The 144,179-nt window shown below is 33.3% G+C and overlaps 14 protein-coding genes, 3 long non-coding RNA genes and 1 other non-coding gene across 30 annotated transcripts; 8 read left to right on the forward strand and 10 right to left on the reverse strand.

Annotated features, from left to right (window-relative positions):
* The first annotated feature begins 4,363 nt into the window (after nt 1-4,363).
* Nucleotides 4,364-5,203, forward strand: LOC117932619 (mucin-2-like). Its single transcript, XM_034853898.1, has one exon. It carries the CDS (start codon nt 4,364-4,366, stop codon nt 5,201-5,203), a length of 840 nt encoding a protein of 279 aa, XP_034709789.1.
* A 2,814-nt stretch (nt 5,204-8,017) lies between these two features.
* On the forward strand, nt 8,018-8,887 carry LOC117932620 (proline-rich receptor-like protein kinase PERK8). The gene has a single exon (XM_034853899.1). The coding sequence runs from the start codon at nt 8,018-8,020 to the stop codon at nt 8,885-8,887; it is 870 nt and encodes a 289-aa protein (XP_034709790.1).
* Nucleotides 8,888-24,327: 15,440 nt separating this feature from the next.
* Nucleotides 24,328-27,429, forward strand: LOC117932468. The gene is made up of 5 exons (XM_034853729.1): nt 24,328-24,354; nt 24,454-24,520; nt 24,619-25,250; nt 25,548-25,701; nt 27,175-27,429. The coding sequence occupies exons 1-5, from the start codon at nt 24,349-24,351 to the stop codon at nt 27,189-27,191; spliced, it is 876 nt and encodes a 291-aa protein (XP_034709620.1). The 5' UTR covers nt 24,328-24,348; the 3' UTR covers nt 27,192-27,429.
* Nucleotides 27,430-35,379: 7,950 nt separating this feature from the next.
* Nucleotides 35,380-37,401, reverse strand: LOC117931550 (cytochrome P450 78A3-like). The gene is made up of 2 exons (XM_034852525.1): nt 36,370-37,401; nt 35,380-36,273 (listed from the first exon to the last, which is right to left on the reverse strand). Exons 1-2 carry the CDS (start codon nt 37,330-37,332, stop codon nt 35,641-35,643), a joined length of 1,596 nt encoding a protein of 531 aa, XP_034708416.1. The 5' UTR covers nt 37,333-37,401; the 3' UTR covers nt 35,380-35,640.
* A 1,389-nt stretch (nt 37,402-38,790) lies between these two features.
* Nucleotides 38,791-43,628, reverse strand: LOC117931824. Of its 8 annotated transcripts, none has more exons than XR_004654098.1 (4): nt 43,146-43,628; nt 43,007-43,051; nt 40,360-42,861; nt 39,688-39,956 (listed from the first exon to the last, which is right to left on the reverse strand). It is a non-coding gene; the product is annotated as an uncharacterized LOC117931824 (long non-coding RNA). The 8 variants fall into 8 exon arrangements; XR_004654099.1 differs by lacking the exon at nt 43,146-43,628 and having other exon boundaries at nt 40,360-42,709; nt 42,818-42,861; nt 43,007-43,127; XR_004654102.1 differs by lacking the exon at nt 43,146-43,628 and adding an exon at nt 38,791-38,946 and having other exon boundaries at nt 39,864-39,956; nt 40,360-43,122.
* Nucleotides 43,629-44,049: 421 nt separating this feature from the next.
* LOC117931605 lies at nt 44,050-46,093 on the forward strand. Of its 2 annotated transcripts, none has more exons than XR_004654071.1 (5): nt 44,050-44,182; nt 44,386-44,472; nt 44,555-44,642; nt 45,621-45,705; nt 45,809-46,093. It is a non-coding gene; the product is annotated as an uncharacterized LOC117931605 (long non-coding RNA). The 2 variants fall into 2 exon arrangements; XR_004654072.1 differs by having other exon boundaries at nt 45,642-45,705.
* A 21-nt stretch (nt 46,094-46,114) lies between these two features.
* Nucleotides 46,115-49,934, reverse strand: LOC117931602 (uncharacterized membrane protein At1g16860-like). The gene is made up of 4 exons (XM_034852589.1): nt 49,512-49,934; nt 47,289-47,444; nt 46,983-47,194; nt 46,115-46,905 (listed from the first exon to the last, which is right to left on the reverse strand). Exons 1-4 carry the CDS (start codon nt 49,821-49,823, stop codon nt 46,689-46,691), a joined length of 897 nt encoding a protein of 298 aa, XP_034708480.1. The 5' UTR covers nt 49,824-49,934; the 3' UTR covers nt 46,115-46,688.
* Nucleotides 49,935-50,100: 166 nt separating this feature from the next.
* Nucleotides 50,101-50,180, reverse strand: TRNAL-UAG. The gene has a single exon. It is a non-coding gene; the product is annotated as a tRNA-Leu (tRNA).
* Nucleotides 50,181-51,556: 1,376 nt separating this feature from the next.
* LOC117931521 (homeobox-leucine zipper protein ATHB-7) lies at nt 51,557-53,141 on the reverse strand. The gene is made up of 2 exons (XM_034852486.1): nt 52,504-53,141; nt 51,557-52,405 (listed from the first exon to the last, which is right to left on the reverse strand). Exons 1-2 carry the CDS (start codon nt 52,888-52,890, stop codon nt 52,046-52,048), a joined length of 747 nt encoding a protein of 248 aa, XP_034708377.1. The 5' UTR covers nt 52,891-53,141; the 3' UTR covers nt 51,557-52,045.
* Nucleotides 53,142-63,683: 10,542 nt separating this feature from the next.
* On the forward strand, nt 63,684-66,252 carry LOC117932781. The gene is made up of 2 exons (XR_004654225.1): nt 63,684-64,166; nt 65,681-66,252. It is a non-coding gene; the product is annotated as an uncharacterized LOC117932781 (long non-coding RNA).
* Nucleotides 66,253-70,911: 4,659 nt separating this feature from the next.
* Nucleotides 70,912-71,688, forward strand: LOC117932349 (auxin-responsive protein SAUR32-like). The gene has a single exon (XM_034853571.1). It carries the CDS (start codon nt 71,163-71,165, stop codon nt 71,511-71,513), a length of 351 nt encoding a protein of 116 aa, XP_034709462.1. The 5' UTR covers nt 70,912-71,162; the 3' UTR covers nt 71,514-71,688.
* A 2,179-nt stretch (nt 71,689-73,867) lies between these two features.
* Nucleotides 73,868-74,836, reverse strand: LOC117932621 (probable xyloglucan endotransglucosylase/hydrolase protein 28). Its single transcript, XM_034853900.1, has one exon. The coding sequence runs from the start codon at nt 74,834-74,836 to the stop codon at nt 73,868-73,870; it is 969 nt and encodes a 322-aa protein (XP_034709791.1).
* A 3,813-nt stretch (nt 74,837-78,649) lies between these two features.
* LOC117932435 (CDPK-related kinase 3) lies at nt 78,650-91,507 on the reverse strand. 4 transcript variants are annotated; one of them, XM_034853683.1, is made up of 11 exons: nt 90,619-91,507; nt 88,830-88,960; nt 88,444-88,485; nt 88,232-88,340; nt 88,005-88,083; nt 81,020-81,316; nt 80,444-80,553; nt 80,029-80,136; nt 79,761-79,823; nt 79,151-79,318; nt 78,650-79,065 (listed from the first exon to the last, which is right to left on the reverse strand). In XM_034853683.1, the coding sequence occupies exons 1-11, from the start codon at nt 91,147-91,149 to the stop codon at nt 78,928-78,930; spliced, it is 1,776 nt and encodes a 591-aa protein (XP_034709574.1). In that variant the 5' UTR covers nt 91,150-91,507; the 3' UTR covers nt 78,650-78,927. The 4 variants fall into 4 exon arrangements, with proteins under 4 accessions (XP_034709574.1, XP_034709577.1, XP_034709576.1 ...); XM_034853686.1 differs by lacking the exon at nt 90,619-91,507 and adding an exon at nt 90,349-90,431; XM_034853685.1 differs by lacking the exon at nt 90,619-91,507 and adding an exon at nt 89,830-90,051.
* Nucleotides 91,508-102,409: 10,902 nt separating this feature from the next.
* On the forward strand, nt 102,410-107,089 carry LOC117932344 (rho GTPase-activating protein 5). 2 transcript variants are annotated; one of them, XM_034853563.1, is made up of 6 exons: nt 102,410-103,089; nt 104,255-104,305; nt 104,663-104,783; nt 104,890-105,009; nt 105,666-105,896; nt 106,250-107,089. In XM_034853563.1, exons 1-6 carry the CDS (start codon nt 102,671-102,673, stop codon nt 106,781-106,783), a joined length of 1,476 nt encoding a protein of 491 aa, XP_034709454.1. In that variant the 5' UTR covers nt 102,410-102,670; the 3' UTR covers nt 106,784-107,089. The 2 variants fall into 2 exon arrangements, with proteins under 2 accessions (XP_034709454.1, XP_034709455.1); XM_034853564.1 differs by lacking the exon at nt 104,255-104,305.
* An 11,737-nt stretch (nt 107,090-118,826) lies between these two features.
* LOC117931649 (transcription factor MYC1-like) lies at nt 118,827-120,999 on the forward strand. The gene has a single exon (XM_034852646.1). The coding sequence runs from the start codon at nt 118,961-118,963 to the stop codon at nt 120,437-120,439; it is 1,479 nt and encodes a 492-aa protein (XP_034708537.1). The 5' UTR covers nt 118,827-118,960; the 3' UTR covers nt 120,440-120,999.
* Nucleotides 121,000-125,410: 4,411 nt separating this feature from the next.
* Nucleotides 125,411-126,732, reverse strand: LOC117932622 (BTB/POZ domain-containing protein At5g17580-like). The gene is made up of 2 exons (XM_034853901.1): nt 125,499-126,732; nt 125,411-125,445 (listed from the first exon to the last, which is right to left on the reverse strand). The coding sequence occupies exons 1-2, from the start codon at nt 126,730-126,732 to the stop codon at nt 125,411-125,413; spliced, it is 1,269 nt and encodes a 422-aa protein (XP_034709792.1).
* A 7,378-nt stretch (nt 126,733-134,110) lies between these two features.
* LOC117931665 lies at nt 134,111-135,499 on the reverse strand. Its single transcript, XM_034852663.1, has one exon. It carries the CDS (start codon nt 135,298-135,300, stop codon nt 134,365-134,367), a length of 936 nt encoding a protein of 311 aa, XP_034708554.1. The 5' UTR covers nt 135,301-135,499; the 3' UTR covers nt 134,111-134,364.
* An 898-nt stretch (nt 135,500-136,397) lies between these two features.
* Nucleotides 136,398-141,366, reverse strand: LOC117932286 (GRF1-interacting factor 3-like). The gene is made up of 4 exons (XM_034853465.1): nt 141,109-141,366; nt 138,321-138,397; nt 137,170-137,257; nt 136,398-137,101 (listed from the first exon to the last, which is right to left on the reverse strand). The coding sequence occupies exons 1-4, from the start codon at nt 141,184-141,186 to the stop codon at nt 136,676-136,678; spliced, it is 669 nt and encodes a 222-aa protein (XP_034709356.1). The 5' UTR covers nt 141,187-141,366; the 3' UTR covers nt 136,398-136,675.
* Between the last annotated feature and the right edge of the window lie 2,813 nt (nt 141,367-144,179).

Below are 144,179 nucleotides of genomic sequence, written 5' to 3' on the forward strand. Positions count from 1 at the left end.
GCCATCCAATGGTGGACTGAAAAAGGATGTGGGCGACACTGTGAACAAGCAGCGTCCTTGACTACGAGAAGATTGAGAAGACCAAGGACATGGAGAGCAAAGACCACGAAGGTAATCACAAGAAAGCGTACTCTAAGGATAACAGCATGAAGATCACAACAATTGCAGGAGACAACAAGGGAGCAATAATGGAGCTCAACCCCGCCAGCAAGAAACACGATCCCCAAGGCAACTCCAACACAATGGCGACCCCATCACCACTCTTGAATATATTTATGAATAGCAATGTTCAAGCCGTTAACAACTCCATTCTCGTCAACGCCTCTTGCACCAACCACGAGCCTGGTGTCCATGTTTTCTTCTCTCGTGGTGGTGGCCGTGGACTGCATCTCCTGGACTGTGGAGATGGGAAAAATAACTAGAGATCAAACAGACTGCATGCATAAAATTAATTAAGCTTTTTCGTTTTCAAAATTCTTAGATTATACGAGGGATATATATGAAAGAGAATAAATAAAAGTGACTGGTGATGAGAAAAAGGCCCGGGTTCTGATTCTCCATGTTTGTGTTCCAGATATTCAGATGGCATGTAACCTATGATGGTGACCCATGTCCTGATTTGAATATTTATGTGTTTGTAAGAGTGAGTTGATGGTGAATGGGGGAAGAAATAAAAGGTGTAGTTTGCATTTGATTTGTATTAGTATTGAGTGTATGGTTTGAATTTGATCCTTTTGTAAGGGATGAGAGGTAGCCTAAGAGTGCATGCAGTCATTTTTCACACAGTAATACCAAATTTGAAACTGTTTTTCCCCCCTTATTTTTTGAATTTCTTTGTTTCTTTACTGCAAAAGATATGCGCTTTATATAATTATTGGGAGCTTGCCTTTGTTTTGAGGCAGATTTAAACTCTACATGAACCTTCGATTAGCCATGTAAACGGCTTGAGCCTTCTTGTAATATTGAATTCGGGCCAGGCTTGGGCTTCCCATACTTTCGTTCAAGCTTTGAACTAGAAACTAATTTCTTGTCCATATTTGGCTCAATCCCAACAAAGGGTTACAATTAACAAGAAGACATCCATTATATGAACAAAAAATAATTGATTTCATTATAAAAAAAAATCCAAATTTCCACCATCAAAGTGTGAATATCTATAAATTAAATATTATGTAATATTTCAAAAGAAGAGAGTGATGGACGATAATAAAGCTTTAATTCTTTCTAAATTTTATTTCTAAGTTCTTTTCTTTGTTTTTAAAATTCTAGAAATAGAATATTATAATCTATGTTCATTATCAAGAAAATGAATATTTTCAAGATGATTTTCTTCCTCTTCTTTTAACACACAATTCTCATTTTTTAGAGATTCATTAGTAGTAGTTATCTTAATGCATTCATTCAATAACAATTGATATTCTTCACACCATTCCTCGATGATAGAGACATTTTCATCAAAATCACTATCACTTCTATCATAATTATTAGAAACAACAGATGCAATGAAAACTAGATAATCATTTTGATTATTTTTAATCTCACTCAAATTTGATGATTTACTCATACTTAACTTAAAATCACTTTAAGTAGCTTTCTTGATTTTCTTATTTTTCTTGGGATTAACTTTTTTCTATGAGATAATTCTTTCTTGAAATTATTTACTTTAATTTTTCATTTTTATGAAACTCATGATTTTCTTTTTCCATGAAGACAACTTTATTCGAAAGTGATAATTTTTGTTTATTTAATTTAACAATTACTTCCTGTTGTTCTTTTTTTTTTTTATTCAAGGGACAAAGATTCATACGGAAATTCTTGTTTCTTAAATTTTTTTATTCAATTTTTTTTTATGCAATATTTCTCAATCATGAAAACTTTTTCACAGGGGAAAAGTAAACTTTTTTTTTTCTTTTCTTTAAATTCTATGAAAACAAGATCAAAGATAAGAATAGAAGAAAATTTTAATTTATAAATTTTTCCTTGTTCTAACACCAACGAAATGTTTGTAGATCTTCTTAATAGAATACCTAGAGAGAGAAAAAGGGGGGTTGAATAGGAACTTCTTTCTTTTTAGCTCAAATTTTTATTTTTAAAATTCCTCTTTAATAATTAGAGATGAAGTGGAAAAATTCAATCGCACTAACAAACCATGATTTATATGGAAAACCATCTACAAAGCCTCCCAAAGATTTTATAAGTGTAGAAATTAAATCACAAAGTCAAATAATGTTGAGTTATGATCCATTAAATATGAAGAAGAGGTATATAATTAAATTTACTTAACATTTGTTAGTCCCTAAGACTTACACCTAATCTCATATTCAACAGTAAGTCCTGATCTCATATTCAACAGTACTATCATATTCCTTAGTCGACTTCTTAACGTCTTGAGGGGATTCAAATCTCTCTTGTAAACCAAGAAAATGAATTACAAACTTTTTGAAAGTTTTAGGTTAAGCAGAAAGAATAATGACTTAAAAAGTTTAGGTTCATGAGCTCTTGAGAGAACTCTCCTAATATGTATATATTACAGAAAACCTAGTAAACTTGAAATTCATTTTTTATGAAAAACTAATTTAGAAAATTTAAGAATTTTAGTAAGATTTGAAGAGATTTCATATTTTACTAAAAAATCATTTAGAAAACTTAAAACTCTAAGAATTTTTTTTCTTTTTAAGTTAAAAAAGATTTAGAAACACTTCCTTCCAAATTGTTTTTATTATTTGGAATTTTTTTAAAAATCATTTAGAAAACTTAAAACTCTAAGAATTTTTTTTTTTCTTTTTAAGTTAAAAAAGATTTAGAAACACTTCCTTCCAAATTGTTTTTATTATTTGGAATTTTTTTAAAAAAATTGTCAATTTAAAATTCTTTTCAAATTAATTTTATTCCAAATTTTCATAAGTCCACTTTATATTTTTTATGTCATTACTCTCAATTAACTCAATCATACTTGTTTAATCCTAAGCTGATTATACAGTAGCATTGAATCTTAAAAAGAATGTAAATTATAGGAAAACACGTATAATCCTAAACAAGATGAATGAAATAAAATTACTAACTTAATTGAAATTGCTTAATACACTAACACACATCCCTAATGCAAACATTATCCTCTGCTCATTAGCAAATCCTTCAAACCTTTATCAAAAGTTTAAGAGATAAAGAGTCTATGATCTTTGTTGTGGATGAAAGGCTTTGTAAAGAAAGATCCTAAAAGATTTGGAAACCATGTTTTAAAAGTGTTTTACAAAAAATTAAGAGCATTTTTTTTTTTTTTTAAACTTAAATATGTTTTCAAAATTGCTTCCTAAGAACATAGGTTTTGTGTAAGAAAAATAAAGATAATTTTGATCTTTTTTAAAATTTTATTATACTAAAATCTATCTCACTTTCTGTTTTTAATAAAAATAAGAGCTTTGCTCTTTTTTCAATATAGGCTTAAGGAGCACTTTATTCCAAAAAAAAAAAACCAAAAAGTTACTTTTGAGATTCAAACATTGTACATTTAATTAGAAAGCTTTCTCATAATTTTATATCCATCAAAATTTGACTTAGTTAAGCATATGCTTATAACATCACGTTCATTGAAACTTAGATCAATGGGGGAATTACGTAAGGAGCTCACATTCTAGAATTCTATTTAAATATTTTTTAAAAAATTATATTTGATCTCAATGATTATTTTTTAACATATAAAAACTAGGGCTTTAGGTATCATCACAAGCTGGATCCCACTAAATTCCTAGACTACAAAGGAGCCAATAGAATATCTCCTTCTTCTACCGGACTTGAAAATTAAGCTAACAGTATCAAGCTTTAAAGTGTATCCAAACTGCTGTATGAAGTCTTGCATTTCCCTTGGATGGATATTGATGATATGCATTGTACTTGCATGGTTCAAAGAGAGTAACCAGGGCAATGAATGAATGTAGGACATGATGGGCTAAGTCAACTCCTGCTAAGGAATTCACTCCATCTAGACCATATAGGAAGAAGAGGTGAGATGTTTGATCACATTCACATGCATGTGATCCATATTCTCAAGAGGACATTCCGTATGAAACCCAAGAGGCCAACTCTCCTTAAACAATCCAGAAGATCGAAACCCAAACGAGGGTGCAATCTCCTGAATCGGATGCCTTTTTTTTTTGTTCTTATTTCCTCTTTCCGTCTACATCTAGTTTCCCATGTGTTTTGAGCACTAGTACTATTGGAGTTCTAGATATGTTTTGCATTTTTTTTGAGGGGTGCAGAACTTATAAATACCGAGTTCCTGAAACTTATTTTCTGTGCCAATTCCTTGATCTCTTGTTCAGGTTAAGTATTTGGGCTACTTGCTTCAGATTGATTCTACTGGATTATGGCAAACCAGCCTCCCCCTTCTCGCCCATGGCTCATCCTGGGTTCCATGAGGCCAGTCGCCACACCTCCAGCACCTGCGGAAGCATCACAAGCTCAGCCTCAGGCTCAACCTCAACCTCCTGCCCCTCGTCCTATTTTTCGACCCACATTTGGTCAGGCATTTAGGCCTACAACCCAGCCTCAGCAGCCTCCGCCACAACCACCCACTGCTGCTACTGCTGCTCCACCTTTCCGGGTTGGGAATGTTTCATCGGTTCCATCTAATCCGAGTCAGAAAACCACACCTCCTTCTGAGAAAATCAAACCAACTTCTCCTCCCCCATTAGCTCTAACTCTGCCTCCTGCTTACGTAAAATCCACTCCTGAGCCAATTGAGCAGAAGACCATGACCATCGAAAAGCCCAATCCACCATTCAAGCCATCCAATGGTGGACTGCAAAAGGATGTGGGCGACACTGTGAAGCCAAGCAGCGTCCTTGACTACGAGAAGATTGAGAAGACCAAGGACATGGAGAGCAAAGACCACGAAGGTAATCACAAGAAAGCGCACTCTAAGGATAACAGCATGAAGATCACAACAATTGCAGGAGACAACAAGGGAGCTATAATGGAGCTCAACCCCGCCAGCAAGAAACACGATCCCCAAGGCAACTCCAACACAATGGCGACCCCATCACCACTCTTGAATATATTTATGAATAGCAATGTTCAAGCCGTTAACAACTCCATTCTCGTCAACGCCTCTTGCACCAACCACGAGCCTGGTGTCCATGTTTTTTTCTCTCGTGGTGGTGGCCGTGGACTGCATCTCAAAGACTATGGAGATGGGCAAAAATAAAACAGCTTGCATGCATAAAATTAATTAAGGAGGTATACGTAAGAGAATAAATAAAAGTGACTGGTGATGAGAAGAAGGCCCGGGCTCTGATTCTCCACGTTTGTGTTCCAGATATTCAGATGGCATGTAACCTATGTTGGTGATCCATGTCCTGATTTGAATATTTATGTGTTTGTATGAGTGAGTTGATGGTGAATGGGGGAAGAAATAAAAGTCGTAGTTTGCACTTGTTTTGTATTAGTATTGAGTGTACGGGTTGAATTTGATCCCCTTGTAAGGAATGAGAGCTACCCTTAGACCGTATGCTGTCAGTTTTCACACATTAATACTAAATTTGAAATTGTTTTTAACCCCTCATTTTTTGAATTTCTTTGTATCTTTACAGCAAGTGATATGCGCTATATATAATTATTGGGTGCTTGCATGCCTTTGTTTTGGGCAGTTTTGAACTCTACATGAACCTTCAATTAGACATGTAAATGGGAAGACCAAACGTTTGAACACCCATAAGGGACGTCTGAATATGGGCATTTGAACTCCTTGAAGACGTTTGAACTTCCTCATATCATTTGATTGTTGTCCCGACCATTACTAACTTTTTTATTTTGCAGTTGAAATTTCTATCTCATTTTCATGTGTTAGTCATTCGATAAGCTTTATTAAACATAAATGCCTATTTATGTCAACATTGATGATTTTCAACATGTACAAGTCAAGCTTGATAAAATCTTAAGTTAAATTGATAACGATAAGACCCACAAAAGTATATAGTGTATAATTAGTAAGAAATGAAATAAAATTATCACCTAACCCTAATATATCAACAATATCCCCCTTTAGCAATATTATGACAAAATAAATAGTTGCAACTCAAACCAAAATAAACCTAGTCTTGAGCTTTCCTAGTGTAATGATTCAACTTTTGTAATCTCCACACTCAAATAACAAACTCGTGAAAAAGTAATGTGATATCTCATATTAAAAATGAGAGAGAGTTTTTTATGCTATATAAATATGAGTTCTTTTTAACCTATATGTAGATGTATTTTAAAATTATGAGAGTCATTTTAGATTCAAAGTAAACAATATTTTTACAGTTAAGTGTTGGTCATTATAAATGCTATCAAAATCAGTCTTTGACTTAAAGTAGGGGTTTTTTTAGCCCCATGAAAGGTGTTTATCTTCTCCCCTTAACCATATGGATGCATTTTAAAGTCGTGAATGTCTTTTTGGATTTAGAGTAGATAATATCTATATAATTGGATGTAAATAGTTATAAGTAAAATATGATAAATAATAAAATAATCCATGAACTCAATGTAATATAAGATTACAAACTTGTTATTTTTCAAGATTGACTTTTTCACTTCAAAAATATTTTAATGTTTTTCTTTAAAGCACTAAAAGATTATTCAAACATGTCGAATACTCTACAACCCATAAGAAGAAGTAACTTAGATTGATCCACATGACTTCAGAACTTTTCGAAACACTAAAAAGACATCATGAAGTATTCAAAAAATCTTTATTCACCAAGATTATTCTATACATGTATTACAATGATTTTTAACTATATATAAAAGAAAATAATAAAATCATGTGCACTTACAAAAAATTCCATAAAGAAATGGAAAATTTTAAGAAAATGATAATTGAGAGAGTATATTACCTTTTCAGGACATGAATCTAGAAATCCTCAAAATAATTCCTCCCATACGATCTTAGAATAAAAAAATTGTAATTTTAATATTAAATATATTTTAAAATTACACATATTATCATAATATTATTATAAAATAATATATAATGCAACTTAATAATAAATATAAATTTATAAAATTTATATTTTTTTATCGACTTAAACCTATTATCGTTAAATATGACAAATTACATATATCAATTTTTGCAAAAAAATTTACTTTAAAATGTTTACTTTTATTTTTTATATAATCTTTTAGTGTTGTTTTTAATATTTTTATAATTTTCATTAATTTTTACATCACTATGTTTTATGTCAAAATATCCACTAATATTTTTTGATATATTTTAATATATCTATAAAATTGAGTTACTAATGCATTTATTAAAATGGATATTTTCATCGTTGCTTTAGGTAGAAGCTAAGACCATCAAACTTTAAAGTGCATTGGAAAAAGATATTTTCTCATCCAACATTCTACTGACTCTATAACGAATTTGGACAACCCAATCAGATCCTATAACATCTATTCTATTATTCTGCATCCCCACATGTTTTCTGCAAAACACAAGGAGGAAAGAAAACAACTTCTAGAAAGAAAAAAAAATAAATCTCCCAATGTAAAATTTTCCCTTACTCTACAGAGGATAGAAATGAAATACCGTGTGAAGCCTCCCCTTTCTCTTAGGGGTACGTTGTACACACATCATCACTTTTGGGCACGCATATTCCAAAGAAGCTTTTCATTCCCGCGTCATGTGTAGTTGATGGCTCAAAAAGAGTAACGAGGGCAATGTATCATGATCGCCGAGTCAACTCCTACAGGGAATTCCCTGCTTCTAGACCACGGCTTAGGAAGCAGATGTACTTTCATGGTATGGTCAATCTCAAGAGAACATTCCGTACGATACCCTTTCTATCTGCATATAGTTGCTTATGCGTTTTGAGCACTAGCATTGGAATTTTATGTGTGCTGCTTTTCTGTTTTTGTGGGTGTTGGACTTATAAATACCGAGTTCCTGAAACTTATTTTCTGTGCCCATTCCTTGGTCTCTTGTTCAGGTTGAGCATTTGGGTTCCTTAGGCGACTTGCTTCAGATTAATTCTGTTGGATCATGGCAAACCAGCCTCTCCCATCTCGCCCATGGCTCATTCTGGGTTCCCCGAGGCCAGTAGCCCCACCCCCAGCGGCTTCATCAGCACCTGCGGCTGCGTCACCAGCGCCTGAGGCTCAGCCTCAGGCTCAACCTCAACCTCAACCTCCTGCCCCTCGTCCTATTTTTCGACCCACATTTGGTCAAGCACTTAAGTCTTCAACCCAGCCTCAACAGCCGCCACCACAACCACCGACTGCTGCTACTGCAGCGCCACCTTTCCAGGTTGGAAATGTTTCATCGGTTCCATCTTATGCGAGTCAGAAAACCACACCTACTTCTGAGAAAATCAAACCACCTTCTCCTCCCTCATCTGCTCTAACTCTGCCTCCTGTCCACGTAAAATCCACTCCTGAGCCGATTGAGCAGAAGACCATGCTCATCGAAAAGCCCAACCCACCATTCAAGCCATCCAATGGTGGACTGCAAAAGGATGTGGGTGACACTGCGAAGCCAAGCAGTGTCCCTGACTACGAGAAGCTTGAGAAGACCAAGGACATGGAGAGCAAAGACCACAAAGGTAATCACAAGAAAGTACACTCTAGGGATAACGGCATGAAGATCATAACAATTGCAGGGGACAACAAGGGAGCTATAATGAAGCTCAACCCCGCCAGCAAGAAACACGACCCCCAAGGCAACTCCAACACAATGGCGACCCCATCACCACTCATGAATGTATTTATGAACAGCAATGTTCAAGCCGTTAACAACTCCATGCTTGTCAACACCTCTTGCACCAGCCACGATCCTGGTGTCCATGTTTTCTTCTCTCGTGGTAGTGGCCGTGGACTACATCTCAGGGACTTTGGAGAGGGGCAGAATAACTAGAGATCAAACAGCTTGCATGCATGCATTAAATTAATTAAGCTTTTTCATTTTCAAAATTCTTACATTATACGAAGAATGCATATGTAAGGGAATAAATAAAAGTGACTGGTAATGAGAATTCGGCATGGGTTCTGATTCTCCATGGTTGTGCTCCAGATCTTCAGATGGAATGCAACCCAAGACGGTAACTCATGCCCTCATTTGAATATTTATGTGTTTGTAAGAGTGATTTGATAGCGAATGGGGAAGGAATAAAATGTACTTTATTTGTATTAATGTTGAATGTATGTGTTGCAATTTGATCCCCTTCTGAGGGATGAGAGCTAGCCTTGGAATATGTATGCTGTTATTTTTCACTCATTAGTACTATTGGTTTTTCATGGAGCAGGGCTGATATATATATATATATATATATATATATATATATATATATATATATATTTTGTACTTATAAGCGTAACACTAACATACTTAATACTCTTTGTTTATTTAGATGATGTTATTCTCATCGGAAATAATCCACAGATGATCAATAAGTTGGTCTCTCATCTAAGAAAGGACTTTGCTTTCAAAGACTTGGCAAACTTCATTATTCTTTAGGCATTGAATTCAAGCTTTTTCCAGTTGGCTCTCATCTTTATCCCAACACAAATATGCCAAAGATCTCCTTACAAAGACCCATATGCTCGAAGCCAAACTAAATTCTCTCATAGCCAGGAAACTGAATCCTCTTCCTTATCATAATGAACCCACTGATGCCAGTAAAAATTGTCTGACTTTGTGGTGCCCTTCAGTACCTCAGTTTACAAGACCTGATCTTACTAATGTTGTAAACTTTGTCAACATTTTAAAAACTCAACGAAGAAGGAATTTCGTGTGGTCAAACACATATTTCGCTGCATTAAAGGAACTCTAGCCATCCATATCTTTTTTCTTTTTCTTTTTTTTTTTTTTTTTTTTTTTTTTTTTTTTTGAGAATAAGAAAATTGTAATTCGTCCATTAGTTCACAATTCTCATATTCCAGAGATTCGGGAATCTATTTATTTCTCTTCTTAATTTTAACATTAATTCTCATACTTAATCTCAAAACTTTCATGGTACAAGCATTATATGAATATTTTTAATTAATTAAAAATGAAATTATAATGTGCAGAAAAATATGGGAATTATTTAGGTCTGTTTGGTTGATGTTTTCGAAAACTGTTTTCTATTCTCAAGAACAAAAAAACACTGAAAACTAGTTTGGCCAAGGAGTATTAAGTTGTTTTCTGTGTTTTCAAATACCCTGATTTTAGAGAACATCTTAAAGATGTTTTTGTTGTTTTTTACACTATTCAAATAACAAAAAAAAATGGGATGTTCTCCGTGTTTTCGCCCTAATCTCTTCTTTTTCATGGTTGGTTTTGGCCTTCACGGATTCTTTCACTCTTCAGTTCAAACGGATGTGCTGCTCTGGTGTGGAGAAACTGTTATCCATTGGAGATTGCATGAACTTTTCCCTTTTTTTTTTTTTTTGCATTTTTCTCTCTCTCCTCTCCAGACATGCACCTTTTTTATTTTTCCTTTTATGGGTATGAAACAGGGAAGATTATCCCTGTTAGGATCCGAGAGAATACAGCAACTCCTCATCATTTATTTTTCCACACAACCAATAACAGAAACCTCAAAATTCTCCCTCCCTCAAGTTTTTTCAACAACCAAACAAGACCATACCTAAAAAAATATTAACGAAACAAACAACCGGAACAAAAAAGAAAAAGAAAAAAGAATAACAAAAAAAAAAAAACACAAAGTAAATCAAACAACCAATTTTTTTTGTGTGAATGTAAAAATTATTTATATATTTATAATATCAATTAGTTAAAGAAAATACTCAATTTTAAAAATAAAACCAATTATTATTATCTTTTGTTGAATTTTTTTTATTTATATATTTTTTTATTAATCGAGAGGAGTTACGAAAAAACATTCAATTTAAAAAAAAAACAACTTTCAAACATGTTTTTTATTTTACTTATTCTAAAAAAAAATTTTATTAACCCAACCAAACATGATTTTTTTTTTTTTTGTTTTTGAGAACAAAAATTGTTTTCCAAAATTTAATTTTCAAACACAATTTTTTTTAAAAAAAAAACACAAAAAACTGTTCTCAAAAACTGTTTTTCAAAATAGTTTTCAAAAATAGCAACCAAACATACCCTTAGGAATCGGAGCTCACATTCTAGAATTCTATTTAAACATTTTTAAAACGTTGTATTTGATTCTCCATTGCTATTTTAAACATATAAAAACTAGGGTTTTAAGTATCATCACAAGATCTGACATGTTTCTAATTTATGAAAAATAGGATGTTTTAGTGTAAAATTTTCCAAAATCTATTCTAATTATCCAGTCCCAATGGATGGTTTTAAGGTTCCGGGGCCCTTAAAAGTGAGGGAGAGGTCCAAGGCTCCATATTCCATAGTAAAGAGTCGTAGACAGTACAGTTGATCTACTTCGATCCCTGTGCTTTTAATGGGGGCATGGATCCCACTAAAATCCTAAACTACAAAGGAGCCAATAGGATATCTCCTTCATCCACTGGACTTGAAACATAAGCTAATAGTATCAAGCTTTAAAGTGGGCCCAAACTGCTCTTTAGGTTATGTTTGGTTTCGGAAAATACTAAGGAAAGAAAAAAAATACTAAGGAAAATGATTTTCTCATGTTTGGTTGTCCTATAAAAAATATCAAAGAAAATCAAATATAATTAAAATTAATTAAAAACTTATGTATTTTAAAATTATTTAATCTTTATATTGATGAGTTAAAATAAATAAGATGAGTTTGAAGTAACAAAAAAAATAATTTATCAACTTTTAATCTATTTTTTTATTTTCCTTCACTTTTTCTTTCCTTCTACTTTTCCTTCGTATTTTCTTTCCCTCGCATTTTCCCTCAAATTTTCCGGGAACCAAACATAGCCTTAAAGTCTTGCTTTTCCCTTAGATGGTTCTTGATGATATGCATTGCATTTGCATAGTTCAATAAGAGTAACCAGAGCAATGAATGAATAAGGATTCTCGCATTAGCCGACGCTCAAAATTAAGGATCATGGACATGGCTAGAATTCACTTCTAGAACATGGCTTAGTAAGCAGATGTTTCATCATATTTGAGGACATTCCGTGCGATACTATTTCTGTCTGCACATAGTTGCCCATGTGTTTTCAGCACTGGTATTAGGATTTTGTGTTCTGCATTTTTTTTTTGGGTGTTGAACTTATAAATACCAAATTCCTCAAACTTATTTTCTATGCCCATTCTTCGGTCTCTTGTTCAAGTTAAGTATTTGGGCGACTTGCTTCAGATTGATCCTGTTGGATTATGGCAAACCAGCCTCTCCCATCTCGGCCATGGTTCATCCTGGGTTCCATGAGGTCGAAATTATTTTTCTTTGACCTTCTGAATCTCTTTGTTTGTTTACAGCAGTTGATATGTGCTATAATTCTTATTTACTCTAAAAGCACCTTTAATTAGGAATGTAAACAGTCGGCCTTCATGTATTGCATTGAATTCTGGCCAGGCTTGGGCTTCACTTGGCTTCATTCAAACTAAGCAAGCATTCAAGCTTGACTCAAACCAACTGGAAATTAATTTAATTTCTAGCCCAATTGGGTTCTACGTATGAGAATTTAACAAGATTTAATTATTTCTATACGCTGGTGTTTGGTTTAGTAGCCTTTAATAATAAATTTTGAAGGGCACATCTAGGAGATTTGATAATTAAGCTATCCGTATATTAATTTAGTTGTCTTGAAATTCTTAGGTGATTTTGCTTTGGATATCAGGTCCATTAGCTAAGAGTGTGTTTGACAGCACGATTTTAGAAAACGTTTTTAAATTTTTTTAACATTTGAATGATAAAAATTTTCAAGTATTAGAAAAGGTAAAAGTGCTTTTTAGAACAATTATCAAACAAGTTCTAAATATACTTCCATACGCTCAACTCTATTACTCCAGTCCATTTATCACATGGCTTACAATAATTAAATACTAGTCAATTTACATAACATTATAAGACCGTTTAATTTATAGTTGAATATAATGTTAAAGCTTTATTTCATAGAAATATTCATCTATTAAAACAACTTGATAAAACTATTTTTATAAATAAAATTTTTACACAACAATATTGTCCTTTGAGAATTATAAGTTTGACTTTGGCTTCACTTCTTTCCTGGTCAAAGTTAAAAACAAGAAATTATCACTAAGAGAATATCTAATAAAAAAAAATGGTATTCTAAATGTCGTTTATCCTATTATCACCTAACAACTTCAATTTTTTTTAAAAAAAAATTATTAGAAATTGAACTATATTCTAAGTGAATTAGCATGCAATTGACAATCTCGGTCTCTTTGGTCACCATGGCCCATTAGGGGCCAATAGGGTAGACCTCCTACATTCATTGGACTTGAAATATTATAAGCTAATAGCATCAAGCTTTAAAGTTTGGAAAGGGTCATTTATGCTGTAAGGAATGGTTATTTTATTTTGTTTTTGCAGTACAAAACCATATTCTCCTATCCACCATTGTACTATGATTCTGATAACGAATTTGGACAACCCAATTAGATCGTACAACATCTTTTCTATTATTCTGTGTGCGCCGATATTCTCGTTCCCGCATCATGTATAGGTTGATTTGGTGGCCTTTTGTGGAGTGGTGAACTGCTGTGCATTGTATTTGCATGCAAGATTCAATCAGAGAAACAAGGGCAATGCATGAATAATGATTGTGGTGGCATTAATTGATTCTCAAAAGGATCATTAATATCTCTAAAGTCAACAACTCCTATGAGGAACTCACTTCTTCTAGACCATTGCTGAGGAAGTAGATGTTTCATCGATCATATTTGACTAACATGTGGTCAATCTCAAGAGGACACTCCGTACGATACTCTTTCTGTCTCCATATGGTTGCCCATGTGTTTTGACTCTTTTGAGCACTTGTATTAGGATTTTAGATGTGATCTGCATTTTTCTTTTTCTAGGGTGTTGAACTTATGAATAGTAAATACCAAGTTCATCGAACTTATTTTCTGTGCCCATTCCTTGGTCTCTTGTTCAGGTTAAGTATTTGGGCGACCTGCTTAGGATTAATTCTGTTGGATTATGGCAAACCAGCCCCTCCCATCTCGCCCATGGCCCATCCTAGGTTCTGTGAGGCCAGTAGCTCCACCCCCATCGCCCTCACCAGCGCCTGAGGCTCAGCCTCAACCTCCTGCCCCTCGTCGACCTATTTTTCGACCAACATTTGGTCAGGCATTTAGGCCTACAACCCGGCCTTAGCAGCCTCCACCACAACCACTGACTGCTGCTACTGCAGCTCCACCTTTCTGGGTTGGGAATGTTTCATCTGTTCCATCTAATCCGAGTCAGAAAACCACACCTCCTTCTGAGAAAATCAAACCACCTTCTCCTCCCCCATCTGCTCTAACTGTCTCCTGCCCAAGCAAAAGCCACTCATGAGCCGATTGAAAAGAAGATTCTGCAAAAGCCCAACCCACCATTCAAGCCCTCCAATGGTGTACTGGACGACACTGCAAAGCCAAGCATTTTCCCCAGCTACGAAAAGCGTGAGCCGACCAAGCACATGGAGTCCAAAGACCACAAAGTTGATCACAAGAAAGCAGACTCTGAGGATGCTAGCATGGAGGCCATAATGGTTGCAGCTGACAATAAAGGAGCCATAATGGAGCTAAGCCTCGCCAGCTCAAACAAATTAGGAAGCGATACCAGTGGCAACTACGAAGAGAAATCGAAAAAGATGGACAAAACTGAAAACAAAATGGGGACCCCCTCACCACCCATGAGTGCATTCCTGAACAGCAATGTACAAGCCGTTAACAACTCCATTCTCTTCAACACCTCTCTCACCCACCACGATCCTGCAGGTGTCCATGTTTTCTTCTCTGGTGGTGGTGGCCGTGGACTGCATCTCAAGGACTGTGGAGATGGGCAAAATAACTAGATATCAAACAGCCCGCATCCATAAAATGAATTAAGCTTTTTCATTTTCAAAATTCTTACATTATATAAAGGATATATATGAAAGAGAATAAATAAAAGGGAGTACTTGTAATGATAAAAGGGCGTGGGTTCTGATTTTCCATGGTTGTGTTCCAGATCTTCGGATGGAATGGTGACCCTTGCCCTCATTTGAATATTTATGTGTCTGTAAGAGTGAGTTGATGTTGAATAGAGAAGAAATAGAAGGTGCAATTAGCACTTGCAAGCCGAGAAAAATATGTCTTTAAACATGCTTTCATCCTCCACCCCACAAATATAACCCGAATTAAACATTCAATCCTTTCACCAATGTTCTAGCTTGATTTCTATCAAATTGAGGACTACCAACTCTCTATTGTGGTACAACCGAATCACTCCTTTAGTTCGTAGTCGTGATGTTCTCCATCATTCATTAAATGGAGAAAAAACCCATTGAAAAAATTAAAAGATGACAAGGAGAAGGAAGATGTCTTAAACTTGATGGGTGTTGAGACAGCTTATGAAGTGTGGACTTCAGCAGTTGCTGCCGGAGAAAAAAAAAAGTTTAATTCATAAAAATAGTTAATATTGACAACTTCATACTATTTTATTTATCAAATTAAAAATCAAGAACTTTCTTTAAATTGACTCTATTTGACTAATTTTTATAAAAGAAATCATAACTTGAAAAAGATCTTAATATAAAAGCTAAAAAAATATTATTTATCGTAAAAACTTTATTCGGATTTATAAGAAAACCTATTTCATATTTAATAAAACTTTTATAATAATAATATTAACTTTTGGAAATTATATTTTTGACTTTGGTTTCACTTTCCCACTAAAAATTAGAAATTGTCCCTGACAGATCCTAAATGTATTAAGTAGGAAATTGACTTCAGCTTCAATTAGTAAAAAAAAAATAATAAAAAAGTTATTTCAGCCAATGTGTTATCCTATAAGCTAACAACATTATTATTATTATTATTATTATTATTATTATTATTATTATTATTATTATTATTTAATTTATTAGAAGTTTAACCATATCATGCAATTCACAATCTGATTGTCTTTGGTCACCTTGGCCCATTGGTTGTTCTGTTTGGGTAACTAAGATCAAGTTTCTGGTCCAAGTTTTGATCATTGTGCCAGGGTTTGGCCCAAGTTAAAGAAAGGTTCCTTCAAGCTGGGCCTCACTCGCTAGAAGACAGACTTACTCACCACAAAACTTCCACTTTCAAGTTGGGGACCTGGGGTTGGGTGTTTTATTATTATTTGTGATTTTGACTTCACTAAATAACATAAGAAAATCAACAATTTGCATTGCATTAGAAAAAATCTGAGCAACTACTTGGATAGATTTCCTATTTTTTGTTTTTTTAAAATAGAAAATCTTATACAAATGAAGGAATTATTATAAAAAAAAAAAAAAAAGAAGGCATATTTGAAAACACTTTCAAAATTTTTTAATGAAGTAAAAATTTTCACTTTTCCCATTTTTAAAATTTTGAAAAAAAAAATTAATGAATACAAGGTAAATTATTATTATTATTATTATTATTTTTGTGAAACCTAAAAATCGAACTCATTTTAAAAACCTTTACAAAATAGACTTGGATAAAAAACTTAAAAGTGACGAAAATAAGTAATTGAGTTTAGTAGTTCTTTATATAAAATTATATAAAAGTTCATAGATTTTATATATAAATTTTTATTTTAAAAAAATAAAAATAGAAGGTGTCTCCAAATATCACCTAAATGCTTTGTTTTTTCATTGAAATAACAAGGAGAATCGGAGCCCAATCATTACTCATGCAACCATGAATGAAGAGAAGAATTGAGTTAGACAAAAAGAGATTCAATTTGGATTATATAGATGGGGGTTTGTAATGGAAGAGCTGGCATCTCTTTGGGATACGAAGCTGTTCTCTAGCAAGAAACTGAGATGAGTGACACTTGGTTCAATGTATTTTTAAAATAAAAAGCACTTCAAAGCTTATTAAGCAAGTTCACTTTTCTTTCTCAATTGTCATGTCCACCTTTTTCCCCCAATAATTCACTAGGTTTTCACAAAGTAAATGAAGTACAAGTAGTACTAAATATTAAGATAAAAGAATTTGAAATTTCAAATATATTATGCCTTTTATCATTTTAAAATTAAAATAACTTTGGATTCGATTGGATCACAAGAATACTTTAATGATATTGAAAAAGTGTAGCTTATTTTAATTTGCATTGAACAAAAATTTCAAATTCATTGTTATTAAGATGCAATAATATTAATTTTAAGTTCGAAAATAGATCACGCAAATGATAACTCTTAGAATAGACTTACAAGGTATGATATCGAATATTATAAAAAGTTTTATTTATGTTTCCTAAATATCAATTGATTTTTAAATGAAACGATTAAGTATTCCATTCTTTTTAATCAATTATTTTTCTCTAATATATAAAAATTAGGGTTTCAAGTGTCTAACACTCGCCAGACATGTTTCTGAATTATGAAAAACAGAATATAACTCTAGTACAAAATTTTCCAAAAGATACTCCACTATCGAATGCCAGTGGATGGTTTCAAGGCTCACGTGCCCTTAAAGTGAGGGCCGGAAGAGGTCCAAGGCTCCACATTCCATACTAAACAGTAGTAAACACAGTTGATCTTCCCTGTGTTTTTTATGGACATGGATCCCACTACATTCTCAAACTTTAAATGAGCTAATGGGATATCTCCTTCATCCACCGGACTTGGCACATAAGCTTGATAATATTGATAATATCAAGCTTTAAAGTGGGTCCAAACTTCTGTATAAAGTCTTCCCTTTTTTTCCCTTAGATAATTTAAGAGGATAGACCAATCTATCCATCTATCTCTTCCCATTCACATTCCTTTATAATATTAATTTCTCTGATTGCTACGTGGGGTGCCTGTGGCCTTCGTAACACAAGTGATCTTCTGGACAACTTCTACAATGTAATATACATCTAAGCAGTTGTCTTCTTGATCATAGAGGGCATATGCATTGTATTTGTATAGTTCAATGAGAGTAACAAGGGCAATGATGAAGGCATAAATTAAGATTGTGGTGGCATTGGTTCTTAAAGGATTAGGATGGCTAGGTCAACTCCTATGGGGAATTCACTTCATCTAGACCATGGCTTAGGAAGCAGATGTTGCATCGTATTTGACTCTTTCCAAAGATCTAAACTTTATTCACAGTACTTGAGAAAGTTACATGCAAAATTGGAAGATTTTTGGGTATATGGGTCTTCTTTGATTATAGGTCAAATCAAAGTTAGGGGATTAATTGATACTTTGCAACTTTTGTATCTTAATCTACAAAGTTTTTCAACGATGTTGAAAGATATCATACCCAAATTTCCTACCATGATCACATCATTTCTTTCATTGATCACTTTCTTTAGCACATATTTCAAGTCATTTATCATATTGATATATTTGTTTAGGAGCCACGGGATGAGTTTTTTTTCCAAGGATTCCCACCTTATCATGTTTGGTACCGGACAAGTTAAAAATGAATATTAAATGGGTTAGAGATAAGTCTCAGATTTTTTTTCCCTTCCTAAAACATTAATTGAATTCAAGTATTACCTTTTACCATTCTATCTCACCTGATTACATATATAATTAGATGAAAAATCAATTTAAATTTAATTTTTTTATTTTCCCTTTCTAAACATATATATATATATATATAACTTCTCATAAAAATAAATTATAAAAGCCTATAATATTATTTAGTTATTTATTTATAAATTATACTTACTTCTAATGCAACTTAAAATTAAAAATAACAATAATAAATTTTAAAGGGTGTGATCGTAAAAACTCTCATATCCATTTCATTTTATCCCCTTTATTTTATTTATTTGGAATGAAGATGGGAATTAGTCTAAATAATCAGACATGGTGGCTCGTTTAGAAGGGAACACCCCGTATGGTTCCAAAAGTACTATTTTGTACTAAAACCGACTCCATAACTTTAATTAGAAAAGTAATAATTAACCTGGTTACAATATCCTTCACTCATTTTGTTAAGTCGCTTGGTAGAGGCCATCTCTATCATTGAATGTGGTACCGTTATGGTAAATGTATGAAAAGCCACTACATTGAAAAACCCTACATTTTATACATGGAGATATGAGGATATTTAATTTTTTTTCTTCCAAGTATGTGGCAACCAGCTAAAGAGTAGGAGTGAAAGCTGTGGTGCATGGAACCAAGAGGAAGGGTGGACCACAGGTGACCCCTCCATGAGATTAGATCGAGCTCCGAAAGAGAAAAATCAGTTAGCTCTAAGAAGAATCCGAAGCGGCTGTTCGGCCTGTTCAGGGAGATGGACCTGATGGCAGTAGCTTTAAGGTAGCAGCAAGACCCGGACAATGCCCTTCATCTTAATTGTTTGTAGCGCTTCCTCTACATCCAGACACACCACTAAGTGTCAAATTTACAGCAACCCCTCTCATCAATTCCCATCCATTCATTTCCATGGCTACCTTCGCTCTTCCGACCCCCTCAACTCCACCTAACCTTTCTTCTCCACACGACATTCTATTTTTGGACCTCTAATTTGCTCTTCAATGTTTTAAGATAAGCGTGATTGCCATCTCCCTCACATGGGTCTAGTCCTCTTTTGCCCTTTTGTAGCTCATTCCAATTTAATTCCTATTTGATATGATATCCCCTTCATGCTTGTCGTGTTTGTCAAATATCAAGGTATAATATCCCATGAGATGAGAAAAAGACTCCCCGCGTGCATGTAAATGTGTTTTAAAATCATCGGATCAATAGATCTAAAGTAAAAAAACATTTATAGGAATCTCGATAAATGATACCAAAATTCATCCCTAACCATAAATAAGTAAAATTGGGGCAATCATTGATTCTTGGGATTATTCCAGCTATAAATAAAGTAAAATTAAGACAATAATTGATTTCAAGTATTTGGATGAAAATGTAACTCATTAAGTCCAAAACCACTAATCTCTAAGTAAATCTTGATTGATAATATTAAAATCAGTATTTCTCGTACTCTATAAGTACATGTTTTAAAGTATTAAGATAAAAGGATCCAAAATTGACTATATAAGTACACTCAAAGGGCTTCATAGCATTGGGTTAAAGCCCAAGCATGAGGCGGTGCAATAAAGCCAATATGAGGAAAATTTGGGGGTCAAGAAATGCTTTTGGTTCCTATAAAGGCCAGACATGGAACACTCAAAGGCATGAGCGCGTGAAGATACAAATATACAAACAAGACATGACCGAATTCACGAGTCTAGTTGGAAATTAGTGAGTTCGTGACAAAGTACTTGTCCTTTCATTTTTTTTCTCATTGGGTTGGAAGACTTTCCTTTGGACCTTCCCTCAATTTGCGTTACAGAGATTTATGACTATGCTCTACCAAACTATGTCTTTTTAAAGGATTTCGTAATAGAAAATAAAAATAAATAAATATGTAAATCATACAGAAACTGAAAGAAAATGAAATATTTAGCAGAAGTAGAAAAAAAATCGAGCTTTTTATAATGCGTTGCATAAATGTTGCAACTAGCACTAATCACATCATAACTTCCATGCCCTCTTTGGAGAATATTAATGAAGACACAGTCAAATAAAATAGATATATAGGAAGAAGAAAACGTAATGACAAGCATGACGAAATACACTAGCCGAATTGATGGTCTACTGAAGCACTTATAAGTTATAAGATATAAGCTAGTAATTTAAAATTCTTAAAAATGAAATAAACTTCATTGTGAATTAAATGAATGAATTTAATTAAGTGGGATTTTCTTAAATATAGGGACGTAATTTCTTTGTCTTTCATCACCTCATGAAGATAGTGAAATTTGAAATCAATGTATTTACTTTTTCTATAAAATATTAGATCCTTCTCATGAATATAGTGAAATTTAAAATCAATGTATTTACTTTTTCTATAAAATATCGGATCCTTGATCAATGTGATCGGTAATTTGTTATCTCAAAAAATGTTTATTGGAACTTTTTGAGTATACTTCAAATAAAAAAGCATTCTATTTGATTAGCACAACTAGTAATTGCAATATACTCAACTTTTATTATTAACAAAATAATTGTTTGTTCCTTCTTTGACAACCAAAAAAAATCTCTTGAACAATATTAAATGCATAGTTCGAATTATTTTTTTGCCTCTATGTATCATCTATCCAATTCATTACCCACTCAATCACTTTTTGTATATCTATCAAGCTTCATTTTATTTGCACATAGATATATCAAAAATTACTTCAATTTTATGACCTTTAATGTATCATATGATAAAAGTATAAAACATACTGTTTGCAAGTAAGACTAACATAGAGAATCCTCAAATCTACTTATAAGTCCTACTTCATCATAATATTTGGTATTGTAGAAGTTAAATAACCGTAAACTCCCAACCCTTAATTCTTCACAAATTTGTAGGATAAATAAACTCATGTGAGCTATTCTTTAATTAATTTCAATATTTCTTCAATTGGTGTTAAAATAGGTTTACAAACTTTCATTTTTAATTTTTTGAAGAACATCACTTGCATACTTTCATTTTTAATAATAATGATACTATTATCAAATTGAATTACTTTAATTACAAAAAAAATAAGACATTAATCCTACATTTAGCATCTCAAAATGACTAATCATAACTCTTTTAAATTTTTTAATTATCTCAAATTCTTAGCAGGAATAATTAAATCATCCACATATAAATACAACACACTATAAGGAGGTCACCTTACAAAATAGTTTTGACATATAAAGTAGGCTCATAAGCACATCTTTGAAATCTATTATTAACAAAATAAATATCAATGCATCATATTCTTGGCACTTGTTTCAATCCACACAAAATCTTTTCTAGTTTATAGAAGCGAATTTTGGTTCTTTTTTTTCACGTACTTTGCATGCTACTCAATATAAACCTCCTCTTCTAGTTCACTATTTAAGAAAGTTGATTTGACATGCATAAAAAAAATGCTTGTATAGTAAGAGAAATCATGCAAATAATGTCAAGTTTTATAACATGTACAAATACTTCAAAATAATCAATATATAGGTTTTGCTTATAACCCTTGGCTTCCAATCTTGCCTTGAAAGGATCAACTTCTCTATTTAGGTTGTACTTGGTTTGTAAACCTATTTAACATCAATCAACTTCTTAGAATTAAGAAGATTAATATGATTTTATATATTTCTATTCGATTGTATGGATTTTTTCATTCATAACTTTAAGCCAACCATCATCACAAACAACTTTCTCACAACTCAATGGATTACATCGTCAAATGAAACAAAATTCATCAATTCTTCATATATTGAATCATTGTTATCACCAACAACATAATCTTGTAAACATGCAAGTAAAACACATTGACGCCCTGATGATTTTTCAAAACACAGTCATAATTGGAGTACTAGTGGATTGTACATTTTGGTCTTAATTTTGCTCTTCAAGATTAATACTAACACCTGATATCATATTATTGTCTCATAAAAAATCACATTATGATTGACAATAACACTCTTGGTTTGTAGGTTATATAATTTATAGACTTTTGTCACTTAACAATAACTAATAAAATATGCTCTCACCTTTAATTATCATTAAGTTTCTTTCGTAATGCAAAGGGCATATGAGCATATGTTATACAACCAAACATCCTTAGATTATCAATGCTAGACTTCCTATAACTCAAAATGACTTATGGAATCCTTTCATAAACATTTTTAGTAGGGCAACTATTCAATAAATAAACTACACAAAAGACTAATTTTGTCAAAAAAAAAAAAAAAAAAGGCAATTATCTTAAGTACTACATATAATTTATTACATCCATAATGTTCTATTTTTTTCTCTATGTGATTCCCTTTTATTACGAAGTGTGCTTTACAATCGACTGGCCCTCAATACCACATTTTTTTCAACAAAAAAAATATATCCAAGATAGTTTCAAAATTTTAATGGAATGTGTATCTTATTTTGTCACATAAGTTTTAAATTTTGAAATTTTCACATGCATTCACTTTTTTCTTTTAAAAAATAAACCTAATCCTTCTAACTAGCCTCATGAATAAACCTAATAAAATATCAGTAATCTCCATTTGAGAGAACCTCCAATATTAAATATAAATATGAATAAATAAGCTTAAGAGGCTTTCTTACTCTCCATAATTTTATTTTTATTTTTTATTTAGGAAAAGGTTTCTATGCTTCTTTCCTAAAATACATGTTTTACAAATTTCATTTGGATAATTACAAACTAAAAACTATCTTCTTAGCACTAATAAAATTTTTAATTTCAAATTTTAAATATCCAAAATATAAGTGTCATATTTAATTCACCACTTTTTATTATATTATATTATATATAAATCTAATCTAATTCTAATAAAAACCAAAGTCTTAATAAAACTAGGATTCTAATTTCTGAAAAGCTAATGACAAATATCAATAAAACAATTCTAGCAAAGTAAGGAAACATAGTTTTGATTCACATATTCAATTAATGTGTCACAAGAACTTAATTCACTTCCTCATTCTCATTCTCATTGATCCAATGAAAATAGATAGATAAATAAGTAGTGATAAAGATCACAACATAAACATCAAGTCTTAATAATTCATGAGTTTCAAATGTTTGAATCGCCAAGCAAATCACATTTATCTTGAAGTGATAGAGTAGGTTCTAGGTGATTTGTGCTTTCTACACCACTTAAATATGGAGAAAAGACTTAAAATTTGACATTATCATTGAGCTACATCTCAAAGGACAAATATTTATTTCAATAACTTAAAATAAATTATATATATGGATTGTTTTACTAAATAGAATTTCGCAAACATAAGACTAAATATTAAAATTCGTAAAAAATGATGAAATTACATTAATTATTTGCGAATAAAGTTAAATATGGATGATGCTTGATCAGTGATAGAATAGTTAGATTATCACAAAGGAAAAGTGGAATGGACCTAGCAGTGATTATGAGTGATGAAAATGGATGCTGATTTTTCTCCTGCTGACGTGGAAAAATAGAACAACACAGAAAACAAGTGAGAGGGAGAGATTAAGCAAAGAGGGTTATGAGAATAATTTGATAAAAATTAAAAATAAATAAAAATTTAAAATTAAATAAATTAGGCCACATCAAAGATAGGTCCATGGATACGATGGTCGTCAAAACCACCCAAAACATGCCATGCGGTCGCAAACATACCCTAATTTTTGTGGGCCCACTATACGCAAAGGACACGTGTCGCTTTCCCAAGTGTCCACCCGGTCGGCCCCTCGCTGCCTCCCCTCCCTCCCGTTATCAATTTTTTCTTCTCCCACTCCTTCTCACGTTTCCAAACTGCTGCTTAACTCTCAGAGAGAAAACATGAAGGTTGGTCTTCTGGGTTTTCGGCTTTAATTCTCCGGCTCTGCTAGTAATCCTCACGAGTATCTATGTAAATTTAATGTTATTTTTGTGTTTGTTTCACAGATCTTCAATTGGGTTCACCGGAGGTTCAATCACAATGTCCATTCCACGCCAATTTCTCTCCAAAAAGGTCTGTTTCCTGATCCACCCACATTTTTTACGTGAAGTTACACATTTTCCTTACAGAAATTGAATTTTTTGGGGGGTTTGTTTTGTGGGTTTTGGAAGATGGCCTTGCTGCAGATCTGAAGAAGGTGGAGTCGATCACCAATGATACTGATACACAAGCTTTGCTGAAGCATGTTGCACTTGTGGACATGCTTGATGGTTGGAAAGATGGCATTTTGGCTATTGGGACTTTGGGGTTTGATGATCCGCTCTACTCTTTCAGTTCTGAGAAGGAATGTGCTATGACAGATGAAGAAGAAGGAGAAGATGAGGAAGAAGAGGAGGTTTATTCTGTGAACAATGAGAATGGAGAGGTTGAAGATGAAGATGAGGAAGATGAAACTGAGGTGAACCCATTGGTTTTCTCAGCATTTGGAGACAATGTTCCAAAGCCTATTCCCATAATGACAGTTGATGGAGTTCCACTCTCTCCTTTTGTGGGGTCTTCTCATGAAGTGGGCATAGAGTCTTTCACCACCGAGAATGATCAGAGGAAGAGCAAAGGAGAGAGGACCACACTGGCTGACTTGTTCTCAGCTGATTCTGAGGTTAAAGCTAAGGTTAATCCTGAGGGACTCAAGGTTGATTCCGGCAAAAAACCAGCACTTCGCTCCAAGAACGGCCTCTCCTTTGCCAAGAAGCTCATCCCTCGAGTCGGAGAGGACTCACGCCCCATTAAGAAACTGCACCAAGTGAGTAGAATTGCTAACTCCCTCTCTGAAAATCCATTTTGGTTTTGGACCATCTCTTTTTGCCCAAGCGTTTAAGATTTTGGCTACACTTTAGGAGGCATAATCTCATGTTATGTGATTCAATGAGATATGATGATCATTATGGGGATTGGGTTTCTTTGTTTCTGGTGATTTTAATCAACTACAATACTAATGTCTCTTCTTCTTTTTCTTTTTCCTTTTTCTTCTTTCTTTTTTTTTTTTTTTTTGGGTTTTTGAATTTTTGAATTTCTGTAATACGTGTTTGTTTATGTGCAGTTGATGACAAGGATGTTAAAGAGGAAGATCCATCCAGAGCTTGAAGGAAAGATTCAAAAACCGGAGGATCGGATCAAGGCCAGTACTGCTGTTGGAGGTCTCGCCACTGTTGGAAATGGAGCTATTGAATCAGTCTCTCTGCTTCAAACCCAAGGTTCTATAATTTTATACCTCTAGCATCTTGCATTTCACATATTCTATTTTATGGACATATCTAGGTGCCATTCCAATAGAGAGATGACACGTGCATGGTTTCTTTGGAGAGGTTACCATTGAGATGATTTCTTTTAGCATAGCTATCCGGATAAGATGGAAATTGGAATTGGCTTCTTGCCCTAGCTTGGGTTGAGATTCCTTACCTGACACCAATCTTGATGTGATTTAATTGATTCACTGTGGGGAGTGCTGTTTTATTTGGATTAGGTTCTTTGAATGTCTTTTATGCATGAAAACAAAACTTCTACTTCTAAAATATTCTTTATTAATGTGTCAAAAAATCTTAATCTTATGTTGTTACTAGTTCAATTTATATCAATTTTTTTGTCATTAATTCTTCTGTATTAATGCGGATCATATTAAAGTATATAATGGGTTGTGACATGCATCATATGTCTTGGTATGGATTGTAACACTATGATAAGGATCGTGTCAAAATATGTGTGTATATCATATAATATAATATATGCCAACTTTTTGATATCATAAAAGTTGAAATGAAAGGTCACTTTTTGATGCGATAAAATTGTTGATGTGTTGACTAATTTGATACCTTTGTCTAATATTGATTATATGTGTGTGTGACAGTTAATAAATAACATATATTAAAATAATATATGATATCAAAAAGTGACTTATGTGACAGTTTATTATTAACATATATTTAAAAAAATATATGATATCAAAAAATTAATTTAATTGTGTTATACCAATATTTGTTATGATAGAAGTAGAAATACACCTATTAGATAGAGTGGCACCAAATTAAGAAATGCAAGCTGGTTTTCACTTAGTTGCTTCACATGTGAAACAATGTCTTGTCTCTCAAACCATCAAGTCTTGCTTTAATATCAATCTACAATATCCCTACATTTCATCCTATCAACACCTTTTCCTCTTTTTCTTTTTCTTTTTCTTTTTCTTTTTTTAAATTTTGCTATTTTTTTTTTTCTTTCTTTTTTTTTTTTCAACACTCCACCGAACCCAAGCTTGTTTCTTCTTCTTATACCACATGATGAGTATCTTCTTCTACTTGTACATGCTCTATCAGTATTATTAATTAGAAGACGAATGCTGAGGCCAAGGCAGCTGGATTGAAAAGAATCTATCTCCTCTGTCATTTCTCATGCAATATGATAGTGATCATATAGTTGTAATGGGTCCCCTCCAAGGAAAAATCACTCAACATAACTCCAACTAGAAAGGTTTCATATTTAATCACACACATATCCAACGGTTCTCATCCTCTAATCGTCCTCGTTTCCAGCCTCTAATGGGCCAACCATGTCTGCCACCCTTGAGGAATAGGTGAAGGAGAGGAGTACTTCTTCCTCTAGCGATATCATCATGTCATCAAGCATTAGGGTTTCAATGGTGAAGTGCTAATATCGGTTCCTTGTCTATGTTGCAGATGCTACCATGGTTTGATGAGGTGATTGTGAGCGGATGGATCCCCCTTATGTTTGTTGAAATTAATGTATCCCTATGTGTCATAAAAGAACTTTGCTAAAGGACTATGCTGATTAGGGTTTCATGTATATGAACAAATTGTTGGACCATGCTATTTTTAGTTTGTGATCTTTTCCTTATTATTTTGGCTTTATCATCGTTTGATGGAAGTTTGGTTGTCATAAAAGATCAATGTTTTGATTATGTTTTGGAATTCTACTACATGTTTTTGTGTGCAAATTGGTGATCCTTAATGCTTTGATGATTTGACCTTAATTTTCTTTCAAATTAATACCATGTTTGGTCCTTTGATTAACCAAAAAATTAATTACCAACCATATCATTTTTTCTTTTTTCTTTTTTTTTCTTTTTTTTTTTTTTTTTTTTTTTTTTGGGTTTGGAAGTATTTGATGGGACTATTTTCCCATTTGCATGAGTGTGTTTTAAGAAGTCCTTCAATAATAAGGAGGTCAATTGGTGGTCCATCTCTTATCAATTATGAAATACCTTAATCCAATTTATATTATTATTACTCCCAAAGTTAAATAAATAAAAAAAGGAAAATAATAATAATTTAATATCAATGGGCTTGATAAATTATCCATTTTTAACTTATGTATATACCTCTACATGGTTATAACACTTAAGAGTGATAATATTTGAAAGACATATAAAAGGTTTCAAGGAATTATTTTTTAAAATATTATTTTATGAAATGTGTGTTTCTTTATTTTTATTTTTTATTTTCAAAAATAGAAAATAGTATTTGTTGTGGTTTTCAAAACATGGGAAATTGGGAAACAATACATTAAAAATGATAAATTTTGAGATTTTAAAAAAAAAAAAAAAACATTATTAAACTTGTGTCATTATGTCATTTTTGTTTTAAAAATAAATTAGTCCTCATTTTCTCTAATAAAAATGTCCTATATGTAAACAAAATTATAAAATCTCTTATTTCCCTTGCCTTGATGAGCTACATCCTCCAACTAACTTTAAATATTGTAAAATAGCCCCAAGGAGAATGTATTATTTTTCTCCGTACATAAAATTAATTCGATTAGGTAAGATAATAGTACTAATTTGGTGTATATTGAAAAGCATGATTAATTATATTTTTTTATCTATTTATTTAGGCATTATTATTTTATACTAAGTATTGTCTCATGGCTTTATACAAAGTCCATTTCATGGCTTTGTACACTCACCTCATTCTTTTATATCTTAATTTTATTATTTATATCATCATCTAATAGTTTAAATTTTATTATACACTTTGAATGGCCGAAATGAAAAGTTTGATAAATACATCTTTCATATCTTAAAGTTTTCTAATTTTATAATATTGAAAAGGTATCATATGGAAGTGTAATAGTTTATCACATTATTTATACCTTTAGTCCTATTTTTTATATTTAGGTACATTCTTCGTGTCCTGTTACTCTTTTCACATTCTTTGTATCTTGACTACATTTGTTTATAATCTTTATTACTCTTTTTTTATACTTTATGCACAATTGATAATACTTTTTATATTTTTTTATTACATTTTCATATTTGGTGGTATTCTTCCTATCCATAGTCATATTCTTTATGCTTATCTATATTCTTATAACTTTCCATTTGTGCAAATGGATGAAACATTTTGTATATCATATAAAAAAGTGTTACTGACCACTCGACTCCTTTAATAGTAATTCAATACATGAGGAATATATGATCATCTTAAGGTATCACTCATAAATCAAAGTTATTGACTACTTTAGCACAAGTTTATTTCCTTTCAAGGTTGAGAGCTCATACACCAAAGCCATGTACAATATAAGAGATGTCAAGCCTGAATGCTGTGATAATACAATACAAGAATATGATAGATAAATTTAGAAATTGGAATTGCGTTAACCGTAAAGGTAAAAAATGAAAGAAGAAAGTATGGTTAGATATATTTCACATGTTGTGATTCTCATCTCCTCTATTCTACTCTATTTTTTTCACTCTCGATTTCTTATTTTGTTCTCAACATCAAATACAAGTTTGCAGACATTCTAACATGGTATTAGAGTCATAACAACATTAAGTATGTCAAGTTCAAGTTCGTCAACCCCTACACAAAAGTTGATGAATTCTACATCCCCATTCTCTAACTTATTCAACTACACTATCGACTAAATTAGATCAAGATAACTATTTGATCTCGATATCATTGATGGCATAAGCCAATGCCCTCTTAAGTTCATTAACGAAGATCTAAGATCTTGATTCTTGCAAAATCATAAATAAAAAATATATGTTATGGCACCAACAAGACCAACTCTTGTTGAGTTGGTTATTATCCTCAACTTTTGAAGGAGTACTCACCCAAGTGATTAGTTATTCCAAAGTATGGTTTACACTAGAGAAACTCTTTACTTCTCAATCAAAGGCAAGAGTGTTACAATTATGTATCCAACTCCAATCAATCAATCAAGAAAAACTCATTAATGATAGTAGAATATTTTGCAAAGGTAAAAAGAGCTGTTGGCAATCTTACAAATGAATGTACACTTTGTGTCACCTCCAAACTATATTAATCAATCATGAAGCACATCATAAGCAATGTCATAGAAGTTACGGATGAATAAACAACATTTCGAGTCTTGCTAGAGACTCGTCCTATTTAGACACATGTGGGACTCTTATGGTTCCTATACTTCTAAAATGCTTTATATAGGAGATATATAGAATTCTTTAGAATCCTTCACACAACTTTAAGGATTTCTATCAATTTTTGAAGATATGTAGATGTCTTTAGGGTCATGCCCAAGCTAAAGTGAAAGGTAATTTGAGTAGGGTTCATACATGGTTGTTATATATGAGGATGTATAATGAGGAAAGGCAGCTATTCAAACATAGAATAAAATAAAATATATTAATAGATTTACCCTTTATTCCTATAATAATTTATTTTTTAATAATAAGGACAAAAGATAAAATATTTTAAAATGTTTAATTATTTATATATATTTTTAAATATTTTATGATTAATTTTAATTTAAATTTTAATAATATATAAAATTTATGCTTAGGATGTTATGTTCACATTACTACAAACCTTCGTACTTATTGACATTGATGGGACCCATGGAAGGCTTGGGGGTTTGCCACTATCTTAGCTCTTATCTCTAGTGGGTTATTGGGCTGCAATGATTTTGGGCCCGTGTTCCTCCTCTTTGGGCCACTATCCATTGCCCTATATCCTTGTATGAATTGAGGCTATTGGGCCGCACAAATTTTCGACCCAAGCCCCTTCTCTCTGGTCAATCTTCAATGCCTTTATTTGCTTTGCAAACCTTAAAAGATCCCATAATTTATTTATAAGTGGGATAGTCTTAAAGCTTTCTATGGTCTTTAAGGAGCTCACAACTTTTACTCATTGGGATGTGGGATAGCATAAATTAAAATTTTGAATTTATCTAACTTAATTTGATGATATTAAAAATAAAAAAAAATGAAATATTATTAATTTTTAAAATTATTTATATATTTTTTATTTTAATAATATAAACGATATGTTTAAAAAGTCATGTTGAACCAGACTTGGATTCTAAAGGCATTGGTTATGATAACAACATTAAGTTGATAAAAAGAAAAAATTCAAAAGTGAGTTGATTTGGTTGAAGATATTGAGTTGTCCTGATTAACAATGATTAAATAGGGCATTCTTTTCAATTGTTTTTTTGTGGGGTTGCAGGAAACATAATGCAAAATTTTAGGCAAATTTTGGAAGTATTTAATATGTAATCATAAAAATTATCTGTTTATTGCTTCTCATTATTCTACTTTTGAAAATTTTTTTTTTCTACTTTTAAAGCAACAATAATTTGTCGCCAAATATGTGATCAAAGTTCAAGTAAACTGTCTCTCAATGCATAATCAAAAAGCATATTGATTAGAAGACTGTTCTGCCATGTGATTGCAATCATAATATCTTGTATCCACCAGTTCAGGGGTCCATGCAGTAACTTCATCAAATTACTTCAATCAAAGAGAAATTTTGACTAAAATTTAAATTTTAATTAATTAATTAAATGAATAACGCCCACCAAAATTAGTCCAAATTAAATTTCTTGATCGAAGATCTTACGTAAACACATGCAAAATAAATATATGAAGAGCAAAATAATTATCAAGAATAGAAATAGACTTGAATTGAATTGTTACCGATATATGAATAATGTGATTAAATATAAAATAATTATTAAGATAAGTAGAAATAAGCTTGAATTTGAAGTTGGGGGATTAGTTGATTTTTTGGCTTCTTATTGGTTTTTTTTTTTTTTTTTTGACTAATATTCTTTCATGCATGTAACCACCCATTACATTACTTAATTTTTTATAATTAAAGAAAATCAATATCAACAAATATATGAAATCCCTGAACACTCATACATGCATACGTAGAATTTAATTCATCTAATATTAACTAGCTTGACATCTACCATTAATTTGAATATCTAAATTTAGGAGTAGTTTAACATGGTATCAGAACTTTGATTCTTACATATTTCCGGGTTTGAACTAATTTCTAGATTTACCCTAAAAATAATTCGACATTAATCTTCCGGAAACACGACGAAGAAGACTGTGTAGTAGGGTCAGCTTAGGCATTGGATCTATCTTTCTTAGGCTTGGTAAAACTAAATTGCATGGCCAAGATGATAAGGTTCTTTTGGACTGCATGGCATGTAAGTCCGAAGGTGCGGGATTTCTGGGATATGCCATGGCTATGAATTGGAGGCAGATTAGATATGATGAATAAGCAACTTCACCAACTAGACAGATTGGAAAGTATGTAACATGCCCTTCATAATAGATTCATTTGGGAGCTAGCCTCTATTCATTCAACATCCTTATCTTCTAAATTATGACTAGGGCTATGAAAATGAGTCTCATTGGTTGCTCTATGGACATGATAATATCGGTAAGTAACATGTTTTTTCTTGCTTAATTATTTCTTTGAACTCCATTATCATGGATCATATGCATCCCCATGTTTTTAGGGTTTTTCTAGGGTTTTTGGAAGAATCATATATGAGGTGAAATTTTCTTTTTTGGGAAGTTATGAACCCCATCAAATGTACTTCTTCATCATCATGGCTCACTCCATGTTCCTAGGGTTTTGAAGCAATTACAATGTATATATAGGTGGAAATGTAATTTTGAAACTCATTAATTAACCCCATCAAATATATCCCTCCATAGTGGCTCATCCCCATGTTGCTAGGGTTTTGAATCCATCCCAATAGGTGTTTTAAAAAACCCATCAAAGATTTATCTCTATAATGGCTCATCCCCCATGTTGAACGTATATGTATAAATTGGAAACTCATGAACTCCATCAGATATATCATAATGGCCATCCCCATGTTGCTAGGGTTTTTCTAGGGCTTTGAAGCAATCTAGGTATATATATATATAAACCCCATTACATAGATCTTCACAATGGCTCAACTCCAAGTTGCTAGGGTTTTCTAGGGCTTTATGCACCTGAATGAGGTGTACTTTCACGCGCTCTCTCTCTCTCTCTCTCTCTCTCAATGTATCGATGTATTCTTGTACATGTGCAGTACTGGCTAGGTTCATGAACATGCACAGCACTGGCTAGGTTAATTAAGTTCATATTGTTCACTACGCACCAAATGTACTTGACAAAAAATAAATTAAGTATAAGAAAATTCACTAACTTCTTGATTGAGATCGACACTACCCCCATCAATTCCCTCTTGTGGTCCTTAGTCCGAGAGCCCCCCAAGAATGGTTGTCATGCACCAAGAACAAGTATAGTTGTCATGCACCATAATCTTATTATTAACCAAAAATAAACTATATGGTTAAATTAATTATCCTAAGTGCTCCTCATATAATATTAGCAAGTGGGTATTGAGAAATATCGTGCAATGGTAACCACAACAACTGCACATTAAATAAGTATTAGTCTAAACAATAAATTAATTATACAATTGAGTTATCAGATTGGAATGGACCTCAAGTATATAGCTACCATCCCGTTTTGAACTTCATTGTTCCTTATCCAAACATGGGAAGTCATCTTCCTTGTTTGGTTGCTCTTATATTACTTTTAGGGTCGCGATCCATGTCCTGGGTTATAGGGCATGCCCTAGAGACACCTCTCGCTGCCTTGATGGACAGTATCTACTACAAAAAATATTCTACTTATTGAACCGGTGAGAGGTCTCAATCAAAAAAATTAAGAGGAAGGCTCAAATTGTTTATTAGATCATTGTCAATGGCTCCATGTGTTCCTTCCAACTGTCTTAAATGCATCAGCCAAACGGGTGACAGCAACTTATCAGCATGGTATGCCTAAGGTTTAGTTCATTTCGCCATTAAATTTTCGGAGTTTGTCGGAGTTTCTCTTCGATCAAGGGGGGGCATCTCCATGGGACTCCAGTTGTTAACAATAAGACTAATCTTAAACTCTTCTGATAATGCAGATGCTGCTCTACTCGTCTTGTCATATGTCCATGTCCACAACTTGACCGGGTACAAACTTTGTGTCACTAAATGATTAGAAAACCAAAAATAGCTAGATAAGATTTGACATATTTTTATGTGTTGAAAGCTCTTAATGGATGGACTTGAATTACTTATTGATTAGTCTAAATGTTCCTTACAATCAGGCAAGAAAACCAACTTAATGACGCGGCAGATCAATTAAAAAATAAGCTGTGCTGTTAGGGGACTTGAAAAACCAATCATATGGAAAGGAAAAAATAATAATTGACAAGGGACCAACTTTATATCTTATTATTTAGCCTAATAACAATTGGTAATCACCATGACATATGCTTATCAATGGTTGACGCAATCACGATGTTGTAATTAGCAATTAGCTATTAGCAATTTGAATTAGGTTTCGACGTACACGACAAATCTATCATATTCCATGACTGTACGTTCGGGTTTTTTTTTTCGGAATAATTTAATTTCAATGCATGATTTGCAGATTATTGAGTATTGTATATAGCTTAGTGTCCTGAAGTTTGGTTCTATGTTATATATGAACCCTTTTAACAGTGGCAAGTGACATTTTTTTTGGGCATGACTTAACAAAGTACTCTTAAATGAGTATACATATGTATATATATACTTTGAAATGTTTTAATTTTAGAAACTTTTTTTTTTTAGGAAAAGGGAAAGAGAAAAGATTATATTAAAATGAAAGCATTAATCAATAATTTCTTCTTCAATACTGTTAACTGGATGAGATGTTCAAATAAATTTTAAAAAAAATTAAAAAGAAAAAAAAAATTTAACATGATTTGAAAAGTAGAAATAAAAAATAAAAAATAAAAAAAAATTAATACGATTCAATAATAAATATATTCATACGTGCATACAATACCGACACTCAAAAATCGACTACTGAAAGAAAAATAAAAAAGATAATAAGGGTGAAAACTCTTCCTTTCTTTTCTTGTCAATTACGAACTCAATACAAATGATTTAATTGACTACAAGCCTAAGAAGATTTTTACTACGGACAATGAGAGAATATCAAGGAAACGGAAAACATCAACGTCTCCCACAGGAAGTGAAATATCCACCATATTGGGATGTTGTTTGGGCTATAGTTTCCAAAAATGTTGGAGCAAAATATGATATATAAATGGAGAGGCAAGAGGAAACCGCTTATATATATATAAGGAAAGCCGTCCCGGGCTTGGGGACCCATCGAACTCAAGCCTACAATTTGTAGGATCCATGATGCATTGGAGGCTTTGATTTCATGACATGTGTTGAGTTGCTCATGATCACAACTTTCTAAATTTTGGCTAAACACGTGTACAATAAGGATCATGGTCCCATCATGGGCTCAAAATCCCAAAAGATGTTGTTACTTGTTACTACAATGTTATACACCAAGCACTACTTTTATGGATGCTAAGGGAAATTTTTACTACAATGTTTCAAACCTAAACCCAAACCTAAACTAGAATATTTAGTATAGGTCGATAATTTCGAATGATAAAATTTTGAAAAAAAAATTGGACTAAAGTGCGATGGTTTGTCTTCTCTGAAATGATGAATTTTTAATTAGGTTTGAATTGATGTGACATAACGTGGGAAAGTTTTCATACAAGATATGCAAGCTAGGAAAATAAGAAGATAGAAACTTGGAACTTGCCCTTAATGGTATTACTTCACTCCGAATATATACAACGGTTTAGGAAGTTCAATAAAATAAAAGGCCTTGATTCTAAACTTGTCAAAACAAAACATGACACCCAAACAGAGCCCAAGCATAGCAACACGGTATATATATAGAGGGTGGATAAACGGTTGAGATTTAACAATTCTTTTACTTCTTTTTTCATTCTTTTTTCTTATAGTTTTTGGGCTATTTGATTTGATTTTATTTATTTATTTATGGGGATGAGGTACTACGCCTACGGTGCACTTTGACGGTGAGGGGCTTCTCCATCTCACACGACAGCTTCAGAACTTCCGACAGGTCAACGTTATTATTCCCATCCAACGGCTTCCATTCAAACTCGTGCAAAAGCGAGGCTACCCAAAAGGTGACCGTGGTCAACCCAAGAGTCTTTCCAGGGCAGACCCTGCGGCCCGATCCAAACGGGGCGAGTCGAAGATCAGAACCGAATACAGATATATCGGTGTCAGCTCCCATTCCAGAGAACCTATCGGGCTTAAATTCGAGTGGGTCTGACCACACGTTCGGGTCCCGGGTGATGGCCCACATATTGACCATGGCTGTAGTCCCAGCTGGCACGTGATGCCCATCAACGGTTGTATCAGTTGTAGCCAATCGAGCCCACGAGAGGAGTGGACCAGGAGGGTGCAGCCTGATAACCTCTTTCACCACCGCGGGGAGGTACTCCATGGCCGTGATATCAGACTCGGCGACAGCGCGTGACTCTCCGACGACCCTGTCGAGCTCGTCGTGGACTCGTGATTGGACGTCGGGGTGGAGCACCAACCTCGCGAGTATCCACTCGATCAAAACCGCCACTGTATCAGTCCCCCTAAATATCATTTCCTAGAACAAAAGAAGAGTTAAATTACCATCAGTCTCATTTAATTATGTGTTAATTCAGGATTAAGAAAAGATAATTGTATTGAAGTACTTGCTTACCCAAAGGACGGCGATCATATCGGAGTCGGATAATTTATCAGGCCCTTGAAGGGAGAGCAAAACATCAACGAAATCTCGGATTTTTTCAGTGGTTCGGGCACGGTGTTCAGCGATGATTCTGGTAACGAAGCGGTTGACTTTGGGGACAAGGTTGGAGCATCTCATGCGGATCTTTTGTGGGTCAAAGTCTCCGAGAAAGGGAAGGTGGTCGGACCAGTTGAGAGTGCCCAAGAGGTCGTAGCCTTCTTCGACAAGAGTCCTGAGTTCGTGAGCTTCGTTGTTGGAGGAATCGAGCTGGTATTTTCGTCCAAAAACAGAGCACATCATGCTGCTGAGTGAAGCCCGTTTCAGGACGTCTCGGACGTGGAAAGGCTCTGTGTTTTCTCCAAACATTGCCGCCATTTCAGCGGCGATCTCCGCTCGCTGAGCCTCCGAGGCTTTGATCTGTTTCGGGCAGAAGAGATGCGTGGCAGCGATCCTCCGGAGGGTTCGCCAGTAAACTCCGTAGGCAGCGAACCCAATTGCTCTGTTGAACATCAGACTGTAAGCCGACTCCTTCACCGGACGATCAGCAAACACGGAGCTGTTCAGAATGTCTTTCGCAACATCAGGATTGCAGGTAACGATAACCCGAGTCTCGCCCAGGCTGAAAGCCATAAGCCGCTTGGCTCCACAGGCCTCCGCCGCCGCAGCAATCCGGTGGTGGGCAAGGCTGGCCATAAGCTTCATACTCCCAACCACCGGAAAACCTCTTGGACCCGGTATCGGCTTACCCATGGAAGCCGACGGAGAAGCTTTCCTCCACCTGTACTTCCCCCAAGCGGGGCCACCAGGGTAAGCCCAGAAAATCAAGCTCATCAGAAACCAAGCAAAGAAAACGACCCATGCAATGCTGGCCAGAGAAAGAGCTTCGCATTTGGAAACCAAAGCGAAGATCCAAAAGCTTTCAACATGTGTTCCCATGATGGGTTGCAGCACAGTCACGCTAGAAGAAGAAGAAGAGGAGGCTTTGCTTTTGGGGCAAAAACTAGGGAGGGAGTAAGGGTTTATATAGTGAAGCTTAAAAATAACCGTTATACCGAGAAGTAGGACCGTATAACTGAAAATATATATGGAAATAATAAAGAGAAAAAAACTATGCTGCGCCGTCACGAGAGCAAGAGGAATGGTGGGAAAGGTGTGAGTGAGAGACAGTACAGCGCGTGGATTGGACGAGCCAATCAGATGAGATCATGTGCTCCTAGGCTCTGTCTTGCTTACGTTTACTATGTCTTCAGACCCGACCGTACTCCCATATTCATTTAGTGGAGAGTGACTCCCACAATTATTGTACACTTTTTTCTGCATCTTGTCTGTTGTATTTATTAGGGGTTGAATTTCTCTATTTCTTAAAAAAATAATTAAAAAAAAAAATTCTACATTTTGTTTTTACTTTCAACTAATCACTCCCTCACTTGTTTTTATTTTTAAGTTTGATGTAAGAAATATTTTGCGAAAATGCTTTTATCAATAATATTTTAATTAAAAATTTATTATAAATCAATAATAGTTTTAAACTTAAGCTTGACGTACAAGGCAAGTATTTCTCGCACACAAGGACGGAGGCTTAAGGAAATTCGACCCAATTACCAAAAACCAATATAAACAATAAAGTACAAGAGTAGGGAGGGACGCCCGGACGCGGCAGCAAGCGCGTGATGGAGAGGGAGAGACAAATTAACATGGAGGAGTAAATTACATGTGTGTGAATTCGACACGTGGGGGTCCTGTGGCTGGATGTTGTCGGGTCATAAGGGTGGGTGCACAGGAGGCCCATGCACTCATGGCGCATACACTGATTTTGGGGAGTATGGGAGAGACGGAGGGTGAATAACAACAAATGAAGGGTTATTGAGGTGATTCCACGTGGCGATACATGCTGAGTGTGGACATGATGGTGACAACTCCTCCTACCCGCGTACCAAAGCTATTTATTTCGCATCTGTACACGCGGCGTTCATACAGGGTTAATTTTTGTGTGACAGCGCTTTTCACGGTACCCATTTCACCACTGCCTGTCCTATATTTCCTATTCTACCCTCCCTTTATCCCCCATTTATGTCTTTTATATCATTTTTAATTACGAAGCTTACAATTCTCAATTAATTTAAAATACCTTATTTATTTTTATCTTTAATAAAAATATTTTAAAAATAGACTCGCAATGCTTATAGATATATTCCGCTGTAAAAAATTTTATCCAAGTTAAGTAATAAGTTTCTATGTTTGAATAATGTTTTATTTAATCATACTTAAATAAATAAATAAAATATTGTAAAAAAAAAAAGCCATTTTCAAGGTTCAAATAATAATTTAATGACTTGAAAGATAAATTTTTTTCATAAAATTTGAGGAATAAGTAGGAAGGGGTAAAATGGGGAAATTAGGATCAGACAACACACATGGTATGATCATAAGATGGCGTAAAGAAAAAGCAGAACAAAGGGACCTACACTTTTAAGCTGTATGTCTGTCTGCACTGGATGTAGGCTCGTACGGTGACGTTGCTCCTTCAGTTATCCCTCGCCGTTGATTTTGCTGCTTCAAATCCACAGCAGACAAATATATCTCTATTTTATTATTATTATATTACACATCAATGCTCTCAATTTCACTTTTTCCTTTTCCATTCCAATTACCGAGGACGACACTTGACCTGGGTGACTGGGTCAATAGGAGTAATTTTTCTTCGTGTTTTTTTTTTTTTTTTTTTCTAATCTTTTATTATTGCACTATAATCATTGCTTTTTGACTTGAAAAAAATCCAAAATTTTAAAATTTATAGGAATAATATTAATACTATAAAAAATTTATATAAATTATTTTATATTTAGTGAAACTTTTTATTAAAAAAAAAAAAACCAGAAACGACTAGGGATGGGTATTTTCTAAGCGCACGTGTGGGATGATTTGATTAATATGATAGGGAGATTTTATCTCACCAATTCGTCAACCATATTCGTTTTCATGACGATATACATGTACACACGAATCACTGTTTCACCAACCCAATAAACACTAAAAACCAATTCAATAATGCACTTGCCATCCCAAGAACAAATTTTCTCTCACTTTCCGTCCACGTGAAGAAAATGAGTTCAACCATAGTACACGGCGAGAAAAGGAATTAGAACTCATACATATAATCTAGTAATCCAATCACTATCCATGAATGATACAAACCATGGTCTCCACCCCATAGGCTAAGGTGAGGCGATGAGTTTCCGGGAAGCCAAACAGAGTTTTTTCTCTTGTTAGTTAATTAAACACAGCCATCTACTTTCAACTACTAGAAAGAACCTTAAAAGGTTGACGCATTTTTTAATTAGTAAACAAATGAAATCTTTAAGCATGATTGAGAGATGGTACATGAATAAATCAATAAAGTAAAATCCATATCTCCCAAAAGCCCTTTGAATACTATAAAGTGAAGACCATATGCAAATCAAATATACCTGTCTTTGTTGTTGTTGTCTCCTTGGAAAGCCAGCAAAACTTCCCAGAATCTTCTCATGGTGCCATATATATATATAATTCTTCCCATGACCCTAGACAACAAGTCACAAGACAACCCAACAACATAGATTATTATATGTCCAATATGCAAATGGGTATTATCCGCATCTTTCGTGTATTGATGCCGGTTCATAAATGTATTCTCAAACCAAACCAACACTTGATAATCAATTACACAGGAATGAAGGTGAAATATCGGTTTTTTCAGTGGGACGGTTACTGCCTAACCCACTTGGTTTAAACAACTCGAACGATGATTGGATTCGATGCCATAATCTAACCAGGAAATTACTTTCTGACTGGCTTTGGTTGGGGGAGTGGGGGAAGTCAGGTCTAAAGATTCTTGACATTTTTCATTTTTCTTTTTTCCCTGTTTTCTTTCTTTCTCTTTTCAAAATTTGAATCTTTGAACGATAGAGCAAAGAATTTGTTCACCTTTAAATCCGTGGTCCTTTGAGAAGCCCTCTTTATGGGTTCTCTCTGCCCTCTGGTCACCCACAAGTTGGTGAGGGGTCACCTTTTCAATGCCACTTCTGCCTTTGACTGAAAAAGGTTGAACAGCAGACTTTTCCAAGCATGCTTGGTCCTACATTTGGATCTATAAAGACTCTGAAATATCGATTTGGACATTAAAAAGAATAAAGAGAAAGAAAACTTGGGTTCAGTATTTTGTATCAAATAATGCTATGATCCATAACCTGAAAAAAAAAACAGTATTTTTATAGCATTTATATACACAAATACATGAGTTCAAATAATAGAGAAAGGAGACACTTACTGGAGAGAAGCACCCATCTTTGTGTAGTTGAGAACTTTAGGACATGTTAGGAGCATAAATTAAGTGTGAGGAAATAGATAAACAAAAGGAAAATCTATGAGCTCATATTCCCTTGATCCTGTGCAAAGATTTGATTCAGGAAAGAATTAATAATTAATCATGAATGAACACCTCCTGCAACTTGCATGCCTAAAGTTCACCAACCCTCTTTTCTTTCCATTCCTAATTTTCTTTCCTTTCTTTATTAAAAATGGTTGGTGATGAACAACTTCGTTACAGTTTCATAGATCTACCCAAACAGAGCATATGCCACCATCTAATGGAGCAATGCTTTTCAAGGGACTAATAGCATATGATATAAAAATGAGCTACATCACACTGTAGGAAACCTAGCTCTAGATCGTTAAATTAAGCAAACTAGAATAGTCAATAATGTTTTTGTTTAAGATTTTCAATCTGAATTATAGATCAATCATGATAAGAAATGAATATAAACTCTGGCTGTGGACGAATCATATCTTGGTTTCAATCTTCTCATGGTGGTCAAGTTATTCTCCCCCTCATGCTTATTGAAGCTTTTTGTGATTTGGGAGGAGATTAAAATAGACAATCTAGTGGAGCGATAGTGCAAATATTTTATGATAAAAAATGTGCAAATTCTTTGGTATAGTGTAATCTAGGCGGATCCTAGATACCATTTTGTTTGAATCCCCATATTTCTACTACTGCTTAAATTTTAAGAGACAACAGAACATTACTCCAGAAGAGAGGCCCAATCACCCATTTTTAGAATCAAAACGATTTCAGGACAGATCTTTTCAACACTGCTATGTCAACAAAACGCATTATGAAGTGCTAAAACCCATGTATTTTCCTAGGCAGAGAATAATACATTAATAACAGTGAGTTAGTTAAAAAGCCACTCATAATCAGAAGGAAACTAGCTGTACAGATTTTTTGTTGACTGATAAGTCAATAGAATAAACCAATGGAGGTCAACTTGGAAAGTTGATTAGCTTAATTTAGTGGACAATTTATTAGGATGTTTGAGCCTCATAGGTTGGCAATTGGCAGTGGCATCCTTTCCCCTGCCATATCATACACAGGGGGAGGGAGTGAGATGTGATGTGTGCCAACTCCACCATTCACTAGATATCAAACAGGAAAGCGGGTAGGTGCATATATCTGTATGTATTTTCTTCAAAACTCACTAATTAATGTTGAATTGTTAGGGGACCAGACATTAGCATTTGCCAGTTGTCAGACTTTTACCACAAATTTAGTACCACATCACCAAATATACCTCCTCATACATATAAAAACAAATAAAGTCTGTGAATCGTCTCTTGTTATGCATCAAGGGGTGCATGAGAATATTAATCTGAATCCTCCTACTGAAAGCGATTTTGATCATTTGATGGGTGTTCCACCAAACCAACAGTGCAATAAAATCAAACAGTTGGCATGCAAACACGCCATAAGATTTCTAAACCCTCTATGAATGCTTCTACAATAGCATATTGTGCATATCATTAAATACCAAGACTGACATACAACAGGACCTCCTGAGTCAATGACCCGATACCATCATTTTCAACCATTGAAAGTGTCCTAGTGTACCAAGGGCGTAGAACTTCGGTTCAATATTCAAGAGGCAATTATTGTAGGAAATTATTGAAGACACAGCATATAAAATGCGGACCAAAAGGAAAAACATAAAGTGGAGAAAGTGCGGCTTAAAATTATAGCGAATAGGGTGTGGCCAATGCTCCATATATAGAGGCTTTTGCATTAGTGCGTAACCCAACATAACTAGTTTATAAAATGCATAAGGCTCACAAGTCTCCAATCAAATGAAACAAATTGATTTGCCACTTCTGCAAATAGGAAAGAAGTGGTAGCAAATTGAACTCACTTTTTCATGGTGGAATTTGACAGGAAAGTATTTTTCTCTTTAATTTTCATAGCTCTTCCAATCATCTGAATCCAAGTCATTGGCATTATAACCTAGAGACATACAATAAAGATCAACAACAACAAACAGTGTCATTATTAATGGTCCAAGCAAGAGAAAGAGGGGCAGATGTTTATCACTAACTTCCCAACAAGACAAACCAATTCTTTGAAGCCATAGCAATCTGAGCCCATCCCCGAATATCCTGGAAATAGAAAATTTTCTTAAGTAGTCACAATCAAAGAATATAAGAATTTAACGTGAATGACATCAATGTAGATAGTACCAGTATACAAATCTGGAGAAAAACCAAGAAATAAAAACAAAGAAAAGCCCCAGTAGACTAATACCTGCAGGCCATTCAAGAAAGGGGCTTGGATTAGGTTACTTGATACCTGTATTTGTGAAATCAAATTCAAGAAATCTAAAGAATATCCTTATCCAATTTCCCACTAAAAAAAAATAGAATAGAATAAGGATTTCACAAACTCTGCTCAGCCATGGGCACAAACCCCAACTCTATCTCCAGCTTCCTTTCGCTTCCAGTGAAAACCATTTAGAAGTATTTTTCTCGATTTAAAGAGATAAAATGTAACACAAATTTTTCACTTTTGCAGGCAATACAAATACTTCAAACACCGATACAAGCAATCGCTCTATTTCCACATACCTAGCAGCAGAACCGTCTGTTTGGTTCTCGAGAAAATTACAAAATATTCAGCCCTCTAAAAGAAAAGAACTAAAGTTGTATAAGCTTACTATTATAGTTGATTAAAGGTCCAACATGAAAAATTTGGAGTCACAATTTTACTTATTTTCCTACCATTTCTCAGCAACCAAACGGAGGCTAATCTACTTTATCATTGTTGTAAACACCCGATTATTTTAGATCATCCATGCCAATTTTACAACTGAAAAAAGCAATTAACTAAAACAGTTATTACCTCCAATTTCTTCTCGGCATTTTTGTTGAGCCGTAAAATTTTCTTTCACATTTTGATCGCGCAGGAAAATTTTATTGCCATAGATAAAAAATTAAAAAAGAAAAAGAAAAAAATATATATAATTTCCATAATAATAATAAAAAAAAAAATATATATATATATATATATATATATATATATATATATATATATATATATATATTATTCTAAAAAAAGTCATGCTTTATGAGAACTTTTCCTGAGTAAGAGCCTAGGGCTCAACCCCTTTGGAAAGTTACGACAATTAAGATGTAAGCCGGCCCAGTTACAGGCCCGATGACCTATTGTGTGGGCCAGTCTTGGTATAAGTGGGCTCAACCATAAGGTCCACTACATACTCCGAGCCCAGTAAAATATCGGTGCCCTAGTGTTGAGCCCAACTCCAAATATTTCTTTCTCCAACCACGAAATCATCCCAAATCGGCCGAACTGTCGAGAAAATGCAGCTCTTTGTCAAAACCCTAACTGGGAAAACAATCACCGTCGAGGTGGAATCAACCGACACTGTCGACGATGTCAAGGCCAAGATTCTGAACATGGAAGGTACTGTGTGAAAAATCTCAATTTTATGTTTGGTTGATGAGAAAATCAAGGAGAAGAGGAAGGCTCTGAATTTCCATGAAGTTCTCTCTTCTTTTTTCTTTTTTTTTTTTGTTAACTTTCTACGGATTCTCACCTACCAAACGAGGTTTCAATGATCTGATTATATCATATCTTCTAAATTCTATTGGTTTTTTTTTTCTTAGGGATTCCGCCGCACGTGTAAAGGCTGATCTTTGCCGGAAAACAACTGGAAGATGACCGTACTCTGGCTGATTACAATATCCAGAAAGGTTAGGGTTTTTATTCTCTCCATATGCGGCGCCTTTTCTGTTTGATTAAACATGGATCTTGAAGGGGTGTTTTAACGTGTAGAATGAACGCTTCGTGGTGTCATTACTATCGAACCGTCTTTGATGGCATGGGACAGAAAGTGCAACCAGTATAAGATGATACGCCGGAAGTAAGTTCTGTGGAGTTATCATATTACACTCAATTGGATGCCTTTTTGCATATATCAGGATTTTATGATATTTCATCGCTTGAATATACATTAATTTGTTTGCATTATCTTCTAGATTACAAGAACTTATGTTATAAAACCCTTATATTATAAGCTTAACTAGCTGCCACTGATTCACATGCAACAAAACTTGATGCATGACTTAAAAGGCAAGAGGCGCACTTATCATACAAAGAGACAAGTGAATGGGGTCCTTAGTGATGTCTAATGTTCCCATAAACCAGAAAGCCTTACTTATACAAAGAGCGCTTCGACATATGTGGTTGGTGCATACCGGTCCCATAATACAATTTGTACCATTGTTTGTCCAAAAAATATGGAATATTTCCTCTTTTGGTCGTTTCCTTCTTGCCTATTCACTGTTTTAAGGTGGGTTCTGTTTCTTTTGCACAACTATGAATGGTAATATTTGCCCAAGGACTTTCCTTCTGAAAACAAGGTTGATGGGTTTAAGGCCATTTGTATGATTGAGATGAATGGCTGGAGGGACTCTTTAGGCCACATACGGTTTCTTCAACAATCCTGTTGTCAATTAGACCATCCCTTGTATATATAGCTAATTTGTGATATATTACAGTTACAGAATTCAAGATTAACCTTCTAAAAAAGTCTGAATGTGGGACCTGAGTCAACCATAGAAATACCATTACTTGATGTAAAGGAGCATTCAATCCCATTTGTTAGCTTCATTAATGAAATTGTTTTTGGCATGTCTCTATCATACTTTGTTGTGTCCAATCTCTGATTTTTCAACTTTCATATCTACGTTTTGTATGATTAGTGTTCCTAGTATGATCAGTATTCTTATTCTGGCACATCCTTCATAGCAGTGACAATTTTAATTATGCTGCATATTTAACATGATTCCTTTGTGTTTTCTTGATTTTGATCTTGCCTAACTTTACCTATTGGAAAAAGAAAAAAAAAATTGTGTTGCAGATGTTATGCTTTTCAACATCCTCACGCTGTCTTCTGCGGGAAGAAGAATGGGCATGGCAACCAGGTGCTTTTCTCTTTGCTTTGATGGTTTTATTTTGTTTATGATTCATCTTTTCTTTTCAATATGGATGGTCTCATCTTATTTATTGTTTATGTCTTAATTGCAGTTAAGGCCAAAGAAGAAGATCAAGTAGATGTCATTTTGAAGTCCCCCTAAAGTATTGGGAGTAGGTTGGATACATCTAAATGCAGCCTAAATCTACCCATGGGGAGTTTGAATTTGAACTGTTTTGAAATTTGATTGCTGCCATTTCATAGTTGGGCCGGTCACTGAAACGGTCATTGGTATGATGGTTGAAACATGAGAGTTCACTTAGTTTGTTATAAGATGTTATCATATCATCCAATTTTACTTTAACTATATATTGAATTATTTTTCTCTTTTGTGCCCATTGTCCATCATAACACGTAACTCCACAAGAAACTGTGCTTCCTCCGAAGAATGCATGGCAATGGAGGATATGGAGATTTCAGGCACGGAATGAGTTCCCAGGAGCGAATGCTGATTACCTTATGTGTGGATATTAATCTTGAATGAGAATTCCCAGCAGCTCCAATTTGATTTTAATTTGCAGGTTCAATTGACTTGAATGTGGGATAATTTCATTCTCTAGGGTTTATTCTGAACAATCACTTCTGGAATTCGAATTTCCTGCTAGAGTAAGTTAGGTTTGGATAATAAATCTACAGGACCATGTAATGCTTCATAGCCATGGCCAGTGCAAAAAGAGGAACAAAGAATATAGAACAGGAATCAGGATGGAAGTTGAGAAAATACCATGGTAGGCGTACCAGCAACCAGGCCAAGATTGAAAATCAATTGCTTTAGATTGTATATCTTTTTGAGCTCGAGCATACGATAATTAGTAGCACCATGTCACTACATGCTCCAAATGTCCCATGGGCCTGAGTCCGTGACAAGCAGCTGAAAAAGAATGTCAAAAAAAATATATATATCCTACACCTATATTCCTCTATAAGGTCAAATTAATGTTCCCACTGTTGCATGGAACTTGGGGGGTTGGCCACTGGGCCAACCATCTCAGGAACCCCCAGAATCACCCCATCAATATCAACTGGGAGAAGAAGCTTTCGCCATAGGCATCCTGTAGAGAGGAGCTCTGGGGGTTGAACAATCGTCAATGCGTCATTATCCCTATGCAACATTCCGATTACAGCCATGGAGCTGCCTTCCTTGACATACCTGCAAGCTGCAGCTTATAAGCTCCCTCAAAGACCTGTATCAAAACAAGTAGAAAAAACAACTAAAAAGAGAGTTACCCTTCTTCTAGACGCAATAGACGAGCTTGGCCTGAGATGTTTCGCTCTGCTAGCCATTTCTTGAAGTGAGAAGACAGAAATCTGCATTTTCTTGTGGTGTTTACCAGTCTGCTCTCAACGATCAGGGGAGTGACTCTTGAGCCTGAGCCAGCTTTCACCAAAGCTCTGATGCCCGACTTACTATCAGTGATGTAAAAGTCTGTGGAGAACCTCTGCCAGAGAGAAAGCCCTAGCACATTATCTTTTTAACATAGATATATTAGATATTGAGATTTTTACTTTTGTTGTTATGAACAATTCACATACCTCATAATATGCTAACCCCCATCCAAAGCATGGCACTTTAGCATCTGCAAGCTTCAAACCAAGTCCTCGGTATTCATACAAAAGAGTAGATGTATAAATACATCGGGTAGCCTTTTCGTATGAAGATTCCAGGGAGATGTTCCCACATGATACTAGCTGAAAATCACCAGAAGATTAGAATGCTGTTAGCTCACAATCAACTTAACTGCAGATACTATCTACTATGAGCAAAATTCATATAATGGATAAAATGAGAACAAAATGGAAGTGGGCGTCATGACGATTAATGCCGGTATTTACATCTTTGGACAAATATTGAAATGCATGATCATTTTGTATCATTTACATTAAACAGAAGTTAATTTGATAAAGAGTTCCTGCATCAGGTCTTTGACATAAGCATACAAGTCAATTGTGATTGTTCTTGTTCAAAAAGGACTCTTTTTTACTTCCCGATGTGCAAATAGAATATTCACAATGAACTTGGAACAGGAAGGGGGAGCAAGAACTGAGGTCGCACTAGCAAGAACCAAAACTATCAATGATATGGCTAAGAGAAACATCCATCACCCAAAGATTTTTTAGTCCAAATAAACAAGGATCGAGTAAAAACCTCATTCACTGATTCTCAAAAATACCCTATTAGTTCATGATCAAGAAGAAATGAAATTATAACTGTCAACACCATTTAAATTCCAAACTCTCAAGTTTGCAATGTCAAAATTTTCATTTGAAGAAATTTGCACAAACTTGACCAATAAATAGAAAGTATCCTTTTTCCTATTTATGCATACAACAGACTTTGATTGACCTAAGCAAGTGATCTAGCTTAGGTTTCATATGTTAGTAATTTTTGTCCATTTCCTGCTATGAGCACTTCTTTTTCAGGAAAAGTTTTCATTTTTAGCCAAGTAATGTGTATGTCATTTTGCTATATGTTCGGTACAAGACAACTTAAGCAGATTAAAACTTCTCCCCATAGATTTACATCATTACTGTAAGGATTATACACTCTTTGAACTTCTAAGGTCGTATCCTTCCCTCTGAAGCAAATGACTCTACCCCCGGTTAGGGAGGCTTTTAAGGTCTTGCTTTAGAAAATTAGGGAAGGCTCCCCCTTCCTTCCTCCTTTCTTTCTTTCTTTTTTTTTTCTTTTCTTTTCTAAACTTTCCTCATGGCATATATTGAATCTTGCAAGCTTGCAAGCTTTTGTTCTAGAGGCCTGGAAGACCATTACCTTCCCCTCCAGCAACCTACTTTCCTGCCTTCCTCTGGTTCAAGCTTTCCCCCCATCTTCACACCCTATCACTCCCTCCTCACCACCATGCCAATTTTGTTTTATGATGCTCATACTATTTAGCTGCCCTTCCAGACACAGGTTGATTATGTAACATAAGGTCCTAACCCGGGGTTAGTTGATCTGTGTTGTTACTTGTTTCTTTCCATCTACATCAAAATTATGGTTGCTTGAATAGACTGTTTTTCACAACAACCATAAGATGTTGTCACTTTTGGCCAGTTTCTTCCTTTGTTAAAAATTCCAAAACACCCATTTGCAAGCATAAAGGTTCCCCAGAGATAATTTTGAAACCCTAGACCAATCCAATGCTGCATCAAGAGCCGAAAATGACCTCTTCCACCCATTTTTGGTTGCTTTGCAATCAACCCTTTCCCAACTACCCACATTGGTGGGGTTTCCCCAGTAATTAGCCTTAACACTTTTCTTGCAATCAACGATTTGAAAGCAAAGCATTTTATTTTCTTTCCTCTCATTATACCCAACAACAAACCCTACTGTAAACCTAGAGAATCAATGCTGCATTGCTCATTTCTCATTACCAATACAATCCATCTTCTAATTCTACTAAAAAAAGAGACTATCCAGTCCCAATAGCAATTCACATCAAAAATCAAAATAGCTCCACAATTCACCCGAATTTAGAAGTCCACAAAATTGCGGAAAAAGCAAAGAAATTAAAATCTTCCAACCAAAAATGGTCATCATCAAAACCCTAAAAAATAACTGAAATTTTAATTTCGACCCAAAAATATTTTACTTCTTGAATTGAAATTTCCCATTTTCGCCAAAAGTAGAACTCCAAGAACCACACCCCCCAAAATCCAACTTCCCATTTCTCATTTCACAATCCCACTACCCAAACGCACAAAAAACCAAAACCCAACAAACAGAATCGACTGACGATAATAAGAAATGCGTATTACCCCGGTAATTTTAACGAGCTGGCCGTGACGAGCGAGGCGGAGGTCGGAGTCGGGGAAAGAACGGAGATAGCAAAAGAGCGCTCTGCTCCGCCTCCAGTTGACGGTGTTCCAGATGAGAAAAGCAGCGACGAGAGCTGAGAGACAGAGGAGAGAGACGAATAAGAAGGCATTGTGAACAGCAATGAGGATGAAGATTGAGACCGCCAAGCCGGTGAAGAAGAGAGGCACCAGAACATAGAGAACTTGCGATGGAATTGGCTTGCAACTGTAGCAATGGCTCTGGATTGAAGAAGCATTTGAGAGGTCGTTCATCACTCTCTCTCTCTACTAAATCACAGTGAAGTTTTGGGCTTGTAAGTGAGAGATAGAGGCAAAAATTATATCTTTTTTCAATACTCCGTTTGGAAGAGAGGAAAATGGCAGAAAATATTTTTAAATAATTTTGTCACAGAATTTAACAACTTCTAGTTTCAAAAAATATTTGGATTTCATGAGACGTCACCCCTTTTTCAGATACTTTCATAAATTATTTTCTAGTGCCACGTGGGATATGATTATGTGAGTAAAAAATTTCCGATTTGAATAAAGATGACAGCTGTGGGATTTGAACCCACGCCCTTTCGGACCAGAGCCTAAATCTGGCGCCTTAGACCACTCGGCCAAACTGTCGTTGTTGTCTAAAATCCACACTGGGTCATGAAAACAAAAACCGATGCCTCCAAGGTGTACTCCCTTTCGAACCCATCAAGCGAACAGGTGATTTAGATTTGAATTGGGATCTCTGGTTCAGCCTAAATTTCTAGTTCAGTTCTCTGCTGCTGTGGGCATTATGTTGAATTGTGGTGAAAGTTGTAGAACTCAAGCTTCAGTTCTATCCATTAAGCAAATAGATCATTAGACAAGATTTTGATTTTAAAAATCCCTCCACTCATGATATTGGTGAATTAGCACGCCCAGAATGTAGAAGCCATTTATGGTTTGGGATTCATGGAGGTTTGCAGTTTGTGTATAGAATCTAGCTTGGATTATTGATTTCAATTTCCTATAATTTGATATGCCTGCTAGCTAACAATGAGAAAAGGAATTTGGGTTTCCTTATATTGTTCTTTCCCAGTTTGGTTAACTTTTTGTTTTGGGTAGTTGATATTGAATACTAATTTTATTTCCCATTTTCAATTGTTTTCTGATCTTTAATGGGTACGTACAGCAGTTTCTATAACTCAGCTCCTTAATTACCCATATTTAGCATTTAAACTAGCTGTGTTCTTTAATGGGTATGCACAGATTGCTTTACCTTGTTACTCAGTTTGGTTAATTCCTGTCAGGAATAGAACTGGCTTGCAGAAATGTAGTCCTAGTAAATGGAGACAGGAGGATGAAGAAACCAAGTCAGTTCTAATAATTTTTGTCACTATGTGTTAAATTGTCTGAGAATCGGTCTTACGTTCATTCTTTCTGTGTGGTACTTGTAGATTTAAGCACATCATCTTACAAAAAAATCTGTGTTCAACCAAATGAAAATCTTACATATTGTTTCTCAACTGCAGTCTTTGACTGGATTGAATGTATCTTTTCTTTCTGATCCATAGATGTAACTGACATTTGTTGTCATATATTTTTGTGAGTACATGCAGTTTCTTTTTGTGCAATATGGGAAAAACTAGAAGGACTAGTACATGAAACTGCAATTGTTGGATGATGAGGGAATGAGAACCTGAAAGCTTATGACAGATTGGGTTTGGGGGGTGCTGTAAAATCCCCAATTCTCCTTTTGTATTCTATTTTCTTTGTGACCAAGCTAGAACTAGTTGCTTTTGTGGTTTAAATGGTGTTATCTGCACAACCTTGATTGTCCTTTTCAGTTTGCCAAGATGTTTAGGATACAGTGGACTGAGCAGCCATTTTCTATTGAATGATTTCTTCTGGGTTAGTTTGATATGATGCCCTCAATGCCCCTTAAGCTTTCTACAATTTTTTGGTATGTTTAGAGGTCTCTGATCATGTGGAATATGAAGATCCAGTATCTAAACAGCCATGCAACACCATTAAATAAAGAAGATAATTGGAAACTAGGTAAGGAAACAAAGGTTTGTGTTTCTTAGTTGAGCACATTGCCAACTACAAAGTCTCTCTGGATGAAAATCTCTACCTGCTTGGACAAAACCTCTCCCACACACACAGACAGACACAAGGGCACATACCGACCACACATTCGCCCGGTTTCGTCTTCTTTTGGTCCTGCTTCCATGGCCCATTATTTTATTTTTGGTTCTTTGTGAAGAACCACATCATTTTCTGTGACCAGGTCAGGACTAGACTGCAATTGCCTCTTTGGACAGGGTAGTGAGATTAGCATCCACCTATCAGAAAGATCAGGATGAAAAATTTTCATTTCTCTACTTGTAGTCCCCACAATCCTCAAAATCTAGGCTCATTGCCATCTAAAATGGCCGGCCCCGGACTTTGCCTCCATCAACTGAAGGAAGATTATTTGCATACATTTCCTCCATATTTTCTAATGTTCTATCTATCATTCAACCCCAGAAATCCCACCACTGATAACTACCACTAGACTGATCAAACACACACTCAGAGTCCCAACTGCCCCAATCTTCCGGTGATGTCAAGCAACCATCAACAGGTTCCACCATGGTCAGAAGGCTGGGCTCTTCTTCCATCACAAAGTAGTCGGCCCTTATGCTGCTATCATCGTCCGAAAGGACACCTCCTCCATGTTCTGATCTCTCCAACGACAAGTTGGGCTTCACTTCAGATTCACAATTGCCATTGTCTCTGTTGTCTGCTTCACTCTCAGCACTGTTCTGTACTAGCCGCTGCTCAGAATCTTGTTTTGCCCCTCCAGACTGCTGTACCATCTCGTTCAACTTCTGTAGCTAACAAAAACCAAAACACCCAAATAAGATTTCTGAATGAAAGTCCTTCGGAGTGATTACTAGGAAAGGAAAATCTCAATTAATGATAGATGGGGTACCTGTATAACCAGGGCCTGCTTCTCCTTCTTCAAGGATTCAAACCGAGAAACCAGACTGTTGTAATTCCCTCTCAGTATACTGTAGTCCCGCTCCAGCTGCTTTGACTTCCACCTAGCTCTCTTATTCTGAAACCATATCGCAACCTGCCGTGGCTGCAAGCCCAGCTCCTTCGCCACCTGCAGCTTCTTTCGGGGTTCAAGCTTTGTCTCAGACTCAAACATGGATTCCAATAATCTAATCTGTTCATCACTGAACCTCCTCTTGTTCTTTTCCTTCTTCTTTCTGGCGGTTGCAATTGAATTCAGACGAGCCAAAGACTCATCATCCACTGCTGCCATGGGAGAATACTTATAATCCTCCCCACCTAACATCTCATTCAGATTCATACCCTTGAGCCAGACCCCAAAAACTCCTCAGACCAACTACTCAAAACAGCTTTGCAGACAGTGAGGAAAGTGGGGAATGGCTGAAATGAGAATATCAGAATGTTCTTGATCTGTGTGGGCTTCGAGATATGCATCTATTTATCAGCTGATGATATGGATAGTATCTTATAGCTTTGAGTCAGACTCTGGTTCTGGGTGTTGTTACGCCTCAAAATCACAGGGCCCCATATTGAGGAATGCTTTTCCTTCAGTGCCTTGTTGATATTGTCCATTTCTTTCTTTTTCGACACTGACTTATACAAATTTTTCCTTAGATGAATTCCCTCTACACAATCAAGCTCAGATAATCCAGATCACTGGCTCTCTCCCATGATTACAGACACAAGCCGGCTTCTTTATTTACTAATCTAATGCGCTTATCACCCAGTATCTTATTATCTTAAGTCAATAACATGATAGAAAACAAATCCCAATGATATTATATTCTTCACCTTGTCATAGCTCTCCATCGTGTCGGTCGCATGGATCACGTTGTACTAATTTAAATCACATAATTCTTAATTAATCCATGATTTCAATCTTTTCCAGATCTCCCATTTGATTCTCCTGCTTTTATCATTTTCTTAGCCTCCATAGCTGCAGGTGTCAAGATTTAGTGATATAAAATGCTGTGAGTAGGGCATATTGCTGCCTGCCTGCCTGCCTACTTGGTGGGCCAAATTCAGTGAGAATACTTAGAAAAAAAATGGAGATTTTGGTATGATTTGCCTGAGTCATATGCATTTGTTTCGCCAAATATTAGCTTATATCTTTTTCTTTTTTGCTGAATTGTGATCAATCTTTTGACCATATACAACTGGAGAATGGATCAGAGCTGTGATGCCCCCATTAGAATCAGGTGCAATGTCTAGCCTAAAACAGATCGTGTCCTTCCATACTGCCATGTTTGTGTCTGTTCTTTCCTTTCTTGTTGTCTTGGCATGAAAAAGAGTTTCTGAAACATTACATCGTGAAACATACTCATTTTTTAATTTTGGGTTATCATAAACTCTAAATCTTAAACCCTAAATTTAACTTATCTATAGACTTAAACCGTAAATACGTAAATTTATCTTCGCTTCCTAATCATATTAAACTTTTCATCGTTTGAGTTTTGTAAAAAGTATCTTTTAACTTCACAAATTATTATAACGAAAATATTTTTAAATATTAAAAAGTTATAAACACTTTTTAATAATCATTTGTTAGCATGTGATAAAATTTTTAAAAATTAAATTAAGAATTATTTAATTTAATTTCTTTTAGATAACATCTTGTTTATGTTTTTTTTCTAAATTTATTTTTTTATTATATAACATATTATAATAAAAAATAAAAATAAAAAGTCCTATTAAGAATATATTTTTTATATTATATTCTAATATTAAATTATTTTTCTCAGAAATGTTTTTTATATAAATGTCGTGGTTGACTAAAATGATTGACAAAAAAGGTTTTAAGAAAAATTATAAATTTTTAAAACCACGAAATAATTTTTAAATTTTTTGAAAAGTAAGGAAATAATTTTAAAAAAAAAATACTGCAATATACAATTAAAAAGCCATAGATTTAATGTTGTAGGCAGCGGCTAAGCCGGCGGCTCAAGAGGAGGCTTGAGCCATGGCCACCGCTAAAGCCACAGTAACAACGTGTCCGACTTGGGTTCCTTTCAAATACAAATTAAAATAATAATAATAATAATAAAAAGTTAAAAACCATTAAAATATAATATTAAAATAAAATATAAAAAATAAAAAAATCAGCCAATAGAAAAAGTTGCCTTTGGACAAGCGCTTGTCACAAATCACACGTTGCCCAATATTTCTTCGCCACCTGCCCCTTAGTCAAACCCAGGCCGTCGTTTTTGCCTTTGGAGTCTAGAACTAGTCCATCGACGTGGCAGTGGAATTGGGGGCTACGTATAAAGCTGTGTGGTCACATGTGGGACATGTGTCGACGATGCAAACATCAAGTACAAGGGTGTCTCAATGGCTTTTTATAATAAAGTTTAATCTCCGGGCCACGTGGTCTTTTCTTAGTGGTACCATAAAGTCGATGCCACGTGTAATGAACGTACTGGTTGTACATATAAAATTGTGCTTCTTGGACTTTTCTCTTTCTCTTTTGTTTTTATTCCTTTTGTTTTATTTATTTTTATTTTTTATTCTAATTTACAGATCTATGACCTTATGAGGAATCATTTTAAATGTGAGACGAATTTGGTTATGGTAATTGGTCTTGAAATGAGATCGAATGCATCATTATTTTCTTCAAAATCATAAGAAATTTTGATGAATTGAGTAAAAGATTTCATACTAGTTATTGGTAAATAAATGATAAAATATTTTATAAATCAACATAATGACTTAATATTATTTAATGTACAGTCTAAAACTCAAGTAAAATCTTGTTTTATCGATCATCTTTATTGAAATAAATGAAAAGACCATAATTTAGAGATGTAATTATCAAGTTTCGGAAATAACTTGTATAATATATTATGAAATTTATGTATGAATTCATTAGACAAAAATGTGTTATATTTTTATTAAGATAAAATGGTTGACAAACGTAATCGTATATTTCTGTCACATCTCACTTAACGCTTAAAAGTCATATTTAGACTTTATTTGAGATGTATTTTAGTTACTAATGTACTTAAAATTCAAAGTCGTCCATTTGAAATTAATTCAGTCATTAATTTACTTAAAATTTAAAGTTGAAGTTAAGAGGCAAACGTAAAGTCTCATACTTAATTCTACATTAATTTTCTTATTATTATATATATATTTTATAAACTAAAATAAAGTTGGTTTAGATAACAATAATTTTATCCAAATGTTTTAGAGCATTTATTGACATGTGAATTACTATATTCAATTGAAAAACCATTTTTGTTCTCATTCAAATATCTTATAAGCACATTTAATTCTAAACTTGCAAATCCTCTTTTATGTACCCTCAAGTCCTTCATAATTTTTCTTGTATTGTGAGTTTTAACTTACTACTAAGATTTAAGTTCATAAATTCACCCTCATCTACTCTTGTGAGAGAATTTATTCAAACATATGGATTACTTGAAAAAATGTAAAGGTTTATGGATGAAATATCAGGATCTAAGTGTAAACGTTAAAAAATTGTGGTTCAAGTTTTGAAGATAATGAAACCCTCACGTGATTAAGCACCTGAGAAGAATAGGCACAAACAACTTTTCGAACTACTATCAAAAATGGTTTAGGATCTTCTTCTCTTAATTTCTTAATTTTTCTCTTTATTTACTCATTATCTTCTTCATAACTTGCTTGTAATCAATTATTTTTGAAAAAGTTTTTGACAACCGATTCAATCCCCTCCTTGGGTGATTTTTTTTAAAACTAAATTAACTTGTTTTCACAAATAAAATATAAAATAAAGTAAAATTATAAAATAAATATAAAATTAAAATGTTTTATCAAATGATATTAAATAAAAGTATTAAAAAATTAAGTTATCATTTTAAATTGATAAAAGTGTTTTAAAAATAAATATATTCTAATTTTTTATTACATAATATAATATATAAATTATTTTGAAACAATTCTCCAAGATCCTTAAATGATAAATAAAATCTTTGCAATTCTCTAATTAATAATGATTTTATATCTTATATTATATAATCTCGCTCATCTTCTCATTTTTTTTTTAAATAAAATTGAATAAATTTTTTTTTAATTGACATCAATAATAAAATAAGAAATTGTAAAAATTGAAATTACAATTAAAAATCAAATACAATTAAATCCAAAAAAAAAAAAATCAGAAAAACTTAAAAATTTTAAAAATAAAATATTAACTCTCATTGAATTTCCAATTCTTTCTCCAATTAGTATTTTCTACTAATGTGATTTAGTTAAGTGAAAGTTAATATTTTATTTTTATATTTTTTAATTTTAAGGTTTTTTTTTTTAGTTTTAATTGTATTTTAAATTTTAAATTTTACTTTTTTTATTTATAAAAAAAAATTATTAATGAGTGTTATTAACCTGATAAGTAAAAGGTCATTTTAATAAATAATTATTTGACTTGTAAAAAAGTATATATATTTTAAAATATTTTTAAATTGATGAAGATAAAACTAATTTATAAAAATTGAGGTTCATTTTTCTAAATCTTTTAAAATCAATGAGTCAAAACTTACTTTTCTCTATAATAAAAGTTGAAAAAAAAAAAAGTAAATTAAAATGGTAAAAAAAAATAAAAAAAAAATTGATTTCTTGCTCAAAATCTGAAAATCCATCGATTCTTCCCCTATCTTTTTTGCCTTTTTGTGTTCTATTCATGCACGCTTTTAGTCAAGAAAGTTGCTACTCAATGTAATAGAACAAGGAATTCAATAACAAAGTTTTTGTCAATCATTTTCAAAGAGTAATTTTATCTTATTAATTTATTTTTTAATAAAATGATAAACCTTTTTTTAATATGATTAATGACTTGAATGAAAGTTTAAAACTAAATAAAATTTAAGAACAACTAAACTTTATTTTTTTTTAAAGAAAGATAGTTTAGATAAAAATAATATATAATAAATTAAGTTTTTTTTAAAAAAAAAAATTTGATAAATTTTAATACTTATTATTTAATGACTTAAATTGACTTTGAATTAATTTATACTTAAGTTTTTTTACTTAAAACTTATTACTTAACTCTTACTTTTAAGTATTAAAATTATTTAATAAAATTCACTTAAAACTTATTCCAAATCATCAAATTGATATATTTATCTCGATAAATTATAAATAAAATAAAAGATGTCGGGTAATAGTAGAGGTTGTTGAATTATAAAGAAAATTGTGAAGGTAATTAGGACAAACTAAGATAAAAAAAATTAAAAAAATAATAATAATAATAATAATAATAGTTTTTTACTTTAAGTTATATCAATAAATTATTTTACTAAATATATTTAATTTATTTACCACTTTAAATTATTAAGTTACTTTACAAAACACCCCATTATTGACATTAGAAAAAATGAGGATCGGCGTAATATAATGATTTCATTAAAAAAAAAAGTATAAATAATTTATAAATTTTAATTAAGAGAAAATAACTTTTAAAAATATTTTTAAATTTTGATTTTATTTTTTAACTTAGTTTTGTTTTTACTCCAAGTAGAGAATGTTTTTTTTTTTTTTTTTTTTTTAATTGCTTGAGGTGACTACACTACAAATAAAATAAAATAAAGCCACAAATATCACTTAAATTTATAAAATCCAAAGAAAAAAAAAAAAACCAATTACAAAAAGACAAGATGACTAAACTAATTAAAACAAATTTGTCTTTTAACTTATTACGTCTCCATTAGTATTGACTGAATCAAAAGAATTTTCTAGAAGATTGAAGATCCATATTCAACATCTCAAGGCATCATTCATATTATTCTTGTAAGCAGAAACTCTCCCATTCAACAAAAAAATTCAAAGAAAAAAATTATGAAATTTCCAAAAGAAAATGTGAGAGAAATTGATACAACTTGGTTGGAGTGATTAAGACCCATGGTTTTATCTGTATTAGGCAGGACTCTAATTAGAATTTGTTTCGTATGGAGAATAATTTTATCCGGTCGGACCAATCCCGAGGTGTATTCTGGAAAATAAGATTAGGATTGATTTAATAATATGTGCCGTGGGTGTTAACTTGTTTCTGGGAATAAGATGTTTCGGATTTAACAGCTTTTAATACTTTCAATTTTTGGAAATTTTGGTTAATGCGAAATTTGGCATGAATTGTGCGTGCTGGGTGGGTGTGATTATGTGTTGGTTTGGGCTGGATTTTGTTGGGCCAGTTCAGGTGCCATTCTGGGGGAGTTTCTTACGGGCCCAAATAGATCGTGGGCTTTGTTGTCTTGGTTGGGCCAACTTTTTGTGTATTTGGGTTTTGAGTTGTTGGGGAGGCCCACCGGGGTTGTGTGATGAAGAATATGGGCATGGAGAAGCCCATGTTTGAAGATTTCCGGTTTTAGAGTGAGTTTGACAGTGTGTTTTACTCGAAGTGTTTTTTAAGAAAGAATGTGTTTGGTAGCGATTTTATGAAGTGTTTCCAATATTTTTAATTCTTAAAAGATAAAAATTTTCAAATGTTAGAAAATCTAGAAACACTCCCTAAAATCATTACTAAACGCACTCAAAGTGTTTTTAGGAGAATTATTATTTAAGCGTATCTTTGAAAAACACTATAAATGATTTTTCAATATTATAAATAATTTTAAAATTTTTTTAAAGTATTTTCTAAATTTTGTCAAATACTTGTTTTTTTTTAAAGAAAAATATTTTTTAGGCTAAAAATGTTTTTTATATAATGATTGTCAAACAAACCCTTAGGCTACGATGAAGATAACTTCTTGCTTTGGGCTTTAATCAAGTGCTAAAAGTAAAATTATGATTCATTAAATATGAGTGCTTATCATAACGGAGAAAAAAGGCTTTTTGAAATAATATTGCTTTCCATGAGTTGTCTTAGTAAGATTAAGTTAGTCTCTAAGAAAAATAATTTTCTCATATTTAATTTTACTATAGAAAATAAGAAAGAGAGTTAAATATAATTTAAATTAATTAAAAAATTATACAAAATTAGTGAACTAAGTTTGAAGAATATATAAAAATAATTTATTTACATTAAATCTATTTTTTTTTCTTTTACTTTTTTCTCATTCACTTTTTATTTATATTTTTTTCTCCATACATTTTCTCTCAAAATTTATGAGAACCAAATATAATATAAAATTATTGAAAACCTAATTTGAATAGCAAATTGAGTTTTTACTTCAACTAGAAGTTAAAGTTGAAATTAAATTTATGCTTTCTAAAAATTGATATTAGTATTTTGAAAGTTCAATTATTTATGAAATAACTTATCAAATAACCAAAAACAATAATATTTTTGCTTCAATATCAAACTTTTTCTTTTAACTAAAAGCTCTTTTATTAAATTACTTAAACCACCACAAGAGCTCTCAAAATAGGACTTTAAAGACAAATAATTCACATGTAGTGTTTTTTACTTTTGGCGAAAAGTTAAGATAAAAGACAAAAGAAAATAAAAAATGAAAAAACAAATCAAAATCAATAAACTATTTTTAAATATTTTCTAAATTCATTTAATTTAATTTATTTTTTATATTTTCATAATGAAACATGATACGAGAAAACTATTTTTTAAAATTTTTTTTTTCTTTTTTTTAAGTACTTTTCAAAAACCAAATAACCTAAATATTATTGCATAAGTGAGAAAGGATTTCATGGTAATATTGTAAGTCTTCTTTGTTATAAAACTTTAACTTTTTTAAAGTCATAAATGTATTAATAAAATCGTGGAGACTTCATTTACATTAACTTTTTATTGCTTTTTTATGGAAGTTAAAGTCAACAAATTCAACACATAACTTATTTTTAAGTCTGCAAGAAAATATTTTCGACTTTTCAAAAGTCAATTCCAACACGACATAAAACTAAGTGAGCCCATTTTTTAGAAATTAAGAAAGAAAAAAATAAAAAAAATGAAAATTTTATATATCCCACTAAAACCATGGCATAATTGTGAGTGAAGGAAATTAGGAAAGAGAAGAGGAAAAAAGTAAAAACATGGGATGAATGATGATAGCTTCAAAAGCAACCCATGGAGTATTATCGAAAAAATTCTGAATTTTCTCTCACAGTGGAAGTGGGCAGGAGATAAAAGGAAGGAAACAAAGCAGAGAAGGGTGGGAGTGTGTACTTGCCACTTTCACCAATTACAAGGCGATTAGACTACAAGTTTTGAAGTACTGAAGATGGGTTCTGAAAAGGGAGAAAGAGAAAAGCAAGCAGAGATGAAAAAATTTAGGAATTTGAAAGAATTGAAGATTGGGGATTGAAAAAAGGTGGGTTGCAGAGGGGAAAGGAGTTGAAATTTAAAACTTTCCTTTTTCCTAATTTCCTTTTATCAACCTTGTTTTTCTATGCAGAGTATCTTCTTTTGATCTCGATCGACGACACTCCAAATTGACTTGGGTGGCAAAAAGCTAAGCCTCCAAAAGTTGCCTAACCTTTTCCTCCTTTTCAACCACTCCTATTAACACCCTGCTTTTCCATAGGGTTTTCATGGAGAAAGAGGAGCACGTGACCATACTTTTTGGGTAGAGTGAACAAAAACCCAGGTGCGGGTGTAAAAAATTGAACATGGGTATGAGTCATTGGTGTGATTTTTATAAGGTTGTATGGTTAGATTTTTATGACAAAAAGTGTAGACAACCTGCTTGGGAGATGGAGGATTTGACATTTACGTGTTGTTTCTTTCCCACTGCCTTTTTCTTTTCTAATTTTTTTTGTAAATGGGTGTCTGCACAAGTTTCAAGACTGTGAAGAAGTGTTGAAATTGGTGCCACCCGTATCGTCCTCTCCGTTTGTCACTCTGATGTACAGTAAGATGGAGAGAGAGAGTGATGGTGGGGTGCTGGTGGTGGGCTTGGCTGCCTCATTCTCCGGGCACCCATCTGCAAATACAGTGAGTTGTGTTCAACAGAGCTCTACATGTAGCTCCAAATTCACCTGTTTTTTAGGGTCAAAGACCATTCTGCATTCAGTGCTTTCCTCCCATCAAATATAGGTGTGTTGCAGCTATAACAATGACGTTTTACATGGTTGTATTCATTCATGGAGTTGACATATTTTTTTTTATCCCACCCATCAAACCCTTCTGTGGGGGGGATTTAGGGTGTGTTTGGGGTGAACATAGAAAGTGTTCTTAATTTTTGAATATCAAACACACTCTTATTTAGTTATTCCCATAAAAGGGTTTTTAACCTACAAAATCTGTGTTCCCTAAAGAGATACAAAATGGTATTCAACACATAGAAAATGTTTTCAGTAGGTTTAATTTAGAAAGCAAAATCAATATTTTGGGAAGTAGACGCCCAGGAATTACATGAATTGTATAGTGTGTTTTTTTTTTCATCATTGCCAGATGTAAGGGTTTGAACTTTATTAGCAAGTTGGAGGATGAGGACAAGGAGGGTTTCAGTAGGCTTTGTTCTACTCTAAAGCAAATCAACAAACTGTGAATATTGCTGACAATCTTCTCTTTTCCTTCACCTGCATGGGGGGAAGTCTTTGTGGTTTTGCTTTTGGTTTTTACTTTTTGCTCCCATTGGTTTTTAGGGTTTTGAAGATTGTCTTTCTTCTTCCTTTTTGATAGACTTTTGGGCAAAATGATGTGAAATGAAATATAGGAAGAAAAGAAACACAAGAAAAGGCAATTGACATGTGCAAAATCCCTAGTATTTTTTTAAGTTAAAAATTGACTGAATGCACTAGTACTACTTGCAGCCACACTCTTTCAAAAGGGTTGAAAGTAAAATTTCATTTTCTATGCAATCAAACAGTCCCCATGCAGTACTTCTCATGCCAACGATTTCACATTGGACCTTAAAACCATGAACAACTTCCACACTTGATATCTACCAACCCAACAATCCATGGATTTTTCCCACTTGTGCAATGAGTTCCATCGGAATCTGTTATTACCTTTAATCAAACTCGATCATCGGGTTAAAAGTTAAAACCCTAACATGTTCTCAGAGATACTCTTTACGATATGTTTTGTAGATTAAGATGTTATTTGTTTTTTAATTGAATAGGAAAAATCAAAATACTTGACTTTTTCTATTAAGCTAAAAGTATCTTATTAATATTAATTAAGATAATTAAAATAAATTTATTATCAATAAGTTTAGTTTAATTATATTGATTGATGTCAATGAGTTACTATTTAACTGAATGAAAAAAATAAAATATTTTATCGTTTTATATTTAATTGAAAAATAAACACTTTAAGACTATAATATTGTATTAAACTCCACTTGTTTGACTTAAAATTGAAGTCATCAAATAACGGGACAATAATATACATATCAAATCAATATTATAAGGAAGGGGCCCTTGAAAATGGCCTACCAAAACAAAGACAAAATAAAAAACTTGGATCTATGAATTTTGAGTAGCCCGGCCACCTGTCTTGAGGTATGACAGTTGTGGGCAGTCTCTTTCTGGACACCAAGACAATGTATATTAGGGTCATTGTCCATATAGTTGCCATACCATTTTCCTTAGAATATGGTTGATATTTGGAGCAATAATCAATTTTGGGCCTTTTAGCAACATTCAAAGGGGCTTTGACAATTGCACCGCCCTTGAAACGACGTCGTTCCGAGGAAGAACAAAGTCGCCGAGGAAGTGAGGGGGTAAAAAAAGCTAGAAAAAGAAGAGGGCGCGTGGACCCCTGATCCCATCTGTCGGTCCTCGTCTCGAATTCATCGCCGAGCCTAAAAGTGACACGACACACGAAGGACCCCTTTTTTCATGAAAAAAAATTAAAAATTAAAAATTAAATATGATTTTAAATTTTCGAAAATAAATAAATTTAAAAAGTTTAAAAAATGGAAAAATAATATTAAATGAGGTTTTCCATTATCGGGCAGCTCACCAGCTCAACCACTCCTCTGACTCATTTCTTGGGCTTCTTTAATTTTTCTTTTTTTATTTTGATTCCTTCACTGTTCTGGTGTGTTACCGCAACATTGGATCACTCTACACCCTATTGATCCAAAGGTCCAAAACGGTGGGTTTTGGGTTTATGGTACAAGTGGATACAGAGGGTACACGGAATGGAGGGTGGAGATTCAGAGAGAGAAAGAGGGTGCATGGGGTCGTGGTCATTTCTGGAACCCAAATGGTAGGGTCTGGGTCTGGGGCTATTGGTTTTGTCTTCTTGTTTTACGTTGGCCTTCAACTCTTTTTTACTCTTCTTATAACCCCCAAATCATTCTCTTCATCATGATCACAACACACACATCTCTCTTTCTATCTCTATAATTCTCTCTCCTCATCCCCCTTGAAGAAAGGCGAGAGTCTAGGGGGGATAAAAGGGAGAAGAGAGGAGAGAGTTGGGGAGAAACACACAAAAGGCTAAGGCTTTGACGGGGTGAAGATTGGAGGCCATGGAGCTTCTATTTTGAGGGGAATGTTGTCTGGCTCGAGGACACTTACCTTAACTTTGATCCGTTTCTCTAGATCCATATCTCCTATATATATGTATTATTGTATTTTTATTTGTACTGAGCATGTGTTGGTGTCGTCGGACCAGGCTTCATTCCCCCCAATTATCGCTTCCATGGAGAGCTTTTCTCGGGCTTGATCTTGGGTTCCACGTGCAGTTGCTAACGGGTTTGTTACCTTTGTCCATTTTTGGGAATTATTGGGGGTTTTGAGTAATGGGTTTCTGATTTTCAGGCAAATTGATTTGGTTCTTGCTGAGGAGGAGACTGGTGTAATGGTGAAGTGGGTTTTTTCCTGCGGTTTTTGGGAGTAAGAGGGGGTTTACAATGGTAGGGTTTTAGGTTTTAGAGAAATTAAGGTTGTTAGGGATGTGCAGATTGGTGTAATGATGAAGGATTTTGACTATTATACATGTGCTTGATCAGCTGCATAAAAGTATTTCATCATGACTCCCTTTTATTTTTCTTTTCTTTTTCTCATCAGGTTATGATGGTGTTTTTGTCAGTCATAGCTCCTTTTCTGGTTCATCATTAGGCAGATGTTGCTCATGATGGCTTTCAGTATCTGATCTGTCTGTTTCTGCTACTTTCAGATCTGGGTTTGAAACCCAACCTTTTTTAAACTCAAAACCACATCCTCCTCTTCTTGTTTTTCACCGTTCCTCCTCCTCCTCCTCCTCTTCTTCTTCTTTCTGGTTACTTCATGGTGCAGATTGGGCTTTTGATTTCAGAATCACTGGATCTTAAATGTCTATCTACACTAACCTAGAATACCCATCAGAGAAGTACTACCCTGCAATGTCATTGCTTGTTACAGTCCTGTAATATCATATCGATTGTCTTGTCTTTCATTTTGAACTCAACTCATCTCTGATTTATCTTTTGGATGTATCCTTTACCTTTTCTCATCTTTATGGTGGGTAGGTTTGTGAAGCATTGTAATCTCCGTCCCCTTTTGTTTCACTTCAATCTAAGCTTTTTTTTTTCTTTTTTGTTAGAATTCTGATATAGGTTTCTGATCCATCATCCAATTGTAAGCTTTGCATGGGTAAAGATTAGAAGGATCTGCATTAATGATTTTGGGGTTTGTGATTGAATAATATTTTTGCAGATTTGATTTTCTCATTCTATTATTGCATTAGGGTTTGGGTTCAATAATGTTGTATAGGGATGTTTTGTCTTATGTTAGATCTTTTTATTTTCTGTAACATACATGTATACCATAGATTTGAGCAGTAGAGTTAAGGCAGTAAAACCTGCTTTCAAATTGTTGGGTGCGTGTCCGAGGCAGACCACTGGTCATGGCTTTATTTTCTTCTCATCTAAAACCCTAGCTTGGCTCATTCATGGTTTACTCATAAAATATTGGGTAGAAATCTTCCCTAGTCTTTCACCAAAGCTCCCACCTTTCATGGAGTTCATGATTTTGTGCTGAAATATAGTGTGATTCTAATTGGGTTGTTTCTGAGGAGCATTTTGCAGGTGAATTACCCACAAGCTTCAATGGGTAAACCCACAATTAGAAGATGTTGAATTTCTTTATATGTTATCTTAAACTACACTTTATAGGGAATTATTGATGAACCCAAGAGGTAATAAAATGGGGTTCTGATTTTTGGTGTCTGTCTGTGTTTCTTTCGCATCTCACTTTCCCTTTACTTTGCTTTTTTCATGGGAGCTCAGAAAGAGTACTCGTCAAAACTATGCAGAGAAAACAGTTGATTGTAAAGACAGCTAAGGGAAGAGTCACCAGGCCTCTACACCCATAGCCTCAATCACTCTCTCTCTTATCTCTCCATTCTTCTTTACACGTTTGAAGCAACGTCAGCATACAAGGTCAGACATGGATGGCTCTTCAAGCCATGAAATGGATATTAATGGGCTGTGATGATCCCACCTCTGATTTTGAATCACTGTTCAATCTTCATTTCCAAAGTGCTGGCTAGGAATCTAGGAAGCAAATGTCAGTTTTTTTTTTTTCTCTTTCTTTGTTATTTACTATTAATACATGGCATTATATTACACATCCTTGGGAGTCATCAAACTTTCTCACCCCTATCTTCATTGCTGTGGAAACTTTGGGGAGAGGGTTTGAGAATAGGGCTCTGTGTGAATGGTTTGTGTGGAGAAGTGCCTTTTGGGAATTTGGATCTTTTTGACTTTGTAAATATAAAGTAGAACACTTGTTACTTTGCTTTACTTTTAACCCATGATTTGAGAGCAATAGATAGAGGAAAACAACAACTTTATGGCCACAACTTTCCATGAATAATTGATCTGTGTGTACAACTTGACCAGGACTTTGGAAAAACTTTTCAAAGTTTTTGGACTGTTGGATTTGGGAAGCTCAGGACCTCATGGTAGTAGCTTTATCCATAGCTCCTAGCTGTGTACAAGCTATTGAACTATGGGTCTCAGACTAGGCATTCAAACAAGGCCTTTACACTTGTTGTGGAACACTAGTCCAGTCTTCAGCTTTACTCAGGCAATATTTTACTTACGAAACCCCACAACCAGGTGAGAGAGCATTCATTCAACAAAAGTATCATTTTCCCATGTAAGAAGAGGGTACTCATTCACTTTCCTATGCAGATGGGTTGCCCTCAACTTTCTATCAAGAAATGGAAATTTTACTTCAATTACAATCTCTAGGTGTGCAAAATAGTTGTTTTGACTCACTTTTGTATGCACATATATCAGATGATTCATATCGGTTATAAGTCTCGAGCAGATGTCCCTATTGTAGTCCATGTGATTCTTGGGTGACCAAATTCCACACATTTCTTTGGACCCATGACTCTCACAGCTTTAAAACTATGTCGGATTAATGGCCGGCCCCATGCTTTTATAGAAACACCGAGTTTCATTGCATCATATGAAGAACTAGTTGGGAGAATTCAGGCATGGCTGTGAGGTGAAATCACTGGTGATGGGTGGGCTAAGATGGGCTGTGTTGGACCCACTAATGAGCCAGCCTTACGGTGATTCTTTCCTTCATATGGGCCTGAGCCCACAGTGCAAGTGGCCCAGCATTGATGGGCTTGATCGTGGGCTATTTGCCTTATCCAAACTCATGAGGACTCCAATGCATAACCAGTGTGCTTAAGGCAGAGCCAAGGATTTCAAACACATACTTGATCTGGGCCACCAATTTTTCCGGCCCATAACAACCTAAAATCAACATTGAGCTGGCCCAAATTGTGGAACTGACCAGTGGACCTAAATTTAGTAGCACCATCATCTTTAATTTGCAAATTTCCGTGTGAATTCTTCAGGCCCAAATCTTGTAGTTCCACCCATAGACCCAAATTTACAGAACGTTTCCAAAGAGAAAACATACACCAAGTGTGCATTCCAAGAATATAAATTCAAAAATCCATAATTTCTCATCATCCAAACATATTTTATCATTATTTATGTAAGGCTACTTAATTGCCGACGGTCATTTATATTAGGTTGTAAGGTGACGAGAGTTTTGAGGTAGAGGAACATGGCAAAGTGAAGCAGAGCGACACAAGACTGGGTATCGGAGAGTGGCAACAAAATCAGGAAATGAATTTTTAAAAAATGGGAATTTCGCCCAAATCTGCCCCTGATGGATCAGATTTTATACGAAGATAAATGGGTTAGAGGGTTCGGGTATTGACTTGTCTCAGACATGCGACAAAAATAGATTTTCATGAAGAGCATATGAACGGACATCTTGAATCCAATGGTTGCCATCGTTACTTTTACCAATATGTGGTAAGAGGTATTTTGAACTCATGTCACTCTTGATTTGGCTAGATTTAACGGCATTGGGGCACTATGCCAAGGTGACGCCCTTGGAAGGAACATAAAAGATTATGTAGCCATAATTATGTTGGAGGAGATTTTTGCTCTTTTCCCTTTACCAAAAGATATACTACGAGAAATCACTTCAGATCTACCATACTTGAAAATTGACATCAATGGTCAAAGTAAAGGTGCAAATGAAAACCGAATAACTGATCAAACCAATCTAATCCAATCAAAATTAGTAAAAACCCATGAGAGAGAGAGAGAGAGAGAGAGAGATTCATACACAAGAGCCCACAGGCAACATACATCAAGTCTCATATTAGTACAGAATTGTCTTAAATCACATCAAGAGAAATGAGAAAGAGAGAGAGAGTAGAAACATATTCATACACAAGAGCCCAGACGTAACATAAATCAAGTCTCATATTAGTACAGAATTGTCTTAAAACACATGATAATATGTCCCAACACATGTGACACTGTATTATTGATTGTACCTTCATAAGTTCAATATATAACCTGCAATAATTGATCCACATGCAGTTGTTAAAGTAAGAAACCTACAATCATATACCAAATAATTTCAAGCAAAATTACTAACTTCTCATATTTACTTCTGATGCAATTACGAGAAAAGATGACAATAAATTAAGGATATATTTGGTAATTATTTTCAAAATATGTTCTTTAATTTATATAAAATAAAAGTTTGTTTAAAAATTTAAAATATTTTTAATATTTTTAAATATGTTTTCAAAATAATTTTTATGTCTATTGTTTATTTTTAATCATGTTACATGTTTGTATAATTATTTTTTAAAAATAACTTTTATAAAACAAGTAAGAATAATAGAAAACAACTAAAATATATTATCTAAAAACATTTTATTTTTTTATTCTTAAAAATAAAAAACATAAAAGAATTTCTTATTATCAAATGTGCTTTCTTATTTTTAGAAAACAGAAAATTGTTCTAAAAAACAGTTATTAAACATGTCCTAATTTTTTCATATTTCCCGATTATTTATATTTTTCCAATATTGGAAATTCAAGTTCAAATTTGGAGTTACATAGTAAATGGACAAAGAAAGAAAAAGGAAAATTAAAATTTAATTTAAATTTCAAATAATTTTTGTCAAGCACATGGGATTTTCTTCTTTTTTTTATTATTATTATTATTATTGAAAGCTAATGGCAATTCCTCTAAAAATGAAGCTTTCCAAACAAGACAAAGCCCCCCAACAAGTGGAGTGGAAAATTCTATGTTGTGAAAATACATAAGTGCTTCATGTCCTTGACTTTAATGAAAATATATTCTCTAATTTAATTGAAGTCAAATGTTTTTCACCATATAATATAATAAACATTCAAAGGTAAAGCCCACCTCCAATTACCAATGGAGAATATCAACATGTCAAAACATCTTTACAAAGCTTTTGCTTTCCTCCAAAAAGCCCACACTCACTAATCCCACTTTGGATGGCTTCTCCACTCCTCTTGACTTTGCATCTTTTCCCCCACCATCTAACTCTATTTAATTCTATATTTTCACTTCTTTCTTTTTTTTTTTTTAAAAAAAAAAAAGAGAGCAAAGGGTAGGCAATACTTAGTGGGTATTGTTTGGCAATGGTTCTTAATAACTCAAGAATTCAAAATGGGAATTTGGAATTAAATCATGGAGATATTCCATTAGAAATTTTCTAATGATGGGAGATTTGTGAGATATGAGTCTCATCTTACCTTATTTAACTTTCAATAAAGATTAGGAAGGATTGTTTGGGGAAGGGTATGTGAGAGAAATGAAGGAACAAAGAAAATTGATCAAGGGTTTTATTAATCCCTTAATCCTAATTATCATATAATATTTTACTTAATTACTCTAATAATTTCACTTATTGGCATATATCATATTTTAAAAAGTGCTATATTTGTTTAGAATAGAATAATTTTCCTTTTTGTTTTTTTTTTTATATTTTAAATAATTACACATATTTAAATTAAATATCTAATAATAGTTATATTATATTTGATTCCTAAAAAGTATTAAGGAAATAAAAAAAATTTAAGAAAAATTATGTATTTTAAAATTATTTAATATTTATATAACCTAAAACAAGTGAAATAAATTTAAAAAATGATATAAAAATAATTTATTAATTTTGGATCTACTTTTTATTTTTTTTCATATTTTTTTATTTTTTATTTTTATTTTCTTTCTCTCACATTTTTCCAGTAATTTTTTGAGAACCCAAAATTATTAATACATGTAAAATTTTTGGTTTGTTTATTCATTTCCAATTATATTGTCTTTCCTTAGTTATGGTTGTTTAAAAAATATATTATATGGAAGAGAATTAATCCACTTAGAAAATATGTTTAAACCAAACGCAATCTTACCAATAATTCTGATATTTTAGTTGAGATTTTGGTCAATATATTTTATTTTATTTTTTTTCCTTTTTGTCCATGATTAACCATCTTTGCATTATCACCAAAAGGATATGATTTAGCCTTGATCATAGCCGTTAAATTGGATGGTCGGGAATTCTCGAGGGTCTACCATTTCTTTTGGTGGATGACACCGTAGAGTATGAAAACCCCTTCCTCTATAGTCCCGTTAAGGAGGAAGCCGTTGCCGGTCCGTAAAATCCAACACCGTATCCGGGGTACAAGATTTTGGGACCCAGAACTGGGATTTAACTCATAGGTGGAGGACAATTTTGTCATTTCACTACCCCGATTTTATTCTGCCGCATGTGGGGTACATATATTCTACTCGTGTAGTGTACGTCCACCCAAAGGACCCCACCGTGGTTTCAATCATCCAAGGTCAGAGACCAAAGATCACTGTCGTCATGGCCCCCACACGCTGACGTGGCATGTTGATGTCCACTTGGACATGTTCCAGACCTGCTATTGGCTGTCCACCCAAATGTCCACCTCTTGATGACACATCACTGTCGGCGATCTCATGATTCACGTCCCCAAGATGCGCCACGTGTCCCACCAGGCACCAGTGACCGTCCACGTGCTCTGCCCGACACTTTACGTGTACAAATCGGGAGCGCCCTAGCGATACACCTTATAAAAACCCGCCAGTTCTGTTGGATTTTCTTGGGCTTTTACAATTTTTTTAATTTTTTTCTTTTTCTTTTTCATTTTTTTTTCCTTGAATTCTCTCTCTCTATATCTAGTCTTTTTTCTGGTTCTTACATGTGTTGGTTGTGTGTGGGGGAGGAGTTGATCAACCATGACCAAGCTTCCAGGGTTTCTGAGCTTCTTATCTCTTGTAAAATTTTCTCTGGAAAACAGCAGAGAAAGTTAAGGGTTTAGGGTTTTGTGCGTCTGTTGTTGACTTCTTGTTGCAGTTTTAGGTTTTGCAGAGATGGGTAGCGGAGAAAAGGGTCTTCTGAACTTCCATCTGCATCTCCCTCACCTTCATGGGAAAAAGCAGTACAGGGATGTTCCAAAGGGGTGTTTGGCTATCAAGGTAGGGCAAGGAGAAGAGCAACAGAGATTCATAGTCCCAGTAATATACTTCAATCACCCTCTCTTCATGCAGTTGCTTAAGGAAGCCGAAGAGGAATATGGGTTTGAGCAGCAAGGGGCAATCACCATTCCCTGTCATGTCGAGGAGTTCCGATACGTTCAAGGCATGATCGACAGAGAACACTCTCTTCACCCTCAGAACCATAACCACCACCACCACCACCATGGTGGCTGTTTTAGAGTTTGAAAGCATGTAAATTTCTGAGTTGCAGTCCTTTCGTTTCAGTTAGGAAGTGATCAGTCAATGAATCAATGGTGATGAAGATAATGACGACAACCAAACGATGCTTGCGTTTGTAATGTTCTTTGTTATTTTGTTAGCAACCATAATGAAGAGAATTAAATGCTTTTCTTCCTCTCTTTTTTCCGGCGTTATCCTTTGCTTTTTCTTTTTCTCTTTATGTAGTAGTGGGTGGAGGGGCCGAAGGGGCTGCTTTAATCCTCTAAATTTGGTGATGGGTAATTCAAAAAAACAAAGAGGCTTTCGTAAAACGTTTTGAATCTTTTGATTTTGAAGTGAAGAAAGGCCAGTATTAATGGGGTTGTTGGGAGTGTTAGGATTAGGAAAGGCATTAAGTTAAGGGTCGTTGATGAGGGGACACAGGGTTTGGAGAGTCAAAACTGTCAGTGGTGGGTGACCCCCACGTATGACAACTTCTTCTGCTGTGACCCTTGATTTTAGGGCACCTAGGCCCTCAACCGATGCCTCAAACGGAGTTACGGAGGGCAGTTCCAACCTGCAGAAAACATATTTATTAGGTCCTCTTTCCGCACCAATGACCAAACTACTCACTCATTTTCACATACGAAAGCTCATTATTATTTTGGGTTTGGGTCTATTTTTTTCATACATATATTTTTAAATCTTATTTATTCATATCTTCATTTAAATAGGATTTTTTATTCGGATTTTCCTATTATTTTCTTTGGTTATTTGGTATGTGATGAGAGAGGAAGGGATGGGGATATTTTTGTCAGCAGCCACACATTGATTGAGAGAGTTAAGGAAAGAAAAGTGACAAAAGTCTGAGATATAATGATCCAAAGTAAATAAGTATCTGTTTGTTTGATTTGTAAACATTTTTAAGAGATTTTGTAATTAATTTTTACTTTGTGAAGTTGTTTTCTTTCTTTCTTGCTTTTTCTTATTTTTATCATTCTTGGTAGGTTTGAGTTATTCTCCAAAAATAATTTTAATTGTACATGGAATGGAATCATCGCTCTGATCTTAAATCTCATTTCTACTATATCAATTATTATTACTATTTTAATGAATTCAAAATAATTGAAAAAAAGTGGCCTTAAAAGTATATAATAAGAAATGAGGGGCACTTTTGAAACAAATATTCCTAATGATTTAACAATGGTTTTTGGAATTTTTTTTTATTATCTTCTAAATTTGGCTCTACCCAAGATCTCAATATATCCTAAATTTGCCTCTCTACCCAAGGTCTCTATATACAACTCCATTGTTAGGCTGTCACACGGGTCTGCCTCTCTACCCAATATCCCAATATCCCAATATCACAATTCTATTTTTATCAAAATTGCAATGTTAGACTCTCACATGGATCTGCCTCTCTACCCAAGATCTCAATATCATAATTCTATTTTTATCAAAATTATAAAGTAAGAGCTCGTTTGATAGTGATTTTAAGAAGCGTTTTTAATATTTAAAAATTTTTATCATTTGATAGTAAAATTTTTTATCATTTGATAGTGATCCTAAACCCTGTGTTTAAAATGTTAGAAACGTTTTTTATAATCACTTTCAAACGCACTCTAAATGTACTTCTAAATGTGGTATTTTGTTAGTAATTGTATCAGTCTTATAATACACAAAATTTAAAATAAATTATCTTATTTTCAAATTTGATCCAACCCAAAATTTAAATTTTTAAATAAAATAATTATATCAATATATTATCATTTATTTTATATCTTTGAATGCGCGCATACAGAGTATTATCTTAATGTTATAAATTTTATTATACATAAATATTATTTTCATTAATAAAACAAATTCAATATATTTATATTATCATTAATCTTATCATTTATATTTTTTTCTAATATTTTATGAATTTTGATTAATTTTCATTTCATCCATATATTAATTTTATTAATTTTCTTTTGCATGCATCATCCTACCTTATATTTGATAAAATAATCCTTTCCATCGTATCTTTCTTCAACCGTTCTTTAAAATCATAGACCGAACCCTTAATCACATTGGCTTCCCCTCTTCTTGATAGCATGCATAAATACAATAATTAACAATCTGCAAAGAAAATATCAAGTTGAAGAGTTTCTACATTAACTCTTCATATTATCATATGAAAATCAAAGTAATACAATGATACTTAATTGCATTCAAATCTTATCAAACACATGATCAAATATCAATGTTATAAATTTCCTTAAAACAATGTAGAATGTTATTACTAATAAACTTCCTAACTATATGCTTTTACTAATCACAAGGCCCTAAACAAATATCAACCTAAAAACCCTAGAAAAAACTCAGTAGAAATCCCTTCTTCACTTCTCAACTGGGTCTCCACCAAACACAACAGGGTCGAAATTTTGAGGCGGCTCCATTTCACGGCCATCAACAAAACACTCTGGTGGAGTAACTGGGTACCTTTCCTTATCAAAGCAATAAGAATATGTCATGAACTTGTGCCTGAACCTCCTCATCTGGGTGATGTCCTTTCTTGTCAAACCAGTAGGAACCTTCTTCTCCCATGGGTCCTCGTCAATGCAATAGGGTTTGAGATCAATTGGGTCAGCTGGACATCCCAGTAAAATTAACTCAGAAAATGCAGCAGTGAATGGAGCATACTTGTAATCCACTTTCTGTTTTCCTCCATCGGTGGCCCAGTCTGACCCGTCCCGTATTGAGCCATACACATACATTGGACTAGTGATGAAGTAGTTTCCTATGGCTTTTGTCCTCATGAACAACCTTATGGGGACATCATCAACGTAAAATATGATATGGTTTTCAGTCCAGAGGATACTGTACTTGTGAAAATCTGCGGATGGGTCGAACCAGAGGGTGTAGCGCTCTTCTCTTCCTTTACTGGTGCTGTTTCTGATGGTTGTATTGCCATGAATATTGGTCTGAACCACCCACTCTTTGCCTTTGACGTTTCCCAAGAACTCGAAGGTCGCTTCGTCCTGGTTCCTGCTGTATATGTCTTGATTCATGGTAAAAAACGCAACCACAACTCCTGCAGTGTCCTGGTTTCTTGGTAGTTTAATGGAGGCACTGAAGTATCCATGGAGGAAAATATCTGAAGAGACAAACTCAGAACCAGTTTTCTGATCCAGACTGATCTTCGCCACTGTGCCATTGTGTACAGATTTTATGTTTTCGTCCCCAAAAACCTTGAAAAACCAACGATCAAAGGGCGTGGAATATGCTAGGTTTGTTGCAGAAGATTGGAAAGAAAGGAAAGAATTAAGAAGGAGAAGGATAGAGCAAATAAAGAGAGACTTGGCCATCTTCCTTGGATTTGTTTGGCCGGTAAGAATCTCATTAATTCTCATTAATTATATACAATAATCAAGGATTTGAAACCCTAAACCCATAGATGGAAAACTATGGAATTGTGATATGTTTTTATTCAGCTTTCCATGCATGCATGGAGATAAACTCTAGAGAAGGAAATTTCTAGCTGTAATATTGAGTAGAATCATGTAAAAGATATTTTGAATGACTATGAAATCTTTATATGATTTTGATTTTATTATTTCTTACATTCTCTCATTGGCAAGTTATTAAATTTGCAGGCATAGAAGAAAGCTGTAGGAACAATTATTCTTCTTTTAGTGTTTGTGATCTATAATTTTTTAAATCAAAATTGGAATATCAAGAATATTCCTTGTTAAAGTTGAATTTTCCTGCCAGAGTTTTTATGGAAATTATTTCAAGTAAAAAAAAAAATGACTTAATTAAGAAAATAAAAATTATCTTCAGGATTCACTTTCTTGAAAGTGTTTAATTTTCCAAAAAAAATTAATCACAAAGTAGTTGTTATTTTCATGATTTGCTTTTTTTTGTTTTCCTAAAATTAATATAAGGAAAGGTTTAGATTCCAGAAAATATTGATAATGTTAAAATTTTAATTCAAGTTACTAAATTTGGGGCTATGTGATATAACTTATCACTTAACAATTTACGTTAAATTATACTTAAATTAATGACTTAAAATTTATCATTTATATATTACTTTAAGTATTAATTTGTTTAATAAAATTAGATTAAAATTTATTTTAAATAATTAATTTTCATATTTACAATTAAGGTAAATGAGGTTGAATAACAATGAAAGTCCTATAATAGTAAAAGAAATTATGAAGATAACTAAGAGAAATCAAGATAAAAAAGGTAAAATAAAGATATTGATTCAAGAATAAGTTAATTATTTTTATTTATTACTTAAAATTATTTTTTACTTTAAATCAAACTATTAAGTTATTTTACCAAATATATTTAATTTACTTAATGACGTAAATTAAGTTATTAAATCACTTTAAATTATTAAATGCATTTTTGTAAATTAAAATTTTGATTTCTCAATTTCAAGGATCCTTCCACTAGTCCAAAAGTACTAATTAATACAAAATATCATGATATAAGAAATGTCTCATTTCTTTTAATCTAATCTTATTTATTCGTACCTTTATTCAATACTCCAAGTTTAACAACAAAATAAAAAATTGAGATTTAAAATTCGATATGATATTGAATCAGTACCTTATAATTTTCTCTTGTCTCAACTCTCATTTTATTAGTTTAGTAAAAAAAAAAATGATTAATATTCTTAATGTCAACATTTGTTTTTTCTCCCTTGGTCAATGGTCTCTCCCTTTTATTGCTGACCTGAGAACTGCCTCAACCATTTCAAAGCAACTAATATTTTCTTACAAATAATATAAAAAATAATAATGAATATTCAATCTCACCATCACAAACATCACTAATCGTTCCTTCTGCCACCCATAGTTGACCAAGAAAATTAACAATGCAATTCGTGTTGTTACAGGGAAATTGATAAGTGATTTGGCACCAATCAGTCATCAGCTACTTTTTTATATTTTTGAAACCCAAGTGTTGGATTGACTTTCATTTAGATTATTCACAAGAGTGAGATTGTAGATGATTTTATATGGTTTGCCAGAAAAATAATAAGATAATTGTGCTCTTTTATTTTCATGAGATTCATTCAGCAAGTGAGGTTCTCGGTTTTTTCTAGGGAAGTTGAAGTCCAAATAGGGCTGCCACCAGTTTCCATCATAGAGCTTCATTCATGGGTCCAATTCTTAAGTCAACTAATTAAATTAAATTAGAGAAAAATACTGAAATGTAACCCAATAATGGAATTGTGCTTTTTTTTTATAAATATATGTTACACACTACAATAAAAAGGAGAATGCTATGATTTTGATTTAGGACTGGTCATTGGAAAAGTCAACCGAAATGTTAATCATTGAATCGGATGATTTTTTTTTTTTTAAAAAATAAATTATAATCACATGCTTGATAATTCGTTATTAATTTTTTTAAAAATAAATGGTGCATGGAGCACTACCCCACTAGAGAAGAGTTGTTGAAACATGGGGTGTTTGTGAAAGCCTCCGGGCCCTTTTTGTTACGTGAAGATCTAATTTGCCTGGTGTTTGTTTGTTGAGAAAAGAAGGCAAAATAAACTATGCAAAAAGAGGGGACAATGGGGTGAGAGTAATCCAACTTTTCAAAGTTTTTTGTGCTGCATTTTTGGGGTGTGTTTTTTAATTTGGCTGCCACTTAAAAAGGCGAGATCCTGGTGGCTTCCTTCCACTTAAAAATGCTGGAAGTGTGCAGGTGTTCATTCATGTGTCTCCTCCTCCATCATGATTAGTGTGGTAGTTGAGGGGTTCTTCTCCCAACTTCAACCCCACTTGACTTTGGATGAATTGGTGCGACCCGATTCCCAACTCAGTCAATTTTGTCACATGTAACTACTTGTAGAACTTGTGGTATTAGTATTACTGTCTGCAAAGGGCCCATTTTAATAGTGTCTAAAAAATAAAACCTTATAGGGTATCATTTCCTGTACTCGTAGGTAATATTTAACTCTAATAGAATAAGAATCAGGTTAAAAAAACATATTTAATCCATTTGGAGGGGGGGTGGTGGGGGGAGGAATAAGCTAGGATATTCTAGTTTGTCAGAATTAGAAATCTTAGCTGGATAACTTTATCCATACCCTTTCGGTCTGTTTGGATGATAAGATTTTAAAATCCTATATCACCCCGTTGTCCTGCCAAACAAAAACATAATCAACCATATCAAAAGAAGAAATTGGAAAGCTTGTACAAAATAAACATAACTTTCAAGTGCTTTTTCTAGAAGACACGAGGCTAAAAACATGCATGCTGAAACATTATTACTAGTTATTCAATTTTGACAGACCCACTTAGTTTGGAAGTGTAATTTTAGTCACCAGACACCAAACTTAAACCAATGTGGGGGACGTGGGTTACAATGTATTTGGGCATTTGGTTTATGGTCCAAAGGCCACCATGCATGACAGATAATTCAAAAAAATAATTGTGAAATATGTAGACAGACCATGAAATAATTAAGTGGAGTAACAAAAGCAAGACAAGGAGAATGTGTTGACACGCTATTCATGGTATTTTGTCAAGGCTTGAAATGATGAAACAAGAAGAAATGACCCAGGAGATGAAGAATTGATAGCTACATACATACAGGGTTCCATGTTAGGGATAAAGCAATCATCATGGGCATATCTAATATGACAAGTCAATTCAATCCAAATCACAACTTTATTAGCGGTAAGTCTTTGTCCAAATATATAACCAAATGTAAATTTAATTGTGGGAGTTTATTCCTTTATTCATTTCCAATGGTTCTGGGTTCAAATTGAACCCAACATATCAACCAAATATCTAAATGATTTACTTTCAATTTAACAGTATAAAAAACTCATAGGAAGATGTTCTTCCACTTTTTTGCAATCTGCAGAGAAGGTGAAGCCTTCTCTGTCATGGAAACATTGCTTTTCAGTAGAGTTTCAGAAACAAGATTTACAAAAAGAGAGTTACCTGCAGGCATGAGCAAGAGACCGAACAGGGAGCAGAGTGTCCCAACCTTCTTCTGGCTTCCATGCTGGATAGAATCTTTGGGGATTTCTTCTCCACCTTCATCGTTTGGGATTCTGCTAATGGTCATTGGTATCTGAATGACAATGATATTTACATTTTATAAGCAATAAATACTAGGAGTTGTTAATAGAGATCAGTTAGCGATTATGGAAACAATTGTTAATTCTTTTCTGTCTTTCTTGAAATGATTAAAACAATCATACTATGAGCTCAAACCCACATAAATATAAGATTTGCCAAAGCAGGGAACGAGCAAAGAGATCCTTCTGACTTAATTCGCCTCAACAAGATCACATCTGGCTTCACTAACATCCATGTATACACAATTTTCCTTTACCCCAACCCCCAAAGAAGAAAAAATATTCCTGCAAATCTTCTGAATGTCATGAATTTTTAAGGAATCAAATCTCAAAGCCTAAAAACTAATGCTGTCTGGTGTTTGAGCTTCGATGAGTTACACCATGCAAAAATTTGGTATATCCAAGTAAACTGAGCTTTCCGTCTGAGTTTCTGATCCACTCTTTCAGGACCGAATAAGCTGAAGGACCCAGATTCAGTTCCTGCATTAATGGATCGCAGAAGTAAGAAGCCATACATGCTAAAACAAGCGTATGAATTGTTTCTTGAAGGAGTAATCGTAAATACCCGAGCCAACTCCTCAACTGAGATGACACGATTCCCCTCCTGCTCGAAAATTTCAAAAGCAGTAGAGGCGATCTGCTCCCACCCTTCCAAAGCCTCCAGTTGATGTGTGCTAATAGCTGCAGCACAAAACTCTTCAAAGTCCATCCTTCTATAGCACAGCGGTTCCAACTGAAATAACATCAATGCAACAATTTTGAGGACTGATGACAGAGTCAATGGACATGAAAATAGGCACACAAAACAACAGAAAATATAAGAGGCAGAAAAAAGGATAAAAGGAACTTGTATCAAATAGAATTAAGTTCAATGCAAGCAATGACGAGAGAGTTGACTGCTAACTGATAAGAAGTTTAAAATTGATTTCATTTTCAACTTACTGGAAAAAGACCTGAGATTATAGAATTGATTAGCTTAAATAATTAAGGCTGAGATAAAAGAATCATATGTGAAGCAATTGCAGTTGTTGATTTGATGAGAACTAGTGATCTCATTTAAAATGTATCCTGGTAAACTTAGAACCTAATATCAAAACTAGCTCTTCCATGATGAAGTCCAGAATGATAGCAGTTAATATGACATTTCTAGCAGAAAAAAATATCAGATGTCGTACCGCATTTAGAATATCAGGAACCCTAGATTCCTTCATGGCATCAGTTGCATTCCGTGCAAGGGCCTACAAATTATTTTTTACTTCTGTAAGCCATAAACTTGATGTTATATAGACAGGAAAAAAAAAGACCCCAACAAAGGAAACTATACTAGTTCTTTAACTAAATGACCATGTCATGCCTGAAAATAGAATGAATGATGGGATACTCAAATCATAAATGAACAATTGGATGAAAGCTCAAATTAAAAGAAAAGAAACAGTAAATAACCATTTTGAAGCTATCCAAAGACACACTCCCATCTCTACCAGGTTCCAACAGCTTGAATTGAGATCTAAGGTACACCAGCTCATCCTCCGTCAAAGCTTTTGAGAGAGCCTGAAAACATGAGAAAAATAGCAAAATCAATTGTTGAAAACATATTGAAATACAATCCTCAATCTTTAAATATTCATGTTTCAGTTTTCACACAAGTCCTATTTTCTGATCAGATATGATTGAAGCTTTTCATAAATAAATCTGATAGTTGTTCATAAAAGTTTCTCTATGGAATGCACCAGAACCAGAAACAAATATAACTAAAGGTATAAAGATAGGTCTACGTCTACAAAGTTCTAAAAGTTCATCCAGACAAAGAAATAATAGGAATGACATTGAGTGGTGTGAAATATTACAAGGGCAATACCTTTAGTGCAGCACGTTTAAAAGGTGTAGCATGAAGATAAGACTTGACCAACTTATAGATCAATATATCCAGAGGGATAGGATGACTTCCATCCCGCAACCAGGGGTGAGCTGCAATTAAAGAATTGTCCTCATTAGTCAAATTAATTAATGGCGTCTAAAAGGGAAATCTGATTGGTGATAACATACACAATGTAATGTCAGTAATAGCTAATACTCAAACCAAATTTCTCATAGTCCAAACATTCAACCACCTAAAAGGGAGCGCCTATTGCTAGAGATGCTTCCATCTTCAATGGCCACTTAAGTATTTCAAGCGGCTCTTTGACCATTACACTCACAAGACAGCAGTAGCATCTAAACACATTCAAAATAGATCTTTCCTCACAAAACTCCATCAATCAAAATCATTTCACTCACAAAACCATTACTGGTCCATGACATTCATTCCGCTAAACTTGGTTGCTTTTCTCATAACAAAGAACCATAAAAAGGAAAAGCAGCAGTGCATTTAAAAAATTATCATCCAGCTAATATCCAGAACACATTCACAGAAATGACAGGAAATAGTGCTTACTCAGAGCTTGGACGGCAGTCATTCTCTTCCTGTAGTCCTTATTCAATAGCCTTTTAACAAAATCCTTGGCTTCAGCTGAGACTGTAGGCCAGGGTAAATCATCAAAATTAGGATCAGCTCTTAATACTGCACGAAAAATTCCTGATTCTGTCCTTGCCCAGAAAGGCCTGCTTCCACATAACAAGATATATGTAATAACACCAACACTCCAAATATCTGCTTCCAGATAATAGGATCTATGGAGAACTTCAGGTGCAACATAGTATGCACTTCCAACAATATCATTGAGTCTTTCATCTGCATATATGCATATTTGGAAGGGGGAAAAACAAACAGGTAAGAAAATTTCCATTTTGACTTAAGAGGGAAATAGGGTAACAAGCTAAGTTATGAAATGAATACTGGCAGACTGGCTGCATAATGAGTTATGACTGTTATGCATGGAATGCTGAAAATTATAGAATTCTTTTCAAATTTGAATACACATAGCATTTTGCAATGAACTACTCTTGAACATCTGAGAACCATCTAAACATGCTCATCTACAGAATTCTCATTTATACAAAAGAATTTTTGCTTACAGTCAACATTTACACCCTATCTTACCCTAAGAGATAGATAAATAAATAAATAAACAATTCCCTAAGCAGGTAGGACAAAATAGAATAGTAAAATAGAAAATATGACAAATTTGTTGTTGGAAAAATCATGAACCTGCTACAAGTTCCGCAAAAGTTAATTGTGACAAACAAGAAGCCCAAAATTTAGCTACACTTCACAGATTTTAATTTAATTTAATTTTTTTTTTTGGAAAAAAATCCTAAAATAAGCTAGACAGAAGAGCAAAAAAATTAACACACAGATACATTATACTCAGCTTGACATGAGGTTTGTTCAGGTGCAATCAAACAAAACATGCTCAACCTTAGACCCCATGCTTGTCTCCTTAACGATCTGAGTCTAACTAAACAAACCCAAGTTATGACTCCAATAAGCTTTTGGAGATGGTGCACATACATGAATTGATAATTAGAACCAAAGTTGATAAAGAGACAAGCTAGCTTCAGTGGAAGTTATTAACTTGTTGAGATCAATCATTGGCATGCAGAATGCATCATCCAGAACTTAATTAGGATTGCCGGTTGTTGAAATTTGGCATTCAAAGTTAGGGTTTTTTAATTTAGGAAAGTATTTTAGGAATAAAGAAGGAGAGATCATTTAGGATGATTCAGTTTCCTAATTTTAGGAGAGAATCAAGCTAGATTGATTTTTTCTTATTCAGTCAGTTGTGTATATATATGTGTATGGTGTGTACCTAAAGAATCAATAAAGGAATTCAGAAATTCTTCATGGTATCAGAGCCAGTTTTCTGAAACCCTAATCCCTTCTGGCCACCTCGTATTCAGGCCATCATTCATTCCGGCCAAATCTCTCTGGCCATCTCTCAATCCGACCATCTCTCATTCCGGTCATCAGTCCCTGTTCTCAGAGCCAAGGGGGAAAACGCTTTCCGGTCGGTCGAATCGTCGTCAGAAAAACATTCACCGCCGGCGAACTTTTCCGGCGAACTTTTCCGGCGACGGTTTTTTTCACACCACAAGGAGCGTCTGGAAGAGATCTACAACTTTTCCAAAAACACCGGAGCCAAAAAACCATCCACGCGCCTCCCACGCGCGTTTTTCCGGCCGGCGACTGCATCTCACGCGCCGGCGCGTGAGGGCGCGTGAGCCACTTTCCGGCGACGCGCTTCCTACTCCAAGCTCGCCTGACGCCGACCAGCCACCCTACGTACCTGTTTCTGCCATCCAAGCCCTGCACGTGCCTCTTTTGGGGTCTTTTTGCCTCCGCGAGCCCTCCGATCAGCTTTTCCGACGTCCTCCGGCTATTTTTCCTCAACTCCAATCCCTGCACGTGCCTTGGGAAGTGTTCTTCTACCTTTCCGGTCCATGACGAAATACGGAATGGCATCATCACAAGTATCCAGCGTCACGTCACCAGAATTAGGAGGCAGATCTGAAATTCCAAACCTTGGTGGTAGTGATTCCTCTCCTATTCTCATCACAGGACACAAATTAAATGGCCATAACTACTTACAGTGGTCACAATCTGTGTTGCTGTTCATTTGCGGTAAAGGAAAGGATGAGTACCTCACTGGAGAAGCAGTCATGCCAGAAACTACAGAACCGGGTTTCAGGAAGTGGAAGATTGAAAATAGCATGATCATGTCATGGCTTATCAATTCCATGAATAATGACATAGGTGAAAATTTCTTGTTGTTTAGGACTGCAAAGGACATATGGGATGCAGCCAAAGAAACTTACTCAAGTTCTGAAAATATTTCAGAACTTTTTCAGGTTGAATCAGCCCTACATGACTTCCGCCAAGGAGAGCAGACAGTTACTCAGTATTACAACACACTCACAAGGTATTGGCAGCACCTTGACTTATTCGAGACTCACTCATGGAAATGTCCTGATGATGCAGCAACATACAGGAAAATTGTGGAACAAAAGAGACTGTTCAAGTTTTTCCTAGGACTAAACAGGGAATTGGATGATGTTAGAGGCCGAATCATGGGCATTAAACCCCTGCCAAGTCTCAGGGAGGCTTTTTCAGAGGTTAGGCGTGAAGAAAGTAGAAAGAAAGTGATGATGGGATCCAAAGAGCAACCTGCCCCAACATTGGATGCCTCTGCCCTTGCGACTCGGTCATTTAATAGTAGTGGTGGAGATCGTCAGAAACGGGATAGGCCTTGGTGTGATTATTGTAAGAAACCAGGCCATTATAAGGAGACTTGCTGGAAGCTTCATGGCAAACCGGCTGATTGGAAACCAAAGCCACGGTCTGACAGAGATGGCAGAGCACACGTGGCTGCCAACTCTGAGAGCACCTCTGTTCCCGAGCCGAGTCCATTCAACAAAGAGCAGATGGAGATGCTACAGAAACTATTAAGCCAAGTTGGCAGTGGCAGTACTACCGGTGTAGCCTTCACTGCTAATCGAGGAGGAATGAAGTCGTGGATAGTGGACACAGGTGCTTCTGATCACATGACAGGAGATGCTACCATTCTTCAAAATTACAAGCCAAGTAATGGTCATTCATCCGTCCATATTGCTGATGGTTCAAAGTCAAAAATTGCCGGGACAGGTTCTATAAAACTTACTAAAGACTTATATCTTGACTCTGTTCTCCATGTTCCAAACTTGGATTGTAATCTTTTGTCCATTAGCAAATTGGCCCGTGATCTCCAATGTGTTACTAAATTTTATCCAAACTTGTGTGTTTTTCAGGACTTGAAATCGGGGAAGATGATTGGCAGTGCTGAACTGTGTTCCGGGCTCTACCTCCTCTCATGTGGCCAATTCTCAAACCAAGTCTCTCAAGCAAGTTGCGTACAGTCTCAGAGTATGTTAGAGTCTTTCAATTCTGTGTCAAATTCTAAGGTCAATAAAGATAGTGAGATTATAATGTTACACTATCGCCTTGGTCATCCTAGCTTTGTTTACCTTGCAAAATTGTTTCCCAAATTATTTATCAATAAAAATCCAGCATCTTATCACTGTGAAATTTGTCAGTTTGCAAAGCATACTCGAACAGTCTATCCTCAAATCCCATACAAACCTTCGACTGTTTTCTCTCTAGTACATAGTGATGTGTGGGGTCCCTCCCGGATAAAAAATATTTCTGGCACTCGATGGTTTGTGACATTCGTTGATGATCATACACGGGTAACATGGGTTTTCCTTATGAAAGAAAAGTCAGAGGTCGGGCACATTTTTCAAACCTTCCATCTTATGGTTCAAAATCAATTCAATTCCAAAATTCAAGTCCTCAAGTCAGATAATGCAAAGGAATACTTTACTAGTAGTCTCAGTACTTATCTTCAAAATCACGGCATTATCCACATAAGTTCTTGCGTTGACACCCCACAACAAAATGGGGTGGCTGAACGCAAGAATAGACATCTCTTGGAGGTTGCCCGGTGCCTTATGTTTTCCTCTAATGTTCCAAACTATTTCTGGGGGGAAGCTATTCTCACAGCTACTTATTTGATTAACCGTATGCCATCCAGGGTGCTTACCTTTCAATCCCCACGTCAACTTTTCTTAAAACAATTTCCTCACACCCGTGCAGCCTCTTTTGATTTACCACTCAAAGTATTTGGTTGCACGGCATTCGTTCATGTGTATCCTCAAAATCGTAGCAAATTTGCTCCTCGAGCGAATAAGTGCATTTTCCTAGGGTATTCTCCAACCCAAAAAGGGTACAAATGCTATTCTCCAACCAACAAAAGATTTTACACCACCATGGACGTCTCTTTCTTTGAACATGTCTTCTTCTATCCCAAATCTCATGTTCAGGGGGAGAGCATGAATGAACATCAAGTTTGGGAGTCTCTTCTTGAGGGTGTACCTTCTTTTCACTCAGAGTCACCAAATCCTCTTCAATTCGTGCCCACTGAGTTGTCCACACCCATACCGTCATCAGTCCAGCCATCTCCTGTGACCATCCAGTCTCCCATGCCTATTCAACCTATAGCCCCACAACTTGCTAATGAGAACTTACAAGTTTACATCAGGAGGAGGAAAAGACAGGAATTAGAGCACGGATCACAGTCAACATGTGGCCAATATATTGACTCCAATTCAAGTCTTCCTGAAGAGAACATAGGTGAGGATAGGGCTGGAGAGGTGTTAATTCCCAGCATTGATGATTCTACTCTGCCGATTGCATTGAGGAAGGGTGTTAGGAGATGTACAGATCACCCAATTGGGAATTATGTTACATATGAAGGGCTATCACCATCTTACAGAGCATTTGCTACTTCTCTTGATGATACTCAGGTTCCCAACACAATACAAGAGGCATTAAAAATTTCAGAATGGAAGAAGGCAGTACAAGATGAGATTGATGCACTTGAGAAGAATGGGACGTGGACTATCACAGATTTGCCGGTTGGGAAGAGGCCCGTGGGGTGCAAGTGGATTTTCACCATAAAATACAAAGCAGATGGATCAGTCGAGAGATTCAAGGCTCGTTTGGTAGCTAGAGGGTTTACGCAATCCTATGGGATAGACTATCAGGAGACTTTTGCTCCTGTTGCAAAACTGAACACTATCAGGATTCTTCTCTCATTGGCTGTCAATCAAGATTGGTGCTTGCAACAACTGGACATAAAAAATGCGTTTCTAAATGGTGACCTAGAAGAGGAAGTCTACATGGAAATACCACCTGGTTTCGAAGGAAGTATGGCAAAGAATCAGGTTTGCAAACTCCAAAAATCCTTGTACGGCCTTAAACAATCTCCCCGAGCCTGGTTTGATAGATTCACAAAAGCAGTCCTGAAGCTGGGCTATAAACAAGGTCAGGCTGATCATACTCTATTTGTCAAGAAGTCTCATGCCGGGAAAATGGCCATATTGATAGTCTATGTTGATGATATTATTCTATCTGGGAATGATATGGAGGAATTACAGAATTTGAAGAAGTATTTGTCAGAGGAGTTTGAAGTTAAAGACCTTGGAAATTTGAAATATTTCCTTGGTATGGAAGTGGCTAGATCAAGGAAGGGAATCGTAGTCTCTCAAAGAAAATACATACTCGATCTTCTTAAGGAGACCGGTATGCTTGGATGCAAACCAATTGATACTCCTATGGATAGTCAGAAGAAACTTGGTATCGAGAAAGAAAGTACACCGGTAGATAGGGGGAGATATCAGCGGCTTGTCGGGCGCTTGATTTATCTCTCACACACTCGGCCAGATATTGGCTTTGCAGTGAGTGCTGTAAGTCAATTCATGCACAGCCCCACTGAGGAACACATGGAAGCAGTCTACAGGATTCTTAGATATTTAAAAATGACACCAGGGAAAGGTCTATTCTTCAGAAAGACAGAGAACCGTGACACTGAAGTATACTCAGATGCGGATTGGGCAGGAAACATCATTGACAGGCGGTCTACTTCTGGATATTGTTCTTTTGTCTGGGGAAATCTTGTTACCTGGAGGAGTAAGAAGCAATCAGTTGTAGCCAGAAGTAGTGCAGAAGCTGAGTACAGAGCTCTTGCACAGGGAATCTGTGAAGGGATTTGGATAAAAAGGGTTCTTAGTGAACTGGGGCAAACGAGTTCATCTCCAATTCTGATGATGTGTGATAATCAGGCAGCTATAAGCATAGCAAAGAACCCCGTGCATCATGACAGGACCAAGCACATTGAGATTGACAGACACTTCATCACAGAGAAGGTGACTAGTGAGACGGTTAGATTGAACTATGTTCCTACCAAGCACCAAACCGCAGACATCCTCACCAAAGCTTTACCTAGGCCTAACTTTGAAGACTTAACTTGCAAGCTGGGATTATATGATATATATTCTCCAGCTTGAGGGGGAGTGTTGAAATTTGGCATTCAAAGTTAGGGTTTTTTAATTTAGGAAAGTATTTTAGGAATAAAGAAGGAGAGATCATTTAGGATGATTCAGTTTCCTAATTTTAGGAGAGAATCAAGCTAGATTGATTTTTTCTTATTCAGTCAGTTGTGTATATATATGTGTATGGTGTGTACCTAAAGAATCAATAAAGGAATTCAGAAATTCTTCACCGGTAATTGGAGGGATAGTGTAACTGTAAGTCTGTAATAACTTGCCTTAAGAAGAATGCCCAAAGGAAACTTCCTGAAGAAAAGCTTACATGTACTACAAAAACAGTAAGGTATGATGAAGAACTGATAACTTTCGGAGTATGTTTCAATTACTTATTTGCACTAGTACAAGCAAGGGCCTTTTACTAAATTATAAAGTGCTTTTTTGTCAAATATAACCATAGCCCAGCTTCATCACACCTGAAATGACCTTAAAGTTTCATGATACATGGATATACAAGGCCATTATCTAAATTCATCAAGTATAGTTATTTATAAAGGATAAGAATTTTGTTAAATAGTGGACAAATTATAGATCAAAAATTAAGTATAGTTAAACATTACCTGGTCTAATAAAGTCGGAAAGACCAAAATCAATAAGCTTCATATCAGCATCTTCACTTCTTGAGGTAAAAAGGAAATTCTGTTCGACAACAAGGAAAGAGTATCAGTAATTATTACTATATGGTGAGAGAATTAAACGTAAAAGGAAAGAAAGCAGCACTTCTTTCAAAAAGGGAATAAGATAGTTGGTCACAGTTCATCAACATTAATCAAGCAAAAGAAGAAACCTCTGGCTTTAAGTCACGGTGCACAACGCCTTGAAGATGACAAAATGCAACAACGCTTAAGATTTGTACAACAATTGCTTTTGCATCTTCTTCAGTGTATCTTCCTCCTCTGCAACAAATGAGAACTATTTCATAACTTCTAAATATGTGTGTGTGTCGGGGGGGGGGGGGGGGGGGGGTGTTGGGGGAATGAAAAAAGGGTCATTTTTTACCTTGATAAAATTCTGTCTAGTAGTTCCCCACCTTCGCACAATCTGATAAGCAAAACAAAATGTTTCAGACCCAATTCAGAAGCATGTAAAGGACTTCGATGATATTATAATCATCAGTAAAATCTGAACCTTTGAATATTTCATGGTTAAACATAATGAAAACATATTATTTCAATACATTCACAAATGAACGATGACTGTACATTCATCAATAGTTTATCATGAATAGGATTCTAAGGTGCTGAGAAATCATAATTTCCATATGAGGAAAATTTGATGAAGATTACTAGCACATCTTATAACAAAACAGATAAGACTCAAAGTGGTCCTAACAATGTTGAACTACAGTCTCCAAAAATTAGAATAGTAAGCAAGAAAATACGTACTCCATGATTATGTACACATTATTTGCATCTTCACATGCATCATAAAATTTGACTAGATGCGCATGCCCTGATAGAGCCTTCAATATCTTTACCTCTCTACGAACATCTTCAATTGCTATTGCTGTTGTCATCTGTCAATTTAAGATTGTTAAGATACTGTAACTACATAGTTGATATGTCAAACATAATAATAAGAATATAGTTCATAGCTTCTAAACTTTGAGGTCCACGTGTTACACAAAATTGCTAAGAATGAAAAGATTTTGATCACCCATAACCCGAAAAACAATTTTTATTGGCTAGTTATCTAGTGTGGAAACAGTAGATGGATTTCAATCCCTTTTTGTGTGAAAACCCAGGGCATGTTGGTTAAGGCACATGAAGTGGTTGATTCAGTCGAAGGTTTGATTCTCACTAATTATGGCTAAAACATCACCTTAACTTTTGTTCTTTGATGTCAGACAAATACACATGCAGTCCAACCAGGACCACGGATATTTGCAATGATCTGGCATCTTAATTTTCTTTCCCTCCTGCTTCTCTCTTCATATCATTTCCAAAAATTGATGCAAGAATTTCAGTAATACCGTTTTTCTACCATCAGTATTTTCGGACATGATTAGTTATTGTTAAGACTACCTAAAAGAAAAACCCAGCTGAAGATCTCGCAAAGCTTTAACAACATGCTTTTATAGCAGTCTAGAAAAGACATTAGATAACTGAAACATTTATTAGCTCCAAAATCTTTACAGTGCATGGTTCAGAATTCATTTAATTGAATATTAACAACTCAAGAAACAGAAATGGCCAAATGAAAGATAATTGATCTGGAATTTCTCCATCAAGTCCAATATGTGTGCGACGATCAAAGCATCAATAATTATGTTTATTTAGGAAACAAGAATAAAAGGATGGACTTTATAACCCACACTCTGGGTCAATCACATTGACATGCTTGATGGATCTTTTTTTTTTTTCAAAAAAAAAAAAGAACACTTACATGACGGATATATAGCGACTTGAGCATGGTAAGATCACATTTGAAATTTTTTAGGCCTCCATATCAGATGCCTAATATTCCTGCTGGACAAGCACCTATTTCTCTGTCCCTTGCATATCAAATAACCTTGGGAGAACTGAGAATTTTGGAAGTAACTATCAACTAAATATACCATATTTGGCTACCAAAATGTTTAACATAGAGAGGAGAGTGAGGTTAATGGATTAAAGTGGAAAATTTGCAGAAAAGGGTTCTCACTATAAATACATACTATTAACCTGCATTGTACTCTCTTCGACAATGATACATAAAAATAAATATTTTATCATTACTAATATTTGAGGTATTCCAATTCAGTTTTAGCTCAAAGACTTTTCATTTCAGCAATAATTTTCTTTTTATAAGAAAAATTGATTTGGTATATTTTCTGATCGTTCTAGCAGACGCTACTTCCTAACTTTACTCCAAATTATCGGGGAAAAAACAACATTCTTGTTTGGAAATAAATATGAACCTGACCTAAACCGGTTGGAATTGGGACACATTGCCGAATAAGCACATGGTTTAGGTTTCAGATCATGCAACGCATCCAATATCACCTTAAAAAAACAGAGACAAAAAACAAGCAAAGTTCAATCATTTTCCAATTCAACCAGCCTTACACGGAAAAACAACAAGAAATGTTAACCAGATGTATCGATAAGAGTAAAGCAACAAGAAATGTAAATCCAATTCAACTGATCAAAATCAATGAGACATCAAATTCAGAAGAAAGTAATAATATCGAACCTTCGCTTTTGATATGATCTTCACTGCAAGAGGTTGGTCTCTTAGCTCTCCTTTCTTGCCCCTAGCAGAGCAGGTATGACCAAAGTGCCCTCGCCCAACCTCCTTCCCCAATTCATACTTGGCACCAAAATTCTTACCGTAGCCGAAGCTCTTATCAAGTAATTGTTCAGGTTCCGTACCTTCTTCCGGGATCGGACCCTCCTTCGGCTTCGCAGGACCGAGCCGCTTCGCGAGAGACGCCTTGATATGCTTCGCCGGCGATGGAGGCGGGAACGGGCGACGGAAGAACCTCCGCGGAGTCGACGACCTCGCCGGAGACGGCGCCACTCCTGCCGGAAGCGGACTGGAAGCACTGCCGTGCGGGAAGGGACTCCGCCAGGGGCTCGTCGACGATGATCGAGCAGGCGTCTTCACTGACTGCACGCTCGCCGCTCCGTTCCCCACCGACGGCAACGGCGATTGCGGATACTCCTCGACCACACCTCCTTTACCGTTCCCATTCACAACCGGCTTCCCGTAACACTGCCCCATCGCAACCACTCCCGACTCTCAGATCGCTCCCCGGTCAAACTCTCAACATCCGCCGGCGAGAAACCTCTGATTCAGATCTCAGATTCTCGCCGGAAACCGATACAAAAAATGAGATCTACGGCGAGAAAACGTTAAAAATGGAGAATGAAGGAAGAATTGAGTCAGAAACTAGAAAGAGATAGAGAGAAAGAGCGAAAGAGACACGGTCTGAAAAACTAAAACGAGAGTGACAGAGGGTTATATAGCAAGAGTTGGGGAATTGTACAGAGTTGATATCATACAGAGAAATAAAATATACGGAAAGATCTGGGCTCGTTAAATCTATGGAATCATACATGGCAACTCATCATCTCAATCCACAGACCATGATACTCGTTGTCTAAAATATATATCATCTCCAAATCACAGTAATCCTCACCCTCATTCCCTGCACCTCACCACATAGTAGTAGTCCTCCTTCTCCGCAAAACAACACAGCCCCTTTTCATTTTGTCTTTTCATATTTTTTATTTTTGTTTCGGGTTTTTAAAATTTTTAATTTAGAGAAAAAAGCGCTTAATGTAAAAGGAAAAATTAGAATTAGGTGGTCGTTGGTTTACTGGTCCGAGGGTGTTTCGGGTATTTCAAGGGGGATTTATGATTAGGTCGTGTTACGGAAACACCCCGATTGGGCACGTGGGTGGCAAAGAGAGCGGGGTGTATGTTAAATGAATGGAGTTGGGAGTAGGGACGAGATTTCGCAGAGTGGATTGGAGAATCAGAGCTGACCAACGCCGGTGCATGAACAGCCTGGTTCGAAGGTTCGAAAATGACGACTATTCAACGAAGGTCAGCAGGGGAGTTTAAAAGCTGACGTGGCGACTTCTCAGCCGCAAATTCTGATTACTTCCCAAAACTGTTTTTCTTTGCTTTTCATTTTTTCTAATTTTGAAATGTGGCTCATATGATGATGTCTTGGCTTTTTTTTTTTTTTTTTTTTTTTTTTTTTTTTTTTTTTTTGTTTACAGGATCCAAACAGATCTTCAAATTGATTTGCAATAATCAATTGAAGTATTCATGGTTTTTTTTTTAACAAGAAAAACTTCTGTAAAACACTTGAATGATTAGTTAAATATGAGGAAAGTTAGATTGGTGCAAAGAAAGGCAATGATGTTGGCCTAGAGGGGTTGGTACTTTCATAATGAGAATAATGATGTCTTGGTGATTATTTAAAGTAATTAGAAAATATTTTCATTATGATAGGTATAGTTAAAAAAAAAAAATCATAGTAAAATTGTTCATGTTGCCTACAATGAAGTTTTTTTTATATAAATAATTATTCACATTAACAATAAAGTATTTTATTACAAGAAAAAAAGTAAATAATTAGAAAGGAAAAGCGCGGGATTTCGAGAATATATCAGTAGATAGATTTTAGTAACAAAAAATTAAAAGTATTTGTTACTTTTTATAACAAGTTTTTAACTAGTACCATTGAACGTTCGTTAAATCTGTTACATCTCTAATATTTGTTTTATAACAAATTTCAATGGTCTTCATTAAATAATCGTTAAATTTTTTATCCCTAGTATTAACCCAGATCCGTAAAATATCGGGGAACTTCTTTTTTTCTTCCAAACTATTAAGATAGTTATAATACGCATATAATTTATTAGCATTATGGCGGGACTTTATTATTAACGGTCCAACTTCAATTAACTTTACATGTTTGATAATGAGGATGACGGTTCAATTGTCAAGATGCATCGAGTCTCCATACAATTTTGAATGCTTCTAATGATAAAGATATTGCAACACTTCAAGGACATGATTATAGATGTAAAATTGATATAATTAAGAAAATTGATAATAAAATTGTTCAACGATGGAAAAGAAAAAGTTTATATGAACAATGAGGCATTTACTGATAATCTAAAAAAAAAAAAATCTTATTAATAAAAAAATTGAAAAACATATGTTGTTTTCTATCTTGTGTTTAACTAATATCGATAATGAATTATTTAAATTGTTTTTTTTAGTGGAATGTACACCAACATCTTCTTTTCTAAAAAGGTAAATAATTGTAACTCTAATTAGATATTCTAATATAAACATTCATGTCTTATAAATATACACCTGAGCAATAAGATCAAATTTCGATTCAAAATGCGAGGTTAAAATTACAATGTTTGTCTTTACTAACATAATTTGAAATTATATACATCATGAGCAAACACGTCTTTAATATTTTAATGAAATTAGAACTTTGATCATTTCCGATACGTTACGCTCAATGATCGATTAATCTATCATAAACCCTACTTATAAGCTATATTCAAATAATCAATATTATGTGAGGTGTTGGTAATACTTTAGAAAAAGTCATAGGTTAGAAAAATCATAAACCTTGTACTGAATGGAAACAAATGAGGAAAAAGAATTAAAAAAAATTTCTAGTAAAATAATGCTTGGGAGAATATTAAACGGTCTTAGTCAAGGCCCACAATATCATACAGGGGATATACGGCTTTACCAACCTAACAAAGATTACAAGAATTTTATAAGATATAATAAAATGAGGATGATGAAACCTACTCTATTGGATTACTTAACTATATACCAACTACAATACAAAAGGGTCTAAATAATAATAAGTCAAAGAGAAATAGTTAAACAACGTGACATCTTGGGCAAACACATGTAAAAGACCAAGAAGTGGGTACACAAGGAAGCTATAATAGGTTGAGCAACTTTTATTCTTTGTGGTTTTATTTGACTCGTTCATAAGTAAAAAAATCAAATTTTTTATTCCTCAAGTTTATACTTTAATGACATATTAAATTTATAGGACGTTTGTTTTTTAATCTTTTGCGGAAAGCAATTTGCTTTCAAATTTTATATTGTTTATTTATTTTATTTTTTTATGACTTATAAGTTTTTTACTGAATAGAAAAAATCAAATATTTTGATTTTTTTAAATAGAAAAAGTAATATATTAATTTTTTAAATAATCTAATACTTAACATTATTAATTACTATTTAATTTTAAATTCTATTTACAATTAAGTAAAACAAACAAATACGATCTTAGTGTTTTAAAATATAGTAGAAAATTAGAATGGGGCAACGCGACTGCAAAACCTATCATTTTGTCATTATAATGGTAGAAAATTTACTTTAAACCAAATAAAATTTTGGTCTAATCCATTATTATAGGCACAATTTTTATAAAATTATAGCTAGAAAGATATATACATAAATAATATGAAAGATGGGCAAATGCCATGTACCCATTATTAACGACATATACATAAATAATAAAATTTTCTTGAAATTTTGAAATACACGTATTATTAAAGAATCTACCTCACTTGCACAAGTTTTTGGTGTGTTAATTTTAGATATGTATATTAAATTAATTTTTACCTTTTGTATCTCTACCAATACCTCCAACAAATTTATCAATTTTGGGGGGTTTTAGAATGTGAAATTTTCTTACCAAGAATGCAATAAAATCCCAAATGGGTTTTTGGGTTTTTTTTTTTTACTTATTTTTTATTTTATATTTATACCCATTATTTCAAAATGAATTAAGATATTTAATTGTTTATGATTCTTTAGAGAACCTTCTAGATGCTAAGAATATTGGATAAAAGTCTCTAGTATGGGTCTCATACTTCTTAACATAATTTTATCTATGTTGAAAAAAAACCAAAAAAAAAAAAAGTGCTTATTTACATTTGGATTATTTAATTAAAAAGATTATTGAAAGCTCAAATATTGAAATTTAACCCTTCATCCTATTTTGGTCTTATTTGGACAAAAATACCCTCATTATTTTCATGTAAAAATAATCATCTCTTTTAAACACTACGTGTAAATACTTAAAATGATATAAAGTATTTATGTCAAAAAATGAGTTATTTTTCAAGTAACAACACGAGAAGAGTTAAATTCACAAATTAAGGGATTATTTCATCTCTTTTAACCAATTAATTTTTAAAATTTTATTTGATTAAACTTTTATAAATATCAAATTTATTTTTATTCTTAATGACATCATATTTTTAAAACCAATGGGAAGGCAAAAATAACCAATTATCCTTTTATTTTTTTCACTAAAAATAGATGTAAAAACTATCTAAACAACATAATATTAAACCCAAAAAGAGAGAAATAAAATTCAATTATTTTGGCTTATATTTGTTGTAGCTTTCATGAAATGAAGTAGAACTTTTTCAAAAATTAGAAATGAAGTTATTGGTATGGTGCATCATTGCCAAAGAGTTAAAGCTACAAGACACCTTTGGCCCCCATTGAATAGAGTTGCCACCCAACTCCAAGCCAATTCAAAGTTAGCAGAGAGACTTTATAGCTATAAATGAAGGAAAGTGGTGGGTGTTGTGGTTGAAAATCAATTTTTGGAAGAAAGAAAAAATGCGGTCCCATTGTAGAATTATGAATGAAATGATTTTTATTGAGTCTCCAAAATCAACATAAGGTTCACATGTTTATGCAACCTACTTGTTACGAACGAAACAAAAATTGAAATGTCGCCTTCTTCATACTTTTCTTATTTTAGGGAAAATAAAGAGAAAAAAAAAGTGAAAGAAAATAAAAAATAGATTTAAAGTTAATGTATTATTTTTATATATTATTTTATATTTAAATGTTTTATGCAAAAATTAAATAATTTAAAAATATATAATTTTTTAATGATTTTAATTATGTGTAACTCCTTTTTGTATTTTTTTCGTAATAAAATCAAATATGAAGAAATCATTTTTCTTATTTTTCTTCTCCATTCCCTTGCACTTTATGAAAACCAAATATAGACATAAAGTATTAAGAATATATCTAATTGATTAATTAATAAATAAAAAAAATGGTTGTAGAGGAAGTAAGTAATTGGTTATGTCATTAAAGATTTGTTTTTTTATTTTAGTAATAAAAAGATAAATAGTGTTATGATATTAAGGATGCATTTTTGAGTAATTTTTTTGAGTTAGAAGTACTTCATAAGGTTCAAAAGCACCTTATTATAAGTAGGTATTTGATAAAGTTTTAGAAGTGCTTTATAAGGTTTGGAAGCACTTTGTTATAAGTATGTATTTGATTAAGTTTTAAAAATCATTAGATCACTTTTATTAAGTTTTAAAAATCACTTAAAGTGACTTCTAGATTAGCATTTGGTAGACCCTTCTCTGCTAAATAATTATTTGTTATGATTTAACAATCATTCAATATATATATATATATATATATATATATATATCCATTGATTAATTTTATTATCGAGATGAGAGTCGTCTAAATGAAGCAAATCCATCAGATTAGGTAGTCTTTTGATAAGAAGACTATCATATAGAGCCTCTTTGATGAGAAGGTTATTAGATGTGAGATCTTATCATAATTAAATGGTTATTTGATGGAGACACTTCATTTAATTGAGTCTATAAATAGGTTACTCCCTTCTACTTTGAAAATCACTAGAGTAGAAACAAAAATCTCTTATTTATTTTTAGTGTTGTTTTCTTGTCTCTTTTGCATCTTCCGTGAAACACAAGCATAGACAATTGACTTTATAGCAAAAAAACTAGATGTTGTGGCAAATTCTCTCACCTCTTTACAAGGAGTGGTACTAGATGAACTTGAATAGTTGGTCTAGTGTGTGAGTGTGCTAAAACTATGTAATACTTGGTAATATTAGTCTAGACCTAATTTCAAGAGAGAGTGTGGCATTGCTTGGGAGAATGCTCATGTCTCTTATTCCTTTAGGTTTTCTTCGGTTCGTTGATTTAAACTCGAAAAGTAGAAACATGCATTGAGATACTCCTCCATTGATGTAACGATAACTAATCTATTGTTACCTCATTTCTATTAAAAGATCGACGGTTATTATAATAAGCAACAAAAATATAATTGGGTTGAGTTATGAGTTATCTTTGGATTTATTCGCTTGTGACTTAAACATTAAATAAAAATAATTTTGATTTGGTCAAATATAGTTTAACTTTCCATATTAAGATGGAAGAAAAACATACGACATGGATTTCTCTAATTGTCCATAATGTAGATAATCGTGTTGGAGAACGTGGGAGCACATTTGACCGTCATATTCAAACATCCTTATATCATATTTGATTCATTAAATATAACATGAAATAAAATAAATGATGAATTATATTATCTAACCTCTTCTTTTATATCCTCTCTACGTGGCATATAATATTCTTAAGTTGAAATATAAGAAAAACATATCTTACTCATCATAAATTTATCTTTTTTCATCCATTTTCTTCATTTTTTTTAAAAAAAAATTAATAATCATTTTTCAAAAAAAAAAATGATTAAAAAAAATTAAATTTATTGTTTGAAAAAAAAAAAAATTATGCATAAATGTATCATAAAATAATACTAATATTTGCATTATTTGATATAAAATATATATATATATATATATATATATATATATATATATATATATATATATATATATATATATATATATATATAATATTTTATTTATAAATCTAAAATATCTTAATCATTAATATTATTATAAAGAAACAAAAAATTACTTACAATAAATATTATTTTAAACAAATATCAAGGTGTCTATCATATTGAAAATGATATCTAATGCGTAGCCAACCAAACGTTGCCTTGAAAATTACGGATTTTCAAAGCTTGTTTGGCTGCATAAAGTCCTCCCAATAACGAACACGTGATACCAATATATATGACTGGTTTGAGATCTGAGCTTGGGTCCAAAATCCCGGTCCAAGTTAAAATTAGGGCTTAATCGGTTATACATGCACCTTTGAATGGTCCAATCTTGGCCCAGTGGGTTAACTTCATTGGGCCGAACGAGTAATCAGTGCTCTGGGCTGGAACCAAATAAAATAGTTGGACTTTTGAATGGCATTCTAAGTTTGGGCTTCCTTCCAATTCATCGAAGATTGGGTGGGCAATTTCACCTCAAGGAGTTGGTCTAGCTCGCAGCCAGCTCGATATGGGCCCCAAGCTGGCCCACCTAAATTGATCCATGAACCTTTGGAAAAATGTATGGCATTTGTTAGTATGTTATAAGCTTAATTTCAACTAGCAACACCGGGTAATCAACTATAATCCTTACAACTATGTTTGATTGGCTGATGATAGTATGACATACTATCATTCATTACTTCCATTTCTACTTCCTCTAGTGTTAAAAGTATAAATTATAACACTAAAACTATGTTTGGTTTTCAAGAAAAAGATAATGATTCGTTGGAATCATGCTTGAATTAATTTATTTTATATAGTAAAACTTTGTTTGGTTTTTGGAAATTTTGATGGAAAATGTAAAGGAAGGAAAATAGAGAGAAAAAGTAGAAGAAAAGGAAAAGTAAAAAGAAAAAGATTTATGTTCAATAAATTATATTTATACAATATTTCAAACTTATTTCACTTATTTGAACTTTTTAATATACAGATTAAATAATTTAAAAATTCTATCTTCATTTTTCTCCGCAACTAATCTTGTCATTTAGGATCAACATCTTATGGAGCTTTTTTGGGGTCAATGTTTTTCTATGGAATGATTTGTAGGCAATTTTATAATTGTTAATTAATTTTAATTATATTTGATTTATTTTTTATATTTGTCATAGTATAACAAAATATGAGAAAACTATTTTCCTTAAGTCATGTTTAATAACTGTTTTCGAAAATAATTTTTTTTTAAAAAATGGTTTTTAAAAATTGATCTTTATGTTTTATAAAACAAATAGTTGATTGAGAACCTAAAATGTTTATAACCCGTTTTTTTTATAAATATATTTTAAAAATAACTTTTATATGTAGTGCTTTATTTTTAATCGTTCTCCATATTAGTATAATTATTTTTTAAAAACAAAAAGAAAACAACTAAAAAATATTTTTTCTAAAAATGTTATGTTTTTTGCTTTTAAAAACTAAAAACCGTTTTTGAAAATGGTTACGTAACAAGTTCTTAACATTATTTTTTTCTTTCCTAATTATTTTTTCAAAACCAAACATAACATATTAGCATGATTAAAACCCTAATTCGAGGTGTCACCATTGTTGAGTTCCTTCGAAAACAATTTCAAGCCCTAACAAAACCACTTGAATAAGCACACAATGTCCAAAGACTTGGAATATCTTAAATCTCAAGATGTGGGTGACCGGTTAGAATTCAGTTAAGAAGGCTATTCAAGTTGGTGATTTAGTTGAGCCATTCCATAAAATATGAAAGTACATACATAACTTTTAGAACCTAATCTCACATCCCTAAAGGAGAAAGAGATTCCTGGAGTAGCTTGAAAGAAACTCATTCCAAATCCGTTGTCTCAAAGTGCCTTGGCCCTTTCCCCACATTCCAATTCTCTTTTTGCATGAAAAAGCCAAAGTGTGTGTGTGATGTGTAATGCTTCATAAGAAAGCATATGTGGATGGAGTTTGAACGGGAATGGGTGGGTGGAATGTTGGAATCATCGATCCTCATTTATTTAGTCATCATGTAAGCAACAATTGTGAAGGAATGTTGGGGCACCAGCCATGCATTTAGACTAGGCCCCAATCATGACTTTTAAAAAATTGCATGTATTTATAGGTGTAGCTCTAGAGCCCCGTTCATTGATAATTTAATATGATATTAAAACTTTATAGTTGTTGAGACATCGGGAGTACTTCAAATCCCATCTATTTATTTTTTATCATCATTATTTATTTCAATAATTTTAGGATCATTGCTTAATTATTTGACACCGTTTTGTATTGATAGCGATGTCAAACTATATGACATAAGACTTACATTCAATGGAAGATAAAATGATTGTCATTATTTTTTTAATTATAGATCTTATTGCATGGAAAAGAATATGCTCAAATTATCGAGGTTTAATAATGTTATTTTAAATTTGATAATGAGTTACTCAAATGATGATAATCAAATGTTATAAAATGTTTAATTTACCTTGTTGGATATCAGTTGTTTTTTAAACGATATAATCAAAATTTGATCCAAAATCTAGTATCAAAATCGATATAACCATTGGTTAAACTTTCGAATTAGGAGAGGAACTGTTGAGATGTAACCAGGCCGCTCTTGAACTCGATATAATCAAATATCATGTTCTTAAGATAATCAACGCCATATATGCCATCCAAACAAGTCATGTAACATGCGAATAGGATGTTGTAAAACGATCTAAACTACAAACCCTTAGGTTAAGGTTATCTCGTTAATTTTAAGAGTACTATTATTGAGTTATTCTATTGGTATAATAGGATAGAATTAATCCGAAGACTAGTACTATGGACAAGGAATATCATGTGCTCGGCCGAAGAGGTCGCATTCGAAGCATGCCTTGTCATCGTAGGATCAACATCAAGTGGTTTTGGAGAGTAATGGAGGATAGCTGCATTTGCATGAAATGCATGGTGTATTCACGTGTCCTACCCTCTGTATTTTTAAGGTAATACCCCATGCACTGGCCCTCTAGGGAAGCCACTGTCCCAGCCATTTAGGGCATCTTATGTGAGAAGAGGTAGTGGTAGGTTTTTATTTTTATTTATTTATTTATTTATAATTTTTTTTTATAATAGTTGCTTGCCTGTCAGAAGCACCTAGGCCATGTTAAGGAATATTAATGCATTTTTTTAATTATAGTTGGTAGTCTGTCAGAAGAAACTAGGACATGTTAAGGAAAATTAATGCCTTTTCATACCAATATAAGACCATCGGTTGAAGTCTCCCATTTGGGAACCATTTTCATTATTGTATTTTAATTGTTTTTAAAGAAATATTAATTTGAAAATAAAAACCGAAAAACATTCCAATTTTTCAAATAAACTTTTATTTTATCTTCAAAATTAATCTTTAAAACCATTTTCGGAAACATTCCAAACAGACCCTTAATTTAAAAAGGGAAAAATTAATAACAATCTTCTAATTTTCATAGATCTTAGGTCTGTGGCACTGCAAATCATTAGTTACTTTGAAAAATTACACCACCAAATTGGAGAAAATTATCATGAATCCACTGATTATGACTCCAAGAATGGCCGGACCTAACTTGGTCAAGGTACCACTACGGCCGAGCTGTAAAAGGTATCACAAGACAACTGTGCAAGATGGCAAAGGCCAAAGAGAACCCACAAGGAGTACAGAATAGAGAAAGAAGAAAGGAACATCACATGTGGGCATGTGACCACAGTTAGCTGACGAGCAGACATTTCATCAAACATGTAGGCTACACAAAAATAAATCTATATACCAAAAATAAATACATTTTATTTATTTATTTTGGTGGACCATGTACAGAGCCAATGAAGGATAGGGAAGTTGGGTGGTCTCATCACATGGGTTTGTAGGACATTAAAATGGGAAAGAAAATGTTATAGTTTTTGCCTTCTTTGGAATTTTGATATTAAAATTAATGGTCCATGCATATCCAATTTGGTTGCTATATTGATTTTTGTTGCCCCCATTTATTTCTTAATCTTTCCCCTCAATATTATTGGGGTGTGCCCCACTCACATTCTAAATATAGTAATAAATTTAAATTTATAGGAAAAGCGAGTTTTCATGCCGATTAAAATAATATCAAAATAGTAACCTTTTAAAAAGGATAGTATTAGAATGATCAAATATAATAGCTATAGTAATAAAAGATAGCATTCCAATGACAAAAAATAATTCTTTTAATAATAAAAAAAAGGTGTATGAAATGTTGATTATTTTTAAATAACTATTTGAAATTTGTATTTTATAAATTCAAGTTTTTATTTTATGAATTTTTTTTTTCATATGAGTGTATGAAAATATGGTTTTTTTTTCATATGATTTTAAAAATATATTTAATTGAGAGGAAAAAATTTGATTAAAATTTATGTATTTATTTTTAAAAAATCTATTGAAAAAGCTTATACTTGGAAAATAATCTATTATATAAGTTAAAAATATTAATTTTCATAAAAATTCTATTTTTTCACATATTCAATGAAAAAAAAATGTAAATTGCTTCTTTAATTAAAAATAGGATTTTCTTTTTAGAATATGTATTTTTATTTTTGTCCTTTGTCAAAAAGAAAAAAAAAAAAGAAAAAAAGAAAAGAAACAAATCTTATCTTGCATTTCCCGCCACACCTCAGAATCCAAAAACAGGCAAATCACGGAGGGGCCCATATGGTCCATCGGGCCCATTAGGCCCAGGCTCGCACTACTCGCATCGTTCTCACCAAGTCACAACAAAACAACTCAGAACCGAAGCATCCAAAAACACTGAAAAACGCCCCTGTTTTCTTCTCTCCTCCGTGTCACGAGCCGTCGAATCTGCTTTCTCGCAACGCCCAAAACAAAAGCTAAAACAGAAGCACACCGCCCTTATGTCTCCATCACCCTCACCATATCTGTACTCCATCATTCATTTTTCTTTTTTCCTGCTCTCTTCATCTACTTCTTTGATGATTCTTTCCTCTTCTTGACTCGCCCGGTTGACTCCTTGCCGCGTTGCTGGTGGCGGTGGTGGAAGTGATGGCTGGGTTGTTTCGATCCAGGTCGTGCGGACTCGGGAGGGGGGGCGAGTTTCACACGGCGCCGCCGAGTTTGGGGTTTTATGGGAGTGGGGAGGACGAGTTTGACGATGATGATGACGACTTTTTTGCGAGTAATCCGATTTCGACGCCGTTTATCGGAGCCGGATCGAGGGAGAGCGGCTCAGGTAATGGACAGAGTCAGGGCCATCAGTTTCCGATACTGCCGATTCTGCTGGCAGCGCTGAGGAAGTCGCTGGTGACGTGTAGCGTGGAGAGGGAGGATGTGTCGGCGGTGGATATCAGTTGGCCGACGAATGTGCAACATGTGTCGCATGTGACGTTTGATCGGTTCAATGGGTTCCTTGGCTTGCCGGTTGAGCTGGAGCCTGAGGTGCCCAGGAGGGTCCCTAGTGCCAGGTTTGGTTCTTGGATTGTTTGCTGTTGTGGGCGTGTGTGATTTTTGTTTATATTTTTTTTCGGGATTGTGGGGTTTGTTATGGGATTTTGGATCTCTGAATGGGTTGAATTAGAGATTTCTCAGTTGGGTATGTGATATGGTTAATTATCTTCAGAATCAGATGCATTTTCTTTGTGTAATCTTGGAGATGTTGATGGGAAAATTGGAGGAAATTTCTGAGGTTTCAAATTCACAAATTTCATGTCTTTGAGATGCTGCTTAGAAAATTGAGACTCAGGGGAAAAGGGGAGGGAAAATTTTGGAGTTTGAGTACCGTAAATTTGATGTTTTTCCCGTCATTTCCAGTCAAGGGGGGAAAGTACACGGGGAGGTCCCTTCTTTATTGGGTCTTATCTTTTATGGGGGACAATCTGATCTTCATGTTTTTAGGAGAGGATCTCTGTAGTTTGGCCTTTTGGTAAGTGCGTGTTTGTGGGGTTATATCATCATGGAGAATGGGGTTAAAGCTTTAACTTTGAAACTGTTCCTTTATTTGGCACTGTTCCAAATAATTTAACTTAGCTAGTGAATCTCACTGGAAGGTTGAGAAATTTTAGGATTTTCCTAGTCTAACCTCGAGACCCTTCTCCCAATCCGATAGGCTTATTAATGCCCCATTCCTCCTAGGAAGACAGGATTTTACAAGTTTCAGGACTTTCCCTTTCACGGCAGACCCAGGTTGCTTCTTCTCTAGTTTGAACTCTGATTTCCTAATCAGCTACAGTGGAATGCCTGTGAGTGACCAGAGAATTGCAGCCAAGTAGACCGGGCTTGACTAATTCTCATGTGATAGCAGACTGTTGTTGTTGTCGCTCTCTTGTAGTGATGCTTGGCCGGCTGCTTCTACAAGAAGTTAATCAGGCTTGAGCATCTGCTTGTCTTATGGGCCCACGATAGATGTATGTGACTTGGGCTTTTATCAATCAATTAGTGAAATAAATTTGATAAAAAATTATGCTGTTGACTAATAGGATGCTACTGTAGTATGGCACTTGAAAGCAGATTAGATTGAATGTATGGTTCTTTTCACTTAATCATTTGATATGATATGTTATTTTCTTTTTTATGTGAGCAAATCACTCAATGCACTTGATTTTTCATGGTGAATTTTCTGGAAATTATCAGATGGTTCATGGTCACTTTCATCTTTCATTGCACCATTGGAATAAAACTAAGGTGGTGTTTGTTTTTTTGGCTTTTTGTTGAATGCAATTTGTTTTCAGAATTTAGATTGTTTGTTTTTCTACTTTTTCATGACTTATTATAAACTTTTTACTAAATAGAAAAAGCCAAAATATGCAGTTTTTTTCTAAATAGAAAAAATAAAATATTGGTTTTTTTTTACTTTTTAATACTTAATATAAATAAAATACTACAAAAACAAACAATATAATATTTAACACTATTAAGCATTAAGGTTCAATTTAGAATTAAGTAAAAAAAAACACCACCTAATTCTTCTTTCATGATTTCAAATTTTCTTAACATCTGATTTGTCGGTCCTGATACATTATTGTTTCTCCTATTGTTCAGTGCTAGTGTATTTGGAGTTTCTGCCCAGTCAATGCAGTGCTCGTATGATCAAAGAGGCAACAGTGTGCCAACTATTCTTCTTATGTTGCAAAAGCGTTTGTATTCGCAAGGAGGTCTGCAGGTATGCTTTTATTTGTGTGCTAAATTAGTTTCCAAATAATTTAGTTACTGCTTCTTACTTTTACCAAAATTTTTGAGTTTCTGTTTCATTCTTGTCTTGGTCAAAGGCAGAAGGAATATTTCGAATAAATGCTGAGAATGGGCAAGAAGAGTATGTCCGGAATCAGCTAAACAAGGGGCTCTTGCCTCGTGGAATTGATGTTCATTGTTTGGCAGGGTTGATAAAGGTAATACACATAATATGTTAGCTTACCTATCAGAAAAAATGAAAAATTATAAAGATTATGTCTTAGTTGATCCAGTCACTGCTTGCAAGAACACGCTCTGTGATCATATTAATAGCCAAGAAATATAGGAGTGACTGACACCTAACACCTTTCTTCCTTTGGGAAAGTAGAATGGGGGTTTACAGTCAGTAGGGTTGGGGGTTGAGGCTGCTTGTATTGGTGCATTTCCAGTTTCTTTCTTTTATTTTTCTGAATTACCCTTTGTCAAATTTATGTGAACCTCTCCTTATTTAGATTTAAATTGCCATAAACTTCCATCTGTAGTTTTATAATTTGGTCAAGAATTCTCATTTGGAGAAACAACTCATGGCAAAATATTTAACTTTTTTTTTAATGTCTAGAAGCAGAAATTTTTTATGTTTGGGAGATCCATTGAAATCTAAAGATTGGCCTGTCAATTGAAGTTTACAATTTATGATTTTAGGCATGCTGCAAATGCATGTATAACAATCCCAACAACCTCCCTCACATGTGATTTGTTCCAGCTGTGTAAGGAATCTTGTGTTAGAAGCTTTGTTTAGGAATTTTTTAGACAATTAGTAAATCTCTATTTTGCACCTCTTAACTAATTACTGTAATTTCCTCACATTCTGCAGGCATGGCTTAGAGAACTTCCAACAGGGGTGCTTGATTCCCTTACACCAGAACAGGTGATGCACTGCAACACAGAAGATGAGTGCACTCAGCTTGTAAAGTTACTTCCACCAACGGAGGCTGCACTTCTTGACTGGACCATCAATTTGATGACAGATGTAGTGCAGCATGAACATCACAACAAGATGAATGCACGCAACATTGCAATGGTTTTTGCACCTAACATGACTCAGGTTGCTTAACAGATCTTGTTCTGTCATTTTGTTTTAAGGTTCTGCTACATATGGGGTGTCTACAGTTGGTATCCAATGTGCCAGCCTCACTAGCTGACTTTCGAATGCATGAATGAATGACTAAAAATCAAGAAAAGTGATGATGAATTTTGGTAGAATGGAGTGTAGGAGCTTGAGATAATCTATTCCATCCATTTTGCGTAGGTTCCCCATAGGAGGAACATATTGATATTTAGATTTACTTTAGTCAGAAATTGGCATGTGTAGTTAGAATGGCTATTGTGAAATTTTCCTTCTTTCAAGACAATTTGGCTACAGTGTAAGTAAATGATTGTTTATTTTGTTTGATACAGATGGCCGATCCTTTGACTGCCTTGATTCATGCGGTGCAAGTTATGAACTTCCTTAAGACACTGATTATCAAGACCCTTCAAGAAAGAGAAGAATCAGCTGCCAAGTCTAGGTTGCTCTCTTCATGCACAGATTCTCCCAGCAGCAAGGATGACCCTCATTCATCAAACTCAAACAGGGGTATATCCTGTGAACAAACTCAGGATGGTTGTGCCCCTGAAGAACATACCATTAGTGATTTCTTGAAGCCCGATGCTTTAGATAGACTGGAATCTGACATTGAGGAGAAATTTTGGAGTTCACAGCAGAAGAGTGAAGCAGAGGAGGAATACCAGTCCATTTCAGGTTCCAGCTCACCTGTTGTAGGTGAAGCGGGCACTTTGAAAAATAGATGTACAGGTGAATATGAGAATGGGGAAGTTGAGGGGATATTGGATAGGCTAAGTTTGAGAAAAGGAGTGAGGAAACTATGCAGGCACCCAATATTTCATTTGAGTAAGCCAGTTAAGAAGACTGTGGAGCCCCTGGGATTGTAAATACTAATGAAAATGATGGATAAACTTGGAATGATATAGATTCAGATTAGGTTCAGGCGTGTACCATTATTTGGTTGTTGAGGTCATTAATGCCTGGCGTAAACCATGTAATAGTGTAGAAGACAGCGTTGTTTGGTTGATTCTCTTATGAGAAAACACTTGGAAGTTTGTAAGATGTTTGAAGGGACTAACTAAAGCTTCATCTAGATGATGTTAATTTCTGAGGCGCAAGCCGCTCCCTGCCTGTTTGTTACATTTAACTTTTTACCAGTCGTCTTAATAATAATGTTGGGGTTTTTACATGGATTATAGTACCCTTCAAGGATTGATGTGAACATGCAGGCTTGAATGCATGGATGTTGATTTACTTTTGAGGACCCTAGTGGATATAGAAAACTTCACATGTTAAAAAGAAAAAAATGTTTCTTCTCAAAAACCCTGAACGTGGTTTGTTGTTTTCTATTTGTTTAGATCATTTCCCAGCTTTGCTTATTGAGAATTCAGAACGCCAAATATCGTCTTCCTTTTCACTGTGCTTGCAGGTGCCAATGAGATGAAAGTTTCTGCAGTGAAGGTGGGGGTACAATGTCTTTTCTGGGGACATGCGGGTGCTGACATCAAAGATGCTGGAGAAGGGTTAGTTTTCACAATGGTGAGGATGGCTATGCTGGTGACTGAAACTGCAGATGGTGGTGGATAGTAGCGGTTCTTATAGTTTTAGAGGTGGTGGGGATGCTGGAAATTGTCGGAGCTCACTCTTCAACATCTTCTTGTCTTGCCATTCCTGAAGGCCAATCTCAACCAAGCAAGTCTTCAGGAGGGGCTGCAAAGCCCTGTTGAGTGATGGGCTGACGCTAATATTTTGGCAAACCTGATGACAGTAGGAAGATTCTCAGCTTTGGGAGATGCCCATTTGCCAGGTCACCAAACAACTGAGCTATTGATATGATCGAGTCTAGAGCCGGTATTTAGATGAGAAAGAAGGCAATGAAGAGAATTCAAGGACTGACCAGTGAGAAGCCAGACATAGATGGGCTGACGGACGGATATGGAGATGTCACTATGGCCGAGTGGTTCTTGGTGATATGGTGAACGTGGATGCTTTTCTGCCAGTACTGTTGTTGTAGACAAAGCCTTTGGTTCTGGTTCTTTGATGCGGTTCACAAGTGTTCAGGAGTTGATGTTTTACAACTGTGAAAGAGCTCAAGAAGCTCAAATCCATGGAATTGAAAATTTTGTCCACGGATGAAGTGCTTGAATTGGGGTCTTCTATTATGAGCAGAAAAAACGGGGCTCGGTGCAATTGGCCAAGTCCTTGTTCTAATTGAATAAGTCTCCAAACAGTTCAGTCTCGGGAACCTCTCTTTTGTCAAAAATCAGCATAGTCATTAGTCAATGGCATACGAGAGGAGGGCACTGCTTGCTGTGCTATGCCTGGTGTTGTGGCTGTGCGAGATCATCTTGATGATGTCAAGCCCCTAACTGCAAAGATTTCAAATTGTAGTACCCAAGTGAATATAATATAGGCGTCATACGATACACACAAGGATCATAGGGAGAGAATTAAGAAGATCATAAAGAAACGGAAAATTTTTTATGGGTAAGGATGTTGAATGAGGGGAATTAAAACCGTGAAGATATGTTTGGTTTTAGAAAATTCGAGGAAAAATGTAATTGAAGGAAAATATAAAGTTATGTTTGGCTTCTCAAGAGTACTAAGAAAATATTTTTTTTTTTTTTTAAGGAAAATGATTTTCTCATTTTTTCTATTATATTATGAAAAATATTAATAAAAATTAAATGTAATTGAATTTAATAAAAAATTTATGTATTTTAAAATTATTTAAACTTTATAATAAAAGTTAAAATAAATTAAATGAGTTTGAAATAACATATAAAAATAATTTAGTGATTTTAAATCTATTTTTTTTATTTTTCTTTATATTTTCTTTTATTATACTTTTCTTCCTAGTTTTTTTTCCTTATATTTTTCCTCAAAATTTTCAAGAACTAAACAAAGCCTAAATGAAAATAGAAAGAAATAGAAATTGAAGAAAAATAAAATATACATTCAAAGTTGATAAATTATTTTTATATTTTACTTTAAAATCATTTTACTTATTTTAACTCTTCCATATAAAAATTAAATAATTTGAAATTATATAATTTTTTTAACTAATTTTAATGATATTTGATGTTTTATATTTTTAATGATGAGAAAATAATTTTCTTTAATATTAATTTTTTCTTTTTCAGTACCTTTGAGCATCAAACATGGCCTAAATTGCTCATAACTAGTCAAATCCATTGTAATCCTCTGCTCTCTGTCATAAATCCTCCTCCCTCAACTAATTACTTCTAGCTTCAGGCCAAGGGCTGCAGGGAGATGTGTAGTTGGTTTCTGTTGTGCCTTTTGCCATGAATGTTTCAGATGCATCAACAGCAATTTAATTAAGTCTATAAGATGGATATGATAGGCCAAGCAGGCACCCGAAAATAGCAGTAAAGGAGGTGGATAAGCCGGGACATGAGATGGATTCAGACAGAATTTTGAGGGGCGGATTGCTACTTTTCCAAAACCCAGAATGCCAAATGTGGTGTACTTCTCTTCTTCTTTAGCTTAACCCTTGCCTGGCATTACTTGTACAAATTAAACCTAGAATCTTAATGATTTTCCCTGCATGGGTGAGCCAAGAAAGGACGATAACCAATATGCTGTAAGAGCTGAGGGAAGGGTTTGGTTGCTCATGAGGGCAAACACCTTTCTTTGTACCTCCCACATTAGGAGCATCGCATTGATCTTTTGGTGATCATCCATTACTGACAACCTTTCTTTTGAGCTAGCTAGCTCCCATATTGAACATCTCTAAGCATTTGGGCCTTGGAGTTGTACTTTCTGTTGGTTTGATGGGAGATGGTTGTATAGGCTCTTGAAGATGATTAAGCTAGCCCAAAACTGAATAGAGTAATGTTGTAACGAACTCTTTCAACTATGTAGATATTGTCCACCGTGAGTCCAATGGATCCTTATGATATTAAAACTTGTTTACATGATATAGTAGTAGACAATTTCCCCGCCTTTGAAATTGAAAGAGCCCATTAGATTTAAAGTGAACAAATTTTATATGATTGATAACGGATAGTTACAAATGCACTTATTAGAAAATGATTTGTAGGTTGATGGGGTTTGATGGGTTTGGGAAAGAGACTTGGATTCATTGCTCAGTACCTCATCACACAAGGGATTGCCATGGATTTTTTTTTTTATACTATAAAATCCATTACCAATCCACTCTGATATAATATTCTAAAGTGAAGATTGCTTTGTTTAGTTTAAATAATCCTATTCTATTTCCCACGTTGAGCATATCTTATAGAGCTTTTAGTTTTGGAGTTGTAGTTTTTGTTTGTTTGATAGGAGATGGTTGTATAAGTTCTTAAAGATGATCAACATGATCCAAAAATGAATAACGTGATGTTGTAACTAACTTTTTCAACCATGTAGATTGTTCACTTTAAATCCAATAGATTTCATGACTTTAAAATATGTCTATATAGTCAAGAGAAGTTCATACATATACAATAACAAAAAAAAATTCCGCCTTTTAAAACTGAAAAGGCCAATTAGGCCCAAAGAGAACAATATATATTTACATGATTAAGAAGGGATTGTTATAAATGCACTACTTGAAAAAGGTCTTGTGGGTTGATGGGATTTGATGGGTTTAGGAAAGGGACTCGAATTCATTGCTCAATGCTTCATCGCATGAAGGGTTGTTGTGGAAATTTGTTTCTATTATAAAATCCATTACCAACCCACCATATGATATCATATTCTAGAGTGAAGATTGCTTTGATTAGTTTAGATGATCATATTCTAACTTCCATATTGAACATCTCTTATAGATGTTTTAGTCTTGGAGTTGTAGTTTTTGTTTGTTTGATGGGAGATGGTTCTATAGGTTCTTAAAGATGATCAACCTGGTCCAAAAATGAATAGAGTGATGTTGTAATAAATCTTTTCAACCATTTAAATATTATCCGCTTTGAGTCTAATAAGCCTTACAACTTTAAAATATGTTTATATGATTAAGAAAAGTTCATTAATTTTGATAAGAGATGGTTGTGCAGGTTCTTAAAGATGATCAATTTAATCCAAAAATGAGTAGAGTGATATTATAACAAACTCTTTCATACATGATTATTGTTCACTCCAAGTCTACGTACAAATTTTTATGACTTTAAAATATGTCTACATGATTAAAAAGATATCATACATATATAGCATCGTAAACATTTTCTACGTTTTAAAATTGAAAGGGTCCATTAGTTAGATTTAGAGCAAACAATATTTATATGATTGATAACAAATGGGTACAAATTCATTTGTTGAGGTGCAATAATGTTGCTCTTAAACCTGGAAATGAGTCATCCAAATGATGATTCTTAAAACAACCATGTGGGGTGTGATGTATGCCATAAAAGGTTTAGTTTGCTCTCATTGAGCACTAATTGATTTTCAGATGAGATGGTCAAATTCTGATCTTAGAATTGATATTAGAGATAGAAACATGCATGATTCTTATGCATGTGCTTTGGATTTGCTTTGACGGGATTATATTATAGAAACATGTAACATTCTCATGGAGATGCTTTGGTTTTTGGACCATACATAAATATTCTTTGTTTAGTATTTTGAAAATGGTAAAATGCTTGAAAGCCTATGGTTTAAAGAAAACAAGGGAAAGTGTTTGTTGAAATTTCTTACCCATTGGAGTTCTAGGCTTATAAATGACATGTCAACCTTCTAGGTAAGACTTAGAAAAGAGAAGCTAATTATTTTCTTCTCCAAATAAGATTATAAAATTAAGGAGTTTAAATGATATTGAATGTGAAGTTAATAACATATAAATAAAAGTATTGAGGTTCACTCTTTGTTGTATTTCATTTAATAACTTTTATTATATTAAAGATATTTAAGACACCAATACTATCCAAAGAAGGAGACAATGGTAAACCTTATAGGTCATCTTAATTGGGGGTCATGAATATCAACTTGTCTTTAGAAAAATTTGTAATAATAATAATAATAATAATAATAATAATTTTTTTAATAACGATAAAAATAGTATTATTATTTATTTATTGTCAAGACTTGTGATGATTTGATGTGACTAAAAATGATTTTTCTAAAAATATTTCCCATTTCTAAACACAGAAATGACAATATTATTAAAAAAAAAAGTCTATTTTATCCAACCATCCAACTGTTGTCATGATGACAATAGGACAAATTTTTTTGGATACCCGTTCTATTTTATCTCTAAGTGGAATTATTTAGATTTAAAATAAATGGGTTAGAGATAGGTTTATGATACTTTTTTTAAACCCAGGTAGATTCAAGTCATATTTATGATTATTTTTTTTAAATAATTTATTTTTTTTATTTTTCAATTTTTAACACATATAAAATGATTATTTTTAATAAAATAATTTATAAAATTATAATATTTTATTAATTATAAAATATATTTATTTTTAATATATTAAAAGAATTAAAATTAGAAAAAAAATATATTCTCATACTTGCCCTACCCCATTTAATTGTTTTATTAGGATGGGGAAGAAAATTATTTGTATAAATGAGACAAGTCAGAATACGGGTAACCTGTCTCAAATCCATTCCATTGTCATTTCTATTGAGAATAGACATTTTTTTTTTAAATTATTTTCATTTAGTTTCATAAATTTATATTTCCCAATTTTCAAATGCAACATTATAGTTTTTTTTTTCCCAATTTTTTGGTATATATTTGACTATATATTTTCTTATCAAATAATAATAATAATAATAAGACATTTTTATACCCATGTACTAGAACCCATTATTTTTTGTTTTATTTTAATGGAGACACGTTTAATATCCGATTAGTTAGTGCAAACTTCTTTTAATTTAAATTAATATACCATGCATGCACAAGAATATTTATGCAAATCTAAGGAAGAATATTACCAAATACTTTAATAATTTTAACATTCACATTTGATCTTAATTTTTTTTTTGCAAATCTAGAAGGAATATTACAATTTACAAAATATTTTAATAATTTTAATACTCTTATTTGATCTTTTCAAAAATATTATTTTATTTTTGCATTAAAAATATATCAAGGTTGGCTAACGCAAGTGAAACGTGACCTAATTTGGATCATGTAGATTGGATATAAATATTTTTTTTTTGTTTGTCAAAACAGAATTATAATTACAAATATATATATATGAAATGAAATTCCTTTGTCTTTTATGAATATTTTAAAACCTAAAGATGATGAAATAAAAATCATGAATTATGAACTCTAATCAACATCTTTTTAATTAATTCCCCAAAAGTTTGGAAATTGATGTACTTAAAAGAAAATAATTATTTATAAAAATTGAGGAGGAATTAAATTTTTTTTTTTTGGAAAAATAAAAAGTGGGAGTTTGTCCTTATAAGATCCAATCAAATTACAACACCTATGCAATTGAGGTGTCCAATCTATCATTGGTTTGTTATTTTCATTCAAATTAGAATTTTATTAATATTGTAATATATATATATATATATATATATATATATATATATATATATATATATATATATATATATATATAACATAATTTATTTTTTTTCCCAAAATGAATAATACTAATTTAATATTTTATTTAAAATGAAATTGAAAATGTAGTTTAGTTTTTTTTATATATAAATAAGCTAAGTTTTTTTTTATTATATACACAAATTTAATAATAAATTATGGACATAGTATTTTGTCACTTTTTAAAAATTTAAACAATTAAAAATGCAAGTTATGATGACAACTAAATCGATAAAAGAGTAATTGCTTATGAAATAAATAGAAAATCGAAGAAGAGAATACGCAAATACAATATTTTTATAATAGTTCGATGCAACTTGACTTATACCTACTTTCCTCAAACTTCGATCACATTAAAAGTAGAGTTTCACTACTAAGACTCTCAGTTTAAACCTTCGAACTCTACTCTTAAATTATGTTTTTAAAGGATTCTTTATAACTATAGGACTTTTAAAGTTAAACTCTCCAAATTATCTCCAAAATTATGATTTCAAGAGATCCTCTTAATAGATACCCCATTCTTGATCTCCCATGCTTGGCAATCCTTGTAAAGTTTACGAGTAAATAAGAATAAAATCCTAGGTTATAAATTTGGTTCAAATGGATACAAAGAAAATAAGACTGAGTTGTATTAAGATAAAATGTAATTTTTTTTACATTTTTGTCTTAATACAAGAGCTCGATTGGTTGATTTAATAATACTTTACCCATTATGAAATTTTTGCAAGTTTCAAACCAAATTATGAAAAGGGAATAATGATTATTAATTCCTTAATCAATCTTTGAAATCTTTTTAAAATGGTTTTAACAAAATTAAAACTTATGGTTTTCCTCAAACCAAATTTTGTTCTAATTTATAAAGAAATTAAAACCAATTTAGTACTTAGATGAACTTAAAAAAAATTAGATGCATAAATAAAAAATGCAACACATTATGATTGTAGTATACTAACAATCTTATAAAAAGATCCTACAAAAAATATTAAACTTAATGAATCTTCTCTTTTAAGTCTTCTTTTTTATTTCTTCTGGGTTTAATATATCTTCGTAATTGTCTCTTTAAAAATCTTCTTATCAGATCACACTTTAAAAAAAAAAAATCATTATTTTTATACCTTATTTTGATCAAAACTAAGCTTAATAAAATCTATGTCAAATAATTTCTCATTTTTAATAATGAAAAAACTAAAATTATTAAAATGCTCTCCCTTAATATATGTTGCTTTTGATTTTAGAAAATATGTACACAAATTTAAGAACTTTAAATAGTATATTAAAAGTAGTAAAAAATAATATAATTAATATAAATAACATAGAGAACAAGTAGTAATTGACAAGATAAAGATACGAGGCAAGAGATATACATATATAATCAATCAATCAATCATATAACATCATGAGATTTCTAAAATAATATCATTATCTTAGTAAAAACAACCCATGTAATCATCAATAAAAAGTCTCAAATAATCATAATGAGAAGGGAGACATTAATAGATCCTAGATAATGTCATAAAATTAAACATCAAGCATAACATCATTATTAAAAAGAGGTTTCTTTAAATACAAAAAAATTATTCCTAAATCAGAGAGGAAAAGAGGCTCTGACTTTCTCTTTTATCATAAATAACTTACATATTAATTATGGTTAATTGTAAAAGGTTGCAATGACTGAGGTACCATCTGCACAACCAACTACATATGGTAAGTTAGTGTTAAAACCCTATTAAAAAGAAATTTCATTTTCTCAACTAAAATTACAGGTTAGGCAAGTAGTAGAATTTCTTGTCCAATTGCTTGGAATCTTGAATTGGTTTAAGAGGCTGACCTTAGGATATATATTTTAAACAATAGTAATAAAACATGGGATTTTATCATACATCTCCCTTTACCTTGTTTTCTTGATGCATTTACTTTGTAATGTTAAATCCACACTGGCCCACCACTTGAATCTTTTTTACCTACTTAATTTTATATGAACTTTGATAATGACCTTCGTCATGCTTACATTTCCTTTGCCTACTTAATATTATAGAAACTTCGATAATGGCCTTCGTCATGCTTACATTTCCTTTACGATTTAACCGCCAATAAAAAATTATAGGTCTGTCATCTAAGGGGGTGTTTGGTATATGGGAATAGAGTGGAAATAGACATCTCATTCATTTTCTCCCTTATTCCTATGTTTGGATAAATGTTAAGAAGGCAGAATGAAATAAAAAATTATTCAGGCAGAAATCAAATTCAACTTATAAATCGGATTTGAATTCATCAAAAGTAGATGGTATTCTGATTCATTAAACTCATTTGATAATATAAAATAACCTAAATTTATTATTTTACCCTCTTATCTCATTCTTCAAGCCCTATGTTTATCTTCTTTACAAAGCTAGAAACTCATTCATCATCCACTTCTCTACAACAAGTGATTATCCGAAACTGAATCAATGAAACCTTAATCGACATTAAGAAAAATTTTGATAAAAAAAAACGAATATTTAAATTTTTTTAAGGTTATGGATTTTATCGGATATGATACTTGTTGAAAATTTGAATTCTTTTATTTCCTCTTTTGGAAATAGGAAAAACATTTGATAGCTTTGAGAATTTAAATATTATAATAAATATATATTTTTCTCTTTTTTTTTTGGTAAAATTTAATTTTATAACTACTTAAGCATGACAAATTATTCAAATTTTTAATAAAAATAATAATTGAATATTTGTACATTAGGGTTATATGATTTTTTATGGTTAATTTTTTATTTATTGAGTATATATATATTTTTAGTCTTATTATTTAATAACAAAAAAACTCTCAAAATTTATTTTTTTAAATAAAAAAATTATTTTAAATTATATATAAGGATATTATTGTAAATTTATTTCTTTTTCATTTCCATTCCTATTATTATCAAACATTGGAATGAAAACAAATAATCATTTCAATCTTGCATTCCTAAGTTCATCCAAATGCTAGAAATTGAATCATTAAATTCATTTCTATCCACTAAGAAATATGAATGGAAACAAAATATTCATTTCCATTTCATATTCCGACGTACCAAACACCCCTAAATTTAATCTCTTTCATATTTTTACTTGAAAAGTATTATTTTTGACATAAATACCCTTGATTATTTTAAGTATTTACATAAATGTTTTAAAATAAAAGATTATTTTTACCAGAAAAGCATGAGGGTATTTTTGTCAAAATGTGACCAAATTAGGATGAAATATTAGATTTTCAAAATTGGATTTTCAATGACCATTTTAATCAAATAACCCTTTTTGTTTTAGGGTTACATCAAAATTAAATCATTTGTTAAATGAAAATTAATTTCATTGGACACTAGAAAGGAATTTGAGAATTTTTGAAGAGTTATGATTTGGATTTTTATAATTAACTATAGATTCTTATAAAAATATTTTTAATCAATAACACTCTTAATGAGAAAGCTTTAATGAAAAATCAATTAACATCGAGGAGATAAATAAAAAAAGAAATGTTTTCGATAGTGTTTTTAATTAATTATTATATAATAAAAAGGTAATTTTGAGAAATAGTACCTACAAAGTTTGATATTGTGATTCTCTAGATTTTTAAAATAATTTTAAAATTTTATTAAATATATATCTAATTTTTATAGGAATAATACATTAAAATATTAAGATACACAACCTCCAATCTTTCTAGAATCATTCTTAAATAGACTAACGTACAATGAAATTGAAAACAAAAACCTTAAGAACCTAAGTACAAATAAGACATAAGGGTATAATTAAGATTTTCTTTTCATTTAAGAAGTTAAATTCAAGTTTTGAAGCATCATAGCAAAAGTTCAAAAAAGATAGTTTTTATTAGAAAGAAAGCTAGAATCTTTAACCAACATAATAATTCTTAACCAATCCCCATCATGGCCATCATAACCTTCAAATTTAAGAAATGGAGTTCACCTCTATGACCTACAATGATGTGTGTTTCATGCCTTTGTCAACAATATATGCTAATAATTAATACAAGTCTAAAATCATACAAGTAAACAATATATCATGGTGCAATAGTTGTTAGTTGTGAAATTTGTCAAAATTTGCCAACATATCTTGTTAAGATCTGTATCGCGATAGATATTATTGCATTGTCAATATTAGGAAAAGCATAATAAAGATATCTTACTTCTTCCATAAGACATAATGTATAGATTATTTTTTTTATCGACTGTGAAATTTATCTATATGTTTGATTAAAAATACCAATGTGACGTCAATGTTATAGAAAGTAACAAAAAAACTATATTGCTTCTCCTAAAAGATATAATACATCAATATTTTTTGGTTGGTTTCGAAATTTGTCGCCAAATTCTTTAAAGGTATTAATGTAATGTCAATATTAAAGTACAAAAAAAAAATGCTTCTTCAATAAGATTGAATATGTACTCTTAATTGTATAATAGATCACAAAACTCAACAATATATGGAAAAAAAAAAAACAAATTTAAGAATAGAATGTTACAATCAGAGATAGATAAATTTATTTTTTAAAAGATGCAATCACATTAAAAGACACAATGCATTAATGTTTTTTGGTAAGTTTTGAAACTTGTCCACACATCCTTTGGTTGTTGCAGATATAGTATAATGTCAACATACAAAAAAGTATAATAAAGTTAAATTGCTTCTTTAATAAGATACAATGCGTCGATACACAAAAAAAACAAATTTAAGATGAATTATTACAATCAATGATAAGTTTATTTTTAAACGAGATAATCACATTAAAAAGGACAAATTAAATAATGAATTTTAATAGTCATGATATGGAGGTGTTGTGCTTCAACATAGAATTATAATAAAGAAACCAAGGGTTAAAATACATATTTGGTGAATTGTGAAATTTGTTTGCACATATCGATTGATCTTTATTTATACGATAAAATGCAATATATAAATAGTATTCGCCAGCGCTATGTAAAGACAAATTTAATAGTGAAGGGTTCTCATACAAAATAAGTTTTATATTTTTAAAGCACAAATCAGATAGGAATTAGAGGACATATGATCTATGAGATGATCAATTGATGGGGTGAAAAAAGGAGTGGGGTAGAGAAATAGGTGGACGAGAGAAGGGAGGTGACATGCCAACAAGAGTAGGGTAACAAATGATTGAATGATTGCACGGAAAAAGCCATCAAGAGGGGAGAGACTGTAGAAAAAAAAAAGATCAATATTTGAATAATGTAATAAATATTTTGTTGCTACAAGCAGTGGCACATGTAACCAAGTCGCATTCTTTCATTTCATGTAAGAGAGACTACCCCACATCCCTTCACCCATCAGTGTTATTGGTCATTCTTTTTATCTTCACGTGCTTGTGGTGCCATTTTGTGAATCCCCCTATAAACGAATTTTTTTGGACCCTCAATGCCCCACCAACACCAACCACACAACAACAATACCACCTTTTTTTCTCTTTCTTTCTAGTTCTTGGGTTTTATCTTCTTGAATCTTCAAATTCTGCAGACAATTGTTTTAATTAAGGATGGAAGAGATTAGTATTATACCCCAATCTTCAGCTGCTTCTCTTCTTGTGATGCCTCAGGAGCAGGCTCAGGCTCAGCCCAGCCTTCAGGAGAGGCTTCAGTTCATAGTGCAAAGCCAGGCAGAGTGGTGGGCTTATGCCATATTCTGGCAGACGTGCAATGATGATAATGGGAGGATTTTTCTAGCTTGGGGAGATGGGCATTTCCAGGGGGGTAAAGGGATGGTTCCCAGGCAGTTGGGGCTCAGAGGTGATCAGTCCAGAGCAGGGCTCTTCACCAGGAAGAAGGCAATCAAGGGGATTCAAGCTCTCATCACAGAGAACCCGGACATGGACGGGCTGATGGATGGAGATGTCACAGACGTGGAGTGGTTCTATGTCATGTCGCTGACACGGTGCTTCTCGGCGGGCGATGGGGTTCCGGGGAAAGCCTTGAGCTCAGGGTCTTTGGTGTGGTTGACTGGTGCTCAGGAGCTGATGTTCTACAACTGTGAAAGGGCTAAAGAAGCTCAAATCCATGGAATCGACACTTTTGTGTGTATACCAACTGGAAACGGAGTCCTTGAATTGGGATCTTCTGATGTGATCAGGGAAAACTGGGGGTTGGTGCAACAGGCCAAGTCGCTGTTCGGGTCTGACCATTTCATTGGCTTGGTCTCCAAACACTCCCCTCCCTCCGCCCCCATTCACTTCTCGTTTGCGGACATCGGGATCATCAGTGGCATACAAGAGGAGGAGGGAACTAGACAGGACAAAAAACCCATGGGAAATGCTAAGAAAGAAGGAATAGTAAATGGGTGTCAATCTTTATGCTTGGAATCAGAGCATTCCGATTCCGACTGCCCACTAGTTGCCGTCACGGTCGAAAAGAGAGTCCCCAAAAAGCGAGGAAGAAAGCCGAGGCTCGGCCGGGACGCCCCCCTCAACCATGTGGAGGCGGAACGGCAGCGGCGGGAGAAGCTGAACCACCGCTTCTACGCCCTCCGGGCGGTGGTCCCGAACGTGTCAAGGATGGACAAAGCATCCTTGCTAGCGGACGCAGTGTCCTACATCAATGAGCTGAAAGCCAAAGTCGACGAATTGGAGTCACAAGTTCACAAGGAATCCAAGAAAGTAAAGCTGGAAATGGCGGACACCACAGACAACCAAAGCACCACCACTTCCGTCGACCAAACCGGGCCAACACCACCACCACCACCACCACCACCCCCAAGCTCCGCCACCGGTGGCGGGGTTGCACTGGAAGTGGAGATCAAGATCGTGGGTCCAGACGCCATGATCAGAGTCCAATCCGACAACCACAACCACCCATCGGCCAGGCTCATGGGTGCCCTTCGTGACCTTGAATTCCAGGTCCACCATGCCAGTATGTCCTCCATCAATGACCTCATGCTTCAAGACGTCGTTGTCAGACTTCCTGACAGATTCAGGAACGAAGACGCCTTGAAATCTGCCCTTCTCCCTCTACTCGATCAGTAGATTTTCCATTCATGATTCACTTTCACACCACTTTTTTCCCAAATTTTTCTTAATCTATTTTCTAATTTTCATGTAATTACCAAAACTAAAATATCCGTCTGCGTGACATCCATAGCCATCAACCTATTTTCAAATACCCAAAAATAATAATAATAATAATAATAACTGGTACTCTCTCTCTCTCTCTCTCTATATATATATATATATATATATATATATATATAAATTTTACATTTTTGTTGTTAGTTTCTTGCAATTCCTAAGTTGGTCCAAATTGTATATATAATAATGTATAATATATAAATATATATTTTTAATGTAATTAGCACGTGTTAATGTGTACTATATGTTATGATGAAGGTGTGGATGTGATTTTGTTCTGGGTCTAAAATATCCAATAGTGTCTCTTCTTTTGTGGACGCAATGGAAAGTGGGGTGGGGGTTGTTTGGGACATGGGAATCTTTGGACCCACGCACTTGTAAATATAACCACGTGCAAAATGTTTATTTGTCCTTATTATTCATTTAATTTATTTAAGGGCTTTTGCGTAATTTTATCACCTGTAGAGCCTTACCCAATCAAACTCTCATGTGTTTCCCTCTCCACTTTTCTCACCAAGCAATAATAAAATAAAGTGATTGTACTTAAAGTTAAGCCCCCACCTCCCCCTTTTCACTACCCACCATTTTTATATTATTTTTATTTTTTGAATTAAAATAAATATCTGAAATTATAATTCTACCCATACTTCAAAAAAAAAAAAAAAAAAAAACACCAACACCTAGCTTGAATATAAAACCTAGCTTAAATATAAAAGTATTTCAAAAATAATACTTTTGATAAATAATAAATATTAAGGATGGTAACAACACCTAACTTGAATATAAAACCTACCTTAAATGTAAAAGTATTTCAAAAGTAATACTTTTGATAAATAAAAAATCTTAGAGATGGTAATGGAATAGATTCGAGATAGGTTGCTTTATCCTTATCCCTTATCCATCCCACTTATTCAAAATAAGTTTCATCATTTTTCTTTAGAAAACTTAAATGAAGGTAAGATGGGGCGGATATGAAAATTTTTTAAAATTTTAAATTAATTTTAATTTTTTTAAATTACTTTTAAAAATTTTACATTCAAATAATATTTTTATAAATAATTAAACTTTTATAATTTTTTATAACTTATTTTATTGAAAAGTATTTTATTTTTATCATTATTTTATATATATTAAAAATAAGAAAATAAAAATTCATTTTTTAAATCCATTTTTAATCCATTTATTTAAATTTTAAACTTGTCTCGACAAATAGTAAAAAAAATATTTTATTATCATTCCTAATAAATATTCGTGAATGTGCATATCATATTTTCTATTTTAAAGATTACTTTTATACAAAAACTTCGTGTCAAGAAATGCATCCAAACGGGATTAAGTTATTAATTTTGTTTTTTAACAAATCATATAACTATACTTAAAAAGAATATAACATTTGATCACGTGGGTTACAAGATGATAAAGATTTTCAAATGAAAACCGATAACAAACTTTATTTAAAAAATAAATTAAATTAAATGATGAGATGTGACTTGTGAGAAGGAAACCCACTATTAATAAAAAAAATTAAAAATAAATAAATTTGTAGGTGTTAAGAATTAGTCACGTGTTAGACAGCAGAGACTTCATTCTTATTCTTATTCTTATTATTATTATTATTATTTTCCTATTTTTAATTTATATGCAATGTTGACCTTTTTGCTTACCATTGGCCCATTTGGATCAATGAAGATCAAACCATGCAGTATGTTTGTAATTTTTAAAATTAAATTTTGTGGGAGTTAGGAAGATATAATTATGGCAGCATTATGGGTCCCTAAAAATTAATTAAATCTGGATTCTTTTTAGTAGTAGTGCTTTCAGTGATGAAAGCATTTGCATAATTCCATGATGCCTTTAAGATACTTTTGGCAGTCATATGAACAGTGATTTTCCTTCTTTGACTCATTTTCTCGGGAAAACTTTTTCAGGCTCAATTCCAAGTAATCGCTAGGAATTGTGTTTGGGCCAGGTCCTGAAATTTCAGAACAAGGCAGACAGCAAAAGGAAAACTGTAAATGTCTGGCTACTTTTGGCTAAATTAGCCTCACTGAAAAAAAAAAAAAAAAAAGAGTAAGTAGAATAAATTATAAATAGATCTTCAGGGGTCATAATTATTATTGTCTGATCATGGCCACAAATATGGAAACAGATATGAAAAATGCCAAGAGTGTATGGGTTTGTAGGGTATGGATGACTGGCAATCTCGACTATATATCAAAATTCAATAATGAAATTTTCAACGTTCGGTCACCTATAAATATACGAGAATAAGATATAAATAAATAAAACCGATAAAAAAAAATGAAAATAAGGTATAAAACAAGCTGAGTATAAACTAATAAGATGTGTACACGTGACAAGTCGTAAATGATCTGATTTTTCGAAAAAGTATTAATTCAGTATTATAACAAGACCTTATTTTTAAAATAAATTTTTATTCTTTAAAATGTAATTAATGGATTTTTAAAACATATTTGATAAATTTTTAAATGAGATTGATTTTTTTTTTTTTGAAAATTAATTTAATCAAATAGATTTTTAAATTGAAAAAAAAAACATGTTTGATAAATTTTGAAATGAGATTGATTTTTTGAAAATTAATTTAGAAAATATATTTAATTTTTTGTAAAATATTTTAGTAACTAAGGAGATATGAAGAAACACTTTTATTTAATTTTAAGAGTCCATTTGACATAAATTTTATGAGGTGCTTTTAGCCTAAAAAATATTTTTAAAAAAATATTAGGCCTTGGCAAATTTTAAAAAATATTTTTAAAAATATAAAAAAATCACTTGTGACTTATAATTTTTTTTTAGATAAACACTTTACAGGTGAGTCATAAAATTACTTTTTAGAAAACACTTTTATTAAAAATATTTTGAGTAGAAATACTCTCAAATGCATTTTAATTTTTTTTATCAAAAAAGTTGGTTTCAAATAATAAAAATATTAGAAACGTTTTTTCAAATATTAAAAAAGTTAGAAACGTTTCTTAAAATCATTTCCAAACAAGTTCTAAATCTTATTGTAAATTGGGTTCATCATCTTTTTTTCGTTTTCCTTTTATCAGATAAGCATGAAGAATCACGTTTACTTAATTTCAAATCTAATCGAAACACGATTCCTTTTTCTTTAATTATTCTTTTTCTTTTTTATCGTATCTGAATCGAAGATTTCAAAGAAGATTATATTCTTAAAAGTAAAAAAATTTTTAAAAATAAAAAATAAAACGTTTTCAAATAGATGGATGCTTTATGGTATTTGATGTTACATATATTTGGATTTATCCTAGAATATTTATCCATCCTAGGGATAGGGCTAGGGAGAGCGGCATTGTTTCTCCCAACATGTCACCACATACCCTTGACTCAGCCATGAACACCCCCAATCAGAGAATCAGAGCATGTGCAATTATTACGTGAAGAATTCTGTGGCATGTTGCACACCTTTTACACACTGTGAAACCGGTTGGATGGTACAAAACTTCTTGCCTAAAGTTCCACACATGATGGTGAAGGAATGAATATGAAAATGAAAATGACGTATGGGTATTGGGCCACTTAATCCAGACATGTTCCATCTTATCCTCTGCCCTCCATTGTTTTTGCCAGCCCCCACGGAAAACCCAAGAAGGAACTTGAGTAATATTTTGTCATCTTGTGATCCTATAAGCCATGAAATATGCGTGGTGCTGTGTCATTTTCTTCCTGATCAAGAGGCAAATGGGAAATTTGCTATCTTACAAATCATCACAAGCATTCATATATACATATCCTATGAATAGATTATAAAATATCAATATCCACATCCGCCCAGAGGAAATTTACAGGAGAAAAATATTATTTGATCCTCTAATTCGTTTCTCATGGGCTTTCGATTAGGCTCGGGCTTGAACTTCGTCCCAGGCTTGGGCTTAAACTTCAAGCTTGAGTCTCATTCACAACTTCTCTCACTCTTTTCAAATTTTGCAAGTATGATTTTGAAAGCCAAGGAAGTCTTTCAACAGACAGCTGCAAGGCAGACAGAAGGTTCAATTTTAAGTCTATTCATTTGTGAAGAATATCAAAATAAAGATTTATAGAGTCCACCTCAAGAACAATGTTAAATGGCAAGGAAACAGCTCCAAATTCTGCAATCGCTTTGGTCGATCTCATGTACATGACAAAGAATGGAGAGACCATAAGGCCGAATCAACGTACCAGCAGCCAAGTAACCAAGAACAGGACTGCCTAAACATGCAGCAGATGATGGTCTGGTGCAGGAAGGATGAGCAAATATGGTTTGTCAAGAAACCATATTGTCATGATCCTAACAAAATTTACTGCACTATATCTGGGCTGAGTTTAAGAAAGCAAGAGGAATGACAAACAAGGAAAGTGCAACCTCTGAACCCAACAAAACAATCTAATGACATAAATGTGTGAAAGAACCATAAAATTGTGACTGACCCCAAAACAAAGAATTCATCAGTGGAGACGAAAAGACAAAACGGTTGAGATTTATTTGTTAGAATGTTGATGGAAAAGCCAATCAATCAAGGGAGCTACAAAAGCTAAGAAGTAAATAAAAACTATGTTGGATGGGCCCTTTTTTTGTTGACTTGGCAGCTAGAATTATGCTTACTACTAATGCACCCAAACTTCCTCTTCATTGTCTTCCACATGCTAACTCCTCCCTTCATTTGCTTCCCTCCTATACTCTTCCCCTTCTCTATCTCCTTCCTCATTACATGGCATTCTCTCTCCAGCTCCATCACCTTGCTCCCCATCTTCTCCATCTCCCTCCTCACTCCTCCTCCTTCACTGCAACCCAATTCAACTCCTCCTCCCTCCTCCCCCTCCTCCTCCTCCTCCTCCTCCTCCTCCGCCTCAGCCTTCCTCGTAATGGTTTCCCGCAGCTGTAGCTGCCCAACAAACAGCACCTGCACAACCACCCTGAGTGGCAGCCTTTCGTTACGAGCCGCATGCTCAAGCGCTTCTGGGGACATCCTCTGGTAATCCAGCATTTGGCACGCCTCCTCCCGCTCAGCCTCCGTGAGATGCTTGTGCTTGTCCAAGTAGATGTCAATGGCTCTGTACATTCCATCGGAGCTTCGTCGGGTTCCTCGTGATGTAACTGCTGCCATCTCTGCTAGTGACACGAACGTGCTTATCCTCAAGTCTATATCGCTTGCAACCTCCACTAAGAACTCTTCCATAAGCTCTGATACTTTGATGATTCCTGGAATGTCTAGGCTAGTGTTATTTCTGTATAAGTTCTTCAGAATCCTCCTCACACACTCGGTGTCGTATTGAGTTTCCTTGGCATAACCTTGAGAAGGTATCAGGAGGTCTTCGACGGTGGCCTGATCGAGCTGCGTCCCGATCCTGATCTCAAGCCCATTTTTGCAGTCGGAGCTACCTTCCAAGGAAACAGCAAAGCGGAGCATTTCAGACAATAATGAGCATGGAACAAGCCCTCTTTCACGAGGGAAAAGCCTCTCCACCGCTTCAATGACCTCCCTCTGAGCGTTCCTCTTGTAGATTGACGTCTCTCCCCCTCCTGCATTGCCCGAGAAGCCCCACTTCTTCACATACTCACAAAGCGAGGCGGCCACATACTGTGACGGGACTTTGTGCTTCACCATTGCATCAATGATAGGCGTGTAGAGGCGGAGAGACAATGTCGACAGACTCTCCGATTCCCAGTCAATAACAAAGAGCCTCCTCCGCACATTTGGCTTATAATTCTCATCATCCTCAATATCAACACCACTCGTCCAAGGCCTGATCGGCTGCCCAAGAAGGTGAGGATCGGCCAGCGCCTTCCCAATGATGGACTCCAAACAGGCATCAACCAAACCAAGATGCATAGCTTGCTTAGCAACTTTTTCTGATGCTCGGAGAGCCTTGACAGATTCATTCCAACTCGGGAGTACCCTCTCCCCAAAGAGGGTAAGAGCTTTCTTCAACAGGTTATCAACACTATGGCTTTCCGTCATCCCCAGGTAGTGGGCAAGGCAACAAAGGGGAACAATGTTGTCAGTGGACAGGTTGAGCTCAAAGCCACGGCAGAATCTTACTACAAGCTCAAACGTTTCTGGGTCAGCTGGGATGTCGCGTAGGACATACGAGAGATCTTGACAAGGATTCTCTTTGAGTAATGCAGCCACTCTGGAGGACCTTAAGGCCAGAAGCTCCTGTACAGCCATCGATGACCATTGTCAAACAGATAGCATTCGATTCCTACACAATTAAGGGCATTCCATAAACACATAGCCCTAGTCCCTATTCTCACCCTATCTGGTGCCATGTTAAAGTCTCCATTCTGTTAAAATCTTAGAATTTGTTGGTATATTGTTATTAAAAAAACGGCTTTTCAACTTTGAAAATATATTTTTCAAAACAATTAAAATTTGAGAGATTATTTCTACTTATGATTTAAAAACAGTTTTCTGTTTTTAAAAATAATAAACTATTTTAAAAAATTCTTAATATTGTTTCATCCTTGTTCTGTCCAAATAATTTTTAAAAATAAAATGAAATATAAAATAATTTTTAAAAAATAAGTAAAAATTGTTGTCATCAATTTAAAATAAAAATAAAAATCATAGACCTATTTGGCTATATTTTCTAAAACTTATTTTTAAAAACTATTTTTTGTTTTTTAATTTAAAAACAAGTTTTGATTCCTAAGATATTTTGAAATGTTTTATTGAGTTTTTTAAGGGAGAAAAAACTTTCTAAAATGATTAATTGAGAAAACTATTCTTCTATTGTTCTAACTTCAAAACACATTTCATAAATTTTGAATTGAAAATAATTTGAATTTATTAAATCCCTAAAAATATTTATCAAAGGACTTTAATTTTTTTTTTCTCATATTATGCTTCGATTTTGCACTCTTTTAACTTTTGTTCTCGTGCATGGAAGGCAGCTTTAAGGGTTTTGAAAAAAGAATCTAAAAGGGGAAAGAATACAAATGAAAGATAATGCTAATGATATGGTTTTTTTCTTTCTTACTCTGTTTAGAACAAATGGAATGCCACGGACATGGATCTGCACCTCACCTGATGGATATGTACTCATGTTCAACCTGAAATGCCAACACCCAGATTAGAAAATATTTAAAAAAAAAAAAAAAAAAAAAAAAACCCACTTCTAAATTTAGCCAAAGATTATTATGTAGTGAAAAATAAAAGGTTAAAGAGAAATTCCTTCAATTATTTCTTTACAGATATTAAAATAATAGTTATGGCATTGTATGTGGGTAGGAAAGAGATAGAGATTTACCAAGAAGAAGAAGAAGAAGAAGCGGATGATTCAGACTTTTTCCTGATCAAAGCCATCTTTTTCTGAATCACTTCAGAGTAACAATATGCCTTTGACCAGGTCAGCCTTTCTCTTCACACTGTAAACTTCTGCAACATAACAGATTTCTTAGTATCCAAACACTTAGAAAGAAAAACCAAAAGAACAGCGACACAAAAGAAAAAGAAGAAGAAGAGAAGAAGAAGAGACGATTTTGCCTTTTTTTGATTTTCTTTTCCTTTTTCTAGCCAACTCCCTGAACTCAAACAAACATTTCAAAGAAAAATTGAAAGAAAAATGTTGTGTTTACATCAAATCCTAACAAACTTATCATTTGTTTTTTTACACATCCTTGTAGTTATGGAAAATTACATTGACTCCTCCTCGAATTCTCTCAAATTATATAATTGCCTCCCATCAAAATTTAAATTCCCTTTTTAATAAAAATCTTTTATTATAAAAATATTAGAAACGTTCATATTAAATATTTTCATGCAAATCTTTCACACCTAATCATTTTATTTTAAATAAAAAAGAAAAATTATGTATTGCATCCTCCTCGTTTGTCTTTACATCCATGATTATAATTTTTTTTATAAATTTTTTGAAGAAAATTATATTTTTTTAATAATATATAAATAAATAATCATCTATGTTAAAAGTGAATTTTTACCTTTTTCTTTTTTTGATATTTTAATTTTTTTTTTCTCTTTTTTGAGTTTAGAAAAAAAAGATCCAACATCCAACACTATATCTCTAAATACTTTTAAGGATATCTGATCCTATACCTCCAAACATTTAAGAGCATCGATATTGTACCTTCGAACACTTTTAAGAACATCGAAAATTACCTCTAAACCTACTCATAGGCATCTAGCATTATACCTGACCCATATAAAGGTTTTTCTTTTTTTAAAAAAAAAAATTCTTTCATTTTTTTTAAAATGTTTTCACTTTTAAATCAATTATAAAGTATTTCTAAATATGTTTTAACTATTTTTGCAGCAAGTGAGTTGTATAAATAATAAGCCGTAAACTTCACAGGGAATAAACATATTATTAATGAATGGATTAAAAAAAATATATACAAAAGATGTTGTAACTTGCTTCAAACCTAGTTTAAATACTTTTTTAGTTGGCAAACAAGTTGGGAAGAGGAAAATATTTACGATTTGTTCTAAAGAAGAATGAAAAATAAATGATGAAAAATGGTTGAGAGTTTGATAAATTTTAAAATTATTGCGAGTTTTAAAAGTAAAATTTAAGTATTTGGTAAAATAGGTTGTTAAATTGATATGAAACTATGTAATGGCTGATGCTAAAAAAAAATTAAATAATTTCCTTTGCTTTGATATATATATATATATCAAAGTTAATATTTAATTATATAAATTATTATACTATTTAAAATTTAATTATTTTTCTTTTATTTTAAAGAATTTTTTTTTGTTGTATTATAATTTAATTCAAGTAAACATATTTATTGATGTTTTTTTTATATATATTTTATAGTTAATGATCTCAATTAAAAAGGTTCATTTGGAAAATTAGCTTTTATTTATTTTCTACAACTACCATCCAAAAATTGAGTTCAACGATAATCACTTTCTAAAACCTATAACTAAGTTAAAAAAAAAAAAAAAAAAATTGTTACTAAAGTAATTCCTAACAATACATGACCAAAATATGAACCTAAAAACATAAAATTAGCTTTATTATTTGGTTTAAAGTATTTTTAATCGATTAAAAAAAAGTTCGTTTAGTAGTGTTTTTTAAAAATACTTTTAACGTCAAAAGTGTTTTGAAGAAAAATAAGGTATTTAGTAAAATTTAAAAAATCCTTCTCTTTTACTCTTTTTTTTCAATGTTTTACATTGAAACCAAATTGAGAGAAAATGAGTGAAACGAGATAAAGAAGAACTGACTAATAATCAAAAGTAACTTTGGAAGTTGAATAGAGAAAATCAAATGGAGTTAGAAGAGAAAATGATAGAAATTTGAGAATTGAGTTTGTTGTGCTCGCCAAATTTTTATTTGAACTTGCATGGTGTTTGTTTTTCATTTAATTCTAAATAGAATTTTAATGTTTAATAGTATTTAGTATTAGATTGCTTTATATATATATATATATAATATTTTATTATATTAAGTATTAAAAAATAAAGAAAAATCAATATGTTATTTTTTCTATTTAAAAAAACTAAAAATATTTTATTTTTTTATTCAATAAAAAATTTATAATAAGTCATAAAAAATAAGCAACTTAAAGCCGAAAAACAAATATCTTCTTATTTTAACCTTTTTGAGATGCAAAATTATTAATTTTAAAATATTAAAAGATAAAAAATAATGTCAAATATTTTATGTTTAGGTTATATTTAGTTTTGAAAAAGTACTCAAAAAAATAAAAATAAAAAATGCTAAAAACAATGGTTTTCCCCTTATTTCCCTGTGAAAAATAAGAAAGAAAATCAAATATAAGTAAAATTAGTAAAAAAATTATGCATTTTAAATCTAATTAATCTTTATATAATAAAGAAAAATAAGTTAAATGGGTTTGAAAAAACATATAAAAATAATTTATTGAATCTATTTTTTATTTTCTTTTTCTTTTTATTTCCTTTTACTTTTCTTTTCTATTTTCTTTCCCTCAAAATTTTTTGAAACCAAATATAGCCTTACTTATTTGCAAAATCTCAAAATTTATTAAATTCTTTAAAAAAATTTAAGGGTTTTTTTCCACAAAATTACTAACATTATTGAAATTTCCGATAAATTTTCTTACTAGAAAGGGTGAGCTGGGTAGAACAATTACTAGAAAGGGTGGTCGCTTCTAATAATTCTTAGGGAGGACTTTAATAGGCTTAATATACCAAAACTACCCTTTAACTAAAACTTTTAAAATTCAAAGTATTTAAAGCACTTAACTTAATTTGTCAATACATTTATGGTACATGGGTCTCATATTTATTGTAATTATTGATATTCAAAATTTAAATCAAAATTTTGGGTTTAACCCTTACAATTATATATAATTTGTTATTTAAATTTTCTATTTAAAACAAAAATACTTTCAAAAAATATTTTCAAAATATCATTTATTGTTTTTTTTTACATTTTTTTATTTTTATTCTAATTTTTAATTTTATTAAGAAAAAAAATAAGTTTTATAATTATATAATAAAAAAATGATTTTTTTTCCCATATATATATATATATATATATATATATTAATTTTAAATTGATAAATTATGTTTTTGTATTAAATTCAAGGAAGATAAAATATTTAATTTTTCATTCAGATTCTCTAAAAAGAATAAGAAAATGATAGAGAATGTTTAATCATTTTTTATTTTTGTAATAAAATAATTTTAAAAAATTTATATGATTTTTTTTCCTTTGCATAGTGTTTTTTTTTTTCATATAAATTTTTTTTCTCAATGCATGGAATAGATGATGTTAATATATTTGATATGTTGAATATTAATAAGGTATAAAAGGTAATCCTCAAGATTATTATTTTTATTATAAAATATAGGTACAACAAAAATATGTTATAATTATAATATAAATACACTTACATTACAATAAAATCTAATTAGGAAATCTATGAAATTTTTTATAAAAATGATAATTTTGTATGATCATACCATATTTCATAACATACTTATACCATAAATAATTTCTGAAACCAAATGAAATACTAATTTGAATTCATGAGACTCGTAGTTTTATATATATATATACAAAAATTATTAAATAATTTCAAAACACTAAATAAATGTTGTTAACATATTGATACGATGTGTTAATACCAATAGGGTATGAATAAATATTTTTAGAATTATTACTTTTGTAATAAAATATAAGTAAAATTAGTAAAAAAATTATTGATTTTAAATCTAATTAATCTTTATATAATAAAGAAAAATAATTTAAATGGGTTTGAAAAAACATATAAAAATAATTTATTGAATCTATTTTTTATTTTTCTTTTTCTTTTTACTTCCTTTTACTTTTTTTTTCTATTTTCTTTCCCTCAAATTTTTTTGAAACCAAATATAGCCTTACTTATTTGCAAAATCTCAAAATTTATTAAATTCTTTAAAAAAATTTAAGGGTTTTTTTCCACAAAATTACTAACATTATTGAAATTTCTGATAAATTTTCTTACTAGAAAGAGTGGGTTGAGTAAAACAATTACTAGAAAGGGTGGTGGCTTCTAATAATTCTTAGGGAGGATTTTAATAGGCTTAATATACCAAAACTACCATTTAACTAAAACTTTTAAATTCAAAGCATTTAAAGCACTTCACTTAATTTGTCAATACATTTATAGTACATGGGTCTCACATTTATTGTAATTATTGATATTCAAAATTTAAATCAAAATTTTGGGTTTAGCCCTTACAATTATATATAATTTGTTATTTAAATTTTTTATTTAAAACAAAAATACTTTCAAAAAATATTTTCAAAATATCATTTGTTGTTTTCTTTTACATTTTTTATTTTTATTCTAATTTTTAATTTTATTAAGAAAAAAATAAGTTTTATAATTATATAATAAAAAAATGATTTTTTCCTATATATATATATTATAAATTTAAATTGATAAATTATGTTTTTGTATTAAATTCAAAGAAGATAAAATGTTTAATTTTTCATTTAGATTCTATAAAAAGAATAAGAAAATGATAGAGAATATTTAATCATTTTTTATTTTTATAATAAAATAATTTTAAAAAATTTATATGATTTTTTTTCCTTTGCATAGTGTTTTTTTTTTTTTTTTTTTTAATTTTCATATAAGTTTTTTTTTTCTCAATGCATCGAATAGATGATGTTAATATATTTGATATGTTGAATATTAATAAGGTATAAAAGGTGATCCTCAAGATTATTACTTTTATTATAAAATATAGGTACAACAAAAATATGTTATAATTATAATATAAATACACTTACATTACAATAAAACCTAATTAGGAAATCTATGAAATTTTTTATAAAAATGATAATTTTGTATGATCATACCATATTTCACAATATACCTATACCATAAATAATTTCTGAAACCAAATGAAATATTAATTTGAATTCACGAGACTCGTAGTTTTATATATATACAAAAATTATTAAATAATTTCAAAACACTAAATAAATGTTGTTAATATATTGATACGATGTGTTAATACCAATAGGGTATGAATAAACGTTTTTAGAATTATTACTTTTGTAATGAAATATAGATACAACATAAATGCATTATACTTGTAATATAAATACACTATCATTACAATATATTGCAATATAATTTAATTTATTTTTATTTAATTTTTTCACATACTATATTACCCAATGAATAATTGTGAGTTATTCCATTTAATAGGTATGTGTTAGTCAATTGAATATTTGTATATTATTCAATTGATGGGTGCTCGTAAAAAATAATTATTCATTATATTATGATAACAAAGTTTTTAATTATATGTTTTATATAAAACGATATAATAACTTTAGGATATGGTTTTTATTTATGAGATATTGAAAAAAAAATTATTAGATTCTTTAAAAAATCTCAATTTTTTTGAAAAAAAAATAACAAATTTTTAATGTAATTATTTTTTCCAGTCTACCTTATTAGGTAACTCTCCCAAAAATAAATAAATAAGCCTTTCATTAAATATTTATTTACCATTCACATTCATTTTTTTCCTTTTTATTCTATCCTTGTCCTTTTAATATATTTTTTTAGTAATTTATTCTTATTTATTTGAGGAAGTTTTTTTTTTTTTTTTAAGATTTTAATTTCAACTATAATTCATAAAATCTCATAATATATTAAATTCTTTTAAAAAAAATTAAGATTTTTTACATAAAATTACTAAAATTATTAAAAATTTTAATTAGTACAAACACATGGAATTCATTGGCCATCTCACTAAAGTTCTTGCAACTCTATATGCATTGATGGATATTAAAAGAAGGAAAGTCGGAACTATTGTATGAATAATGAGATATATACCATCAATTGAGGGCACAAACAAATAGAATAAAGGTGCAAAAATACATATGAATGAGACCAAGATTGGACTTGGACCTTAAAATCAAGCCTGATCCTAGACCATCCCAATCTGAACCCAGCCTGGCCCAATCAAATCTTTCCCTTATAATTATTTGGCATCTTCATCATAATTCCGATAGCATATTGAGAAAATAAAATAAATAAATAAATAAATAAATAAGTGTATAATATGCAAGTAATTAAAGGCCATGTGAGAAAGAACAAAGGGTTTCCTTTTTTATTATCTTTATTCTTTTGTTTTTGGTAACCTGTCATTAATCTGTCCCTAAACTACAAATATTAACCAACCAGAAAAAGAACTAATACAAAATCCAAACAGTCCCTTGTCTCATCACACGATCGTCTGCGACGGACCCCACCATAAGAAAAGAAATGACTCTCTCTTTATCTTGTTTTAGATGTAGATGTATTATGTGGACGTAAGGCGAGATTCATTCTGAGTGAGTCAAGCCGAGTCGATTACCCAGTGCTGTCCATCGAGTTGGACTCGGAGCTTGTTGAGTCGGGCGAAGAGGTTGACTGCTCTTCTCACCCCTTTATTGTCGACCGAAGTGAAGTAGTCGTGGCCGAAGATTACGCCGCCGGGTCGGAGGATTCTGTAGGCTCGATTAATGTCTGACCAGGCTGAGTTGAAGTCGTGACCAGCGTCCACCTCAATGAGGTCACCCAACACGCCCAACTCGCATAGTTTGTCTAGAGTCGATGCGGTTGAGAATGGAACTGGTAAGACTGAGTCCGTTGCGTTTACGTGGATGATGTTCTGCATGAACTGATAGAGAAGCATGACGTCGCCGTTGATCATAGCGATGTCCTTGAACCGGTCGCGGAACCCGGGCCAGCCTCGGAAATCGTCGAGGCATATAATCTGGGTTTTGAGGCCGAGTTGACTCGCCACCTCCGCCATGTGAATCGCTGACGCGCCCAAGAACGTCCCCACCTCGATTATTGTCCGGGGCTTCACTCGCCGGATTAGGTTTTCGAAAACGGCTCCGTTCGAGCCCCACCCCTTGATTCTCTTCGGCCTGAGGAGGTGGACCACGTGCGGCGGCGGAAACGAGTCGAACGGCGAAGTGCCATTGAAGACCCGGTCGAGAATCGTTTGCCGAACGAGCTTTGAGGGAACTGGGTCGCCACACCTCCTCGTGACACCAAAGTGGCCGAGGTCCGATTCTGCTAAGGCGGCGCCTGCGGTGGTGGGGATAGATGCAGTCCCGGCGGTGGGAGAGTGAACTGAGCTGGAAGACGGCGCGGATAGATAACCCAAGACGTAGGATAGCAAGAGGAGAAGGACATACGCCGTGGGTCGAGTGAGTTTCTTGGCGGTCATGATCTTTCTCTGCTGGTGGTGATGGTGGTGGAGGTGCTGCTGCTCCTCTTTCATCTTCTTCCTTTTTGGGCCTTTTTTTTCTGGAAATTCTTGATTCCAGATAGAGAGAGAGTGAGAGAGGCTTAGGGGTTAAGCTTTAGTATTGAAGATGGAGGGGTGGTTGAGAGGTTAGCACCGAACATGGTATCTGAAAACGACTTACAGAGATTTTTTTTTTTTTTTTCCTCAGACGAGAGTCTTTATGATAGAAAATTTAATCAATAATCCACATCCGTGTGCTTTGGATACACTTCTGAATGTAGAAAATTATGAGGGTTTTGAACTCAATTTTTCTGTTCAGGGAAAAGTCTAGTTTAGACGGTTGAAGTTCTTGTCAGCCTTCTTGAACTCGGTAGAAATTTCTTTTCTGACTCTCACGCTTCCGATTGATAACCGTAGTCCAATTTAATTCACTTTTAAGATTTTGAGTAAAATTTTAACTAAATACAACTTAAAATCGAAAAAATATTTAGGTGGGGTTTGTTTTTTGGTTGAATAGAAAAAAGCCAAAATATTTTATTTTTTCTATTCATTTAAAAGTAACTTATTGACATCATCCAACATAACTAAATCGAACCTATTGATAACAAGTTTACTTTACTTATGTTGAATGATATCAACACGTTACTTTTAGTTTAATAGAAAAAGTCAAATATCAGTCAAAAAACAAATACCACCTTAGTCTTTGTTAGTCATTTTAAGAAATAATTCTATCTGATACTTAAAATTTTTTATTTTTTTAAATATTAAAAAAAATAAAAAATACTTCAAAAAATCACTAATAATAAAATTTCAAATTTACAATAAAAGATAAATATATTTAACCAATATACTACCGACATAAATGATGATTTATGATGTAAACCACACTTAAAAATATGTGTTTGGTTGGATGGAGTTAGCTTGGAGTTGTAAAATTTTAGAGGGAATAGTTTTTACTTTTTAGTTTGATAATACTAAAAATTAGGTTAGAGGTGGCCAACAATGGTAGTTGCCAGGTAGCCAGTATGATTTAACTTCCAAGTGAAGTTTTAATTTTGAAAAATGTGGCCCTTTTCACCATCACTACTTTGCAATTTTCTGTTTTGGTTTAATGGGGCGGAAGACTAGAATTTGTTATAAAGATACAGAAATTGGTGATTTTACAGATTAAGATGCTCTTGTTTCACAACTAGGCTGCATTTGATGGCAGATTTGATTGACATGCCAGGGCTCTTCAACATAACACACCTACCTTGTTCAGCTAAACTACGGATAAACAAGAGACTTTGTGTTCTCTGTTCAATGTCTCAAAACAAAGATGATTAGGAAAACACCAGTTCTACTGTAAGAGATGCCTACTATCAACAACCACATGTTTCTATGTGGGAACCCCACTCATGGGTTCAGCTCACTTTCCATCCTCTGATCCCTTCAAGTAGGGTGATTCGCCATCGCCGCCATGCCCAGCAGCTGAGCTCCCCTGACCATCACCACCAGAAGCCCCTGCTTCGGAAGTGTCTTGCTTGCCACCTCCGCGTGCATCACTGAGGCCGGCAGATGGTGGAGGGCCGCCACTGCTGCCACCACCAAGAGTGGCCTCAGGATGCATGGGATGCATGCCGTTGTTGGCCCCTCCAGGTCTCATGCCCATCTGCCCTTGCATGGCTTGTTGCTGTAGCTGCTGCAGCTGCTGTGCTTGCTCCTGAAGTTGATGTGGGTTACCAAATTGTAAGGGCATCTTGGGAGGGAAAAGACCAGGTTGCTGAGCCATTGCTGCCGCCTGGGGATGCTGCATGTAGTACCCTCCCTGCTGCATTGCAGGGTGTGGGGCCATCTGCAAGGGGTGTAGCACTTCAAGTTGATGCATCTATTAACAACGAATAAATTGCATCCACAACTCACCTGGGGAGGCATTGTCGGTGGTGCCTGTGGCTGAGCATCAGCAATTGCAGCTAGATACATCAAATTCTTTTGAAGCTGAGCTTGGTACCTAAATAATGCAGAATCTCATATGTATGTCACATTAATGGTAAATAGACACATCCATCAATACACACATATATACATCATGAGAGATAAACACATAACCAGACAGCTCTGATCGTAGACGTCTGGTATTTGTTGTTTCCTGTAAACCAATTTCAAAATAATTATCCTTCCTTTTTAGCTGCTAAGCTTGATGCCAGTCACGCAAATGACAACAATAGTGTTAACCAAACACGTGTTTTTATGACGTGAATAAAACATAAGATGATTCTGACCACCTTAATATTGAATACAACCCAACTTTCAACCAGAAATGATAATATCACACTCAAGATTACTGATTTCCAAAAAGCAAAATGGGCAGGTAAATACATTGGGGACCAACAACTGAATCCATTCCCCCAATCATGGTTGTTGACAGCGGCAGCTCAGTAGCAAGCTTTATCATATGAATAAAAGAAAAGCTTTCTATGAAATAAAAAATATGGTTTGAAGCAGAACCCATGATTTTTAATCTTATTCTTTCACTAGATATGAATAGGAACTGATCTAATGCTTCCAATTTACACATTTAACTATAATTAAACATAGATATCTTCAAGACAAACAAAATTGTAGGTTTCCAACCAAGTTCCACAGTGGACCCCTCTAACACCATAAATTAGCTCTTAGGATTTTGGCATCAATTCATATAAAAATTGATTGCCAGATTGAGATCCAGTCATCAATAATCTCAAAACTTGACGTATCATACTTCACTCCATAAAGTCAATCCAAATAGTTGGGACAGGACTAGCTAGGTCTGGTTCACAGGATCTTCAGCAAAATCAATAGTGTCAATCTTACAATCTCTTATGTAAATACAAATCTTGGGCATTAGCACAAACTTATTAAACAGGCACTCAAACACAAGCAAAAAATTTTCAATCAATGATACAGAATCAAAATTCCCAGGCATTGGCACCAACTTGTCAACAGTTTAGGGTAGGCATGCAAACTTGTGCCATCGCATGCACGCGCGCGAACACACACACAGAGGGCAAATAGTGAGGGCATCAGTCACTTACTGTGCACACTCAGCAAGCTTTCCAAGGTTTTGATTGTCCAATATTGCCAGAATCAATTTTTTATTCTCATCAAGATACTGCATGTGCATTAAAAAAGGGAATTGCATCAGATTGCAGTAAGTATTTCATCCTGTGAGATATGATAATGTGAAGTGCGAAGTAAGGAAATATTAAAAATAACACAGATGATGTAAATCAATATCAACATCAAATTTGAATATAACATGCATATGGTCATTAACACCTCTTGACAAAGCAATCCAATAGTGAGGAGACAGAAACTAAAATGGAATAGGAAAAGGAGACTCATACTACAGGATATAGTTGCATGAAATGTAAGTCATCAAAGCTGATAATTTCAACTTACTAGAAAAACCAAATGCAACCAACATCAGTTTTCATTGCAAAACAAATTAATGAGGACCCATGACTAGTATATAAACTGCTGACTGTCCATAAATTAATGTCAAAGCAATTTTTTTGATAGATGGAAAAAAACTGAACACCAAAGTAGAAGTTTTTGGGGAAGTAAAAAGACTACATACTATGGGCCACTAATTGCACATAGTATCAGATACCAGGTACAGCATTATTAGTAAAAACAAGTAATAACACACAACAGATTGCCAGATTCATCAAATAATTCCAGGGAATTATTCTTCAGAGAGACATCATTTTTAAAATGATATTACCTAAGGCTTAAGTACTAACCATGAAGATATGAACATAGGAGGTGGTTCCCTGATTACAATTGGCTCATCAGAAAATTGATGGCAAAGCACCTACTTAGGGATTAACACAAAATTGGACACTTACAAAAGACATCACCTCTTTTTAATTCCGAACTTCTGTAAAATATTATTAAAGCTTTTATTTTTTGGCTGTACAAAATATTTATTTATTTCTTTGATAGCCAAATAAACAAAATAGAAAAAAAAAACACCAAACAAAAATAGGGATTGCAAACACAAATACACACATTGTATACAAGCAGTACACTATATTTATTATTTACCTTTTTATTGTCCTTCAACATATAAACACGCACACATGAACATCAAACCCATGGACAATTTAATAGTTCAAGTAGATAATTAATTGATAGACAAATGTCTATTGATTTTATTACCCTAAAAGAATTTTACAGATCCCAATACTAGACCAAAATAAAAGTCAATCAAACAGGATTACAGCATGCATGCAACAAGTCCAAGTTAGTTATTCTGGAAGTAGATTCTGAAAAAGAGTATCAAAAGTATCATGCGTCAAAGTGAAGCTACTTCTTGGAATCCTGTTTTAAAGGGAAATGCATCTGACTCAAAGGAAAATTCCATATGGACAGAACTTTATAGTTCATCTAATAAACACATGACAACTCCAAGGCAATTTTATTGAAAAAGACTGCATGAAGGATGCACCAACTAAAAAGAGCATCAAAGGTACAGGAATATGCCACACCACCTCAGGTGCTCAACTCAAGGAGATTCTGCACAAAGAACCTCAAAAACCTCAATTCTAAGTAAGATGAATACATTGGTAGTGACATAACTAGATATCAATAAAGCCCAAGACCTCTTGGTAACAGTTATAAGTCCCAAACATCCAAATAAAGGAGGAACAGCAAACCCAAGTGATCAACAACAATCAAGTTAGCACACAGAAAAAAAAAGTGGAAGTACAAGAAAAAGTGAAGCTTCCAGAGGCCAACAGTCCAGCATCCAGTCATGAAGCCAGCGCAATTGCTGTTCCTCCGCTGAGTGGAGTGAGATTTTATTTCTGTCACATAATGGCTTAAAGGCATTTGCTTTGGCTAACTTTAGCAATTGAGTTCCCCTTTCAGAGTACTGCTCAGCCTTCGGCTAGTTATTATTTGTATAAATGAGAATTAGCTCTTATATACATCTTTGTGCCATTGAAGTTGCCTCTGGAACTGGTAACTAGTTAAAAGCCTTGTTTTGCTCCCCACTGGCTTGTTTTCCAACTTTTACAGTTTAATTTATTTTCATAACATAAACAGACCTCGTGATTTCTGTTCTCAATTTAGAAGTTTAGGTCTCTGGGGGATTATTTGTTAGTTCTCAGAATGCTACTGCATTATTGGAATGTGATTCTAGATCTAACCCAGAATCGCACTTCTAAAATGCGTTTTCGGACCATGAAAAAAAAAAAAAGGAAAATTCTGCATGGCCTCCCATGCAGCCTTGTCAAACCCTACATGACAAAAAACAAAGCAGATATTAATATTTTTCAACATCTGAACATATAATAAAACCATTCTAATTTAGAAGAAAGCTGTAACTTTCATCTCCCTCCCTGTAAGAAAAAAACAAGTTCCTAAATGGAGCACCAAGTATTTGTAGGGGGAACCATTCCAGAGGGTTGTCAGGAGACAAAGCCACTGATTATTTTTCTAATAACTACGCAATTCATTGATGACACCCATATCTGCTAATTCCTTAGTTAGAAGATCCTCGACTTCCCTTTTCCAAATGACAATCCTTTAATTATAATACAAAACCTCTCAATCACAAACTGTGCCCTTGCAAGATCTATCAACAACATATAAACTTCGCCTCACACATCTAGTCACAGTTTTGCATGCCTCAACACAACACAAACCCACTATTTCCAAATTCTGAAAACCTATTATCTCAATCACCCATTAGAATTCACAGACTATTATCTCTAAAACCCTCAACTTCAGTTCCAAAACCCCAACAAAAATCAGCAAAAACCCAATTGAATAGAAGCAAAACACAAAGCAAACGAGAGGGATACGAAACCAAACCTTCTGAATCTGCTCGGTAGTGATGTTGTTGGGTGGAAAAGAAGGCATGACCGGTATCATCTGGGGGTTCTGCTGCATCTTTGCCCTTGAACTTTTCACAGAAGCCCTAACCCTAAAACCCCAAAAATTCCCAAATCCGAGAGAGAGAACGGTGTGTATCCGAGTTGGGTTGGGTAGGTAAGTGAGATTTTGAAAGGGGTTTTGGGAGAGAGATTCTTGAGATATAGACCAGGTTTTTGGGATTAAGACAAAATAAACAAACAAAAAAACAACCCTAGATTTTTGTTTTGGTCCACTGCCAACTATTCACTTGTCCAATTTCAAGTCTTTTTGCTTTTTGCCTACGTCACGGTTTGGTCTGTAGTCTGCACCTCCCATTGGGCTAGGCCGGGTCGGCTCAAGGTGAAGGTTCTCTTAATTCATCTAAGTAAGCCCCAAACCAATAAATCAGACTTCTCATTAAGTAAAACAAAAAATCGATCCAAACCAATCAAAATCGATCGTACCAATTTGATTTTCACTAATCATAAAGGTCAATTTAACTTAAGAAATTTAGAAACCAACTTTTTTCGGTTCACTCTTTGGTTTCCTTGCCTTCTAACTAATAACAATCCAACTAAACTAATATTTTAATATTTATATAATCATTTAATATTTAATTTTATATATACATAAGATTCTATTAAAATAATTTATTATTCTCAAATTAATTTTTAAACACACTCATAATATTTTAGGTTAAAAATTTAAATATATTTTGAACTTTAATTTGAAGCACTTATTAAGCAAATGGTTTCATCTTATTATTAGGAAATTAAAAGTGGATTTGGATCCTAAAAAGGTTTGAAGATGAAAATTTGAAGCAAATAAAGGAAAATATCTTAGTGATATTTTTTTTTTTTTATTCATTTTTTTTTAATAAAAAAATGATACGTGACTTCTTTTTTTCTTTACCATCTCATCCATAACCATTAATCTAATAATTTTAGGAAACGTATTTAATTTAAAAAGTATTTTTTAAAAAAAAAATAGATATTTGATAAAATATAGAAAACAATTTAAAAATCTAAAAATTCATTTAGAAGTCATTTGATAGTGATTTTAAGAATTGTTTTTAATATTTTTAATACTTACAATTTTTTATTATTCAAGCGTTAAAAATATTTTTAAAAAAATTAAATCACTTCCAAATGCATTCTTATAACGTTAGAAAATTACTTAGAACTCGTTTGATAATGATTTTAGGAAGTACTTCTAATATTTCTAATACTTGAAAATTTTTATCATTCAAGTGTTAAAAATACTAAAAACGTTTATTAAAATTACTCACAAACACGCTTTTATAATATTTTCTAAAGAGTGATTCTCCTAAAAATACTTTTAAATAAAATAAAAACCAAAACACTTTTAAATAAAACACTTCCACTAAAAACACTTTAAATAAAAAAAATATGTCATACGCACTCTAAGATAACATTATTTCTACACATGAACTTATAATGTAAACTATCATATATTATCATTTTAAAAAATTTTAAATTTCATAATCATTAATTATTATATTATAATTGTTAGAGCCAAGTTTCGTAATGCTAATTTTGATGAATGTAACTTCTAGTATTTCTAATTCCATGCATTAAGGCTGTGACTTCTAATAAGTAGAACTACTTCCAATGATCACTCGACTATACCCAAAAAAATGAGGCCTATCTTAACCTCATTGGATCATAAAAGGAAAATAGAATGGAAAATAATTTCAAAATTATGCCAAATAATTGTAAAATTATTAAAACTGGAATTTATTAATCAACTTAAAATTATTTGGCATCATCTTCAAAAAATAAATAGCTCACATTTTTAAATGATTTAATGTGGATCAATAATTATAGGTTTCAAACCATCCCTAGTTTTAAACTCTTTTATCGAACCACTATAAATGAGCTAAAATTTTGAAACTAATATATTTAAATGGTAATTAATTATTATGAAGATAACTTTTAAAGGTGTATACCATAGTTTTTATTTGGTAATTAATATCCTTTACATTTATATCAATAAGATCAATAAATTTCAAGGATTATAATTTTTAATTTTTCTATTTTTAACTTGCTACATGACAAAGTTACGACTTAAGACATAATTTTAAAGACATAATTGTAACATATAAAAAACTCGATTACCCATTCAAGAGGCTCTCGTAACTTTAAAAACACATTTGCATAGTCAAAAGGAGCTCACACTTATATAGTGTTAAAAACCTTTTATTCAATGTGAGATATCATAATCACTCTCCAATATAAACACAATGCAATCACCCCCTCATGCAAACACAATATCTTCATTGTATCATATGTAATGACCCACTTCTAACTGTGTATATATTATCCACTTTGGACCCAAAGGGACCCTTACGGCTTTAAAATGCATCAACAAGATTATGAGGAGTCCATACTTATATAGTGTTAAGAATTTTTCCTCATATTCGATGTGGGATGTCACAAATACCCCTCCATGCAGACATACTTATATAGCGCTAGAAATACCCCCCATGCAGGCATACTTATATAGTGTGAGAAACTTTTCCTTATATCTGATGTAGGATGTCACAAATGCCCCTCCATCAAGGTCGGAGATCGGCTCTAATACCTTTTGTAATGACTCACTCCTAACTTTGTAGATATACCTCTCCATACAGACACAACGTTCTCATTGTGTCCCACAGGATTGTAGGACCAAGCAGATGAACACCCTTACAAAGCCAAACAAACCCCTACATCAAGGTCGGAGATCGGCTCTGATACCATTTGTAATGACTCACTCCTAACCGTGTAAATATTGTCCACTTTGGACCCAATGAGACCCTCACGACTTTAAAACTCATCTACTTGATTAAGAGGAATCTCTACATATATAATGCTAGAAACGTCATCGTTGTGTCACATGGGATTGTGGGGCCAAATAGATGAACACCCCTACAGGGGTAAACAAACCCTCACATCGAGGTCGGAGATCAGCTCTAATACCATTTGTAATAGTCAACTCCTAACTGTGTAGATATTGTCCACTTTGGA

This window comes from Vitis riparia, chromosome 15 (assembly GCF_004353265.1).
Source record: "Vitis riparia cultivar Riparia Gloire de Montpellier isolate 1030 chromosome 15, EGFV_Vit.rip_1.0, whole genome shotgun sequence".
NCBI classification, from domain to species: Eukaryota; Viridiplantae; Streptophyta; class Magnoliopsida; order Vitales; family Vitaceae; genus Vitis; species Vitis riparia.

Excerpts from the sequence above, each read along its gene's own strand:
- LOC117932619 (XM_034853898.1), top strand. The coding sequence starts at position 4,364 with ATGGCAAACCAGCCTCCCCCTTCTCGCCCATGGCTCATCCTGGGTTCC.
- LOC117932468 (XM_034853729.1), top strand. Across the intron at positions 24,521-24,618 it reads GCCAATTTCTCTCCAAAAAG|ATGGCCTTGCTGCAGATCTG; the intron begins GTCTGTTTCCTG and ends GGGTTTTGGAAG. Across the intron at positions 25,251-25,547 it reads CCATTAAGAAACTGCACCAA|TTGATGACAAGGATGTTAAA; the intron begins GTGAGTAGAATT and ends GTTTATGTGCAG.
- LOC117931550 (XM_034852525.1), bottom strand. The coding sequence starts at position 37,332 with ATGGGAACACATGTTGAAAGCTTTTGGATCTTCGCTTTGGTTTCCAAA. Across the intron at positions 36,274-36,369 it reads ATATGATCGCCGTCCTTTGG|GAAATGATATTTAGGGGGAC; the intron begins GTAAGCAAGTAC and ends CTTTTGTTCTAG.
- LOC117932620 (XM_034853899.1), top strand. The coding sequence starts at position 8,018 with ATGGCAAACCAGCCTCTCCCATCTCGCCCATGGCTCATTCTGGGTTCC.
- LOC117932622 (XM_034853901.1), bottom strand. The coding sequence starts at position 126,732 with ATGGCTGTACAGGAGCTTCTGGCCTTAAGGTCCTCCAGAGTGGCTGCA. Across the intron at positions 125,446-125,498 it reads AGCGCTTGAGCATGCGGCTC|CTACAGCTGCGGGAAACCAT; the intron begins GTAACGAAAGGC and ends TTTGTTGGGCAG.
- LOC117932621 (XM_034853900.1), bottom strand. The coding sequence starts at position 74,836 with ATGGCCAAGTCTCTCTTTATTTGCTCTATCCTTCTCCTTCTTAATTCT.
- LOC117932344 (XM_034853563.1), top strand. The coding sequence starts at position 102,671 with ATGGCTGGGTTGTTTCGATCCAGGTCGTGCGGACTCGGGAGGGGGGGC. Across the intron at positions 104,306-104,662 it reads ACCATTGGAATAAAACTAAG|TGCTAGTGTATTTGGAGTTT; the intron begins GTGGTGTTTGTT and ends CCTATTGTTCAG. Across the intron at positions 104,784-104,889 it reads ATTCGCAAGGAGGTCTGCAG|GCAGAAGGAATATTTCGAAT; the intron begins GTATGCTTTTAT and ends TCTTGGTCAAAG.
- LOC117931602 (XM_034852589.1), bottom strand. The coding sequence starts at position 49,823 with ATGAACGACCTCTCAAATGCTTCTTCAATCCAGAGCCATTGCTACAGT. Across the intron at positions 47,195-47,288 it reads GGGGGTTAGCATATTATGAG|AGGTTCTCCACAGACTTTTA; the intron begins GTATGTGAATTG and ends TCTCTCTGGCAG. Across the intron at positions 46,906-46,982 it reads CTATTGCGTCTAGAAGAAGG|GTATGTCAAGGAAGGCAGCT; the intron begins GTAACTCTCTTT and ends TGCAGCTTGCAG.
- LOC117931665 (XM_034852663.1), bottom strand. The coding sequence starts at position 135,300 with ATGAAAGAGGAGCAGCAGCACCTCCACCACCATCACCACCAGCAGAGA.
- LOC117932286 (XM_034853465.1), bottom strand. The coding sequence starts at position 141,186 with ATGCAGCAGAACCCCCAGATGATACCGGTCATGCCTTCTTTTCCACCC. Across the intron at positions 138,398-141,108 it reads CTACCGAGCAGATTCAGAAG|TATCTTGATGAGAATAAAAA; the intron begins GTTTGGTTTCGT and ends ATGCACATGCAG. Across the intron at positions 137,258-138,320 it reads AAGCTTGCTGAGTGTGCACA|GTACCAAGCTCAGCTTCAAA; the intron begins GTAAGTGACTGA and ends TGCATTATTTAG.
- LOC117932435 (XM_034853683.1), bottom strand. The coding sequence starts at position 91,149 with ATGGGGCAGTGTTACGGGAAGCCGGTTGTGAATGGGAACGGTAAAGGA. Across the intron at positions 88,961-90,618 it reads AGATCATATCAAAAGCGAAG|ATGACAACAGCAATAGCAAT; the intron begins GTTCGATATTAT and ends TTAAATTGACAG. Across the intron at positions 79,319-79,760 it reads TTCCTGATATTCTAAATGCG|TTGGAACCGCTGTGCTATAG; the intron begins GTACGACATCTG and ends ATGTTATTTCAG.
- LOC117931521 (XM_034852486.1), bottom strand. The coding sequence starts at position 52,890 with ATGAATCTGAATGAGATGTTAGGTGGGGAGGATTATAAGTATTCTCCC. Across the intron at positions 52,406-52,503 it reads AGCAGGCCCTGGTTATACAG|CTACAGAAGTTGAACGAGAT; the intron begins GTACCCCATCTA and ends GGTTTTTGTTAG.
- LOC117931649 (XM_034852646.1), top strand. The coding sequence starts at position 118,961 with ATGGAAGAGATTAGTATTATACCCCAATCTTCAGCTGCTTCTCTTCTT.
- LOC117932349 (XM_034853571.1), top strand. The coding sequence starts at position 71,163 with ATGGGTAGCGGAGAAAAGGGTCTTCTGAACTTCCATCTGCATCTCCCT.